We start from the raw sequence: 144179 nt of genomic DNA on the forward strand, positions 1-144179 counted from the left end.
ACAAAATAAAAACCAAGGTGCTCTACGTACTGGCTCCAGTCTCCTATAGTCATGTCATAAGGATCGATTCTGCCAGAGAGTGGCATGACTGGTGAGTATACTTTTCTCTTTTCCTTAAGGTCTGATGTATTCACATTCATAAGGCGAGATGCAGTGTCAGAGCTATTTTGCTCTTATCGCCAAATGTAATGACTTGATGTACCAGACAGGTTTCTACTTGAAACATAACTTTATTACAGCGAGCTTTTCAGAAGCTACATGCTTGAGCCATGCCCTTGACAAGAAAGCCATACGCGCACCCCACCCCCCCCCCCCCCCACCCCTCCACCCCTCCACCCCTCTACCCCCAACCCCAACCAATTACCTGCGCTTAGGGCTCATTGGTTGGAGTCTCCTAGAACAATCACGTGACCCCCCTGATAATCTTTTAAATGAAAACCAAATCAACAAAATTGGGAAAAATCAGGCACAGCCCCTAATTCAGGTCAGCTGTAAAACCAAGAACAAAGTTTTAAAGGAAACTTACAAACTTTAAATCGAAATGTGATTAAAGGGGTCAACAAAACACCCCAGTCCCCGCGGTGCCCACCGAGCACGGAAGGCCTCGAGAGTGCCAGCAGACACCGCGTGACCCCCCTGATAGGCAGTAAGAAAGGCTCTATCTTCAATTACTACAATAACCTTATTCCAGTGTTCCAATGCCTCCCTCATAATAATTGTGAGCATTTCACAAACCCCTTTCCCAGCCTCTTTCAATGCTCTTATTTTTAAATGCAACCTCAAGAATCATGGAATTTTAAAGCACAGGAGGCCAATCTGCCCTTTGTGTCTGCGCTGGAGCCATCCATTCAGCCCCATGACCACGCACTTTATACACACACACCTTTGAAAAAGAAGAAAACCTTAAAGCTGTTCTGGGTTTTTAATTCCACGACTGTTTCTGGCAGGTACTCTCTGTATTCCAACAGCCCTACTCCTTATCTGAAACCAGCTCAAGGTGAGTGGAGCCGCCTCCCTGAGGAAGCTCAGATCCCTGCGGATGCTCCCTCCCAAGCTCCGGAGCTCTTCCCGATGATGTCACTTAAAGGAGGAACGACGGGTCCAGGTGCTGATTGGTTCTCGCCCGAATCACGAGACTGGAAAGAGCTGAAGGGAAAACAGGAGCCGGGTTTAGAAAGTGGGGAAAATCGTTCGGAATGGTAAGAAGTTGAGTTGGAGCGGGGCCAGTGTGTGTGTGTGTGTGTGCGCGCGTTGTCCGAGTGTCGCAGTTTGAGCGATGTCGGGGAGAGGGCGGCGGCTCCAGGGCTGTCCAGACATGTCCAAGAAAATGGGCAGCAAGAGCTGGCACGGCCTAAAATTCCTCATCTTTTTTCCGCTTGCTTGAATTCTGTCGGCGATAGACTATTAACCCAGCCAATGAATTACCCGTCACTTGATTAAAATTCAAATAACATTACTCAGGGGCGTTTGAAAAATGTCCTGCTTTGTTTTGTAATGGCCTGTGTGTGTTTCCTCCCCTCCGCTTATGCCGTTCTTTCCAGAGCTGCCCAGTGAGTTTGTGCGGTGTCGACGAACAGCTGATGGAAAAGCTTAAAAAATTTCGCTTTCGCAAAGAAACCACGAATGCTGCTCTGATAAGTGAGTGAAACATTCTTACACGGCGAACTAATTCTTCCAGTGTCAGAATCTGCTTATTTCAGGGTTAACGAGCCCCACCCGTTTAAAACACCCGCAGAAGGAGGGAGGATAACGCTAGCGGCCAGATTTTGCTGTGAGCGTGTGAATGATCGCCACTTGCAATTTATTGGACATGCACTTGCTTATAATATTTGTGCAGTAAGTTGCAGTTAACTGAACAATCGCTGTGCCATCTACAGGGGAATTTGGGAGGTGTGTGAACAAGCCAGGCAACTATGTAGTTCCTCAATCAAACACATTGAAGAAGGATCATTGAACAGTACAGGAGTCTAAAACACTAAGTGGCAGAGTAGTGAAATCAACATAAGGTATAGTAAGTGAATTAGAGGGAAAGGAAATATTGCATTTCGAACGAGAGGCAAGAGACAAAGAAAAAGTAAAAACTAGACTTTTCAAAAAATCTCATTAAAAGTGGAAGGAATACAACTCCACACTTGGCAGAGAGAGAGGTTGTTTGGCAATAATTGACATACAGTGCCATTAAAAGCATACTTGAGTTTTGACTACTTCAGTCTCTTTGTGGTAAATTTAGTCTGTATCTACAACTCTACTACAAGAACTACAACCGTTCAGAGCTTGAATGGGGAGCCAGATGGTGTTTTTGCACCATCTCGAACAACACACCTGGGATAGCAACTTTTGGAATTTTGTGCTTAATTGTGCACTTGCTGAGATTTGCTGTTTGATTTGTGCACGTATAACAGTGAATGCTCTTAACCTCACCTTTGCCATCACTGCAAAGTATGGCCCATTTGTTTTTTGGTGCATAGAATTTGAATTAATAATCTAAAGTTTTATTTTCTTCCTGTATTAACTACCTAAAACAAGATAAATCTTTCTGACCGATTATGTCATTCATAGAAAACACTCATCCATATCTCCATTAGGTTCAGTGCATACAATCAGAAAATCACAAATTGCAAACATGCTTCTAAAAGGCTGGATTATTTTGTGGCATCCAGACCTTTTGAAATCTTGTCAATGAAGCTATAATTCTCTGAAGTCCTTAACTTGAAATATAACGTTGTAAGTTCAAGGAATGGTTTGAGTTATTTTATTGCCATTATTATGACTTGGTATGTGTCGGCTGTCTCAAATCCATAGCTAAATGGCAAATGAGCTTGTTTGATTTTGTTTCAATTAAAGTTAATGGTCAAGTAAAGTCAATCAAAAAAAATAAAATGTTTGTGAATTTCTGTTTAATATGATAGCGCTGTTGTTAAAACAGCAGTTTAAATATGCTGATAAGTGCCAAGCATCAGGCTGTACAGGATTCTAAATTTATATCTGCACCAAAAGGTAAATGTAATATTCATCTCAAAATCATTGGTGGGTAATTTAAACCTAACCTGCCTGGTTCAAAATATGATCAGCTTGGATGCCTAATTGTACTTTCTAATGAAGTCAAAAGTAGAGACAGGCTGCAAGTAAAAAGGGCAGCCTGTCTGAACACATCACTTTCCCACTTGATGCTATAAAAAAAGAAAATCACCTCCATATAATTTACACAATTCAGATTACTGTGCCTGTGGACGTTTCCACAATTCTTCAGTTGGAATTTTGTCCTAATCCTGTTGCCCTACCCTTTCCTTGCATCTTTTACATCTGTCAAATGCTTACGCTGTTGTCTTTTAAAAATCATAGCACCTGTGTCAATAGTCACATGTAGTACGTCATACAATGTTTTAATTTGTATGGTGGTAAATAAATCTTCTAATTTCCTCTTTGTTTTTCTTGTGGTTATCCTAAGTATATGCCAGTTGTCACATTGTCCCACTGGTTGGCAAAACCTTTTAATAACTCTTTAAACCTTTTCATAATTTCACAAAAAATTGATTCTCCACCCTTAAGCTTTCTGTCTTAGTGAAATAAACCTTTTCCAACTCATAATGTCCTTTCAATAAAGAGTTCTTTAGTGTTGTACAGCCTAATCAACATTTTGCACAAATTTAACTTCGCCTCTGTTTTTGTTCAACATCGTTTTCATATAAAACCAGAATTATACGTTTTTTAATAACTATTCTGACTGCAATTTCACCCACCTTTTTAAAGACCCATAAATCTACATGCCTAAATTCATCTGTTGCTCCACTCTTAATCTTACTATTTGGATGTGCTTCCACTTTCTTTCCCAAAATGTATTACTTCACATTGCATTGCATTACACCTTAAGGGAAGAACAAAAAAAATTACACTTGTCTACCCACTCATTTTATTTGACATGCCCCGAATTTAGTAATGGCAAACTTTTGTATCATCCCACTTGTGCCTATCCCCAAATCATTTTCTACACATGGAAAACAGAAGTCATAGTTTGATCCATAAGGCACACAACTACCAATTCATGTTGATTTGAAAAATGTTAATTATATAATTCTAATTATTATAAATATGAAATTTTATTCCCTTTTAAAGCCATGTGCCTCAATCTTCACAACCATAAATATTCGACCTGCCCTGTAGACACCTCAACTGTCTATCTTTAGTTAGTGTATATTTTTGTCATTCAAATAATTTTCCATTTTGTTTCTTTCTCAAGCAATGGTATAACATTTGGTACTCAGTTCTTTGGCTTGCTTCCCTTTTCTCAAGATTTTCAGAAATGATAGCAAATACCTTTGCTACCTTGTCGCTGACCACTTCCAGTATTCTTTGATGTGTCCTGCCTTGGTTAGGGAATTTTCCTCCTTTCAGTAGCATGAGCCCCAGCAACAATTCTAAAGATGCACTACATCAAATTATGAAATGGTATATCACCAAAAAATGCTAAACTATCTTCAAGGTCATTAATTAGTTTACTTTGGCTATTCGAGTGTCCTGTATATGAAAGACTATAGTCTTAACAATTGGGGAAAATGAAACAATAAGCTTAACTGCATCCATATACAAAAATAAAGAACATTGAGTAATTTGTGCAATGATTGTCTATTCAGAGGCAGCTCCAGGACCATTTATTAAGAAAGTAAAAAAGAATGCTGAGACGATGCAAACATGGTGTTGGATGTACTATCTAAAAGATCTGAGTAATGTTGATGGGCCGTACTCGGGAAGATTTCTTGAATGAAGGATTATATATTGAGTTCTCTAATCCTGGCTGCTTGTGCATTCCCAATTATAATTGCTCCATGCCTTCTGTTGCCTAGGCCCTAAGGCGTGGAATTCACACCTCTCACCACCACCCCCTCCCTTTAAGACACTTCTTAAAACATACTACTTTGACCAAGTTTTTGGTCATCCAGCCTAATATCTCCTTATGTGGCTCGGTGTTGTACTTTGTTTTCCAAAGTTCCTGTGAAGTGCTGTGGGACATCTCATTATGTTCAATGCGCTGTAGAAATATAAGTTGAATTGTGTGTTTTTCTTCAAATGGACATGCTTAAGAGGGGTTGAACCTGGGTATAATTTTTTTCTCAAGGGTTTACATTTAACAAACCTTAGTAAATGTGAACAGTGAAATATGTCAGGTTGTTTTCACATCTTGCTTTTTAATTATATACTGACAAGGGGAAAAACTTTCTATTTCTGTCCCTCAGTAGATCTTGGGGGACTAAAGCTAGTAAGATAAACAGAGGTTTAAACTTGGGATAAATGAACATTTGTAATATGCAAATAAGAACACAACCCTATGACAGAAAAAATTAAGCTTAAAAAAGAACTGGCATTTATTCTGCACACTAAAGTAGATATATTTTGTACACTGCTGTGAAATAAACATTCATTTTGTATCCAAAGTAACATGATGGGCCGAAAGGCTTCTTTCCATGCTGTAAAACACTTGATTTTGTGACTCTGCTTTTCCATCGCTTATCACGAGACTGCATACTAATTTGGAGTACTCCTAATGGAAGAGTAGTAGAAGTTAAACTGGTAGTTTATAGTATGGTATTTTGTTTTATGATTTCCCATACCTTTCTAGCTTAATCAGTTTAACAGGCACATGGACTTATAATTTGAGAAAACATTTAACTTATTGCTTTTTGTCATAGTGAAGATTGATCAGGAGCAACATATGGTGATTCTGGACGAAGAGTATGAGGTTAGTTGCTTATTACTTTAAATATTTTTAGCCAGGTGTTTCTTTTTAAAAAAAAAATTACAATATGTTTAATATTTTAACTTTGGGGGTAAAAAACTGATTATAATGTAGGTGTTTTATTGGCTCCACAGCATGTGTGGTCCATTAGGCAGGATTGCATTCTCATATGAATCTGACTTAAGATAAGCCAAATGAAGATAAACACTCCGACCAAGTTTCTGGCTGAGCTTGTACAGCCATATATTAAGGTGGAAGAAGACGAGGGTTCTGTATAACTGAGAGCAAGGAAAATTGTAAAATCTGTGTTTACAAGCTGTCAAAATTGCTGCATGTTATAGTCGACCAACATATTGCTGGTGAAGTAACTTTTGCTGTTTGCCTGTCATTTAGAATATTTCCCCAGAAGAACTCAAGAATGAACTACCTGAGCATCAACCCAGATATCCTTTTTTTTGTTTTCCAGTTTTGAGAAATCTTATTTATCCAGATAACTTGTCCAGATCATTTTTACACAAAATAACAATTGGAATTCTATATTTTGAATGTTTGAAGTATGAAATTTATGTAATGGAAAATGGGGTTGAATTTGAAGCAGACTTCCTCACTCTCTATGTTTGGTAATCAAATGCTATTTTATGTCACTTTAAGTGGATTATAATTGATTATTTGATGGTTATTTATTCTGTCAGTAATTTCATATGCAAAGTGGCACTAAATATTTTGACTAAACCACATTGAACTATAGACAGACTTCTGATAGCCAGGCTTTGTGTATCACAATTGGAACAAAATACTTTATTGTTTGACCAGAGCAGTATCTAAATAGATGTGAGTTCTGTAAATCTTCCAATATTTTTCCTGAATCAGTGGATGATGCTGGTTTTTTTTTTCGGGGGGGGCTGGGGTTGGAGATTGCAGTGGGGTACGCACCAGCTTCAAGCCAGAGTGAATGAACAAGGACAGTAAGCGTCAGTAGGCTACTCTGCCATAGAGTTTGGATGTGACTTATCAGGGTCAGTTGCAAACTTGCTTGCCTGATAACCATACGTTCTCTTTCCAGTAAGAGTCACAAAATACCAACTAGGAATGCCTTCCATGATTTTTTTTAACCCCCTCTCTATCCTTAACTCTTAGATTTGTTAGTTCAGCATTGACCAGGGATTAACTTTGGGGCTTTGTCAGTCTATGAAATGTGGCACCACACCAAGTAATCAAGAGCATATTTATAGAATTTTATGCTAACTAGCTTCTAAGCATCCAATTAAATATAGACCTTGTGGTAGCTCAGGAAGCTTATATTGACATAGTTCTTTAACCAAAGAATGCAAAAGACCACAGTAACTAAATTGAATGGAGAATCAGCAATTAAAGGAATTGCTGCATCACTTTATAAAAAAAAAAGAATTACGCATGTATGTATAAAAGTATGGAAGGTTTTCCATACCCATTTATTTTCTGTGCTATTGGCTGAGTGCTGGACAGCATTCTTGGCACTGCAATTGGTTTCCAAAGCCTCCAGGCCAGGGATCCCACAACTTATTATCCTTGAACCTCTGCTGTACCTGTGTGATTGAAGCATCAGTGATGATTTCTATTGTTTCGTTTTAATTGTTTTGCTATATATTGAGATGGGCTGGAAATTGCTAGCTAATCCATTTTGTGAAAAAAAAAATGCAGCAGCATAACTGGTTGAAATTGCAAATGTTTCAATAGTTGCTTTCTTACAAGTTCTTTGATTTGTATTTCAATGAATTAGTGTGGCTAAGTTGCTTATTTAAACTAGTAGAAATTGTATGAAACTTTTCTTTCTTTGGATTGATTTAGTGTTAGCCACACACTTAATGTGTGATGCACTATAAGCAAGTGCTTTTTCTAATTCTCATTCCAAGATAAATAAAGGTATGGAAAGCCATTTGATCCATTTTAAAATAGAAAGGGCAGATTCCCTAACTCAAATGATATGTTTTTCCTTCAAACGGAAGTGTATTTTTTTTAACTTTAGCCACATTTGTAGTCTACAGCTACAGATATAAACATACTGATGGAAGGATCTCCTATCCACTATGCTTTATATTCTTTAGTCCTTGTGGTAAGTTGTCAATTTCTAAAGTTTTCAATTTACTTTCATGTCAACAGATCACTTGTGCGCACAATCTTTGGGTTTCCTGCCTGCTCAAACTTTATTGAACACTCTTCTGTTTTTTCTTGTAAATGGCTTATTTTAATTTTGGAAGATTGATTTATTAAGATATATTTTTGGATAGGTCTAAATGTTGCTTTGGAAGATTGTTTTCTGTGATAGCACTAGGCCCTGAAGTCAGTTGTGCCTTGACCCTTTACAAGGTCTGTTAAGATCATAAATCTCCAATTTAAAACCAAAGCTATTATCTTGTCCCATGTTTCTATGTCAATCTATCGCAAAAGATATTTAAATTTTTGAATAATTCTGAATACAAGCTAGTAATTTTCAATGTAAAAGCATTTTAGTGAGGTTAATATTCTAACTTTGTGGAGAATGAAGACTGCCACAACTGCTGTATATGTGTATACAAGTAAAATCACATGCCATTGACATCAAAGTCATAGCAATTATCCTAGTGTAGGTAATTCTTGTGCTGCACTAGCTGTTGCTTCTCAAATTGCTCGCTTGAAATTGTTTTATTTTTCATGAGGTATGAGTATCACTGGCAAGTCCAGCATTTGCCCATCCCAACTGCACTTTGAGAAGTGAAAGCATTCCAGGTTTTTAACCTAGCAACAGTGAAGGAATGGCTGTACAGTTCCAAGTTAGGTGTGTGGTTTAGAGATGAACTTGCAGGTGGTGATCTTATGTGTCTGCTGCCCTTCTCCTTCTAGGTGGTAGAGGTCGCAGGTTTGGAAGGTGTAGTTGAAGGAGCCGTGCATTGTAATTGAACAAAAAACATATATGGAGTGCTCGTCTTCCTATATACAGTTTTTGCTCCTCCTTCCCTGTATGAAAGATGTCAAAATTGGATTGGAAATACTGCAACATGGGAATGGGTCCTGCATCCTAATACACTGGGATAACCTGTTAAGACTGTAATGCACTGTGCTAATTGTCAAACCCTTTCTAACTAGTAAGAAATTAATGTAAGTCAACAGTTCTTATGGTCATTTCTTACAAATGGAATAATCCAATGCTTTTCTTCTTCCACAAACAGGAAATATTTGTTTTCTTTTAATGAGGATTGACCTCTTGTTCTTGTAATGACCAGCTGCTGTAGCAAAACTCTCTGAATTGAAATTTGAGAGAATAGTAAGATTATTCCATTGCTGAACTGAAATGTTGTGAGCACTTGGTGATTTGAATATAGAAATAGAGTTAATCATATTTACTTTGCAATTTATTCTGATTTTAAAATCAGTTTGTAGTTTGTAATGGCTGTCTGTGGCTTTTGATTTTAGGTTGCAAGCCTGAACAGCAGATGATTTATGCTGGTAGCAAAATTGGGTTGGTGGACATAGCAGAGTTTACCAAGGTGAGAATTTATAATTTGTTTTTTTTAACAGAGTCTTTGTATGCAGCTCTCAGTTTATAAGCCAATAACTAAAATCTGCCTTTTTTTTTGTATTGGTTTCCACATTAAAGAGAATATTTGGTTGGTGAAGATTAAAACAATTCTCTTTGCTGAAGGAACTAATTTCAGTCCATCAGTACCATACTGTGCCTTTGCTAGCAGAATTCAAACCTTCATTGAAGTACTATAAGAAAGGGGAGGCTGATTGCAAGTTGTATGCATGACTTTATCTGCCAGCCTGTATGTTGTAGAATTTCTACTGTTGTGTTTTATCTTCCAAAGCTCTTTGAGTTGCAGTGTGGAATTTAGTGCCTGTAATTTCCTTCAGTCTGGTATCCCCTCGCCCACACAGGTTACTATTTGTTTCTTGCAACTTCAGACCATTATTTTTTTTTTTTTGCTCATTCTGTTGCTGCTATCTGCTGTGTAACTCCCTAACCAGGTCTTTGTAATCTTTCTCTGATTTTAAAGCCTCATTAAACCTTTGTCTTTAATCATGTCTTTGTCATCCACCTGTTTCCCCTCCTTTTCAGCATCCACTATTTTCTCTTGTATATGATGTTACTTGCCACTTGTCATCCCAAGCCTGGATATTGTCCAGGTCTTGCTCCATTTGGACACTGCTTCAGTTTCTGAGGAGTCGTGAATGGTGCTGAACATTGTACAATCATCAACGAACATCCCCACTCCTGGGCCAATTGCCACCTGTCAGTCTACTCTTGGTCATTGGTAAAAGGGATGATGAAAGGGACCATCAACAGCACCAACAAGCGGTGCTTTCTTAGCAATAACCTCACTGATGCTCAGTTTGGGTTCTGTCAGGGCCATTAAGTGCCCTGACTACATTACAGCCTTGGTTCAAATATGGACTAAAGAGCTGAACTCCAGAGGTCAGGTGAGAGTGACTGCCCTTGAGTTCAAGGCAGCATTGGATCAAGTGTGGAAGCAACGAGCCCTAGCAAAACCGGAATCAGGGAAAACTCTCAGCTGGTTGGAGTAATAGCTAGTAAAAGGAAGATGGTTGTTGGAAGTCAATCATCTCAGTTCCAGGGCATCACTGCAGGAATTCCTCAGGGTGATGTCCTAGGCCCAGCCATCCTCAGCTGCTTCATCAATGACCTTCCTTTTATCATAAAGTCAAAAGTGGGGTTGTTCGCTGATGACAGCACCATTGGCAACCCCTCATATATTGATGCAGTCTGTGTCTAAACGCAGCAAGACCTGGACAACATTGTGGCTTGGGCTGATAAGTGGCAAATAACATTCATGCCACACAGTGCCAGGCAATGACCATCTATATCAAGAGAATCGAACCATCGCCCCTTGACATTTAATGTTATTACCATCATTGAATCTCCCACTATCAACATCCTGGGGGTTACCATTGACCAGAAACGGAACAGGACTAGCTATATAAATACTGGGGCTACAAAAGCAGGTCAGAGGCTTGGAATCCTGTGGCAAATAACTTATCTCCTGACTCCCCAAAACTTGTCCACCATGTACAAGACACAAGTCGGGAGTGTGTTGAAATACTCTCCACTGGCCTGGAGAAGAGTGCAATTCCAAGAATATTCAAGAAGCTTGATACTATCCAGGACAAAGCAACCACTTGATTGGCACCCCATCCACAAACATTCACTCCCTCCACAATAATGCACAGTGGCAATAGTTCTACCATCTACAAGATGCAGTGCAGAAACTCACTAATGCTCCTTAGACAGCACCTTCCAAACTCATGACCACTACCATCTAGAATGACAAGGGCAGCAGACACATGGGAACATCACCACCACTTGGAAGTTCCCCTACAAACCACTTGCCATCCTGACTTGGAAATATATTGCCGTTCCTTCACTTGCTGGGTCAAAATCCTGGAACTCCCTCCCTAACAGCACAATGGGTGTACTTACACCACATGGACTGCAGCAGTTCAAGAAGACAGCTCACCACCACCTTCTACAGGGCAATTAGGGATGGGCAATAAATGTTCGCCTAACCAGCAAAACCCACATCCTGTGAATTAATTATTTTTTTTTTAAAAAGGACTTTAAAATGTCTGCCCCTGCCAATAAGTGAGGAACTGTGTGGAAGTGCAAACTTTTTCTACAACCTGACTCATTTGTCAGGTTTGAACAGTTGTCAGAGAATGGGTTAAGCTATGTGACTCTCTTAAACTGTAATCTTTGCCTTCCAGTGACTCAGCAGGTAGATGTACTCTGTAGTGTGGCAGTGGTGTATTATAGATCCTAGATTCGGTCCATTGGCTGAGATCAGCTAGGGAAGCAGTGGGGTTAGTGGACCTGACTTTTGCTTCAGTGGGCTTGGAAATAGAGGACAATTCTGTAGTGATCTATTTTTGTAATTCTTTACACATTACTTAATTTGGTCAAGGAGGGCTAATCCTTGGGGAACCAGTGTATTTATACTTGCTGATTCCTTGAGTATGCAAACTAGAGAACAGGAGCAATGGTGATAGTTTAAGTTCTCAAATCACTACACTGTTGTCTTCCTTTGGAAACAAAACTGCTTTTATATTTTATGTTCAATTTGCTTTACCGTGGGATCTTGGAATACTGAAAATCATTTTAATGAACTCCTTGGCAATTTACATAGACTCTTGACTCCTACAACTTTATTTAGGAAATCACTCCTAGTTTTCATCATCTATTCTTGTAAGCACTTTTCAGTGGGTTAGAAGAGGAAGAGATAAATAGACCATTGTCTGAGACAAGTCAGGCTTAGGCTTAAAGGCTAAATTATGGCAGAAGTGCTACAGCTGATCATGGCGTGGAGGCTGCTGTGTCAAAGTGGAAGCAGAACAACTGCAAAGTAGGAGGGTATGGTACAGTTACCTCAAAGTGTGCTGAGAAAGCAAGCTCAATATAGTAGTGTGATTTACACAACAGGAGAAGGAATATGTCTTTGAGTGTTCTGTCCTAGAGGATTTCAAACAGACATCCAGATTTCACAGCCTGTTCAGGATGGCTGGATAGATAGAAAATATGCCTTGATTGGGCAGCTGTTATCTAACTTCAGCACTGAATTCTGTAAAGAAAAAATACGAAAGAAAATTAAGAACCAGTTTTCGGAACGAGTCTAACATTTGTGTATTCTGGGTAGCGCATTGTCAAATACGTTGAGCAATATGCTGGTGCATATATAGATGTGGTACAGCAAGGACCATCTTCACACCACCCACTCCTATGTAACAGCACACAAGTTAACTGTTATGGTCTTAGGAAACATGTCAGGTGCCTCATTCTCAAGAAGCTCAACTTCAACTCTGTTCTGGACAGCCTGGTCTAATTCTTGGATAATTGTCAAGTTGGTCAAAAGTTGGTCAGAATAGATCTGAGATGCAAATACCAGCTGCTATTCACTGGAAATGGAAGCAAACTGATGGTAGAAACTGAATAGAGTGAGGAATTGACATAGGACAGCATGCCTATTGGTACTTTTTGCACTTGTTGGGCATCAAATAGCATCAGTGTGATTAATTCAAAGATGCAAACAGTTCCTGGGTAGGGGTAGATGAATGCTGAAGATATTAGCCTCTAAACAGCTATTGAAACTGTTGCTCAGGTATGATTGGAAGATAGTGGTATGAGTCAGTGATCTTGGATACAATCTGCTTTGCCCAATCTTCTAAATGGCTTCATAACAATCGTTAAGTATGTGAAACAATTTCTTAAATAGAGGCATTGCCCAGTATTTTGGACTGTTATGAGTTTGAACAGTTAGCAGCAACTTATGTTCCAATGGAGGTTGTTTGATAGTAATTAGGGCTCCGATTGGTCTGCCTTCTCTTCCCCTCATTCTCCTGCTTCCTCAAAGTCTGGAGACATTGCTGCTGAAGTTTAAAGTATAGTGCAATTTGAGAGCTCCCTTTCTTGAATTGGATTATAATTTTTTATGACCAGCTTTTCATGAATGAAATAATTTAGTCTGTAGCTAAACAGACCAAACTGTTGTGTTTTTTCACTTGTTGAGGGAGCGCTATGCTATTGGGTTACCTCACAAAATAAGAACTTATAAAGAATTCAGACAAATTTGTTGCAGTTCAGAGGTAAAGAAGTCATTGGATTAGTGATTAAGTATTTATTTTTCTTTCAGGTGTTTGAAATTAGGAATACAGAAGACTTTAGCGAAGAATGGCTCTGCAAAAAATTGGGATTTTTCCGTTAGAATGTGCCTGACTTGTGTTTTGTTCTTTATGAATTAATACCATAAGCTTGAATTTTAATATTTACTTCACATAAACTGGAAAATTAAATGATTTTTATACATCGTATTTCAGCTGTAATGGATTTACGTACTGTGAAAATGTTGAATGCAGTTTCTCAAGAAAACTAACTAAGCGCTTCATCATTTTTGGTTTTTTTCGTGGTGCCAGAAAAATAAAGACGACAGGGTCTGCTGGGACATTTTGGATAGAGCAGTCCTTTGACCTTGAATCAAGCACAATTCAAGCAGAGAGCATCAAAATTCTTCCTACTTAGTTAAGGATCATAAATTAATATTTAGCCTTAACCCCCAGTTTGATATTTAACCTTACTTTTCCTTTTGCTCTTGAGTAGGAAAAACAAATTAAATGGTGGATGATTATCCTTGAGTTCAGTATGAAGGGGGTCTTTTGCACCGGACCTATCCTATACTGGAAGTAATCCAAATTTTTCTGCTGTTGCTCTAAAACTGAAGAATGCTGCCTTTTTTCCCTGGCATGACTTTGTAAATATCCTATTATTTTTGTCTTGGAAATGTGTTTTGATTCTACTTTTTATAAAATTTATCAATTTTGCAGGCAAATTCTATATTAGCTGGTTTTCGATGTCTGGCTCTTTTCACAGAGGTGAATGAACATTTGAGAAGCCCAATTTATCTGTATAATAACATCTACATAAAATGACCAAATGACAATAGCATTGATATCTTATTTTTAAATTGGGCTTTATTTTAAAAGAATATCATTAAGGAATTTTGTTGGAAAATAAAATGTCCCTTCAGAACACGGGTCTAATTCTGGAAAGTATAATTGAAAATGTGAAGTCTGTTCTGGTTAACTTAGATTAAAATGCATGCTACCAGAAACAAAAATAAACACTTTTGACCTTAAACAGTTTGGTCTCCTTTTTTTGCACTATTGTGAATTATTCATATTGCAAGCCTACAATCCCCTGCTCTTTAAATTCATTTTTTAAAATGATTGATTTTTCATCCTTTAATAATTTGTAACATTCTGCTTCCTATAAATATTTGTAAAAACTACTCCATAAGAGCCTAAGAAATAGAAAGAGTAGTAGATCATTTGGCCCCTCGAGCCTGCTCAGCCATTCAATAAGATCATGGCTGATCTGCTTGTGTTTCAAATTCCACATTCCCATCTATCCCTGATAACCTTTGATTACCTAGCCTAACAAGAATCTATCCACCTATGCCTTAAGAATATTCAACGACCCTGACCCCACCGCCTTCTGAGGCAGAGTTCCAAAGTCGCACAACCCTCGGAGAAAAAATGTCTCCTCATCTCTGTCCTCAAAGGGCAACCTCTAATTTTAAAACAGTGCCCCCTAGTTCTGGACTCACCCACAAGAGGAAACATGCTTTCCACACCCACCTTATCAAGGTCATTCAGGAACTTGTATACCTCAATCAAATCACCCCTCACTCTTCTAAACTCCAGTGGAAACAGACCCAACTTTTCAACTATCCAACTTTTCCTCATAAAACAACCCACTCATTCCAGGTATCAATCTAATAAACCTCTGAACCATCTCCAACACAGTTACATCCTTAAATAGGTGACCAAAACTGCACACAGCATTCTAGGTATATAAATGAAGCATAACATCTTTCTTTCAATTCCTCCTGGAATAAAGGATAGCATTCCATTAGCCGCCTTACTTGCTATACCTGTATACTAACATTTTGTGACTCATGCACGAGAACACCTAAACCCCTCTGCATCTCAGAATTATGTAGCCGTTCTCCAATTAAGTAATACTCTGCTTTTTTGTTCTTCCTGCAAAAGTGAACAACTTCATGTTTTCCCTCATTAAACTCCATTTGCCAGATCTTTGCCCACTCAACATATCTGTATCCATCTGCTGCAACCTCGTGTCCTCTTTGCAACATACTTTCTCACCCACCTTGGTGTCATCAGCAAATTTAGCTACCATGCCTTCAATCCCCTCACCTAAGTCATTGATGTAAATTGTAATAAGTTGAGGCCCCCCATTAGCCACCTTTTTACACCCTAGAATTAGTCCATCAGGACCTGGAGACTTGTCAGCCTGCAGCTCCATCAATTTGTTCAGTACCGTTTCCCTTGTGATTTCGATTTCACCAGGCTCCTTTCTCCCTTTCGCCTACTGATTGCAGCTGTTACTGGAAAGTTTTTTGTATTGTCTATAGTGAACACAGAAGCAAAATATTTGTTCATTTCCTCCTTATCTATTATTAACTCACCATTATCACTCTCTAGAGGACCAACATTCACTTTAAAGTGGCACTTTATCAAATGCCTTCTGGAAACCTAAGTACAGCACACCCACCGGTTCCCCTTTATACACAGTACATGTTACTTCCTCAAAGAGCTCCAATAAGTTAGTTAAACATAATTTCCCTTTCACAAAACCATGTTGACTCTGCCTGATTATCTTGGACTTATTCAAGTGCCCTAATGTAACTTCTTTATTAATAGCTTCCAACATTTTCCCTATGATAGATTTTAAGCTAACTGACTTGTAGTTTCCACTTTCTGTCTCTGTCCCTTTTTGAATAATGGAGTTACATTTGCTATCTTCCAATCTAATGGGACCTTCCCCGAACCTAGAGAGTTTCGGAAAGTTAAAACCAATGCATCAACTATCTCGAAATAAAAGCAAAAAACTGCGGATGCTGGTAATCCAAAACAAAAATAAAAATACCTGGAAAAACTCAGGTCTGGCAGCATCTGCGGAGAGGAACACAGTTAACGTTCCTCACTAGTCACTCTTAAGACCCTAGGATGAAGTCCATCAGGACCCCAGGCACATCAGCCCACAGCTCCAACAATTTACTCAGTATGACTTCTCTGGTGATTGCAATTTTCTTGAGTTCCTCCATCCCTTCCACTTCCTGACTTATAGCTGCTTCTGGGATGTCACATGTAACTTCTCTAGTGAAGGCTGCTGGAAAATACCTGTTCAATTCATCTGCCTATTCTCCAGAATCACTTTCTATAGGACCAATGCTCACTTTGTTAACTCATTTCTTTTAAAAATATTTATAGAAACTCATACTATCCATTTTTATGTTTCTGGCTATTTCCCTCATTAAGCTTTTGGTCAACCTTTGCTGTTCCTTATGCTAGCTTGTTATAATAAATTGGTAGAGGTAGTTTAATACCTGCATTTGCGCAGTATGATTTCTGCTCAAACAAGAAAATTTCAAGACATTTTTCAAATTAAGTTCTGTATAGAGGCTGCATTTTGTCAGTTGCATGCTAAAGCCTCACCATTTGAAGACAGAGCTCGTAATACATTATACGGGATGTTTTCTAGGGCTGTTATATTAAAACCATTACACAAAGAGTATTAATAATGAATATGCCTTCATCATTCAGGGAAGGTGGTGGCATAGTGGTATTGTCATTGGACTGGTAATCCAGAGACCCAGGGTACATGGGTTCAAATCCCACCATGGCAGATGGTGGAATTAAAAGTCTAATGATGATCATGCAAACCATTGTTGATTGTCATAAAAATCCAACTGGTTCACAAATGGCCTTTAGGGAAGGAAATCTGCAGGCCTACATGTGACGCCAGACCCACAGAAATGTGGTTGACTCTTAAAAATGTCCTTTGAACAAGGGCAATTAGGGATGGGCACAAACAAATAAGAAAAATTACTTTGATGGCCTTTATATTGCGTCAGGATTACAGTTTTAAGGTGAACATTTTTGTGTTTTAAGTCCATGTTTTTGGTACATCTAAAATTAATTATTCCAACATTTTTATTTTTCCACTTATTTTTATTATTTTGTTTTTATTTATTTTCATTTTTATTCAGTGTTTTATCCCCACCTTTTAGCCTATTTTCGATCTTTTTTCCCACCACCATCCCCTCCCCGCCACTAGGGCCATCTGTCACTTGTTCATGTTGTTCTTTTCAGGGTGCTTACCTTGTCTGGCTATTATCACATTCTGCTTTCTATCTTTAATGCCACCATCAGTACCTCCTTTAGCCAGTACCATCACCATTAATACCCCTTTGAATTTTTGTTTATGACATCTTTGGCAATCTCTCCTTTGCCTCCACCTATTGCTGGCCTTCTATCCAGCTTCACCTGCTCCACCCCCCTTAAACAGTATATATTTCACCACATTTTTACTTCTCCTTAGCTCTGAAGAAGAGAACTCGAAACATTAACCTTCTCTTTCTCTCCACAGATGCTGTTAGACCTGTTGAGCTTTTCCAGCAATTTTGTTTTTGTTTCAGATTTCCAGCATCCGCAGTATTTTGCCTTTATCTTATTCCAACACTCTCCTGACCAGCCTCCCATCTTACATCGGATTACATAGGATACACAGCACAGAGACGGGTCGTTTAGCCCAACCAGTCCATACCGGTGTTTTATGTTCGATGAGCATCCTCGCATTTTTTCTCAAAATCTACTGTTGTGACCTTGTATTCTTCTCCTTTAAATGCATCTATGCTATCTGCTTCAACCACTCCCTGTGGTAGCGAGTTCTACATTCTTACTACTCTTTGGGTAAAGAGGTTTCTTTTAAATTGCCTATTGGATTTCTTCATGAACTTGAGCTCATCCAAAGCTCTGTTGCCCTGTTCCTAACTCTCACCAAATTTCATTCACCTATCACCGCTGTGCTTGCTGACCTACATTGGTTTTCAGTCTGGCAACACCTCAATTTTAAAATGTTTTTGTTCTTGTTTTCAAATTTAACGTTCTTGTTTTCAAAGCTATCTGTAGAATCCTTTCTCTATAACCTCCTACAACTCTCTGACATCTCTGTACACATCCAATCCTGACCTGCTGTGCATCCCCCCTTTTAATCTTTCCACCATAAGTTATTGTGCTTTCAGCTGCTTAGGTCCTAAGCTCAGGAATTCACTCCACTTCACCCCTCTATACCTCACTTTCCTCCTTTAAGCTGCTCCTTAAAACCTCGCTTTTGGTCATCTTTCCTAATATTTCCTGTGGCTCAGTGGGTGAACTCTTGTTTCCGTCCCCAGGCGAGTTTGGTTGCCACCCACCTGCCTTGCTGCCAACCCCTTTCCACCATCACTCACCGCAGGTGGGTGTTGTCCTGGTAGCAGCCACACCCTCCCTGGTTGCATTGCTGAATAGAGGCTGGCAGCTTTTTACAGGCCCCCAGGGTCCTTGATCCCAGGGGAAGGTCTGCCACTAGCCTGAGAGTGCCTGAGCAGAACAAGATGGGGCAAGGCTTCCTGAAAAGAGGCGACACGTGGTCTCCGCAAGATTATTTGATAATTTAGGAAGTACTGTGGGATGTTTAAAAGTGCTTTGTAAAGGTAAGTTTTGTTGTAAATAGTAAAGCAGAGCTTTTAGTACTACAACTGCACAAAAGTTGTCATTTGGAAGTACTGAGCTTGAATTTTGCTGAAAAATAGAGACATGCTGTCAAAGCTTTTCATCTTGCATTCATCAGGACACTTCGCAAGAATACCAGTAGTCAAGGGAACAACAGTTTATGCTGCATGAGAAGGGAGTACTGATTGCTAGAGGCATTACCATGGAGAATGCACCAGGGGATGGTTAACTGCCAAGCTTTTGTTCACATTCAAACCAGGCATGTCAACTCTTGATTGGTCAAGGCATTGCCATGAGGAATGAACCAGGAATGTTCCCCCCCCCCACCCCCGCCCCAAGCTTTTGTTTTTGTTGGAAAAGGCATAATGTATGGACATGCTCCTCTGTCTGCAAAGGCCAGGGTGCCATGTGTGAATATAAGTAGCTTCTAGCATACATTCTGAGCCTCGCTGCGAGCCCAACTGATAATCTTAAATTGGTTTTCTGTGTAATTCTTAGCACAATAAGGATTGTTTAACAAGTGTCCAAATGGGGAATCACATCTAATGTTGGACACCGTGTATTTTACTATTCATTCCTGGGATCTGGGCATTGTTAGCTAGGCCAGCATTTATTGCCCATCCCTAATTGCCCTTGAGAAGGTGGTGGTGAGCTGCCTTCTTGAACCAGTACAGTCCACGTGGTATAGGTCCACTGTGCTGTTAGGAAGGGAGTTCCAGGATTTTGACCCAGAACAGCAATAAAATTCCAAGTCAGGATGGCGTGTGACTCGGAAGGGCACTTGCAGATCGTAGTGTTCCCATGTGTTTGCTGTCCTTGCCGTTTAGATAGTAGAGGTCATGAATTTTGAAGGTGCTGTCTAAGGAGCCTTGGTGAGTTCCTGCATTATATCTTGTAGATGGTCCACATTGCTGCCGCTGTGTGTTGGTGGTGGAAGGGTTGAATGTTTGTGGATGGGGTGCCAATCAAGCGGGTTGCTTTGTCGTAGACGGTGTCAAGCTTCTTGAATGTTGTGAGAGCTGCACTCATCCAGGCAAGTGGACGGTATTCCATCACATTCCTGACTTGTGTCTTGTAGATGGTGGACAGGCTTTGGGGAGTCAGGAGGTGAGTGACTGGCCACATGTTTCTGAGCCTCTGACCTGTTCTTGTAGCCACGGTATTTATATGGTTAGTCCAGTTCAGCTTCTGGTCAATGGTAACCCCCAAGATGTTGATAGTGAGGGATTCAGTGATGGTAATGCCACTGAATGTCAAGGGGCGATAGTTCGATTCTCTCTTGTTGGAGCTGGTCATTCCCTGACACTTATGTGGTGTGAATGTTGCATGCCACTTGTCAACTCCAGCCTGAATCTTGTTGCATTTGGACAAGGACTGCTTTAGTATTTGAGGAGTAGTGAATAGAGCTGAGCTAGTGCAATCATCCACACTTCTGACCTTATGATGGAAGGAAGGTTTTTGATGAAGTAGTTGAAGATGGTTGGGCCTAAGACTTTAGCCTGAGGAACACCTCCAGTGATGTCCTGGGACTCAGATGATTGACCTCCAATAATCACAAGTACCTTCAACTTAAGTATTGCTGAAAAAAAAGAGATGTGAAGCTTTTCATCTTGCAGCCATCAGGACACTTCGCATGAATACCAATATAAGGGGAAAACAACAATTTACACTGTATATGAAGAGAGTGCTGATTGGTTGGCAAGTGAACTCTGATTGTTAGAGGCATTGCTGTGGAGAATACACCAGTGATGGTTACTAACGGTTAACTGCCAAATATTTGAAATTTAAACTAGGCAGCTTGACCCTGATTGGTCAAGGCCTTGCCTTGAGGAATGAGTCAGTGAATGGCTGTCTCTTATTTTGTTTAGCTGAAACAGGCACAGTGTGTGTCCATGTCCTCTCTGCTTGCAAAGAACAAGGCCCTGTATATTAATATATGCAGCTTCCAGTAAATGCAAATGCACCACAACCAACTTCCTTTGCGCTTGGCATGACTCCAATCAACTGAGAATTTTCTCCCTGATTCCCATTGACTTCAGCTTTGCTAGGGCACCTTGAGGCCATGCTCAGTCAAATACTGCCTTGCTGTCAAGGATAGTCACGCTCACCTCACTAATGGAGTTCGGTTTTTTGTCCATGTTTGAACCAAGGTTGTAATGAGGTCAGTAGCAGACTGGGGGTGGGGGCGGTGGGGGGCAATGGTGGCAGTAAGTGGTAATCAGCAGGAGATTTCTTTGCCCACGTTTGACTTGATGGCATGAAACTTCATGGCGTCCGGAGTTGTTGTTGAGGACTCCCAGGGCAACTCCTTCCTGACTGTATACCACTGTGCCACCACCTCTGCTGGGTCTGTCTTGCTGGTGGATGTTTGGGGCACTATCTATAAGGTATAATTCCGTGAGGATGGCTATGTCAAGCTGTTGCTTGACTAGTCTGTGGGACACCTCTCCCAGTTTTGGCACAAGCCCCCAAATGTTAGTAAGAAAGTCCTTGCAGGGTTGGCAGAGTTGAGTTTGCCATTGTCATTTCTGGTTCCATGTTGATGCCGAGTGGTCCGTTTGGTTTTATTCCTTATCCGTTTTTCTGTAACAATTGATACAACTGAGTGGCTTGCTAGGCCATTTCAGAGGGGCATTTAAGAGTCAACCACATTGCTGTGGGCCTGGAGTCACATGGTAAGCAGATTTCCTTCTCTAAAGGGCATTAGTGAACTAGATGGGTTTTTACATCAATCAACATGGTCATCATTATACTTTTAATTCCAAGCTTTTATTGAATTCATATTCCATCATCTGCCATGGTGGGATTTGAATTCGGGTCCCCACAGCATTACCCTGGTCTCTGGATTACTAGTCCAGTGACAATACTACTAAACGACGCAAAACTATGTTTTGAGTTTTGCAAGCACAGGTTCGTTGGTATGGTCAATACTTTGCCTATTGCGACCAGCCAAAGGGATGTGCTGTTTGATATGATCCACCAGCATTGGTACATGCGTCCTACATACCTGGCATCACACTATCACTGAAATTCGTATCTCGCATTACTCATTTGTGTATACACAGAATGTCTTTTTGGCTTGACGGCCAGCATCCCGTAAGTGAGCATACCACTTGTGTTGCTACTCCATAGTAGTAGCGTGAAACATATAGCTTTATCTGTTGCTCAAATTTTTGAACCTTACCCTTCCAGGGTAATCTGAGGTAGACAGGGCACTTTTCAGGGCCGAAAGTGGAGACTTTAGGCCCATTTGTGAGTTTGCACGATTTACAGTGAGCAATGATCTTATCAGGGTAGCCATTATCCTGTAGGATGCCTTTGATGCTCCCTATTCCAGTATCAAGTTTGCACAGTGAGTAAGTGACTCGGTCCCTATTTATGAGGTTGCCGAAAAGGCCAATCTTATAGCATGTGGAACTGTAGGGATCCCAATGTGTATATTGACCAGTGAAGGTGGGCTTGTGGTAGATAGTAGTGGAGAACCCATTGGCAGATTTCTCAACTAGCACGTTGAGAAAAGGGAGCTCATTAGACTGCTCCATTTCAAAGGTGAATTTGAGCACAGAATAGAGCCCATTAAAGCATGTAAAGAAGTTCTTAAATACAGCTGCGGATTCAAATATAGCAAACATATCACCTACATATCGGAGATATGCAAGGGGTAGGAGGTTAAGTGTCATTCCATCAAAGATGCATTTCATATGGAAACCGACAAAGAGCTGGGCCTTGAGGGAGTCCCATGGCAACACCATTTATTTGGGCATCATTAAAACTAAACTCAACTGCACGAGTTGCTGAGTTCATAAGTTCGATGAAGACAAATTCAAACAATGGCGGTGCTTCTAGATCGCCATGATATAGTGAAGGAGTGCAAATGTCTATGTCTTCCTTGAATGGCACATTGGTAAATAGTCTAGCAAAGTCAAATGACCACATGGACACAGCATTGCTATGGATCCTTTCAGCTGTTCACAACAGGTAAAGTGCAGACTGTGTCCATCTAGTCCGTGCTTGCAAAACTCAAAACATAGTGTCCAACATTAAATGTGATTGCATGATTGGACAACACTTGCTAAACAATCCTGATTGTGTTAAGAATGACACAGAAAACCAATTCAAGATTATCAGTCGGGCTCGCAGTGTGGCTCACTTAAATATGCTAGAATTTGCATATATTCACACAGGGCCCTGTCCTTTGCATACAGAAGGCGGATGTTCACGCACTGAGCCTTTATCAACTAAACAAAAACTTGGGGGATAGCCATTCCCTGGTGCATTCTCAACGCCAATGCCTCTACCAGTCAGAGTCCACCTGCTAACCATCAGCACTCTCCTTTTTTTATTCATTTATGGAATGTGGGCATTGCTGGCTAGGCTGGCATTTATTGCCCATCCCTAATTGCCGTTGAGAAGGTGGTTGTGAGCTGCCTTCTTGAACCGCTGCTGTACCTATGGCATAGGTACACCCACAGTGCTGTATGCAGTACAAATTGCTGTTCCCTTTGCTATTGGTTTTCTTCTGAGGTGTCTTGACGAGTACAAGATGAAAAATTTCGAGAGCATGTCTCTTTTTTCAGCAATGCATAAAAGTTATGACAAACTTTTTACTTTTAGAGATGTTTTCAGTTTAACATTCATTTAGATGATGGGTTGTACTAAAAAGATATAGAACACTGAGTTATATTGAAACGAATGTTTACAGTAAGCCATGCTTGCATTATATGTCAAGAGGAGTTGTAACTGAACTAGATTGTATGTGTTCTGAACATTTTCATTTTCCCTTTCCCTGGGATTCAAAATAAAGATTAGCTTTACTTCATGAATGAGACAAAGTGTCCTTTTTATGCTCACCCACACACAACTTCAATTGGTAAAACGAGTTTGAGAAATTTTACTGTGGGGTATTTTAATGAATGACATATCAGGATTATATTTCAGGATATTCATAACAATACAATTGAGTTCCTATTCTAGCTGACCCATCTAATCTCCTCAGATTGGGGTGGGAGGGGAAAGAAGGAAGGGAGAAATCTGATTGAAATAACCCAAGTTATGCTTGTGCAACCAGTTTTTAAAGTGTGGTTAGGATGACTGTGAGTAACACAGAGTGACATGCTATTTTATATAGAAAATTATGGTATACTAGTGCATTGTTCTTTGGCAAATTGGCTGTATGGGATATGATGTGCCTGGGAACAGAAGAGGCAATCCAGAGGGTGTTATTTTTATTCTTTCATGGGACATGGACACCACTGGCAAGGCCAGCATTTGTTGCTCATCCCTAATTGCCCTTGAACTGAATGGCTTGTTAGGCCTTTTGCAGAAGCCACTTTTGAGTTAACCATATTACGTTGATCTGGAGTCAGATGTAGGCCAGACCAGGACCAGGTACAGATAGCAGATTTCCTTCCCTAAAAGGCATTAGTGAACCACATGAGTTTTTACAACAATAGTCTCATAGTCATCATTACTGAGGCTAGCTTTCAACTCCAGATTTATTAATTGAATTTATATTCCACATGCTGCTATGGTGGGATTTGAACCCATGCCCCCAGCCTGGGTTTCTAGTCCATGACATTACCATTGCACCACTCCTATTTCTCCACATTACTCCCCCCATAAAGGTGAGAGTGGGATAGGGGATGAGGACAGATAATACCTTAAATGTGGAGCTGGGAGGAGTATTCTGCTCTGCCTGGCTTTTTACTCAGCTAAATTTGTTTTTTGGAAAAACTTATTTTTTAGTGGTTGCCTCCAGAAGTCACCTATGTTTGTAGACCAAGTAATCATGAACAGGACAGGCTAGCAACCTGTTGAATTCAGGGCAATCAATTTCCAATTGGATACTAAGATAAATTTTATTGAACTTAAGGGTCCTAGCATTTATTTTGGTTGGATTCCTCTGTGGCACCAGAACCAATATGGTGACAGATATATTTCTAGTGCTGTTCTATGGGAGGTTGACACTCTAAATTGGATCTCTACATCAATTGCCTGTCCATAAAATGGGTGTAATATGGCTCAATTTCACCCCAGTTTCTCTATCCTATTGAATCCATTTATCATTTTAAACATGTCAGATCATTCCCTCAACCATCCAAAACTGGAAGAAATACAAGACAAGTTCACACAACTGTCCTCAGAATTTACTCTCAGGTCCCATATCAGTGGCGAATCTGTTATGTAAATCCAGCAAAGCCAATATAATTTCCTGGAGGTCCTATGCCCAAAAGTGAACTTGGTACTAAGATGGCATCTGACAAAGATTCTGTAGAACTGAAGCATAACTTTCTCATTTTTGTATTCCAACCCCTGGAGATAAAGGTCAACACCTTTTCCTCTCCAAAATCCTTGAATGTGGTGTTGCCTCCCAAACCAGTGCCTGTTTTGTCCATAAATCAAGTTTCAACATCTCCAATCAGTCACTTCAACTAATTATTTTCCCACTCCAGGTCATGACTGGGTAAATATGAAAGGAACCAGGCAAGGATAGTCCAATCCAGATGGATGATAGAAAGGCAATGGAGGAGGATGGTATGGTCAGCCATGTCAAATGCTGCAGACTGGTCAAGAAGAATGAGGATGGATAATTTACCTCAGTCATATAGCAAAGTCTTAAATTACCTCCTAAGGCCATTTCAGTGCTGTGATGGGCAGAAACCTGATTGGAGATGTTCAAAATTGAGCTATGGACAAAACAGGAGATGGAAGTAGATAGTCTTGGTGATGGAGTATGTGTGGTTGGAAGCACATCTCCAGGTCAAATAGGATGTCAAAGTTGTGAACAGTCTGGGTCAGTTTTAGACTGTGACCAGACAGGGAGGTATAGTCTGTGTTGGGACTGAGGAGAGTGGCTTCAGTCTTCCCAATATTTTGTTGATGGAAACTTCTACTCACACAGTAGTCTGATAATCTAGACAGTGGAAGGTTCAATAAGCTGATGGTGAGATAGAGCTGGATGTTCTCAGTGTACATGTGGAAACTGATTGTTTTTAGATGATGTCACTGAAGACATTATGTAGCAGAAATAGGAGTAAGCCAAGGATATATCATTGGAGACTGCAGAGGTACCTCCATAATCTCTATGATCACCCATTTCAGCCCCATGTCTTAGTTCATCTGTTGTGAAACACTCTTCTATGCCTTTGTTACCTCTAGACTTGTCATCTTGTTGAAATACTCTCTTGGCTGGTCTCATGTCTTCCACCCTCCATAAACCTGAACTCACCCAAAACTCTGCTGTCCGTACTCAATTCACACCAAGTCCCATTCACTGCTCACACCTGTGCTTGCTGAGTTACATTGACACCTGTCTGACAAACCTCAATTTTAAAATTCTCACCTGTGTTTTTAAAACTCCACCATAGCTTTGCCCCTCAATGTCTCTGTAACCTCCTCTAACCCTACAGCTATCTCCTAGATTTTAATTGCTCTGCCATGGGCAGCTGTATGTTCAGCTGCCTGGATCCTAATCTTTGGAATTCCCTCCCTAAACTTCTCAATTATCCTTTTCTCCTTTAAGTTGCTCCAAAAAATCTACCTCTTTGATCATGTTTCTGTGTCACTTTTAATACCTGCTTATGTGGCTTAATATTTGATAACATTTCAGTGAAGTACCTTGGGAGATTTTATTGCATGAAATGCACTATATAATTCAAGGTATGTATTTGTATACAGTATAATTCTTAGATAAAAGTAGTTTGTGACATTCTTTTCATTGGACATTAGAGCTGAGACATACAAAGGGCAGAATTTTATGGCCCCGTTTTGGCGGGGACAGGGCCATAAAATGCAGCAAGACATTCTAAACCTCATTGGCTTCAGCAGGAACGTAAAATCCCACTGCCATAAAATTTTGCCCAAAGAGTCACATACTGCAGCAGTTCAATTAACAATTAATGGTTTTTAGGAAGTATAAAATGTGTCATCTGTGGCAAAGAATGGATAGACAAAAAGATTGCACTATTGTTATGACTGAGCAGTTGGTAAAGCTGAGTTATTTTAAAAAATCCCACAGGGAAAATTTAAACAACTGTCATAACCTATAATTTTAAGTGTTATGTTTGAGATGCAACTCTAAATTCAGGAATCATACCGCCACTTCTCAAGAGGTTTTATATCAAGCTAAATGAAACATTTTGTTAATTTACACAAGTTAAATATATACACATGGCTACAAATTGCTACAATCATAACTTTTAACAAATTCACAAACTAATCTCCATTAAGGCAACAGCAACCCATAGACTTAACCAAACACCAAGCAAAGCATTTTCACCTTACAAATTCAAAATGAGGTTCTTTTCACTTTGGTTCCTGTGGAGACAGTTGGAGGCTTACAGCTGCTTTTCATATCACATTGCCTCTGCTCTACACATACAAAACTGCTGAAGTTATACCTAGCACTGCTCATTGAATGTAAATTCTCATTGTATCACCAGCCTCTTCTAAGAATAAAACCCCTTTCATAGTGCCAATTTTATTAGCAATATAAACATATTGCTTGGTCTCTTCTTGCTAGGTGCCAGAATTCACCCCACTTCTTGAATGCGCTATTCAAAAAATGCAAATGCACTCTACCTCTCTGTTTACATCTCAAAACTAGTACACATCAAAGCACCTAGACTAATTGGTTTTAATCCAATTAAGACACACCCACAGACTAAAGCTCTATTTTAAAAGAAAAATATTTTCCAATAATATTATATACATTAATAGCTTCATGACACTATTCTTACCCATAATTAATGATCGATTTAAAGGGCGCAGTTGGGGGAGCTGGACTATATATTTTAGGTCCCCTACCAGTCACAACAAAGGCACAGAAAATTCTAACTGATGATGGTAGATTATACAATGCCACTGGACTCAAGTCCACATCGGCAGACATCATCGCCAATATACTGTTGTAAGTATTTTGTGTGTTAGTTTTCCAGAGGAGATTCTATCTGATACATTCTTTGTCCCAGTTAATCACAGAGTTATGGGAGCAGTGACTCAGATGAATAGGAAGAGAGGCTTAAAGACATGCTGAAGCAGATGTTGTGGGAACAAGTTGGTGCATGTTTTTGTGCCTCTACAGGGAACTGGTGGGTTTTTGCCTTTTAACTTGCTGCACAGGCATTAAATATGTGATCCTTTAATAATAATCAAAAAGACATATTAGGTAAATACCTTGAGGAGAAGAGAGTAGTGGAGAATGTGCCCCAGAGAGATCCTGAGCACTCTATCAGTTGTAGGCAGGATTATTTTGGAGGAGGGGCAGAGTTGTTTGGCTATGAGTGTGCAAGACTAAACAAAATTACTTCAAATAGGAATTGCACATTAGATTCAACTAGTAATATCATTACTTCCATTAATCTCACAGTTCAAACAAAGCCAATGAAAAGATAAAGCTGTTATTTTGGCCGAAGGCTCTACAGGAAATTAGATTTGCAAGAGCAATTAATTGGTTTATGTTCTAGGGTGGCTAAATTGCACAATTAATGATAGGGCTGATCAGCAGACACTTCTTGGGCGGAAACTTTAATTTTATTTACAATGTACTTATCAGCAATTATACGTGTGCTTTCAACTCCAACTCTAACACTGCACTGGCTGCTAAGGTAGCCCTTGCTAATCTCCTATTGGTTACTACAGATCATGTGATCATCCTTTAAAAGTATTATTCTTAAAGGTACATTGCACACTAAATAAAACAATAATTACTACATTCCCCCCCTTTAACTTGGCTATACATATTACATTTACAAGTACATATTTTTCAAGACAACATAATATTTATACTGGGTAAGAAATTTACAAGTTCAGTCTTTCAGGTGGTTTCCTGGTACATGTGGAACGTTGCAGCTCCACAACTTCAGATTCTTTGTCAGGAACCTCCTTTTTTGGAGTTGCCTGACCATCAGGTGCTTCGGTGGGCACTTACAGATCTTTATCCTCAACTGTTACAAGAACATCAAACATGTCAGTCCTGGATTGAGTATCCTTAACAGGAAAGGCAAACCTGGTCATGATCACTGGGGGGACCAAATCTTGGTGATTTGTCTCTCTCTCATCCTTAAATGGTTCACATGTTTACAGATGATCTGGCCTTCCACCTCCATGTGGTGAGCTAGAGGTCCAGTCACCACACGTATTTCACCCGGTAACCGCTTTGGTTATTCCCTGAAGTTTTTCACATATACTGGCTCTCCCACAGCAAATTTCCTCTTGTGACTATGCCAGTTGTGTCTGGTTTTCTGACTTCACTGACTCTTTTTCATCTTCCCCTCTAAATTCGGCATTATTATGCTCAACCTGGTCCTGAGACGGCATTTCAACAATAAATCCACAGGTGTGGTGCCTGTTGTGTGAGGGATGGTCCTATAATGAAAAAAAAGCTTGGTTGCCAAGGAATTACCAGTTAGCTTTCTCATGCCTGTCTTGAATGTTTGAACCGCCCTTTCGGCCAGTCTGAGGAAGGGTGGTATGGTGCAGCTTTCACATGAGTGATACTGTTGAGGCTGATAAACTATTGAAACTCAGCACTTGTAAATGCTGTACCGTTATCAGAAATGACTACTTCTGGTAGTCCGTGAATGGCAAAACTCTGACATAGTTTCTCAATTGTAGCGGCTGATGTTGGTGAGTTCATCCCACATATGTCGAACCATTTTGAATGGGCATTGACAATGAGCAGGAACATTGTTCCCAGGAAAGGTCCAATGCGTAAATGCACCCCAGGTTTACCTGGCCACTCCCGTGTGTAATGGAGCTGTTATGGGCAACTTTTGCAGTTGCTGATATTGCACACAGTGCTTTACTAAACTCTATTTCGCCTTCCATCCCAGGCCACCATAGATAGCTGCATCCTATGTCTTGATTCAGAAAATTCCTGGATGGGCACTGTGTTGTTTATTTAAAAGTCCCTTTAGAGGAACCAGCACTCATGCTCCCCACAATAAGATACCATCCTGGCTGGTGATTTGATGTCTTCTGTTGAAGTATGGCTTCATCTCATCAGATACGGGCTCCTGTGACCAACCATATAGCACTTGATCTCATACTTGAGTTAGGACTGGGTCCCGACTTGTCCAGTCTATGATCTGTCGAGCACATACCAAGGAATCTAAGAAATTTAACAGTAAAACAAGTTCATGTGGAACTGGGACATGCTCATCATTTTCTTCTAAGGCAAACAACTAAGGGCATCGGTGTTTGTGATTTGATTGCCAGGCCTATGTACAAAGGTGTATTCGGATGCTGCCAGAATTAAGGTCCATCGTTGTATTCTTGCTGAGGCTATGGGTGGTATAGCCTTGTCGTCACGAAACAGTCCTAGCAATGGTTTGTGGTCTGAAACGATTGTAAAATGGCGACCATGTACATACTGGTGAAATTTCTTGATGCCAAAGATGATGGACAGGCCTTCTTTTCCTATCTGCAAGTATCCCTTTTCCACTGTGGTGAGCATTCTTGATACTTAACCTATTGGCCATTTCATGCCATTGTCCATCTGATGAGAGAGCACTGCTCCCATTCTGTAGGGAGATGCATCACATGTCAGCACCAATTCTTTTGTTTGGTCATACTGCACTCATAGATTGATTGGACAAGTGCAACAATTGTTTCACCTTTATGAAAGCTTCTTTCTTCCTCGGAATGATTTGAGCTTTGAGGTGTTCTTTGGCTCAGGTGTCTCTCTTATGGCTCTCACTTTCTCCTCAACCAGGTGGAGGCCCTATTAGTATTTCTGTATCTTCTTACTATGTGCCTTCTTCTTTCTAGCACAAATTTTAATCTCGGCCTTCTTTTTGACTTCACTATTGGCCAGACTTCTCTCAGATGCAAGCTCAACTTGTCTGAGCTCATTATCATTTCATTATCTGTCTGCTTCTTAGGAAATACTGTGACTTTTGCTTCTAAAACCTCTTTGGCTTCATTTAGCTGATTCTTCAGCTCTTTGCTAGACAGCTAGCTTCACTGAGCTGGCACTGCCTTGGAGTTTATCCAAACTCCTGTCTCCTGGCTGTATCCAGCAATACACAACTCCCAGGGCTTCTTGTGAACCCTCTCTGATTACCATGACTTCCCCCTCTTCAATCACCAGGGCTTCCCCTGAGCCCTCTTCACATTTTTTCTGTTGTGATTTCATTCTACTGTTTGAGACAGTCTTCATTTCTTCATGTTGTTGAATGGTGACACATTCCTTTTGCATTGGATCTTGAAGAATAATCAACTGTTCTTTCAACTGTTTAATTTATTGTTGCCCTCCCCCTGGGGTCTCCTGTTGCCTTTGGCGGAGTTGTCTTCTCTCTGGGGTCTCTTCTAATTTTATGTCCAGTCATTTTTCTTGTATTTACCACTTTAAATGTATTGCTGCTTTAAGAGCAGTCACTTTTTTGGGGGGGCTGTCTCTACAGCTGTTGGCTTTTCTGTGCTGTGTTTCTCGCCCTTTTCCAGTCTTGGTGGGATCCCTACAATCATGTGCCTTTTCTCTTTTAACTTCTTAAAACTTAGTTATTGTTCAGAAAAAACACAGCGGCAATTTTTTTCTCCCTTTTCTGGGCGACTCTGAAGGGCTTTTTAAAATTTAAAACTGCAGCACTGCTTTCTGCTCTGATTGCCCTTTTGTTTATCTTGCAAGTGGTATGCCAGCTTCTCTGACCTACTGAGTCCGTGGGGCTGCCGCCTATTTTTTAATATAAGTATAGATTCTCCTTTTTTTTTGTTTTGCTCACCCACCTTGTGGATTCTCACTCAGGGGTCTTGTAATTTTGGTATTATTTTTTCAATGTCGGGAGTGTTCTGGGAGATTTCTCAGCCATTTGGATCAGGGCCTGTTTTTTCCTTAACTTAAAGTGGCAGCATACCTGGCGAATATACCTTCCTTTGTTTTTAGTTATCTTAAACCTCACAATTGTCAGGTGAGGCACAGTGCCATATCTGATCCCATCATTGTCCCAGTTTGTTGTAGGGTAGTCAAGTTGCACAATTAATGATAGAGTTGATCAGCAGACAGTTCTTGGGTGGAAACTTTAAGTTTATTTACAATATACTCAGCAGCAACTATACATGTGCTTTCAATTCCAACTCTAACTCTACACTGACTGCTGAGGCAGCCCACACTACTCTCCTATTGGTTACCACAGATCATGTGATCTTCCTTAACACGAATAATTCTTAAAGGTACATTGCACACTAAATAAAACTATAATTACTACGTTTATATTAGTCAAATTGTGGAACTGTCAAGCTCAAGAAGAACATCCCATCCACTCCCACTGTATTCCATCAAGCATTCTGAGGCACATTCCTTTGAAAAGAGTGGACTGATTTAAACTGAATATTGGGAAAACTGAAGCCATTGCCTTCTGTTCTCGCTACAAACTCAGTTCCCTAGCCATCAATTCCACCCCTCTGGCTCGTAAATGTCTGAGGGCAGACTGTTCACAACTTTGGTGTCATATTTGACCCCGAGATGAGCTTCAGGCCACACACCTGAGCTATCGCTAAGACCATCTATTTTAACCTCCGTAACATCACCTTACTCTGCTCATCTACCGATGAAGCCCACATCCATGCCATTATTACCTCTAGACTTGACCATTCCAATACACTCCTGGCTGGCCTCCACGTTCTCTCCATAAACTTGAGGCTATGCCTGTATTCTAACTCACGTCATGTCCTGTTTATCCGTCACTACTGACTGTAGTAATTATAGTTCTGATAAACGTAGGACTGTGGCTTTAAGAATAATCCTGTATTGTAAGATCACATGATCTGTGTAAACCAATGAGCTAGCAGCGTGGGGAACCTCTGGGAGGAGAATTATTCTTTAGTTATAGATGCAACTTGTAGTTGCTGCTGCTGTCTTGTAAATAAAGCTAAATGTGTCCATTAAGAAAAGTTGCCTGGAAAATCAACTCTATAACAAACTGGTGATGAGGATCAATCAGATCTGGTGTTGCACATTGCCCAGCGATTGTGAATATCTAGGATAATTAAAAAGAAAAGAAGATATACTCATCTAAGATGCCACAGTTTGGCAGAATCAATGCCTTTCAACCAACTACAGATGACTGGTCTCAATATATAGAACGTCTTGCTTTCTTCTTTCAAGCCAATGAGATCATGGGGGAGGAAAAGACGAGAGCGATTCTCCTGAGTATTTGTGGGAACAAAACCTACAGTTTAATTTGAAGCTTGATGGCCCCCAGTGCCGCAGATTCAAAGACTTTCAGTGAATTAGTAGACATCATTAAGGCACATTTGCAACCCAAGCCCTCTATCACAATGCAGAGGTTCAGGTTCAATTCATGGATTAAAGCCCTGGGAGAGATCATTGCTACCTATGTGACAAAATTAAAACAACTAACGAATATTGTGATTTCGGTGAAACCCTGAATGACATGCTCAGGGATCGTTCAGTATGTGGCATGAAGGAGGATGCTATTGAGTGATGGTTGCTGGCTGAAGTGAATCTTGATTTTAAGAAAGCATTAGAAATAGTGCTTGCAATGGAAAGCACTGTAAGGGATTCAGAAGCAATTCAAGGGGTGCAAAATGGCACCGTTTTCCTAGTTGGGCAGGAGCAGTCAACTGAATTGGCAAAAAGCCAGGACTCCGCTGTGAAGCAGGAAACAACCCCCACTAGCTGAAAATTGAGAGGGAACAGCTTAACAGCAAAGTCAAAAACTAATTTTTTTCGACATGGAAACAAATATACTCCTAACAATTGGCACTTTAAAAAAGTAGAGTGTTATTTTTGTCACAGAAGTGGTCACCTATTGAAACATTGCAAAGATTTAAACAGGCTTCCAGGCAACAATCGAAGTCCAATGAAGTCTATAGTGTAGAAGAGCCAGAAACAATCAATTCTGACATTTATTCATTATTCAACATGAAAGTTGGGAAAACAGACCCAATTATTGTCACAGTGAAAGTGGATGGTAAACCATTAAAAATGGAAGTAGACATGGGTGCTTCTACCACTGTAATAGGAGAACACACTTTCAGATATTTAAATAAAGGTGATCAACAATTACATTTCAAACAAACATCTGCCAAGTTGAAAATGTACACAGGTGAAGAAATCCAGGTAAAAGGTATCACCAGAGTAACTAAAAACAAAAAAACTGCGGATGCTGGAAATCCAAAACAAAAACAGAATTACCTGGAAAAACTCAGCAGGTCTGGCAGCATTGGCGGAGAAGAAGAGTTGACGTTTCGAGTCCTCATGACCCTTCGACAGAACTTGAGTTCGAATCCAAGAAAGAGTTGAAATATTAGCTGGTTTAATGTGTTGGGGGGGTGGAGAGAGAGAGAGAGAGAGAGAAGTGGAGGGGGGGGTGTGGTTGTAGGGACAAACAAGCAGTGATAGAAGCAGATCATCAAAAGATGTCAACAACAATAGAACAAAAGAACACATAGGTGTTAAAGTTGGTGATATTATCTAAACGAATGTGCTAATTAAGAATGGATGATAGGGGCACTCAAGGTATAGCTCTAGTGGGGGTGGAGGGAGCATAAAAAATTTAAAAATATTTAAAAATAATGGAAATAGGTGGGAAAAGAAAAATCTATATAATTTATTGGAAAAAAAAAGGAAGGGGGAAACAGAAAGGGGGTGGGGATGGAGGAGGGAGCTCAAGACCTAAAGTTGTTGAATTCAATATTCAGTCCGGAAGGTTGTAAATTGCCTATTCGGAAGATGAGGTGTTGTTCCTCCAGTTTGCGTTGGGCTTCACTGGAACAATGCAGCAAGCCAAGCACAGACATGTGGGCAAGAGAGCAGGGCGGAGTGTTAAAATGGCAAGCGACAGGGAGGTTTGGGTCATTCTTGCGGACAGACCGCAGGTGTTCTGCAAAGCTGTCACCCAGTTTACGTTTGGTCTCTCCAATGTAGAGGAGATCACATTGGGAGCAACGAATGCAGTAGACTAAGTTGGGGGAAATGTAAGTGTAATGCTGCTTCACTTGAAAGGAGTGTTTGGGCCCTTGGATGGTGAGGAGAGAGGAAGTGAAGGGGCAGGTGTTGCATCTTTTGCGTGGGCATGGGGTGGTGCCACAGGAGGGGGTTGAGGAGTAGGGGGTGATGGAGGAGTGGACCAGGGTGTCCCAGAGGGAGTGATCCCTACGGAATGCTGATAGGGGGGGCGAAGGCAAGATGTGTTTGGTGGTGGCATCATGCTGGAGTTGGCGGAAATGGCGGAGGATGATCCCTTGAATGCGGAGGCTGTTGGGGTGATAAGTGAGGACAAGGGGGACCCTATCATGTTTCTGGGAGGGAGGAGAAGGCGTGAGGGCGGATGCGCGGGAGATGGGCCGGACACGGTTGAGGGCCCTGTCAATGACCGTGGGTGGAAAACCTCGGTTAAGGAAGAAGGAGGACATGTCAGAGGAACTGTTTTTGAAGGTAGCATCATTGGAACAGATGCGACAGAGGCGAAGGAACTGAGAGAATGGGATGGAGTCCTTACAGGAAGCGGGGTGTGAGGAGCTGTAGTCGAGGTAGCTGTGGGAGTCGGTGGGTTTGTAATGGATATTGGTGGACAGTCTATCACCAGAGATTGAGACAGAGAGGTCAAGGAAGGGAAGGGAAGTGTCAGAGAGGGACCACGTGAAAATGATGGAGGGGTGGAGATTGGAAGCAAAATTAATAAATTTTTCTAAGTCCCGACGAGAGCATGAAGCAGCACCGAAGTAATCATCGATGTACCGGAGAAAGAGTTGTGGAAGGGGGCCTAGAGTAACTGTCCATTAGAGACACCAAATGGTACAACTACTTGTGATGGTATTACAAAGCAGAGGACCAAGCCTTCTAGGTCAAAATTGGTTGAAGGAAATTAACCTTAATTGGCCAGTGAGATTTTGAAAGGAAGCAGGAAGAGTTCCTGAGTTGGAAAAGGAACAAGGCAAAGTACTTCAGAAAGAGCCTTGAGAGACCAAAGGCTGCAACTGGATGAAAAAGTAGAATGCCTTTCAGCAGACTGAAGAAGTGGAGGCTGTCTTAAACAATGACATGGAAAAACAGTAGAATAAACCCAAGGAGACTCTGCTGAATGACAGAATTCAATATGAAGTGAGTGAGCTTCGCAAAGAAAAGGAAAACCTGTTGAAAGACCTTCACTCACTACAAGGATCCCTCAGGTCAAAGTTTGTGCCTCTGGAAAATTATGAAGGGAAACAGGAAGAATTTAACGTCACTCTGAGCAAACTGAAGAACTAGTTGGCAGAGACGATGCAACAATGTACAAGGTACCAGGAGGAAGCCAACAGATACAAGGAGACAGAAGAGCTGAAGAATCAGTTGAATGAAGCTAAAGAGGCTTAGAAAGCAAAAGTAATAGAACTTTCCAAGATGTGAATAGATAATGAAGTCATAGGCAGCTCAGCTACTAAACTAAGACAAGTTGAGATTGCATCTGAGAAAAGTCTGGCCGACCGTGAAGTCAAAAAGAAGGCCGAGTCTAAATTCTGTGGCAGAAAGGAGACAAAAAGGAGTAGATTCCGAAAAGACAACAAAAGATGGGAATGAAAAAGTTAACAGGTGAATCGTTGGAAACTAAACTTGCTCATTTCCTATTTCACTACAGAATAACCCCCCACACTATGATGTGAACAACTTATGAGGACAGAAATGGAGAAGAAATGTCTTCTTACAGTATTACATATTAAACATGTACTGGAGAACTTCAAACAGAAGCATGTTCAGAATGACTTCAGAGATGGCATTAATGGTGCATTTATTATTTCTTGGAAGGAAATCAGTCTCCTTAAGAACTTCTGCAAATTTGTTTGCCCTGAAAGGGATGAAAGAATGCCCCTTGAAGATCAAATATAATTAGTGTCAAATCAAATGTTGGACCTGTTAGAAGGAGCTGATAAAATGGTAGCTGGTAGCACCTATAAACACTTGAAGGAAGCAATAAGCAAATTATTGAACTGTACCTATGTTGATATTATTCCAGTCCCTCACGATGGGTTGCTGGATGATGATGCTGAAGATAAAATCAAAGAAGTGCAAGTTACTTCCAAGGCCTTATCTGGAAAGGATTCTGGATGCTGTAGACAAATATAAAGAAGCAATTCATAATCTGGAATTTGACAAAGAGATGCAGAAAACCTTTGTTGCTCTCAACCGAGAGCTGCTAAAATCACAAAAGAAAACACTACGATAGGAGCAACACCTGCAGAATTACTGAAGAGGTGCTGATTTCGAACAAGACTAAGCCTGATACTTCCCAATGCATAGGGGAAGGTGGAGAAAAGTCAAGGGAGCCAAAAAGCAACTCATTATTTGCATAGTCATGGGTGATAATTTACTGTTGGAGAAGTAGTATACGTAAAGAATTTGGTGGAGAATGAAAGTGGTTACTTGGTAAAGTAAGCTTTGTGTCCAGACCATTGTCGTACCATGTGGAAGTGGAGAGCCGGATCACCTGTAGGCATGTGGATCATTTAAGAAAAAGGGAGATACCCCAACAAAATGATGTTCCACCTGTAACCATGGCTGAACCTGTGGTTCCTATGAACCAAGGACAGACATGCTCAATGTCTTTGTTGGAGTGGAAGTCACTGAAGTGCATGTGCCTAATGAAGTACCTGATGTTAATGCAGTTCCTGACAATGAGGTTCCAGCCAAAGAATCGGAAGTCATGGAGCAACGATGTTCCACACGGGTCAGGAAACCACCTGAAAGACTGAACTTGTAATTTCATGACCTCTGTAAATATTGTAATGTCATGAGATAAATATCCTTGTAAATACAATATGTACAGAAAAGTTAAAGGGGGAGGAATGTAGTAATTATAGTTCTGATAAACATAGGACTGTGGCTTTAAGAAATAGTCCTGTGTTGTAAGATCACACAATCTGTGTAAACCAATGAGCTAGCAGCATGGGGAGCCTCTAGGAGGAGAGTTCTTCTTTAGTTATTGAGTTTGATGAACACATGTAGTTGCTGCTGCTGTCTTGTAAATAAAGTTAAATGTGTCCACTAAGAAAAGTTGCCTGGAAAATCAACTGTATAACATCGACAATTGCTTCCGGTTAAGCAACACCTCAAATTTTACACTTCTGCCTTTCTTTCAAATCTCTTGATGCTTCACCTCTCCCTATCTCTATAATCACCCCTAATCCCATAGCTGGCCATGATCCTGCATTCCTATAACTCTGGCCCTTTGAGCATCTGTTATTTTGTGTCCGGGCTTTCAGCTGCCTGCGTCCTAAGCTCTGGAATTTCCTCCCTAAATCTCTCTGCCTCTCTACCTCCCTCTCTCCTACTTTAAGATGTTCCTTAAAACTAACATCTTTGACCAAGCATTTTGTCATCTCCCCTAAAATCTATGTATTATGTGACAATAAATTTAAAATAAATAAATTTTATTCTTTAACATTTCTGTGAAGCACGTTGGGCACTTTAAACTTGTAAGCTGCTATATAAATACATGTGGTTGATTTGAAAAAGATCTGAGCCTTTGGAGGGGTCATTTGTTTGATTCAGCTGTTTGAACACTACCCCACCACTACCACCACCACCACCACCACCCCCCCCACCCCACCGCCCCCCCCACCCCCCCCAACATCCATCACCCTTCTGTACGCATAAGCAGAATTTGGTTAGAAAAATCTGGAACATATGTGGAGCTGCCAGAAATATTGGTACAACTGCAGTGCCTGGACCCAAGAATGCTGAGTTAGTCAGAGTATGTTGGTTTCACTGCTAGTAAAGTGGACCATGCTCCAGGTTCACTGGGAATGTTGGAGCTCCCATCTGCCTTCTCATGTGGAGGTAAAAGCTCCCATAGCACTATTTTAAAGAAGAACTATCCCCAATGCCCTGGCTAATATTATTCCCTCAATCAACATCATAAAAAACAGATTACCTGGTCATTATCACATTGTTGTTTGTGGGAGCTTGCTGTGTGCAAATTAGCTGCCGCTTTTCCTACATTACAACAGTGACCACACTTCAAAAGTACTTCATTGGCTGTAAAGCGCTTTGAAACATCCAATGGTCATTAAAAGTGCTATAAGTGCCTAAAAGTGCAAGTCTTTCTTTTCTTCTTAAATAATTCAAAATGTTCAACAAAAATACACTCCATTAAAAAAAACCTTCCATGACTTCCAAGAGAAGTAAGGTTAGTATTAGATTGAATGAAAAGGTTTATAATGTTGCAAAGAATTGTAGTGAGCCTATTTGAGAACACTAGGGGCAGAATATTGCTATTGGTGTGCAGGGGCGGGCCCGACACACTGACGTGTAAAACGATGCACGATGATGTTGGGCGTACGTCCCGACGCATCACGTGTCATTGCGATATTTCGTTATGCGGGTGTGCGCCGGAGGCAGCTGTGTGCCCATTGACCTGTCAACGGTTTATTCAGGCCATTAAGAAAGTAATTAAAGTTGCTAATAACGCTGCCCACCCAACCCTAAGGTTGGCGGGCAGGCATAGAGCCCAACCGACCTTTGCATTTTTCAGCAAAACTCATCCATGGGCGGGATGAGATTTCCTGAAGATTTTATAAAATAATTAAATGAGTTTTGCAAACTCACAAACATGTCACATGAGGGGTCATGTTTAAATAATTTTTTACTTTATTTATAAAAAAGCTTTATTATCAACTTAATCCCCCGAGGCAGCTCCTCAGGGAGATTGCTGCACTCTTTCAAGAACGTGCGCGAAAGAGCACAGGCTCCAACTCTCCCTCCTCCCATGCACCCCCCCCCCCCCCCCCCAACCCCCCGGGCCTCCACAGGTAGCGCTGAGCGCTACCGGCCGTGTGTTACGCTAGGTGGGCCTTAATTGGCCCACCTGCGTAAAATGGCAGTGCACAGCCGATTGCAGGTAGCGATCGGCTCTGCGCCCGCCTGCACCCGTTCTCGAACAGCCTGCCCACCATAGCAGAAATTCAGCCCCGGGAGTCATAAGAGCTCATTGTGTGGAACTGGAGTCATATATAGGCCAGACTGGGTAGGATATTAGTGAACCATTCAGATTTTTATAGCAGTATTCATGGTCATTTTATGATGTGAGTTATTTTCATTCTTTGTGCAACTCACCATGCATAATTACTTTCCCTGAGAACAGAGGTCGAAAACTCTGTAACAGGTCTTCAACTTGCTGTCTCTGTTTAGGTGGTTACTAGGGAGCTATAAGAACCTGAGGACTGTGAGAGCAAAGTGAATAACCTCACATTTTCCCACATTATACTCCATTTGCCACCATGTTGCCTGCTCATTTAACCTGTCTATCTCTCTTTGCATCCTCTTTGCGTCCTCCTCACAGTTTACATTCCCATCTAGTTTTGTATTGTCTGCAAATTTTGTTACCTTACTGTCAGTCTCTTTGGTTAAGTCATTAATAGAGGTTGTAAATAGCTGATATCCCAGCACTGATTCTTGCAATAATCCAGTAGTTACAGCTTACTAACTTGAAAATTCACCATTTCCCCATTCTCTGCATTCTTATTTTTTTATGTCATTAAGTTCTTATAGCTTCCTAGTAACCGAATAAACTTCCTAGTAATCACCTAAACAGAGACAGCAAGCTACAGAGCTGTTACAGAGTTTTCAACCACTGTTGTCAGGGAAAGTAATTATGCGTGGTGAGTTATGCAAAGAATGGAAACAACTCACATCATAAAATGACCATGAATACTACCATGTTGTTATAAAAACCCAAATGGCTCACTAATATCCTACCCAGTCTGGTCTATATGTCAGTCCAGTACCACACACTCTGAACTCCTATGATACTTAATGTCCTCACAGGAACTAAGGATGTACAACAAATACTGCTACAGTTGCCCACATCCCAAGAACAAATAATGAAAAATTAGGTAGCACAATGTCTATTCCCATACAACATGGAGAAACATGTAAAGCAAGCATCCAAAATATAGCTGGATATGTTTTTGCAGGTGGAAGACAACTTGCTGGGGATAGTGCTGCCTGTCCTGTGCTCTCCTGGTGATTGTTCAATGTCCTAGTGTTGTTGGAAAGGAATTTCCTAAATTCACCTAAGGTTTTTCCCAGGTGTCTGGAGCATGTATGGATGGGGGGGGGAAGTGGACAGGATGAGTTCAATGGTGTGAGCAGATTTGAACAAATGGAATGAGGCTTGGTGGGTCAGGTGGTCTTTTCCATTACTTCTTTGCATTTTCTTATGTTTGTAAGTGCAGGGGGAGGTAGAGTTCGGGGTTATTTTCCTTGAGGCCCTGAGTTTCACATATGATTTTCATTCCAAAGGAAGATTAAATGAACTAGTTTTGGTTCATTGCCACGATCGGATAAATAGCTTCCTTCTGTGCTGTGAACATAAGGATGTGAGAAATAGGAGAAGGAATGGGCCATATTGCCCCGCAGCCTTGCTCCACCATTTATTAAAATCATGGATGAACTTCTACATCAACTCCATATTCCCATCCTATCCCCATATCCCTTGGATCCCTTAGTGCCAAAAGTCTACCCATCTCAGTCTTGAATATACTCATTGACTGGGCATTTACAACTCTGGGTAGAGAATTCCTAAGGTCCTCTGTGTGAAGAAATTTCTGCTCAACTCAGTCTGGAATAGCTGACCTCATCCTGAGATTATGACCCCTTGTTCTAGATTCTTCAGCTTTTCCTCTCAGCATTCTACCCTCTCAAGCCCTCTAAGAATTTATATATTTCAATGAGATCACCTCATTATTTTAAACTCCAGAAAATAATTGCCCATTCTATTCAATCTTTCCTTAAGGGGCAATACTGATCCCAGAAATCAATTTAGTGGACCATTGTTGTATCCTTTCTATAGCAAGTTTAAACCAACACTGTATACAGAACTTCAGGCATGCTCTCACCAAAGCCCTATATACTTGCAACAAGATTTCCTTACTCTTGTACTTTATGCTAATATGCCATTGCCTTTCTAATTGCTTTCTGTATCTGCAAGTTAACTTTCTGTGATTTGTGTACCAGGATTCCCAAATCCCTCTGCATACCAACATTTACCAGTCTATCACATTTCAAAAAATATTTTCTGGAAACTGACATAATCATTGTATATGGTAGATAATAGTAGATAACTTGGGACATGAAAATTGGTCACTTTAGGATTACTGAAGGATTTTTGGCAATTTGGAATTCTACTTAAGCATCAGATGGCATCTTTAGGAAGGAAGAGAAACATGTTTCATGAGACAACGTAATTAACCTTCTTTCAAACTCTGATGAAAGGTCATTGATCTGAAATGTTAATTTTGTTTGTCTCTCTACCCCTGCTGTCAGGCTGAATAGTTCCAGCTTTATCTGTTTTCATTGTTATTAAATCACTGTTGTTATTCCATGATCAAACTATGGAAAATATTCTTTTTAAATTAAACTTGTAAGTTTTTTTGCACATCTTTTCCCTATTTCTCTTTTTGTTGTGGACCTTTCCCTGACTGGCCTCTGCCAGTTGCTGTGGGTAACATTAACTTTAAAGTTACCCGCATTAAATAAATAAAAGGTCCACTGGAAACATTTCATGACTGGCAATTTCTTCTGCCTTGTTATCTGGGAAAAGCGCCAAGTGACAGTGCGAAAGTGTCATTTTGCGGGCGAGAAGGAGCCTACCAGGCGAGCGTCTGAGCCTCCAGCAAGAGCGCGGCCAGTTGGGGAGTTAGCGACCTGGAAAGTTAGCTTTTTTGCTCTCTCCACAAATGCTACCTCAGCAGTTGAAAAATTGCAGCATTTTCTGTTTTTATTTCAGATTTCCAGCACCTGCAGTATTTTACTCTTGTATGTGGGTGTGGCTACTGCGTCATGACGTGCTGACATCAGCACGCTGACTGCCTGTCTGCCCTGATCCAAGATGGCGTTTACATTCGCGGCCTTTTGTTACATGTTGGCGCTGCTCCTTACCGCCGCACTCATATTCTTTGCCATTTGGCATGTGAGTATCAGATTATTTCCGCTTTTATAACTGAGCATATTTTTTTTTAAATGGCCCATTCTTTTCCAAACGTGATTCCTTCTGGCTGGATGTGGGAGGTTGATGGTGGATTTGCCGGTTGGTCCTGCTTGTTTGCGGCTGTTGTCAGGCCCGGGGTTGGGGTTAGGGTTAGGGGTAGGGGTGGGGGGGATAATGAATGTCCCAGAGATTCCCCAAAACAAGGCACCCATTTCCCGCTTTCTCAGTACATTTCCGAAATACATTCTCATTCAGACTATCTTGTTTAAAGCGATCCTAGTTTCTGATGCCGCCGCTTTTCTTGGCTGGAGCTGAGTGTATTCAGAGATTTGGCACGATTTTTGCCACAATGTAAATGAGTTTTAATATTCCAGTTAATTCCGTACCCTATCCTCGGCTTTGCTAAATGTAAGACTAGTTGTTGAAGCTTTTCGATGTATGCGACGGGAATGTAATTCATAGTTTTGCATTTAAAAGCCTTATCAAAAATAGGGGTGTACAATAAATTACATTAGATTCACCTTTATTTGGTCGAATCATCTAGATTAATAAACGGTTTGTGAGATTTCAAACGAGGCAAGACGTAATTATGTTAAACCTTTGATACTCTTTTCCAGATTATAGCATTTGATGAATTGAAGACTGACTACAAGAATCCTATAGACCAATGTAATACACTCAATCCTGTAAGTTAATGTGAGGTGATTTTGAATATTTATAAATAATTTATTTTGCTTTTTATCTAAACGTTCCGTTTTCTCTACCTAGCGAAGTTATTTTCCTTTGAGTCTATTGATTCACGCTTGCTTCACCTTTGTATTCTGACTGTTATTAATCTACAGTGATCTTGTCAGCTGTCGTACTAACATTCTTTCAATCTGCTTTTGTCATTTTTTTCGGCACAAAGACAGTTGTAAAGGTTAAAAAGATTAAAAGAGTCAAAATGGCATTAAAGGTTCGTACTAATTTCTAGTTAAAATGCCTTTTTTTAAAAACCTTTTTCTTGGGGTCATATGTGAACGTCTTTCAGATCATAATTGACTATACAGAAGTAAAATCAAATTATTTGCAAAAATAATTGTTTTATCGCTAATGAATTTAATGACTATGGGGATATTGCAATTAAATTTTAACTTGTATGCTATGCTGATTTGGGCTGATAACCCCAAATTATTGCTTGTACAATGTAACCTGAATGCATTTTGACATTGATAAATGCAGAAAGGAGTTAAACTTATCAAACTAATTTGTAAGCTGCAAGCTCGACCTTTGTAAATTTCAAGAGTAAAGCAAATCCATTGGAATTACTAAAGATGCACAAATGAAAATGCTGAGGATGCTGCTTAACTGAAAGACTATTGTAAATGACCCAGCTCAGCATCATCAAACATAACACATTTAATTATTGTTGGTGATCAATATTCATCTTAATATTGAGATTTTGGTGGGCATTCTTTCATGCAAAGATACATTGAGAAGGCACATTAGTTAATTATGGAACTGTCATACATATAGTTTTAAATCCTATATGCTAGCAAAATAAATCTTATATGCTAGCAAAATGTCAGTCTTTTAATTTGTACTTTATTAGATAAAACGCTTGTTCACCAGATCATAAGATATGGGTAACAGGGGCCAATTGGCAATCTTCATTTATCCACCCAGAATGACAATCAATTTTTCCTCCTCCCCACAACCGTGGCATGCAGTTGTTTCTTACATGAATCACGAGTTTTTGCCTCCCCTATTATATCTGGAGGTTCATTCCCATCCATTCCATCAGCTACATTTGACTCTTACCAGCTTGAACCCATGTCCCCTGGAACTGCTCTTGCAGTTTAATTTGAAATAATTTTCCAGATAAACCACCTCTATGCCATTTAATATCTTGCATATCTCTAGAATATTACCCTGTACCATCATAGGTATTCGGAATCATGAAGGGTCTGGACAGAGTAGATAGGGAGAAATTTGCCACTCATGAAAGGATCAAGAATGAGACGGCACAATTTTAAAGTAATTATTAAAAGAAGCAATATTGATATGAGAAAAAAACACTTTCATGCAGTAAGTGGTTAGGGTCTGGAATGCTCTGCCTGAGAGTGTGGTGGAAGCAGATTCAATTGAAGCATTCAATAGGGAATTAGACTCTTATTTGAAAAGAAAGAATGTGCAAGGCTGTGGGGAGAATGTGGGAGAATGGAATTAGGTGTGTTGCTCATTCAGTGAGCCTGTGCAGACACAGTGGGCCAAATGGCTTCCTCCTGCATCGTACCAATTATCTGATTCTTTCAAAGTGGAAATGTGCAAGTTTCTGCATTATTCAGACCTCAAACTAGGGATCACTGCCTCCTGTGCATGAATATCTACCATGTGTCTCAATTTCTAGTACTGGGACCTGTACTCCAGGTGTGGTGTAAGTAGAGTACTACAGAGTTCAAGCATGATTTCCCCTGATTTGTACCCTTATTATTCCAGCAATATAATTCAGCATTCTTTTGGCTTTGTTGATTGCTGCTCTGCAGTGGTTAGACTTATTGAACTTTGAGTCTACTAAGACACCTCTACCAAACTCATTCTTTTCTATTTTTCATCATCTCTGGAATATGTCTATTTTTCCTTCCTATGTTCAGCAAAATAACTAGGATTTGCATTTACACTGCTTGTCTGATTAAATTTCATCTGTCATTATTCTGCCCAATTAGGTATTTGTCAAACACATTTTTAAATTTCTGAGCCCCCTCATCCAAATCCACTGCCCTCTTAGTTTGTTGACATGCAAATTTGACCAGTTTATATTGGGTTTCTGAACCCAAATCATTAACGTAGGTTAGAAGTTGAATTTTTCAATGGAATATTTGTCAGCATTTTATTTTAAATTTGTTGCAATATCGAGTACTTGTAAGATTTTATATTAAATTAAGTGGGGGGAAACAATTAGAATTTTCTGTGACTATGTATCACCTAATGGTGAACACATAAATACCTATTCTGAAATCATTTCACTGTGAACCATTAACTAATAAAGCAAATGGCTGCACTGTTGCACACTGCTGTTTATTTTTGAATGGCATCTTACTGCTATAAGTGTGTCAAACATTTTTTAAAGGATTTTAATTGAAATATGTATCCAGTGCAGTTATTTAACACTTCAGGATTGCAGATTTGAATGATTTTTTTTGTGGAGTACCTCCTACTTGGTTTTTTTGCCTCCAATACCCTTTTCTTTTAATCAAAGTTAAACCTCAACTTGCATTTCAATTGCTCATCAAGCAAAGAAGGGTATTCAGTTCAACTTGTGGCTATCACTGGATCCAGACTATCCACAAGGAATTGAATAAATGGGAAAGGGATCTTTTGATGAAAATTTTCTCCTATAAGTAGCTCAGGAGCTAGGATCACCTATGATTTGTTCAAGCCCGATTTTTCTAATTGGAATCCAGTGGTGTTTTGTAATCTGTACGATTTGTGAGTTCATACTTCAACGTTGCAGTTTGAGAATTTGAATTCCATTTGGAAAAAAAAAGTGAATAAAAAGCTGGTGACAGTAAAAGTGACCATGAAGTTGTCAGAATGTCATAAAACCTGTCTGGTTCACTGCTGTCCTTACCTGGTCTGGCCTATATGTGTCTCCCAGTCACATGTTTGTCTTTTAAATGGCAAACCACTCCGTTGTATTGAACTGCTACCTTGAGGCAACTCGCGATGGACAATAAATTCTGCCCTACCCAGCAAAATCCGCATCCTGAAAATGAATTAAATGTTCAGTTTCTGTCACCTTGGCAAAATGTATATCTTGTCATGATGGTATCATTCTATTTTTCATCCAGTATTTTTTCTTTAATACTTCCCTTCCTAAAGAAAGCAACTCAGACTTCGTTTCATGGTTGAAGTAGTTCATTTCAGTATCTTATCCAAAGCAGTTATTCATGTATGTGTGCATACAATTAACATCAGTGGATTTGACAGTTGAGGTCATTACAGCTGAGCCTGATCCAGACTTCATATGGTTTGTTTTAATGAAATTCCAGGAGGTTTGTATTTGCTGTTTTTCTTTCTCTCTTTGAAGCCTGATATAGTACTTTTGCTCTTACCTTGGCTAAGAAATATAAGCTAAATAGTCCATGGATTGATCCCGGATGAGCTTACTGGTCTGTTTGACAATGTCGTGCTGTACAGTGCATTCACTCACTGAAGCACTGCTTGCATTTTTCTGCCTTTCTATGTTGAGAGACAGGTGTTTGACGTGGATGCAGTAATTCATTGAGTTGTAATGCAGAGAATTTTGAACAGGGAAACAGGCCTTTTGGTTTGTGCTGGTGCTTATGCTGCAGACGAGCTTCCTCTCAAAGCTCTTCATTTAACTCTGTCGGCATATCCTTCTAGTCCTTTTTCCCACTCACGTACTTACCTAGCTATCCCTTAAATGCTATTCGCCTCAATTACAGCATGTAGCAGTGAATTCCACAGTCTCAGCATTCTGCGTATAGAAGTTTTTTCCTGAATTCTTAGATTTATTAGTGATTATCTTGTATTTAGGGCCTCTAGTTTTGGTCTCTGCCACAAATGGAAACATCTTCCCTATGCCTACTCTAGCAATCCCATTCATAATTTTAAACATCTCATGCAGGTCACCCCTCAGCCTCCTGTGTCAGCTGGTAGCAGTTGGTAGCAGTCTTGCTTTTGAGTCATTGGGTTCTGAGTTCAGGCCCCATTGCAGGCCTTCACAAAAATCAAGGCTGACATCTGATGCAGTATTGAGGAAGTACTTCAGAGTCAGAGGTGCTGTCTTTCAGACAGGCTAAACTGAGAACTTTCTGCCCTCGTGAGTGGACCTATTCCATGGCATTATTTTGAAGAGAAGGGGAATTCTCCCTGGTGGCCTGGCCAATATTTATCCCTCAACCAACATTGCAAAAACAGATTATTTTATTATTGTCATATTGCTGTTTGTGGGAGCTTGCTGTGCACAAATTGGCAGCCACATTTTCTACAACAGTGGTTGCACCTCAAAGTACATCATTTGAGCCGTCTGGTGGTCGTGAAAAGCGCTATATAACTGCAAGCTTTTTTCTAGAGAAAAAGACCGTTCAGACTTTCTGGGTAAGTATAACATCACAGTTCTTGTAGATCACACACACAAGGAGGAAAGCTGTTGGGAGTCACTCTACTCCATTAGCTGATACTCAGCAGTAACACTGAAGAACTGGAAAGATGGGGGCGGATGAATTTTCAAAATTGTAAAAATAAAAATTGTATCCCCAATTTGGCTCAAACTGCTTGCAACCTAGGCTGTGCCACCCCTACTGGTTGAAAGGCAGGTGGGAAGGCAATGAAATTGGCAAACATTTTAAGATAAACTTATCTAAGGCAAACTTGTATCTAGAAATGGGACTGATAATATGATATGGTTGAATCAATAGATTTCCTGACAAATAGCTCCATTTGATCTTGTAATTCAAATAGGACAAAGAAAGCTACGAGATATGGGTGTTGCTGGCTAAACTAGCATGTATTGTCCTTCCCTAATTACCCTAAAGGTGGTAGTGAGCCACCTGCAACTGATCAAGGCAACAGGCTGTAGCATCTGCATAGATGAGGACCAGTGGGCATTTGTGAAAGTAGCAGTCAGAAAACTGTTGAACTAAATTCATTTCACCAACTTTTTGCAAAATATTTCTTTAAACTATTTACATAAAGGTAAAAATATTGTTTGACCTCTTGAGTATACTTATGCAAATTTGGTCTGGTAGTATACTGGGCTAGTAATAAACAGATCCTGTCATAGTTAATTGTAAAATTGAATTCAATAAATCTGGCAATTTGTGAGCTATCACCAGAAAAATGGCCATGAAATCTTGTAGGTTTAAATACTCAATTGGTTAATCTGTCCTTCATTTAAGAGAAATTGCCATCTCTATCTCCTCTTCCAGACTGCTGGTGACTCCAGTCCCACATTATATAACAAAGTCTTAATACGCTCAGTAATATGGATGGGTAATAAATACCACCTTTACAGTGTCCCCCATATCGTAAAAATAGATGGGAAGAAATTTCATTAATTTATGTCTTTTGTCTGCTAGGAGCTTCCACTGTTTAAATTATTAAAGCAATGTTTATCATTGTGCTCTACTTTCCACATGGTGGAACCTATATTATCTACTAATTTCCATTATTCTGGTTTGGAGATGTCCATAGAACCATAGAAAAGTTACAGCACAGAAGGAGGCCATTTGGCCCATCTTGTCCATGCCAGCCTCAGGGCACCCAGGTGCCCTTTTTAATCCCACCTTCCTACATCCGGCCCATAGCCCTGCAATTTACAGCACTTAAGGTGCAAATTCAGGTACTTTTTTAAATTTAAAAGAGTTTAGAGTTTCTGCATCTACCACCAACTTGGACAGTGAATTGCAGACACCCACTACCCTCTGCGTAAAAAAAGTTCTTCCTCATGTCCTCCCTACACCTTCTGCCACTTATCTGGAATCCATGTCCCCTGGTTCTAGAATTCTCCACCAAGGGAAACAATTTTATCCTGCCCACTCTATCTATTCCTCTCATAATTTTGTACACCTCAATCAAGTCACCTCTCAGCCTTTATTCTAAAGAAAATAATTCCAACCTATCCAATCTCTCCTCGTAGCTACACTTTACTAACCCTGGCAATATTCTTGTAAATCTCTTCTGCACTCTCTCCAGAGCTATTATGTCCTTCCTGTAACGTGGTGACCAGAATTGCACACAATACTCCAGTTGTGGCCTCACCAGTGTCTTATACAATTCCAACATTATATCCTTTTATATTCTATACCTCTGCCTTGTTTACTTGAACTGCTGCCTTCAGGGACCTGTGTACTTGTACGTCAAGATCTCTCACTTCATCTACCCCTCTTAGTATATTCCCATTTATTGTGTAATCCCTGTAACTGTTTGACCTCCCTTCTGTTATGTCTAATCAAAATTCTACTGTGCTGTGCTTGCCCTCAAACCAAATTTTGAAAAAAGGGGTACCGTGTCTGGAAGTAACCATTTCATTCTGCAAATTGTAACCTTCATTGGCCTATGCTCAAGACTCATGAAAATCAAAGACTGCTCAGTTAATACGAGTGCAGGGCAATAAATCAGAACCTTGTTATATGATATGTATTGTCATGGTGAGGCAGTCTTAATAGTTCCTATTAAAGGTGACTTCATAGCAAAAATCTTCCTTAAATTGACAATTACACTTGGGTACTTTAATAAAAGTGACTGAAAAGTGGAATGATTAATGCAGGTGCACTAAGGGTGCTATACTGGGTAGAAGCTAAAACATACTGTTGGGCAGAGTAAAGGGAACTTTGCTTTTTAGCTGATCAACTGTATCTGACTTAGGAATGACTGATATTGAAATGAGACAAAATTGCAAAATTATTCCACTTGCCAGCATTGACATCCTTCATGTTGATAAGTACAAAATTCACCTCCAAATATTTGAAGGAGAAAAATGTATTCTACGTTTAAAAAACGTAGCAAATCTTGTAAGTGAAAACATTTCTTCACTTTTCTGGACTTTCCTTTTCCATCCTGTTTTTATATTAACTTTTGCTTTTGATCTTTTCAAGTTTTTTTTTTAAAACAGAAGCACTTGACTTTTTGTTCCTGAGCCTAAAAATTCTGCCAGTCTTGGAAGTCTGAAGATTGACATGATTTCAGGCCAGTTCTCTTGACACTTCTTTTCTAGTGTCAGATTTAAAGTGGGACCACTTGAGTTGTTTTTATCACAGTTGTGCCTGGATGAAACCTAGTGCTCTAAGGATTAAAGCTTATTAAGAACTCGCTGCAATATTAAAGACTGCATACATCTTAAACATTTTAGAAAGTAACAACAGAATTTCCAATTGCCATAAACTTGCATGTTGTGTGGCTGCGACATATCTTGCTTTACTCCAAACTGCTGTCCCTGCTTGTGCTTTGTAACGGCTATGTAATTTGTATGAGATTTTGTTAGAATGGTTCTGCTCCACGTACTGCTCCCATTGTTCTGACATGCCTGCCTCTCATCAGATGTGCAACTTGGGACAGGGCATGCAAATACTTCAGAATATTTTTGAGTTAATTTTTACATTTTTAGTTGAAAGAAACAGTTCTGTTTACTTTCTTAGATTCAGTGCAGCTCTTTGGTTTGTATCAGATGTGATTCAATTTGTTTTCCCATTTTATAAGTAGTGCTGGGAAATTACACATTTTACATGAAACTTTTAGAATGGGATAAAGCTCCTCCACTTCCTGTGAGTCTTGAGTGTATTAATTTGGTGCTGATTAGCGCTGGATTATGGTTAGTATAATGGACTTGCATCCATTAGGAAGTGGATTAACATTGTTCAAATGGTTACTTGGAACTCTTGGAACCAACAGACAGAGGGAACTTCCATTCCATTGGACTGGCTGGATTTGAACCAGGTCTCCAGAGATAAAAAGCAGTCTTTTCAAATGCTGTGTTATAAAGTCCCACATGTGGAACTTTAGAGAATATGTTCTTTTGTATCCAAAGTGTCGAACTTTGTTGCATATCTATTGTTTTGATGACGCTGAAACATTGGCCCTATGGGATACCTATTAATTTTTAAAAAATCCAATAGGTGATTTTTCTTTTGCCATGGTATACAGGTAAAAGCAAATCTTGTAAAACATACTCATTTTAGGGTTTTTTTTTCAGCTGGTACTTCCTGAGTACCTCATCCATGCCTTCTTCTGTGTCATGTTCCTCTGTGCAACAGAGTGGCTTACACTCGGTGTCAATATGCCATTGCTGGGCTACCATATCTGGAGGTAAGTAGCTATCGTCTGACATTTTCTGCTGAATGTATTTTATGTTTTGTCTTGAATAGGTAATTGAATTTATTGTGTTAAATATACAGCACGCTCTAGTGGTTTATTTGCAGCTTTTTTGTACTTTGTATTCCAGCTCTACATTGTGTGTTTTTGCTGAAGCCTAGCACACAATCTCTCCTCCTTATAAAGCACATTCGCTTGGTAGTACAGAACTTGAACATTGCTGAAAAGAGAAGCATTTTGCTAGAGCGTTTTGCCTTACACTTGTCAGGACAAATGCAAGAATACCAAATTTTAAACAATCACATCAAATTATGCTACAGGAGAAAAGGGTGCTGATTGGTTGGCAAATTGACTCTGGCCGATTTGTTGCCATGGAGAAAGCATTGGAGGACCATAGCCTCCCCAAGCTCCCGGATAATTTAAACAAGGTGCAAGGTTTGAAAATATTCCTTTTGTTTGCAAACAGTGGGTCCCTGCATATATTTAGTTAGAACAGTATATCACTTCTAGCAAGCATAAATGAGCGGCATTACAAGCTCAACTATTTATCTTAAATTGGTCGCTAATGTAGATATTAACACACTCAGGATTGTTCAACAAATGCTGCCCAATTGCAGAATCACATCTAATAGTAGACATTTTGTTTTGAGCTTGCTAGGTGAGCAAGTAGCTAGGGCCCTATTTACAAGATTTCTGATAAGGTCAATCTTATAGCACAAGGAGCTGTATGAATCCCAATGTGTATAATGATCGGGGAAGGTATGGCTCTACGTGCTGTAAGATTGGCCTTATCAACAATCCTATAAGTAGGGCCCTAGCTATTTGTTCACCTTGTAAGATTAACGCAGAAATAGTGCGTATCATACGAACATACGTATTTACGCACATACAAAATAGGAGCAGAAGTAAGCCATTTGGCCCCTCGAGCCTAAGATCATGGCTGATCTGTTTGTATTTCTAATTCCACATTCCCATCTACCCCCGATAATCTTTGATTCCCTTGCCTAACAAGAATCTATCTACCTCTGTCTTAAAGATATTCAATGACCCCATCTTCCGAGGCAGAGAGTTCCAAAGTTGCACAACTGTCTTGAGAGAATTTTTTTCCTCATCTCTGAGATAAAAAAGAGACCCTAATTTTAAAACAGTGCCTCTAGTTCTGGACTTGCCCACACAAGGAAGCATCATTTCCATGTCCACCTTGTCAAGACTGTTCAGGGTCTTCAATCAAGTTATCCCTCACTCTCCTAAACTCCAGTGGAAACAAGCCTAGTCTGCCCAATCTATCCTCATAAGACAACCCGCTCAGGACCCAGAGACTTGTCAGCCCACAGCTCCATCAGTTTGCTTAGTACTGCTTCCCTAGTGATTGTAATTTCACCAAGTTCCCCTCTCCCCTCCATCTCTTGATTTATGGCTATTATTGAGATGTTTTTTGTATCCTCTGTAGTAAAGACAGAAGCAAAATATTTGTTCATTTCATCCGCCATTTCCTTATTATCTACTAGTAGCTCCTCATTTTCCGTCTGTAGAGGACCAACATTCACTTTACTTACTCTTCTTTTTAAATACCTGAAGAAGCTCTTTCTATCCGTATTTACACTTCTAACTAGCTTCCTCTCTCACTCTAATTTCTTTCTCCTGATTAGCCTATCATCAGTGATAGGGAAATTGCTAGAGTATTATAAAGGATGTGATAACAGGACACTGAGAAAATATCAGGGGGATCAGACAAAGTCAGCATGGATTTATGAAAGGGAAATCATGTTTGACAAACCTACTGGCATTTTTTTTCAGGACATAACTAGCAGAATAGATAAGGGAGAACCAATGGATGTGTATATTTGGATTTTCAGAAAGCTTTTGATAAAGTCCCACATAAGAGGTTACTGTGCAAAATTAAAGCACATGGGATTGAGGATAATATATTGGAATGGATTGAGAATTGGTTAGCAGACAGGAAACAGAGTAGGAATAAATGGGTCTTTTTTGGATGGCAGGCAGTGATTAGTGGGGTACCACAGGGGTCAGTGCTTGGGCCCCAGCCATTCACAATATATATCAATAATTTAGATGAGGAAATCAAATATAATATTTCCAAGTTTGCTGACATCACAAAACGAGGTGGGAATGTGAGTGGTGAGGAGGCTTTTAAGAGACTTCAGGGCGATTTAGACAAGTTGAGTGAGTGGGCAAATACATGGCAGATGCAATATAACATGGATAAGTGTGAATTTATTCACTTTGGTAGGAAAAACGGAATGGCAGAGTATTGTTTAAATTGTGATAGATTGGGAAACGTAGATGTACAAAGGGACCTGGATATCTTTGTACAGCAGTCACTGAAAGCAAGCGTGCAGGTGTAGCAAGCAGTTAAGAAGGCAAAAATGGTATGTTGGCCTTCATTGCGAGAGGACTTGAGAATAAGAGTAAGGATGTCTTATTGTAGCTGTACAAAGCCTTGGTGAGACCATACCTGGAGTATTTTGTGCAGTTTTGGTTTCCTTACTGAAGAAAGGATATACTTGCCATAGAGGGAGCGCAGCGAAGGTTCACCAGATTGATTACTGGGATTGCAGGATTGTTGTTTGAGGAGAGTTTGGGCCGACTAGGCCTGTAATCACTGGAGTTTAGAAGAATGAGAGGGGTTCTCATTGAAACGTATAAAATTCTGACAGCGCTGGACAGACTAGATGCAGGGATGATATTTCCTCTGGCAGGAGGTGGCGGGGGGGTGGTCTAGAACAAGCGATTACAATCTCAGGATATTGGGTAGGCCATTGAGATGAGGAGAAACTTCTTCACTCGAGGGTGGTGAACCTGTGGAATTCTGTACCATAGAAGGCTGTGGAGGCCAAGTCATTGGATATATTTATTATTAGTCATGATCATATTGAATGGCTGAGCAGGCTCGAAGGGCCAAATGACCTACTCCTATTTTTCTGTTTATATTACACAATATCAAGTCTCATGTAACCTTTTTGGCTGGTTCCTGAACACGCTGCTCTAAAAAAAACTATGTCAAACATTCTCTGAACTCTTCATCCAGGCTACTACTGCCAATCTGATTTTTCCAGTTTATATGTAGATTAAAGTCATCCATGATTATTGTTGTCTCTTTATCCTAAGCACCCAAAATTTCTTCTTGTACACTTTGTCCTACATTGTGGTTAGGGGGGCCTATAGACCAGGCCCACTAGTGACTTCCTTACCCTACTTTTCCTCATCTCCACCCAAACCGATTCTACATCCTGATCTCCTGAACCAAGGTGATCTCTAACTGTTGCGCCAATGTCATCTTTGATTAACAGTGCTAACCCTCCACCTTTACCTAGCTTCTTGTTCTTCTTAAATGTTATATACCTCTCAATGTGCAGGGTCCAATCCTTGTCATCCTGCAGTCACATCTCTGAAATGGCTATCAGATCATATTTATTTACTTCAGTGTGCACTATCAATTCATTTACTTATGAATGTGATGTGCATTCAGATACAGAGCCTTTAGTTTTGCCTTTTTGTTATCTTTGTAACATGTAGACTTGACTGTCGCTACATTCTTAAGCTTTTTCCCTCTTTCCCTTCCTGCCATTCTCTGAACTCATTTCCCATATTACTATTTTGCTTTCCTGCTTTGACTCTACCTCATGACTTGCAACATCTACCCAAGCTTGACTCCTCACCCACTCCTTGTTTAGTTTAAAGCCATCTCTACTTCCCTAGTTAAGCAGCTCGCTGGTTCCAGCACGATTTTGGTGTAAACAGTCCCAACAGTACAGCCCCCACTTTTCCCAGTACTGATGCCAGTGCCCCACGAACGGGAACGCACTTCTCCCACACCGGTCTTTGAGCCACGCATTCATCTCTCTAATCTTATTTGCTCTATGCCAATTTGCACATGGCTAAGGTAATAATCCAAAGGTTATTACCTTTTAAATTTCTTGTTCTTGATTTGGTGCCTGGCTCCTCATACTGACTATGCAGAACCTCTTTCCTAGTTCTACCTATGTCATTGGTGCCTACAAGGACCATGACAATTGGATCCTCCTGCTCCCATTGCAAGTTCCCCTCCAGCCCTGAGCAGATCCTGAACCTTGGCACTGGGCAGGTAACACAGCCGCCTGGACTGTTGCTCTTTGCTGCTGAGAACAATGTCAAGCCCCTTCACTATACTAATATAAAAACAAAAAAACTGCGGATGCTGGAAATCCAAAACAAAAACAGAATTACCTGGAAAAACTCAGCAGGTCTGGCAGCATCGGCGGAGAACAAAAGAGTTGACATTTCGAGTCCTCATGACCCTTCGACAGAACTTGAGTTCGAGTCCAAGAAAGAGTTGAAATATAAGCTGGTTTAAGGTGTGTGTGTGGGGGGCGGAGAGATAGAGAGACAGAGAGGTTGGGGGGGTGTGTGGTTGTAGGGACAAACAAGCAGTGATAGAAGCAGATCATCAAAAGATGTCAACGACAATAGTACAATAGAACACATAGGTGTTAAAGTTAAAGTTGGTGATATTATCTAAACGAATGTGCTAATTAAGAATGGATGGTAGGGCACTCAAGGTATAGCTCTAGTGGGGTTTTTTTTAATAATGGAAATAGGTGGGAAAAGGAAAATCTTTATAATTTATTGGAAAAAAAAAGAAGGGGGAAACAGAAAAGGGGTGGGGATGGGGGAGGGAGCTTCACTATACTGTCCCCTACTACCACTATATTCCTGTTTGCTCCCCCCACTTGAATGGCTTTCTGTACCATGGTGCCATGGCCAGTCTGCTCGTCCGCCTTGCACATCTCACCTTCGCCCACACAAGTTTTGAGCACCCCAAGCCTGTTTGACAGTTGCAAAGTCTGAGGCTCCTCAACTCCTGTCTGCTTGGTCTCTTTACCTGCCTCACTCAGCCACATCCTCCTGTGCCTCACTGCTGTCCAAAACAGATGACCCTATTCTAAGAGGTGTGACCGTCTGCTGAGATGAAGTGTCCAGGTATTTCTCCCTCTCCCTTATGTTGTGCAGTGTTTGCAGTTTGGCTTCCAGATCAGTGATCCTGATCCGGAATTCCTCTAGCTGCTTACGCTTTCTGCAGGTGTGTTTGTCCTGGATCGCCTTGGTGTCCAAAATTCCCGCATTCCATAACTGCAACATAACACCTGAACTGCCATTGTTATGTATCTTATTTAGTTAATTTAATTACTCTTAATTAATTTAGTATAATTCCTATGTATGCTACAATTTTCTGTGCTTGCTAGTACCACCCCAAAATGAAACTAAAGGTTAGATGATTCTTAATTTCACTAGTATGTGTTTTAGGTATTTATTTTAATTTTATTTTAACAATTTTATTTAATCTATTTTATTTCTTAAGCTAGCCTACAGCACAATCGCTGTCCTGATCAGATCATTGTTTGCTGTGTTTCGCACAAACACAAATGGGCCAAAGGCTACCACTTTCAGACGTGAAAAGTGCCTGGCCTACCTCAAAATTACTCCTGTAAGGCAAAGTGTTTCAAAAATTTGAGCAACAGGTTAAGGAAGCTATTTTATGCTGCTACTATGCAGTGGCAACATGAGTGGCATTTTCCACTAACAGGATGCTGCTGTTAGTCTAAAAAGATACTTACCTCCTACAAAATTGAGCAATGTCTTGTATGAACTTTAGTGCCAGTGCAATGCCAGGTATATAGGCCATACATCCCAATGATTGGCTGATCGAATCAAACAGCATGTTCCTTCGGTTGTTCTTAATAGGCAGAGTACAGACTGTACTCAGCTAGCCAGTGCCTGCAAAGCCCAAAGCAAACATCTGCTGTTAGATGTGATTCTGTGATTGGGCAGCACTTGTTGAACAATCTTGAGTGTGCTAATAGCTACACTAAACAACCAATTTATGATGATCAGTCAAGCTTGTAACATGGCTCATTTACACTTGCTAGAAGCGACATACATCCATATGCAGGGACCAGTTCTCTGTAAACAAAAGGAGAATGTTCAGGCCTTGAGTCTTTTTTGATTACGTGGGAGCTTAGAGAGCCTATAGTTCCCTGATGCTTTCTCCATGGTAATGTCCTGGCCAATCAGAGTTAGCTTGCCAATCAATCAGCACCCTTTTCGCCTGTAGCATAAATTGTGAGCATTTAAAGTTTGGTATTCTTGAGTTTGTCCTGATGAGTGAAACTGAAAAGCTTTGGCAACATGTTGCTCTTTTCTGCAATATGCAAGCACATTGGAGCACTGAAATTCTGAAAACTTGGATAAGGGATTGAGAGACACCAGAGTGAGTAAAATTTGCTTTATGACGATTTGATAATTTAGCTTTTTCTGCTTTTAATGCCAAATTACTTGGAATTTGAATTCAATCTTGCAACCATTCCTCAAAATCTATAATTGAAATTGCAGTGAATATGCAAAACCTTGGGGAGGAGTGCATAATAAATTTCATCAGTTGAGATTGTTTCAAATTGAACATTTCCTGATTAGCACACCTTACATACTTAATATTGCCAAAACATTTGATTTGACTGAAAAGTCACAATAGACTTATTGGACTTGATTTTTGATCTGGGCTTGGAACCCTGAAGTCTAAATAATTTCTGAGTTTTGATCCTGCAAACAATCGTCGCATGTAAATGCCCTGATTGGGCTGGAGATGAACTGGTACCCAACTGGTGGTGTTGAGCGTTACAAGTCGTTGGGAGCTGCCAGCAGAGTTTGAAAGGCAAAGAAAGACAGGTAGACAGCAGCCATGATGGGGCCTCCTGCAGATGAGACAAGGCAGTACGTTGGAGGGCTAGCAGCCTGACCATGCACAAAAATGACTAAAATGGCCAACTAAATGGTATTGTGCCTGATCTGGGGCAGGATCCACCAGTTCCCAAAACATTCCAGGTTAGAAATATCCATTAATTTTTTTTCCCGCATGAACCCAGCAGTTATGTACTAACATGCACCAGACTGTTCAGTTTTGGTGATTTAAAAATTGAAAATTGCCTTCTTGCCCTCCCTGGCCCATTAACAAACTCCTCAAGGAGTTAATTGGCAGTGAGTGAATTCCCCCACTCCTCCCCACCTGTTCTCACTTTGAAAATTCCAGCGTGTTCCAGAGGCGTCAGGATACTGAAATGGCATCCAGGAGCATTATATTCAAAGCGCACCCACTCATGTTCTGGCCTCCACAGGCAATTGAAAATCCTGACCCATATGTCAATGGTACCTAGAATAGAAATAGAAGCTAACAATTGGAATGATAAATAGGAAATTATAAAACCGACTGACTTCTATTTGAAGCAATAGTGTAATATACTAAATGCAATGAAGAGGACAGCAGATTGTACATGCAGTTCTTAAATTGTACATTTGCACTTAGCGAAATGTTGTAGCCAATTAAAGCACAGTCCAAAACACCACCAAGTTGAATGAAAAGTTGATCTAATTTTGTTGATGTTGGTTGAGCAATGGATGTTGACTTGGATACCAGGAAAACTCATGGCTCTTCTGATATTATAATGGAATCTACAATGTTCATCTGAACTGACAGACCAACTTACGTTTAATATCTCATCTATACAACACCTTTAGCACTACACTAAAGTGCTGGCCTAGATTATGTGCTCATTTAAATATAGGGTTACTGATGCCAATGCCGTGCCTAATTGTGCTCATACCGTTTCAATATACAGTATCTGCTGCACTTTACTTGTGCATACCAAAATGTAACAGGTGTATCACAGTTCAAGCTTATTGCATTACCTGTACAGTATACTGTTTCAAGAAACATTTAAATGGAGGGCACATTTTTAAAAAAACATCTGTTCAAAAATACATTCGTGTTTTATGAAATTTTCAATAAAGTATAGAAAAGAGATAGATACCTGGTTATTTCTTGTTGTTTTAGTTTGTCTTGAGATAATCTAGATTTTTTTGATAACAAGGGGAGCCAAGTAGATATCAATCTAGAGAGACTTCTAACAATAATTAGCATTTAAATTCATTGTCGGACCAGACTCTTCCTAAACAGGGGTACCTGATCCATGGCCTTTAAAAATACAGGCCAGATTGGCATCTAAAATTATACCATGCTTCAGACTCTGGACTACCATAAATAAAACTGTGGGTGTTCAGTTAGTATATATTTGGTGAAAATGCCCTACATGTTCTTTGATAATAGCATTTAAAATTGATGTATGCTTGATTTCCTTTCTCTGCTCCCTCCCAAAAATAGACGGGCTCACAATGTATACGTCTTGGATAACTTGTATCATAAATACTATCTTAATTTTAAAATGTTGCTTTATAAAGTGAAATCTAACTATTAAGTGTTGAAGAAGTGAAATAGATGGCCCAAAGTAAAGTTTATATTCCTGGCATTTATAGCTAAGCATCAGTGTCAAATTAAAGTAAGAATCAGATAAGTGTTTGGCTGATGACAGTTGATGTCTATTTTGAAATGGGTAAATTAAGACCATCAATACATACTATATGTAATAATTTGAGCCTCATGTATTTTTGAACAGATTTTTAAAAAATCTGCCCTCCATTTAAATGTTTCTTGAAATAGTATACTGTACAAGTAATGCTTTTGAACTGTGATACACCTGTAACATTTTGGTATGCATTTTTAATGACATAACGTTATAGGTCCACTGCATAGCACACCTTTTAGCTATTCAGGACACCAGGAGCATGTAAAAGACAACTCCAGTGAATCTTGCTTCAGTATTATTCCTTTGTTGTTCAAAGCAACTTGCTTGGTTATCCAAATCTGTGATTGGTACAAATGGTGGACTATCAGAAACATGGGTATACAGCAACATTTGCAAAGAAATGTTTAGAGCCATCGATGCATAACCAGTAAGATTGTTGGGAGGGTAATGTACACAATCAACTTGAAGAACTTTATTTAAAAAATGGCTTGCTGAACTACCTAAAATGACAGGTGACAATCTTTGGGTTTGTGAAATTTGAGCATTGAAGAAGAATAGGCCATTTCTTCCATCAAGGCTGATCCTTCCATAGACCTTCTGCAACCTACTTTATAATGAATTACACCCAATTTATTTAATTTCCCGTGGGAAATGACCTGCATAAATATTTATCCCCAAAGACTCAAGCAAATTCCAGAATATCTGCTAATTTCTACACTTCCAATATTCAGCTTTGGCTGGGTGGCTGTTTCTAGTGCAGCAGTGTAGGAATCATTATATTCTGTGGAGTACAATTGTCCTGCTAATTTGAAGTCCTTTTTTCTGATAAGGTTTTAGAATTATCCAATAATTGGAATTGAATAATGTAAATAACACAGTGGGAATTTGGTGCTTAAAACATGAACTCAAGAATTTGAAGTACAAGGTGTTTATTCTTTTTGTTCTCTACGTATCTAAATCTTTTCCTGCCCTCTACTCTATAGCATGGTTAGAGGATTCAGGGAGACTAATTATTTGCAGGGGACTGGGTCAAAATTCTGTGCTTATTGCAAGACAAGTAACCTATTCTTGGTTTTCATATGTATGCTTCTCAGCATCTTGAATACCAGAACCATGACTTACGAATATACGACTTACAAACATGGAGCAGGAGTAGGCCATTCAACCCCTTGAGCCTGCCAACCTTTTTAATAAGGTCCTGGCTGATCTGATAGTAACCTGAAATCTGCTTCCCACCTACCGCTAATAACCTTTCATCCTCTTGCTTAGCAAGAAACTATTCACCTTTGCCTTAAAAATATTCAAAGACTCTGCTTCTGCCACCTTTTCAGGAAGAGAGCTCCAAAGACGCACAACCTTCTGAGTGAAAAAATTTTGCCTCATCTCTGTTTTAAATGGGCGACCCCTTATTTTTAAACAGTGACCCCTAGTTCTAGATTCTCCCACAAGATGAAACAGCCTCTCCACATCCACCCTGTCAAGACCCCTCAAGATTTTGTAAATTTCAATAATGTCTCTTACTCTTCTAAACTCCAGTGGATACAAGCCTAGTCTGTCCAACCTTTCCTCATAAGACAACCCACCCATTCCAGGCATTAATCTGGTAAACCTCTGAACTGCTTCCAACATTTCTCCCTTTTTAAAATTATGCTTACCTATACAGAATATACAAGGAAGTCCCTTAGAGTTGAGAAGAGTGAGAGATAATCTCTTTGAAACATACCAAATTTTTAAGGGGCTTGACAGGGTAGATACTGGGAGGATGTTTCTCCAGATGCTCAGTTGTTGAGTATATTCAATAGACTTTTGGATACTAAGCAAATCCACAGATATGGGGATAGTGCAGGATGGTGGAGTTGATGTAAATCTTATTGAATGACAGCAAGCTTGAAGGGCTGAATGGCCTACTTCTCTTATTTCTTATGTTCTAAAAAATATGACAAAGCTTGACTTTGTGATAATTTAAGATAATACAATATATATGAAACCAAAGACCAGGAAATCATCTTTGGTCTTCTGAACTCTCTCATCTTTGATGAATCATGATTCATCAAATGTTGGCAATATTTTAATGTAAGAAAGGCCCCAAAGCATTTTACAGATAGCTGCCTTTGAAAGTGGAACAAAGGAACATGGTTGAGCCATTCGGCCTCCAAGCCTATCTCACCATTTAATTAGATCGTGGCTAATCTGTCACAACTCCATTTACCTTTACTTGCGAATGAAACTTTTTTCTGTCAATCTCAGTTCTAAATTTCAATTGACTTATGAGTCCACAGTCTATTGCAGGAAAAAGCCCACTTTTCCATTACCCATTGTGTGGAAAAAGTGCTTCCTAATTCCATTTCTGAATGGTCTAGCTCTAATTTCAAATGTGCCCATTTGATTCTCCCATTTAAAGAAACAGGTTCTTTGTAGCTACTTTATTGAAAATGTTATCATTTTAAACATTTCCATAAGATCTATCCCTCCACTTTTGAATTCAAGGTAATACAACCCTGGATTGCTTCATTTCTCCTAATATTCTAGTGATTAATGTATAGCCAGTGTAAGGCTAAGTTCTGTGAATTTCTTCCCATTAACTGATGAAGATGAATGTGTTCTGGTCTGAAAACAAAATGCTGGTCAGGCAGCATCTGTGGAGAGAGAAACTGAGTTAATGTTTCAGGAAGGTGACCTTGCATCGAACTGGGAAATGTTAGCAATATTAGCAAGTGAAAGGGAGGAAGGTGGGAAAAACAACAAAAGGGAAGACCTGTGATAGGGTAGAAGGCATGCAAGATTAAATTACAAACCAGTTGGTGGTGCAAGACCAAAAGGAGTAGTAATAGGACAAGGAAAGAAACAAAAGATGTCCAGAGGAGGTGTGAATGACAGAATGCTGAACAGTTGCAGTCCAAAAGGAAAAACGAGAGTAAAATAAAAACTTGCAAAGAAAAGGAGAACAAAATGGGGACAGAGGTTATGGTCTTAAATTGTTGAACCTATTGTTGAGTCTGGTGATCTTGCAACCCCAACTCTTTTGTCATTTAATCTCTTGTATCTTTCACCTTAGCTTTTTGCTCTTTTTCCCACACCCCCACCCCATGCCACCCCTTTCACTTGCTTTAGGCCTGTTACGTTTCTAACTCTTCCCAGTTCTGATTAAAGCTCAGAATTAAAGACCTGAAATGTCAGCTGTACTTTTCTGAGATGCTGCCCTACCTGCTGAGCATTTCCTACATTTTCAGTTTTTTTCATATTTACAACATCTATAGTATTTTGCTTTTGTGTAAGAGTTATGATCTCTTTGTTTATTCCAGGCTATAATTAAGGCCAAATATAGTAATACTCTTGAGATCAGCCTGATTGTTTCATGAAAACATGTAATCTGAGGCACTGTCTGTAAAAGGGTACTATTATGTGTTTGATAAACAGTGTTCTGAAAAAGTAAATTTCCATTATTGTCTGAATAGTTTTGCATTACCAAAGCCAAATTACATCCAAAGCATTTACTTTTTCCAATTTTATTGGATTTACCTATCAAGGTGTTTTAAGTTATTAAATTAACTGGTGCAATGACATATAAATTTGCTATGTCGTTCACAAAACTACTTTTTATGGGTCTCGATGTTCCTTATTTTATACCAAGCCATTGTTTTATAAATGGTCTGGAAATGTGCTCCATTCTTAGCTTATTCATATGTTGATCACTGCATTTAATAGAGAAATTGTGACTTTTATTGTATCAATTGATAGTGTATCCCTTTTTAATCAAAATAAAATCTTTTTGTAGGTACATGACTAGACCAATAATGAGCGTTCCAGGTCTCTATGATCCAACCACTATTATGAATGCTGATATACTAGCATACTGTCAGAAGGAAGGATGGTGCAAACTAGCATTTTACCTGTTGTCTTTTTTTTACTATCTATATGGGTAAGTTGATATACAAATGAATTATGTTTTTAGAAATGTTTTCTCAATTTTACCAGTGAGATTTGTGTGCCACTGAGTGTATAATGACTTATGTGATTTTGAAGTATAAAACTTAGGTATTAGGTTTCTTGTTCTCAGGCAAGAAAATAATTTTCTCTTGAGAAACTTGAGTGAAAAAGTAAAACTGTCGCTGCAGATTAAAGACTAAGAGATGATGGGATAAAATGAGAAATGAAGGTTGGGTAATGCCTTTGGAAGGAGGAAGAGAAAATGGAGGATGTTAATGGAGTTTCTTCGTTTTAAGATCCCAGGACATGATGAACTGTGGTAGGAGACTGTGCAATTTTTAAAAATTCATTTACAGGATGTGGGCTTTGCTGGCTAGGCCAGCATTTATTGCCTATCCCTAATTGCCCTTGAGAAAGTGGTGGTGAGCTGCCTTCTTGAACCGCTGCACTCCATTTGTAGTTACACCCACAGTGCTGTTAGGGAGGGAGTTCCAGTACTTTGACCCAGTGACAGTGAAGGAACGGTGATACATTTCCAAGTCAGGATGGTAAGTGGCTTGGAGGGGAACTTTCCATACACCTGCTGCCCTTGTCCTTCTAGATGGTAGTGGTCATGGATTTAGAAGGTGCTGGCTAAGGAGCCTTGGTGAGTTTCTGCAGTGCATCTTGTAGATGGTATACACGGCTGCTCCTGTGCGTTGGTGTTGGAGAGAGTAAATGTTTGTGAATGGGGTGGCAATCAAGTGGGCTGCTTTGTCTGGATGGTTTTGGGCTTATTGAGTGTTGTTGGAGCTGCACTCATCCAGGCAAATGGAGAGTATTCCACCATACTCCTGATTTGTCCCTTGTAGATTGTCGACAGGCTTTGGAGAGTCAGGAGGTGAGTTACTCCTAAATTCCTAGCTTCTGACCTGCTCTTGTAGCCACAGTATTTATATGGCTAGTCCAGTTCAGTTTCTGGTCAGTGGTAAGCCCCCAGTCAGCCTAACATCTGCAGAAGGGATTGAAAGAATATAGGTTGCTTTACCAGGAATTAGGGAACAAGATGAAAAGGTTAGGGGGTAAGTAATATTGACAAAATAAGTGCAATAAAGATTGCACTGGAGAGCAGGAGAGAGGTTAGAAAGAGCAGGAGAGAGGTTAGAAAGAGCAGGAGAGAGGTTAGAAAGAGCAGGAGAGAGGTTAGAAAGAGCAGGAGAGAGGAAATAGCTTATCAGATTTCTTGCATCACATCCAGAAGCATTGGAGAAGAGCCTTTTTAAAATCTTGGGAGTGGTGATAATAGCAAAGCTGCATTTAATCCTTTTGATCGCATCTCCACATGTATGTTAACTGTTTCCAGAATACTGACCCAGGGATGCTGAAGTAATGATAATATACATTCAAGTCAGGGTGATTGATGTATGACTCAAAAGAACTTGAAGGTGATGGAAACATTGCTCTTGTTTCTGGCAGTAGATGTCACAGGGGAGGGATGTGTTGTTGAAGTAACTTTGGTGAGTTGCTGTAGTGTGCACTGCAGATCGTACATAATGTAGCCACAGTATGCCGGTGGTAGATTTTGAATCCAGTGCTTTGTTGTGGCTATATCCACTGAATATAGATATATTCCATTAAGAAATAAATCTATGAGAAGAATTCACCATCTGTGGTTAACTAAGGAAATTAAGGGTATCAAATTGAAAGAAAAGGTGCACAATGTTCTGAAGATTAGTGGTAGGCCAGAAGATTGAGAACATTTTAGAAACCAGCAAAGGATAACTTAAAAAAAGAGGGACAAATTAGAATATGAAAGTAAACAAGCAAGAAATATAAAAACGGACAGTATCAGCTTCTGCAAGCATATAAAAAAGGAAGAGAGCAGCTACTGGAGAATTAATAAAGGAAACAAGAAAATAGTAGATACTTTGAACAAGTATTTTGTATTTCCCTTCACAATAGAAGATACAAATAGCATCCAAAGAATGGTAGAAAATCAAAGGGCAAAAGGGAGGAAAGAAAGAACTTAACAGAGTCACTATCACAAGAGAAAAAGTACTAGGAAAACTAATGGGACTAAGGGCTGACAAGTCCCCTGGTCCTAATGGTGTGCATCCTAGTGTCTTTAAAAGAAGTGACTGTAGAGATAGTGGATGCATTGGTTGTAATCTTCCAAAATTCCCTAGATTGTGGAAAGGTTTCAGCAGATTGGTAAACCACAAATGTAATACCTCTGTTCAAGACACAAGGGAGACAGAAAGCAAGAAATTGAGTCAGTCAGCCTAACGTTTGTCATTGGGAAAATGTTAGAATCCATTGTATAAGAAATAGTAGCAGGACATTTAAGAAATTATAATTCAATCAGGAATGGTTTTATGAAAGGGAAATCATGTTTGACAGATTTATGAACATTCTTTGAGGTTGTAATAAGCAGGGTGGACAAAGGGGAACAAGGAGATGCAGTGTATTTGGGATTTCAAAAGGCATTCGATAAGGTGCCATAAAAGATTATTACATGAGATAAGAGCTCAGGATTTTGGGGTGATATATAAGCATGGATAGAGAATTAGCTAATTAACAGGAATCAGAGAGTTGGGATAAATGGATTATTTTCAGTTGGCAAACTGTAACTGGAGTGCCACAGGGATTAGTGCTGGGGCCTTGACTATTTACAATCTATTTTAATGACTTGGATGAAGGGACTGAGTATATTGTAGCCAAATTTGCTGATGATACAAAGATAGGTAGGAAAACGAATTGTAAGGAGGACACAGAGTCTGCAAAGGGACATGGATAGATTGAGTGGGCAAAAATTTGGCAGATGGGGTATAACGTGGGAAATGGCAGGAAGATTGGAAAAGCAAAATCTTATTCAAATGGAGAGATACTGCAGTACAGAGAAATCTGGGTGTCCTTGTACATTAAGTCCTCAATTAACGCTGCCTCACCGAACATTATTAATAAAATAGTGTCAATATATCTGTTTAATGTTGCCAGTTTCACTTTAACATCGTTTGCCCCAAATTTCCTCTCTGCATCCAGCCTGCTGACAAAACTTTTCCCCCAGCGTTTTGGCTCTTGTCATTAGTGCCTCTTCCTCCTGCTCCTGGGCCTTGCCCACCGCCCTGGGGGTCTATTCTTCTCTTGGCTGCTTGCTCCGTTGCCGCCTATACTTCTGCCTTCGCTGGTGCTGAGCAGCTACTGAAATCTTGGGATCCATCTACTGAGAAAAGTTGATCAGTGCAGGAAGTTCTGGGACTTCAGCTGATAACAGCACTGACCAACCTCTGCTGCTAGATGGAGCCTGGTCACTATAAGGGCACTCAGTACAGGTATCTGTGTGGTTAGTGCTTTTTTTAATATTGGGTACTGTGCTGTATTTCTTTTATATTTAGTGATGTAAGTTATCTAAGCTAGGAATGCACAGTGCTGCACATATAAGGTACAGTATTTCAACTTGTATATCCTTATTTTCTGGGTGAGAAATGTCAGAAGGAACCTAACTTTGGTATTGGCTCTTATGAGAACCTATGAGTGAGTCAGTCATTTCATTTACTCGTGATTTTCGGGACACAACCACAACTTTAATTGAGGACTTACTGTACATGAATCTCAAAGTTAGTATGCAGGTACAGCAAGTAATTAGGAAGGCAAATGGAATATTGGCCTTTATGGCAAGAGGGATGGAGTGCAAAAGTAGGGAAGCCTTGTTACAATGGACAGGCATTGGTGAGACCATACCTAGAGTGCTGTGTACAGTTTTAGTCTCCTTTATTTAAGGGATATACTTTCATCGAAGGCAATTCAGAGAAAGTTCACTAGATTGAGTCTGGGGACGAAGAGGTTGTCCTATGAGGAAAGGTTGAGCTGGTTGGCCTATATTCATTGGAGTTTAGAAGAATGAGAGGTGGCTTGACAGGGTCGATGCTGAGAGGATATTTCCCTTTGTGAAATTTAGAACTGGGAGAACAATTTCAAAATAAGGGATCGCCAACTTAAGACAGAAATGAGGGGGAATTTCCTCATGGAGGGTTGTTAATCTTTGGAATTCACTGAATATATTCAAAGTTGAGTTAGATTTTTGATCTTCAAGGGAGTTGAAGGTTATGGGGGTGGGCAGGTAGGAAAGTGGAGTTAAGGCCACAATCAGATTAGCCTTGATCTTATTGAATGGCAGAGCAGTCTTTAGGGTCCAAATAGCTTACTCTTTTTTTATGTTCTTATCTGGGTGAGTGGTAAGTATTCATCACATTCCCAACTTGAACCTTTTAGATGATAGAGAGATTTTGAAGGGCAATTTCCCTTAAGAACAGAGTTGGTGCAGAGCCCCAGGCTACTACAGAGTTGATGGAAATAGATGCACTATCAACTGTAGCACATAGCAATGTTGGTTAATTTAGATATCCTTGAACATGACCTGTGGAAGATTCATTTAGTTGCTTGTTTAGAAGTGAATAATTCAAGGCTCATTTACATCTTTAAAAATGTGATAAATTCCTCAAAAGAAGGTACAAGAGCGGAGTTGCAGAAGTAAATAACAGATTTAAATATCATCATTAGAACCTGAAGAAGATAAGACTATATAAATGATCTAGGTTTGGGTACAACTCAGGATGATAGACCAGGTTCTATACATTAAACAATACATTTATAAGGACTGTAGGTCTGTAGCTAGAAGGATTACCTTATGATGAATAGAGGCAAATATCTAAGAGGAGGGAAGAATGGACCATGATTAAATGACTAAAGAGACAACTTCAGGACAATAGGAGGGATACCATTTGTCGTGCAGCACAGAGAACGGAGGTTACTAAATTACTCACAGCAGTTGATTTGGTTTGTTAATTTTGAAATCAAGTCTTTGTTTTATTTCATTTTGACAGGTTTAGCATATTGGATCTTTTTAACAATTTTGTTTTGCAGAATGATCTATGTGCTGGTGAGTTCTTAAAATAACAGTTGAGAGATCCAGTGGAGTCGTTTACTCCATGCAAGAAACAAAAGGATAATGGTGGTTTTTGAACAAATTGGACTCATCTACAGAACTTGTAGTTCACCAGATATGACTTGCTTATATGCATACAAATAAAATGCTTTCCCTCACTTTTCATGGACATTTTGCCTCCAGAGTTTATAGTTTTCTGCCTGTAGAAGAAATGATTTTTGCAAATTGCGTTGACCCAAAACTCAGAAGAATTACGTTTGTATTTTATGTATGAAAATCACTAATTACCAATTATGTTTTAAACATAACATTGAAATTGCACTCATATTTGATGCTATTTACAAATAACTTGCAGGTATATTATGTAAAATAAATTATGTTACTAGGCTCAAATGCGTTGTGTCTAGTTTTAAAAAACTAAAGGATGAATCCAGATTCTTTGGTCCCCTGAACACCAATTTGTTTGTTTATTAAATTGTTTTTTTTCACATTGTGTAAAGAGAATTTGTTTTAAAACAGCTTGTTCTTGTACTCTCAATTGAAATGATGGATATAATCTGTGCTAGTCATCCTTTACAAATATGCAAATTAAAGTTCTTTTACACAAATGGATCCCTTTCCCATGCAAAGTCACATTTATTTTAAGTAAAACTTTGTTTTTGTTGGGAAACATTTGTTTGTGAAAACTACTTTAGCTCTGGTAATGGTGCCAAAGTAATCCATGTTGATTTGACCTACACATTTATATGGTTCTACTATACTTTTACTACACAACAAATTATAGCATTTGTTCTGATTATGTTTGAGGTTCAAACAACAAACTCCATTTTTGGAATAGTTAATTTGGTTTGTAATAATACTGTTCACTAGATGTGGTGTGTTACAGCTGTATGTTTATTTTTCTGTACAAATTCCAGCAAATAAAAGGCTTGAATATAAATTAACAAATGTTAAAAATTGTGTGAAGAATGCAACATTTTATGTTTAGGTGAACCATGGGCAATGGTACTGGCACAAAGGCTTAGTTAATATACAAGGAACTTGGTGTTGAGTTTATAATATCACAAATATCCCTGTTAGCAAATAGAGACTGACACTTTAAGAATGGACAATATAGCATTTTAATGCAAAGGTACAACTGTAAATGAAAAAAACTGATTAAAGACTGATTACCAACCAGTTTCTGTATGCCATAGTACTGTATATTCTGTAAGGATAGGGTTTAATATTAATAGACTCCAGTTTTATACTTTTAAGACAGGCCTATTCAATAACAACTCAATTGTACATTTTTGTACTCCATGTTCCTGAGGTTGCCCTGTTTTCTCACTGGTGAACCTTATGGCAAAGTTGAAGTTTTATGCAATCAAATAATCTTGTAAAAGTGTGACAAATCAGTCTTAGTATACTGGTATACTTTATATTGCTGGATAAAATCAAATATGGTTCCTTACCTCTGAAATGACACCCAATTCAAAATAGCAAGGAAGAACCTCTTGTACATTTAAGCATAACCATTTCTCAGCACTTTAGTTGTCTAAATAGTCATCAAAAAAGTATGATAATATAGGTTTGGATACAATATTCTAGTAATTGATTTTTTTGGGAAAAGACTCATACATGGAGAAATGCTGAAAGAAATATGATTTTTTTATTATTGTATTCTAATGCTGTGTCAAGTGATTTTTATTCCACTGGCTAAGTTTAGCCTGGGTTACAAATGTTGCCTATATGTTGACATAACTGATTGCTCTTGATATTATGTTCTGATTAATCATCACCTAAAACACATGATTTAATCATTTATTCCTGTCTTGTTTGTGGAATCCTGCTGTGCAAACCAGCTGCTGTGTTTCCTACATTAAAACACTGACTAGTTCAGTATACTTTGGGACATTATGAAAGATGCCATAGTGTTTCAATACAAAACTACACCAATGAACAAAAGACCTAAACTAACAAGTTAAAATGGTTGAATACAAAAGCAAAGTTCTGCAGATGCTGGAAAATTGAAATAAATCAAAATGCAGGAAACACCCAGTAGGTCTGGCACACCCATTAGGAGTGAAACAGTTAATGTTTCAAGTTGCTGACCTTTTGTCAGAACCCTTCTGTTGAGATTGGACAATTGTAAAATTTATATATACAATCAATTTACAAAATTACAATATACAGCCTGAACTTTCTGCAATTTTTATCTTGACACTGATCGGGCTGCAACATCATCTTTTGTTGCCAGGTATGTTGCCACATTATCTCGAAAATCATGCAAGTAGTTGTATTGCTGTAAGACAAACAAAATAATTACAAAACTGTTGTTCATGTTCCAGTTTTCTTAATTACATTATTTCCTGAATACATGAACTAGATTGTCATATACTCTCTCTCTCTCTCTCTCTCCAACAAGCCCTGATTTAAATCCACATATGCTCTTGCCAGGATCAAACTCTGCTGCGAGGCAATTACAGATGGTTAGCCTACCAAAACCAACAAACAAAAAAAATGGCCACTTTGTCAAGGTACTGAAGGGCAACAGTGAAACCATACCCCAACATTTGTGGTGCTTTATTTTTTTATTTGCTCATGTGTTATGAGGATCACAGGTACAACCAGCATTTATTGTCCATCCCTAATTGCATTCCAGTTGGTGATGAGGCACCTACTTGAACCACTGCAGCTCATGTAGTGTAGATACATCTGTGGTGCATTTGGGAAGGGAGTTCCTGGATTTTGACCCAGTGAAGGAATAGCAATTATAGTTCCAAGTCAGGAAAGCACGCAACTTGGAGGGGAATATGCATCTGTTGCCCATGTTCTTTTAGGTGGTAGAGGTCATGTGTTGTGGCCCTTTTTCCTCACTGCATTGACATAAGAATCTGTTTCTGTCACTCGGGCATCTTTAAAAGGCTGCTGAGATTTGTGTGTTTTTGGAACCCCTCTGCATTGCACTTCTGATTCACTATCTCTTCATTTACTACGCTGTGGAGGAGTTTCCTGGACGTATCCTATTACTGCAGTTGGGGTAAGTTACACCTGTTTGTATTCGGTGCAGCAGTTCTCCGAAGCAGTTGCTTAAGGCAGAACAGATGAGTTTCTACCAGAGAACTTATAACTTCTTTAATGTCAGGTACTCAATAGGGATGGAATTCCCTATGGGTATGATTTCTTGTGCTTCCAGGTGCCATCTGTCAGGGCTATAGGAAGTGATTGGTTTCTCATGCTGCACTGAAGGGTCATGGGATGGAGTTGGCTCTTGGCTGGAGGGTGTTCCTGGACATCCTGGTCATGCCTGCTACACTGCATTGGCATGGCATAGCATACGCTGCTGCATTAGTAGAGTGGTCAATAACCAGGGGCATAGATCTAAGGTAAAAGGTAGAAGACTAAGAGGGGAGCTGAGGACATATTTTTTCACCCAGAGGGTGGTGGGAGTCAAACTCTTGTAATATTTAGGAAGTATTTAGATACTCACTTGCCGAAGCCTCCAGGGCTATGCTGAGGAATGGCTGTGATGCAGTTGTGACTCCTTTAAAGCATCGTATGTAATAATCTTTCTCTGACACACGAATTGCAAGAGAATACTGCTTACACAAGCTTGGGTGGCTAGGTCATCCTTTTCATGTGTCACTTGCTGCAGTGATAGGTCTTGTAGACTCAGATATTTACAGCACAGAAGGAGGCCATTTGGCCCATTGTGTCTATGCCAGTCAACACAGATTTGACTACACTAATCCCATTTTCCAGCACTTGGCCCATAGCCCTGGAGGCTACGGCAACGCAAGTGAATATCTAAATACTACTTAAATATTACAAGAGTTTCTGACTCAACCACCCTTTCAGGCAGTGAATTCTAGACTCCCACCACCCTCTGGGTGAAAAGATGTGTCCTCAACTCCCCTCTTAGTCTTCTACCTCTTACTTTAATCTATGCCCCTTGGTTATTGACCCCTGTACTAATGGGAAAAGTGCCTTCCTAGCCACCCTATCTATCAGGTCCTTTGCTGGTCCAAGGAAAACAACCCCAGCCTATCTAATCTTTCTTCATAGCTCAGACGCTCCAGTCCAGGCAGCATCCTGATAAATCTCTGCACCCTCCAGTACAATTACATCCTTCCCATAATGTGACCAGAACTGCACCCACTACTCCAGTTGTGGCCTAACCAGCATTTTATACAGTTCCAGCACAACCTCCCTGCTCTTGCTTTTATTAGCTATGGCATAGAATACAATTGCATATGCCTTCTTAATCACCTTTACCTACCTGTCCTGTTACCTTAAGGAATATGTACACCAAGGTCCCTCTGATTTTCAGTACTTTCCAGGGTCCTGTCATTCATAGTGTAATCCCTTGCCTTGTTAGCCCTCAATGTGCATTAACTCTCATTTTTCTGGGTTGAATTCCATTTGCCACTGCTCTGTCCACCTGACCAGTCTGTTGATATCCTCCTGCAGTGTACGGCTATCCTCCTCACTATTTACCACCCTACCAATTTCTGTGTCATCCACGAACTTCTTGATCATACCTCCTACATTTAAGTCCAAATCACACCACACACAGCAAGGGCCCCAGCACTGAACCCCGTGGAACACCACTGGACATACTTCCAGTCACAGGAACATCTCTTTACCATCACCCTCTGCTTCCTGCTCCTCAACCAATTTTGGATCCAACATGCTACTTTGCCTTGGGCCCCATGGGCTCTTACTTTCTTGACCAGTCTGCCATGGGGGACCTTATCAAAAGCCTTGCTAAAGTCCATGTAGACCACACCAAATGCATTACCCTCATCAACACTCCTGGTTACCTCAAAATATTTAATCAAATTTGTCAAACACGACCTTCCCTTAACAAACCCATGCTGACTATTCCTGATTAATCCATGTCTCTCCAAGTGCAGATATAATCTATCCCTCAGAATTCTTTCTTATAACTTCCCCCAGAAGCAAGGTTGGACAGACTGGCCTGTAATTTCTAGTCTATCCCTTTTTTAATAATGGGACAATGTTAGCAGTCCCCTGGCACCTCACCTGTGGCCAGAAAAGATTTGAAAATTACTGCCAGGGCCCAGTTCTGCAGTAAGGGAGGGAAGAAGGCTAGAATAGATGAGCATTACCCCTTCAGGACTGAGACAGAAATAGATGGATAGTTGTAGATTACTGATGTTTCATAGGGATGTCACGATAACATTGCAGGCATATGCCAGTTACCTGCTGCCAGCAAGATGCCACCAACCTTAACCCTATCAAGAGCTACATGTCTTCCCAGTGTTCTCAAAGGGGGTGAAGATCCACACCCCAACCTTTTATAGAGGCCTACTTTTTGTGGGCATTATGTGCCAATTCCTCCAAAGAGGGAGAGAGCAGCCGGCATTTAAAGAGCTGTGGTGCGGGAGAGGTGGAGTAATAGATGTGGGATTGTGCGAGTGGAAGGAGGGGATTTGGGGTTGTGCAAGGCAGTTATGTATAGCCAGGATAGGGATTGGAAAATATCATTAAGCAAAGAGCACTGTGAAGGGTTCGTTGAAGACAAATTGCTTTAAGATGACAGTATGCTGGTGCTCAGACTAGGCAAGGAAGAAAAGGGAGGTATGTGCAGTATACTGCCATGCCTGCCCTGCTGAGAATGTAGAGCTTCTTGCAGCAGTGGTGTGAGGGAATTGGCAGTCATTTACAGTGCCACCTTCCTTCAGGGAGCAGGCATGATAATTCTGAATAACTTTATGGCACTCAAACGCAGGAGATTTCTTGTCCTGACTTCAATGTCTCTCAGGAAGCTTCGGAGACTTGAATGAGTGATGCATGATCTTCTCGGACTTCAGCACTATATACCCTGCTGCTCTCTGGGCGTAGAATACACTTGATTATTCATAGTGCCATAATAAATACCAGTGAGATGTGCACTAAAATCATTTCAGAGAAATTAAAAGATCCAATTTGGGATTTTTACCCTGCTGGCAGCTCCCCTGAAAAGGTGATAGAAGAACTGAGGAGGGAGAAAAAAAAATGAGGAAGACCAGAGTAGGCAGGGTAAGAATTGTGGACTTGCATCAGCCCTCAGGAATACTGTAGAATCTTGCCTTCTTGTAGAGCTGTGATGAGCAAGTTTAAAATAAGCCTGGCTTTTTGATTAAACTGCAGCAATTACCAAAACCTGAGAGGAGCAGGCTCAATGCTAATTTTTTCTAAGATCCTTAAACAGGTATTAGGCCCTTCATTAGCAAATGCAAGGTATCTAATATCTGTTTAAGACAACAGCCTGAAACACCTGAAAGTAGTCCGAGACTAATCTGGTGTCAGATGAATTTTAGCCATAGTTGGGGTGAAGGGTATTTTAGCTGTTTCCTGTGTGGAAAATGGTAGTGAGGACCAATTTCTACTCCCATCATTTTAGGAAAGGAGGGGTGAAAAATGGTCTAAGAGAAAATAAAGCACAAATGAACAGTTTCTGAGACATAGTTCAACTCTACCTTCACAGTTTGTATTGCTGCAGCTCCTCTTAGTTCACGAAGGTGGCCAATTGCTTCTTCTGGCAGCATAGTATCAGACAGCTGAAGTAGAAGACATGCTGCAACTAGGAGACACAATTTAGGAAGGAAACACATTCAAACTGTTAATAATCTGATTAAATGACACTTCAGAGCTGAAGAAGCATTCTTCAATTTTTCCTTACTTTGGGTAATACAAAAGTGGAAGAACTGAGGAAATAAAATTCTGCACTTACTTAGACATGAACGCCCAAGGCCTCCATAACATCTGCAAAGGTAATTAGAAAGTGCTTCAAGAAAATGGGTCAGATTCTGATTTAAAAGTTATTTATGCACTGTATCAATATCAAAGATTATTCTTGGTATAAAGCATGCTAATCAGTTTGTCAGGATTAAGCAACTATCAAGAACATGCCTACATCTCTAATTCTTGGGTACATGGATGATCCCAACTCTAATATTGGGAATTGAGTTATTAAGACTGCAGATTCATGCTCAACTTTCTCCTTAATATCATCTGACTTTGGGGTGAGATTCTGCCCCCTGTGAGTGGAAAATAGGATGGTTAAATTCTGATTGATGCAGGAAGTTCCTGTCCAAAAGAGTCAGAACATATTTTATTGAGATGGTGATTCATATCACATTTTATATCATCCCCATATAAAAACAGGTATCTGTTTTTGCTGGGCAGTAAGGGAAAGGTAGGAATAAATGCAATTGACCCAGCTGCCTAATATGGAATGATTCACAGAAAAGTTTTTTTCACAGAACCAGAAATGTTAACTCTTCTCTCTCCACAGATGCTGCCTGACCTGCTGAGCATTTCCAACATTTTTCTGGTTGAATTTCAGATTGCAGCACCATTATATTTTGCTTTTGTTTTCTTATTTCACAGATGATTTGTTGTTTCTTGCTGCTTTTTAAAAATTCATTCATGGGATGTGGGAGTTGCTGGTTGGGTCAGCATTTATTTCTCATCTCCAACTGCCCTTGAGAAGGTTGTGGTGAGCTGCTTTCTCGAACCACTGCAGTCCATGTGGTGTAAGTACACCCAGAGTGCTGTTAAGGAGGGAATTCCAGGATTTTGACCCAGCGACAGTGAGGGAATGGCGATATATTTCCAAGTCAGGATGGTGAGTGGCCTGGACGGGAACTCCCATCTATCTGCTGCCCTTGCCCTTCTAGATGGTAGTGGTTGTGGTTTTGGAAGGTGCTGTCTAAGGAGGTTTGGGGAGTTCCTGCAGTGCATCTTGTAGATGGTACACACTGCTGCTGCTGTGCGTTGGTGGTGGAAGGAGTGAATATTTGTGGATGGGGTGCCAGTCAAGTGGGCTGCTTCGTCCTGGGTGGTGTCAAGCTTCTTGAGTGTTGTGGGAGCTTCAATCATCCAGGCAAGTGGGGAGTATTCCATCACACTCCTGACTTGTGCCTTTTAGATGCTGGATAGGCTTTGGGGAGTAAGGAGGTGAGTTACTCGCTGCAGGATTCCTAGCCTCTGACCTGGTCTTGTAGCCACAGTATTTACATGACTAATCCAGTTCAGTTTCTGGTCTTTGGTAATCCCCAGGATATTGATAGTTGGGGATTCAGAGATGGCAATGCATTGAATGTCAAGGGTTAGATTCTCTCTTGTTGTAGATGGTCATTGCCTGACATTTGGGTGGCATGAATGTTAGTTGCCGCTTCTCAGACCAAGCCTGGATATTGTCCAGGTCTTGCTACATTTGCACATGGACTGCTTCAGTATCTGAGGAGTCACAAATGGCACTGAACATTGTGCAATTGTTAGTGAACATCCCCACTTCTGACTTTATGATGGAAGGAAGGTCATTGATGAAGCAGCTGAAGATGGTTGGGCCTAGGACACTAGCCTGAGGAACTCCTGCAGTGATGTCCTGAAACTGAGGTGATTGACCCCCAACAACCACAACCATCTTCTTTTGTGCTAAGTATGACTCCAACCAGGAGTTTTACCCCTGATTCCCGTTGACTCCAGTTTTGCTAGGGCACCTTGATGCCACACATGGTCAAATGCTGTCTTGATGTCAAGGGTAATCACTCTCACCTCACCTCGGGAGTTCAGCTCTTTTGTCCATGTTTGAACCAAAACTATAATCAGGTCAGGGGCCCAAACTGAGCGTTAGTAAGTAGGTTATTGCTAAACAAGTGCCACAAGATAGCACTGTTGATGACCCCTTCCATCACTTTACTGATAATGGAGAGTAGATTGATGGGGTGGCAATTGGCTAGGTTTGATTTGTCCTGCTTTGTGTGTACAGGACATACCTGGGCAATTTTACACATAGCTGGGTAGATGCCAGTGTTGTACAGCTTGGTTAGGAGCGCAGCAAGTTCTGGAGCATAAGTCTTCAGTACTATTGTTGGAACATTGTCAGGGCCCATAGCCTTTTCAGTATCCAGTGCCTTCAGCCGTTTAATATCAAATGGAATGAATTGAATTGGCTGAAGTCTGATGCTGGGGACCTCCGAAGCAGGCCGAGATGGATCATCCACTTGGCACTTCTGGCTGAAGATTCAGCCTTATCTTTTGCACTGATGTGCTGGAGTCTCCCAACATTGAAGATGGGAATAGTTGTGCAGCCGGCTCCTCCAGTGAGTTTTTAAATTGTCCACCACTATTCACAACTGGATGTAGCAGGACTGCAGAGTTTACAGCTGATCCTTTGGTTTCTGGAATCACTTAGCTCTATCTATCGCTTGCTGCTTATGCTCTTTGGTATGCAAGTAGTCTTGTGTTGTAGATTCACCAGGTTGACACGTCATTTTTAGATAACCAAGCTGTTCCAGTACAGCTACAACACTGGCATCTACCCAGCTATGTGGAAAATTGCCCAGGTATGCCCTGTACACAAAAAGCAGGACAAATCAAACCTGGCCAATACTTAAACCTGGTGCTGCTCCTGGGATGTCCTCCTGCACTCTTCATTGATTTAGAGTTGTTCCCTGGCTTGGTGGTAATGGTAGATTGAGGGATTTGCCAAGCCATGAGGGTACAGATTGTGGCTGAGTACAATTCTGCTGCTGCTGATGACCCACAGAACCTCTTGATTGCCCTGTTTTGAGCTGCTAGGTCTCTTTGAAATCTATCCCATTTAGCACGGTGATAGTGCCACACACAACACGATGGAGGATGTCCTCAATGTGAAGAAGGGACTTCTTCTCCACAAGGACTGTGTGGTGGTCACGCCTACTGATACTGTGATGGACAGATGTATCTGCGGCAGGCAGGTTGGTGAGGATGAGGTCAAGTCTGTTTTTCCCTTTTATTGGTTCTGTCACCACCTGCCGGGGACCCAATCTAGCAGCTATGTCTTTTAGGACTCAGCCAGCTTGGTCTATCGAGGTGCTACCGAGTCACTCTTGGTGATAGACATTGAAGTCCCCCAGCCAGAGTACATTCTGTACCCTTGCCACACTCAGTGCTTCCTTCAAGTGGTGTTCAACATGGAGGAGTAGTACTGATTCATCAGCTAAGCACTAATAAGTGTTTCACCATTAATCCTCATGCCCTCTGTCATGGGCCTCAAAGGTTTCATCCCACATCATTTAAGTGGTCTCAATGGGTTTTCCATTTGGAACATTCTTGCTTCAAGAGAATGAACAGCAGCAGCAAGGAGGACAGATGGGTTAACCAGCATGGCACCAATGTAGCGACATTGACTCCAAACTATATGGACCACACCGCTCCTATTTCCAGCTGTCTCAGAAGCAATACATTGCACAGAAATATTCATCAAAAGGTAACAAAAACATTCACAATAATGATTTCTTAACTAGTGCAAACAGAGACAGACCCAGCAGAGGTGGAGGCACAGTGGGAAACAGTTGGGAGGGAGTTCCCCTGGGAGTCCCAAACATTGACTCCAGACCCCATGAAGTCTCATGGCATCAGGTCAAACATGAGCAAGGAAACCTCCTTCTGATTACCATGTGCTGCCCTCCCTCAGCTGATGAATCAGTCTTCCTCCAGTGAACACCACTTGGAGGAAGCACTGAAGGTGGCAATGGTGCAGAATGTACTCTGGGTGGGAGACTTCAGTGTCCATCACCAGGAGCGGCTTGGTAGCACCACTACTGACCAAGCTGGTCGAGTCCTCCCTACCTGCCTGCCACAAATGCATCTGACCATGACAGTGTTGGTAGGAATGATCACCGCATAGTCACTGTGGAGGCAAAGTCCCACGTTCACAATGAGGATACTCTCCATCGTGTTATGTGGCACTACCACTGTACTAATTGGGATAGATTTCGAACATATCTACCAATTCAAGACTGGGCATCCATGAGGTGCTGTGGGCCATCAATAGCTGCAGAATTGTATACAACCAAAATCTGTAACCTCATGACCTGGTATATCCCCCAGTCTACCATTACCATCAAGCCAGGGGATCAACCCTGGTTCAATGAAGAGTGAAGGAGGGCATGCCAGGAGCAGCACCAGGCATATCTAAAAATGAGGTGTCAACTTTGTGAAGCTATAACACAGGACTACTTGCGTACCAAACAGCATAAGCAGCAAGTGATAGACAGAGCTAAGCGATCCCACAACCAACGGATCAGATCTAAGCTCTGCAGTCCTGCCACATCCAGTTGTGAATGGTGGTGGGCAATTAAACTACTCTTTGGAGGCGGCGGCTCCAAAAAGTATCCCCATCCTCAATGATGGAGAAGCCCAGCACATCAGTGCAAAAGATAAGGCTGAAACATTTGCTACAATGTTTAGCCAGAAGTGCTAAGTGGATGATCCATATTGGCCTAATCCAGAGGTCCCCAGCATCACAGATGCCAGTCTTCAGCCAATTTGATTCACTCCAGATGATAACAAGAAATGGCTGAAGGCTATGGGTCCTGACAGTATTCCAGCAATAGTACTGAAGACTTGTGCTCCAGAACTTGCTGCGCCCCTAGCCAAGCTGTTCCTGTACAACTATAACACTGGCATCTACCCAGCTATGTGGAAAATTGCCCAGGTATGTCCTGTACACAAAAAGGACAAATCTAACCCAGCCAATTACTGCCCCATCAGTCTACTCTCCATCATCAGTAAAGTAATGGAAGGGGTCATCAACAGTGCTATCAAGCAGCACTTGCTTAGCAATAACCTGCTCACTGACACCCAGTTTGGGTTCTGCCAGGGCCACTCAGACCCTGACCTCATTACAACCCTGGTTCAAACATAGACAAAAAAGCTGAACTCCTGAGGTGAGACAAGAGTGATTGCCCTCGACATCAAGGCTGCATTTGACTGAGAGTGGCATCAAGGAGCCCTAGCAAAACTGCAGTCAATGGGAATCAGGGGGAAAACTCTCCACTGGCTGGAGCCTTACCTAGCACAAAGGAAGATGGTTGTGGTTGCTGGAGGTCAGTCATCTCAGCTCCAGGACATCACTGCAGCAGTTCCTCAGGATAGTGTCCTCAGCCCAACCATCTTCAGCTGCTTCATCAATGACCTTCCCTCCATCATAAGGTTAGAAGTAGGGATGTTTGCTGATGATTGCACAATGTTCAGCAGCATTTGTGTCTCCTCAGACACTGAAGCAGCCCATGTCCAAATGCAACAAGACCTGGACAATATCCAGGCTTGGGCTGACAAGCAGCAAGTAACATTCACGCCACACAAATGTCAGGCAATGACCATCTCCAACAGGAGAGAATCCAACCATCGCCCGTTCATGTTCAATGGCATTACCATCACTGAATCCCCCATTATCAACATCCTGGGGTTACCATTGATCAGGAACGGAACTGGACTAGCCATATAAATACTGTGGCTGCAAGAGCAGGTCAGAGGCTAGGAATCGTGCGACGAGTAATCCACTTCCTGACTCCCCAATGCCTGTCCACCATCTACAGGCACAAGTCAGGAATGTGATGGAATATTCCCCACTTGCCTGGATGAGTGCAGCTTCCACAACACAAGGAGCTCGACACCATCCAGGACAATGCAGCCCGCTTGATGGGCACCACATCCAGAAACATTTACTCCCTCCACTGCCGTCGCACAGTAGCAGCAGTGTGTACCATCTAAAAGATGCATTGCAGGAATTCACCTAGGCTTCTTCGACAGCACTTTCCAAACCCATGGCCACTACCATCTCGAAGGACGAGGGCAGCAGATCCATGGGAACGCACCATCTCCATATTTGCCTCCAAGTCACTCACCATCCTGACTTGGAAATATCTCCACATTCCTTCACTGTCACTGGGTCAAAATCCTGGCACTCCCTCTCTAACAGCACTGTGGGTGTACCTGCACAACATGGACTGTAGCGGTTCAAGAAGGAAGCTCACCACCACCTTCTCAAGAGCAATAAATGCTGGCCCAGCCAGCAAAGCCTACATCCCGTGAATGAAAAATGTGTAATTCTCCCTTCCTTCCAAAACTAGTGCCAGTTTCATCAGACAAGTGGTCATTCAAATCCTGCAGCAGTGTGCCATTTCTCACCTCCAGGCAGACAAACTCCCAATCAGAGGCATAATACCACAGGAGCTCCCCAGAATAGTCAAGGCTGACACTGGAAACTTTGGGGTTAGTGATTGTGCAGTTGTGGATGCAAGTCCTTTCTCACTTCAATATTAATGCAATGGTAAAACAACACTGTAGAAGCAATGCCTCTACAATCAGAGTCCACCTGCCAAGCAATCAGCACTCTCTTCACATACAGTATAAATTGTTGTTTTCCCTTTTTGTTGGTATTCTTGCGAAGTGTCTTGAAAGGGGACAAAAAGCTTCAACATGTCTCTTTTTTCAGCAATACTCAAGTTCTGTACTACCAAACCACTATACGATATTAGTATCAAAAAGAAAAATCTGGCTCAAGCACTTACTGTACTTATTTTGTTTTACTGAGACACACAGTTACTTGCATTTGCAATTGATTTGCCATAGAAGACTATGTTTTGTACAAGTTCACAATTAACAGCAGTAATGTCACCTACTGGATAAGGATCCTTTTCTCATTTTCCAAGCAGATTCTCAACTCTTCCAGAATTTTCCAACAGCTAGCAATATCTGGAACACTTCCATCAGGAAAAGGGTAATGATACACCACGAATCCCTGTTGCTGGTATGATTCCAACAAGCCTGGAACCCTGTATTTCATCATCTCTCCTTTGGTACAGAACACAAATATATCTTGTACGTTGTGGCTCTTGAGTTCTTCTGTCAATAATTGAAGAAGATGGATACTATAAATGATATGCCCTACTAACTCTATATAAGCTATACATTATTGCAAGACCTATTGCTTCATCTAAAATATAAATAGCAATATAAACCGATGAAAGACTGCTGCAGTCTGGTGGAGCTCTATTGTGTTGATGTGCACAACACTCACACATTTGTGTCTGCTACTCCCCACAAAGGCAAGTTTCTTATTTCAGCACCCATTGTTGGCTGAAAAAACAAAATCAAGTAGGAGTTATTTTGTTATTCTCCTTCACCATTAAACACTAGGTTACAAGCAGCATTAGAAGTTGCAAGCAAATCTGCACCGAGACAGAAAAAAAGTCCCTGGATAAAATATGAAGAAAATGGTGAAGTATAGTTCCAAATGCAAAAAAGTCAGGATAATAATATTATTATCCAAAATGATACCTTCCTTGAACCCACAGACACATGACATAGGTATATATAAATATGTATTACCTAAATCTTTTTGAAGATTTCTTCTTGCATCTTTAAATTTACAACCTGTTTAAATAAAGTGGCATTTAATAATTTGTGAATTTAAGATTATTTAAGTGGAAGCAATATTATAACGTACGACAAACCAATGGCTGTACATAATTATTTTCCTTCAAGCAAGTTAGACCAAAGAAAAAGCCATGAAATTAGTTAAGGCCTGTCTCAAAGAAAATAACAACAATGTCATTCTTGAAACACTCTTACTTGATTACTAATAATTATCTACTATAATGTAGCATTATATTTTCACTTTGAAAACTTGTTAAACTGTTATATTTCTTCCAACAGCCAATGAAACTAGCTTACTGCCTCTTCTGTTGCATGCTGCACTGTTGTAACCATGAGGCTGAAAACCTTTTCTTGACCACAACAGAAACAGTGAGTTTCCTGTTAAATTATTGGATTGTGTAGCTGGACTGAGGCTTTGGGAGACTGCCAGGCGAGATATTGTGTGAGTGCACGATGACTTCGGGGCACTTGCTCAACATTATCTTGCTCTACGTTGCGGCTGGATGGGTCAGGTGCGTGCCCGCCTGCGGGATGTAAAGTTCTGGCCATGGAGTAAATGATTTACTCTATTAAATTATTTTCCTGGGACTTTTATGCTGTTCCACTGTTACTCTCACCAGTTAGAAGGTAATTATAATACAATATCCATTAAATTCAATGTTCATTATTTTCCTGCATTTTAGGCCAGATTTCATACTGCCTCCACTTAGATGTAAAAAGAATGGTGCTGGTGCCCTGATTTATTGCTCCATATGAAAAATGGACAGCCAAAATCAATTTACATTCCCTATTATTATTTATCATTTAATTAGAGGTAATTTGCTCTAATGTTGCGATTGTGACTATCCTGTGAAGGGGCAAGGTGTTTAGACTTGCAGACATGGCCGTAGCATGTGTGTTAACAGTGGATAGATTTTGAGGCTCCAGTGTCCCAGAAAAATGTTGAGAATGTCAGATTGTAAACATCTGTGCTTTAAACTGTCCACTTAGTTCCATAATAGGAGAGAGTTGGAGTCTAAGAATAGATAATCAGCATTTCTACCTGGATACAAGGCCCATGTACTTCACATTGCCATGGTGATGGGCCTTGAAATGGAAAAGGCACAGAGGAAGCCATTGTGATATCAGGTTACAGGCTTTCCTAAAATATCACTGAATATCATAAACAGGTTAGTTTGCCAGGGTGAGAGAGAGAGAGAGAGAACCTGGAGGCTGAAAGTCTCCATGGTTCACTATACAGGAATGTGGGTGGGAGTTTAGACTCTGATTGGAAGGCCAAAATCATGAATAATTAAAAAGAGGCTGAAAAATTTGCTTAGCTAGAAGGAAAAGTCTCCAGGAAAATTTGACTTGTGAAAGACAGTTTTGGAGTTAAACACATTCAGACTGGAAAAGGAAAAGATTGGAAGTAATCCCTGGGGAGCTAAGAATAATTTTGGACTGGTCTCAGGAGAACTGATTATCTACTTAAAGGATAGTGTAACATACACCTGATAGTGGGCTTTTTCGGTTGTGATAAAAGAGTTCTGTTCTATAGTTTAAAGTACGAGTCGCCTACAATAATAGTGTTTAGTCAGTGGTGTTTTTAGTCTGTTTGTTACAGTAAACATCTAAAAATGTGAAATCTTGTCATGTCATCTTTTCAACTATGTATTAACCGGAAGTTTGAATTTCTTTTTAAAAGTTAATCGGTCTCTGCTGGGATCGCAACACCTGGGAACATTTCACCTACCTCAAAATACAAAAAGGCAGCAGCTTTTAACTTCTTTGATTATTTAGTGGATCATTTTGTTTAAATGTTTCTGTCATGGGAACCTGAATATTTTAGTAGGACCTCAAGTGTTTAATATGGAGCACAATTGTAGATTAAGCACAACTTCTTAAATAAACTTTGGACAGAAAGAATTTATATTTGTAATGTCTTTTACAACCTCAGGACACTTCCCAGCCATGGATACTTGTAAAATGTAACTATTGTAATGCAGCAGCTAATTTGCCTACACCAAAATCCCACAAATGGATCATGACAAGATAATCTGTTTTACAGATATTGGTTGAAGGATAATTTTTGGCTAGGATACCAGGGAGAACTTCAACAAATACTGCCATGGATTCTTTTATGCCTTACTGAGAGGGCAGTTTAGGCCTTGGCTTAAGATCTCAATTGAAATTTGGCATGTCTGGCAGTACTTTGGAATGTCAACCTGGATTATGTGCTCAGGTCTCTGGAGTGGCACTTGAACCCACAACCTTCTGACTCAGAAGAAGCCTTCCACATTCCTGTAGTTCCAGATGACAAACATGTTGCCATTTCAGCTTAGATTGGTGCCGAGTGCCTGTTCGCTGCTATGCTTGTTACGACATATCTTAATTGGAAAAGCAGCAAAACTTGGGGCAAATTAACAAAAGTGAGATTAGCATTTCTAGAAGGTGAGATTTAGATTGTACGTTGCCAGAAAATCTGGGCAAATATCTCACAATTCAATTGAAGACTACATTACTGAGCTGCTTCATTTGAAATACGTCTATTTGACAGACTGATGCAGCCTCTTCTACTAAATTGCCACAGGCTGTTTAGACAAATCCTTCAAAACACCCAGTGGAACACACCTTCTCTGGCATCACGTTTCTCACTTTCTTCCCTTCTACAGAAAAAGAAAGTCATACGTAGATTCTTAGCTATCTCTCCACACAGCCCAATGTTAAGATGTTTACTAATACCATCTGAATATCCAGCACTAATTGCCGCCACTAGCGGTGAAACTGGGTGGTAAATGTTGTTGATCAATTTATTTAATGAATATGATAGTAAAGGAGCTCCTCTTAAGAATTTTTCCCATGTAGAAGAGAAATTCTAGGAGATTATGGATGTTTCATCACAAGCTTAAATACGGGAACATTACTGCAAACTCATTAATACTTGGGAGTTAAATTTCCATAATTTCATGGGGAGAAACAAAAATAGCTTACCTGGCAATGCACAGATTCCAAGGAACTGGTGGCAGTTCACCACAGATAAAGCCAACCTATTAAATATATAGCAAAATATTTCTACCTATATTTTAGCAAGTTAATCATGCCCAAACTAAACAAGCACATCTAAAAACAAGCATGCATGTTAATGTTCAGAATAAGATAATGGATCATTGCAATCAGTGTTATGAAGTTTGGATCGGCCTACGATATTTAGTTTGGGTTATTGTTGCCATTTCTTTCCCATAAGTGGGCCTCACTATTAGAAGTTACTCTCATTACTCAATATCTAAACGCACAATAGCATAACTCAGGGATCGCTACTATGCCATTATACAAACTGGATATCACCTTCGCTTGCGCCCCACATATGTTTCTCTAAATTTTCTGAAAAGGTGGACTGATTAACATGTTAGCGGATGAAGCCAGGTATGAATCATTAATTCTACAATCTATAGATGAACAGATGTACTAACAATTTTAGTAATTACATCTTAACTTCAGTCCCTCAAACAATAAAAATACACTATGTTGATTCTTTTAGCTGACCACAAAATATTCACTTTTCTTGGACAGTATTTTTTTTGCCCAAAATTGGCTATTTAAACAGAAATTGGCTTTCTTCTTAAAGGAAACTTGCTTCCTCTGTGTCTCACCTTTTATGCAAGTAGCTCTGAATTTTGTTCCCCAATTACAGAGGAACACTATGTGGCTCATTTTCTGTTCCCCTTTGTTCTCCAAGGATTGGTCAGTAGAGCTGCTAATTGAACTGGTTACTGCCCACAAGGGTGGAGGGCTGACCAGACCACCTCATGCTCTATAGGTCTGACTTCAGTTCTCTCCAACCCTGCATAAATGTCTACTAGAAACAACTGAAATAAGATATTGAATCCTCTAGTGTCTCAGGTTGTGTAACAGTGTCAATGGCTACTCATTACATCTTGGATGAGTTTGTTAATATACTGATGATCCCTTCTTTTTTTTCCAGAAACTCCAGTTAGTATATCCAAAATCTTTTTCTTTTGTTAAATGGTTGAAAATGCACAAACCACCACCACCCCCCACCCCAACAACCCCCTCACAACCCACCCCCACCACCCCAAACAATCACAGCACAGGGTTGTCAACAGGTTTGATGGAGAGGCTGAGCTGGGTTATCAACAAACAAAAAAGGCTTTCTAAGTTAATATTGTGTAATGCAGAGGCCAGAGAGACTTGGAAAATTCATATGGATGTAAGTAAGTATTGTGTCTCTTGAGAGTTCCTCTGTTCCTTATATTAGAGGATGGTGACATAGTGGTAATGTTACTGGACTAGTAATCCAGAGGTCCAGGCTACTGCTTTGGGGACACTTGTTCAAATCCTACCATCTGGAATTAAAAACTAGTCTTGGTAATGGTGACCAAATTATCAGATTGCTGTAAAAGCCCATTTGGTTCACTAATGCCCTTTAGGGAAGGAAATCTGCCAGACTTACCCGGTCTGGCCTACATGTGACTCCAGACACACAACAACATGGTGACTCTTAACTGCCCTCTGGGATGGGAAGCCACTTTTATCAAAGATCTACAGAAAAGTTGAAAAGGAATAAAACCAGTTGGACCACCCAGCATCGACCTAGGCTCTGGAATGACAATGGCACACCATATCCAGTCAACCTGGCAAAGTCCACCTTACTAACATTTGGAGTCTTGTGCCAAATGTGGGAGAACTGTCTTATAGATTAAGCAAGCAACAGCATGACATGGTCATACTCATCGGACCATCCCTTACAGCCAATGTCCCAGACTCCTCCATCACTAGAGGTGGCAGTACAGTGGCATACAGTTGGGAGTGGATGGCCCTGGAAGTCCACAACATTGGCTCTGGATCCTATGAAGTCTCATGGCACCAAGTCGAACACAGGCAACGAAATCTGCCAATTGCCACCTACCACCCTCCCTCAGCTGATGTGTCAGTATTCCATGCTAAACACCACTTGGAAAATGCACTGAGGGTAGAAATAGTATAGAATGTATTCTGGCTGGGGGATTTCAATGTCCATCACCAAGAGTGGCTTGGTAGTATCAATACTGATTGAGCTGGCCCAGTCCTGAAGGAGACATTTGCCAGACTGGGCCTGAGGCAGGTGATGAGAAAATCAACAAGCAGGGAAAACCTACTTGACCTCATCCTCTACCTGTCACAGATGCATCTGTTCCATGATAGTATTGGTAGGAGTGATCATTCCTGTCTTTGTGGAAACAAATTCCCACCTTCACATTGAGGATACAATACGATGGAGTATATAGCACTACCACCGTGCTAAATGGGATAGATTGAGAAAAGATCCATGAGGCGCTGAGGGCAGTCAGCAGCAGAATTGTACTGAAACATGATCTGTAACCTCATGGCCTGGCAGATCTCTCACTCTGCTCATTACCATCAAGCTAGGGGTTCAACCCTGGTTCAAAGAAGAGTGCTGGAGAACATGCCAAGAGCAGCAGCAGGCATACCTAAAAATGAAGTGCCAAACTGGTGAAGCTGCAACATAGGACAACTTGCATGCCAAACAGTGGATGCAGCAATTGATAGAGCTAAGTGATCTCACAACCAACAGATCAGATCTAAGCTCTGCAGTCCTGCCACATTCAGTTGTGAATAGTTGTTTAATTGTCCACCACCAAACAGAAGGAGGAGGTTCCACAAAAATCCCCATCCTCAATCATGGGGCTCCGTTGTCTGTTTCCCTTCCTTATGGTCATTTCCTGCATGCGTAGAGTCAGCTGCTGTGTGTTCTAACATTGCTGTTGAGCCAGATTGTAGCCCTGCATGGCTTTCCACAATGTGGGCAAGGATGGGTTGCCTAATTTTGTTGGCACTTCCTGATCTTTATATTTGCTTTTTGTCCTTAGCTGCTTGAATTTTTTTGCTGATCAAAGGAAACAACACCACTATATAGGATCACTCTCCAGTTAGTTCTTTCTTGCTCATTTTTCTCCCTATCCATGGTGGACATTCCACATTTCCTGAGGATTGCCTTTGGTAAGTCCTTAAACCTTAACCTTGGCCTATCTCGCAGGTAGCGTGCAAGTTTGTGAATACATGACTGCCTAACGGATTCTGTCAGTTTATGTTCATTCCATTTGAGCTGGGCTCAGAGGAAGAATGCATCAATTCCAGACTTTTCTGTTCTTTAAAATACCTGAGTGTTGGGCACTTCACCCTCCCATCTGATGCCCATGATGCTTGGAGCCTATCCAACTGCTCAATATGTCTCGAGTAGGTTGTCCATATCTCACAGGCATATAGGAAGGTAGGAATTACCAAGCTTTGTACACAGCAAGTTTTGCTGTAAGTTTGATACCTCATTTCCTCCACAGTTTGTTGCGTAAACGGGCAAATGCAGAGCTTGCTCTGGCAATTCGTTTGCCACCTCACTGTCAATGCAGGCATTTCTGGTGATGGTGCTTCCAAGATAGGTAAAGTTATCTACAACCTTCAGGATTGTGTCATTGTTAGTTATAGTACGTGGGGTATAGTCAGAGTTGTGGTGGTGGTTGTGGAGTATCTGTCTTCCTTAAGCTGAAGGCCAACTCATATTTGCCAGCCACTTTGGAAAAACAGTCCACGATCCTTTGAGGGCCATGCACAGGGTGGCACGAGGGCACATTCATAAGTAAACTGCAATTCTCCTATCATCATTTCAGATACTTTAGTTGGATTTCAGTCACCTCAAATTAAAGGGATTGCCATCTGTTCTGAAATGGATGAATATTCCATCAATGTTTTAATCAAATTCCCCACAAAGCATGGCAGCAAAGAATATACTTAAGAGTACAGGGGCCAGGACACATCCCTGCTTCACACCACTAGTTATGTCAAAGAGGTCGTGTATTTATCACAGTCAGTGACTCTGGCTGTCATTCAGTCATGAAACTGCTGTATCAGATTTATAACTCTATCAGGATGTCCAATTTTGGCTAAGACTTTCCACAAGGCCTCTCTATTACTGTGTCAAAGACCTTTATCAGGTCAACAAAAACACAACAGAATCTCACCCGTTGATCACAGCGTTTCCCTTGTATTTGCCAAAGGGTGAAGATCAAAGCCTCAGTCTTTTCTGAATGCAGTTTGACTTTCTAGCAGTACATGTTTTGCCATGTGGCCGACTAGTCTATTGAGTATGTCTTTGCTAGAATCTTACAAGCAGTGAAACTCCTCACACTGTCACACACAGATTTTTGTTTTCCTTTGTACATGTGAACAATCATGGCATCCTTGAACTCCTGAGTAATGGTTTGTGGATCCCACATTCTGCAGTACAATTATGTTGAGTTTGATGGCTAGCTGGGGTCCCCCAGTTTTATAAATTTCTCCTGGAATCCTGCCTGAGCCTGAAGCTTTCCTTGAGTGTTGGGATCTGATGGCTTTATCAACCTCCAGAATTGAAAGTTTGATATCCAAGTTTTCACATTTCAGCCTGTCTGGAAGTTTGTCTATTGCAGCCCCATTTATAGTGGATGGGCAGTTAAGCACACTCCAAATTTGCTCAGCCCAGTACACTTGGATAACTGTTCTATCCATCAGGAGAGATTCCATCTGCGCTCGGTGAATCGCTGCATGAGTGAGGACCATGCATAGTCTTCAGGGCTTTATAGAAATTCTTCATGACGTGCTGATCAGGATAGACTTGAAGCCCTCAGCTTGTGTGGCTTACCATAATTAATCACAGAGATAAAAACAAAAAACAAAAAACTGCGGATGCTGGAAATACAAAACAAAAACAGAATTACCTGGAAAAACTCAGCAGGTCTGGCAGCATCGGCGGAGAAGAAAAGAGTTGACGCTTTGAGTTCCGTCGAACGGTCATGAGGACTCGAAGCGTCAACTCTTTTCTTCTCCGCCGATGCTGCCAGACCTGCTGAGTTTTTCCAGGTAATTCTGTTTTTGTTTTACCATAATTAATGCCCATCTCCATGGAGCTTATCATTTCTAAATAAAAATTCAATAATTAAAAATACTTTTTGGCTCCTTTTGGGGCTGGGGTTGACAGGAACAGTCTCCGATTTGGCAACTCTGCAATAGCAAGACGATGGGAAAGGGTGGATTTCAACTCCATGAAAATATTACATGGGTAAAAAAATCAACCTCCTATTTTTTGGCTAAAAATTTAGTCTTAGAAACTTGACCTTTACACGAGTATGTTCGGAACTAAAGGATTGCATTTCAGGTTATAATGGGAGGTGTGTGAGGGAGGCAGTTACGTTTGCACACAAGAAACACCTGCGTTAGTGAATGGATTGCACTTGGCTAGCCCCACTCGGTCTTGCACATTGTTCTCAGTCACTTGACAAATCAGTATGACTGGAGATGTGGTTGACTGCAGTGGATGATCTGCAGCACCTTGAACGTCTGTGCCGATGAATGTTACAGCTGTTCACACAGCTGTGCTGTGATGCTTTCCGTACAGGTGAGGGAATACCATTTCCTTTGCTCCATTCGTCAAGGCAGCTTTTTTGTGCACTTGTAAAAGGATGAATGGATAGGCATTCTCCCTTACATGTGGACACCAGCCCACATGCTACCTTCACCTGGTTTTGGCTTGAATACTGACACAGTTACACAGAATACTTGCTACATGGAGCCATATGTGAGAGCAGGATGAGAGTTGCGGACCAGGTGTAATTATCCATCCAGCTATGAAATAAGAAACAAAAACAAAAATACCTGGAAAAACTCAACAGGTCTGGCAGCATCTGCGGAAAGGAGCACAGTTAACGTTTCGAGTCCGAATGACCCTTCAACAGAACTAAGTAAAGGAAGAGAGGTGAAATATAAGCTGGTTTGAGGGGGGGGGTGGGTGGGTGGGTGAGACAAGAAGAGCTGGATAGAGGGCCAGTGATAGGTGGAGATAACCAAAAGATGTCATAGACAAAAGGACAAAGAGATGTTGAAGGTGGTGATATTATCTAAAGGAATGTGCTAATTAAAAGCAGGACGAGCAAGGTACAGATAGCCCTAGTGGGAGTGGGGTGGGGGGAAGGGATCGATATAGGCTAAAAAGATAGAGATAAAACAATGGATGGAAATACACTTAAAAATAATGGAAGTAGGCGGGAAAAGAAAAATCTATATAAATTATTGGAAAAAACAAAAAGGAGGGGGGAAAATCGGAAAGGGGGTGGGGATGGAGGAGAGAGTTCATGATCTAAAATTGTTGAACTCAATATTCAGTCCGGAAGGCTGTAAAGTGCCTAGCTGGAAGATGAGGTGCTGTTCCTCCAGTTTGCGTTGAGCTTCACTGGAACAATGCAGCAAGCCAAGGATGGACATGTGGGCGCGAGAGCAGGTTGGAGTGTTGAAATGGCAAGTGACAGGGAGGTCTGGGTAATACTTGCGGACAGACGAAAGGCGTTCTGCAAAATGGTCACCCAGTCTGCGTTTGGTCTCTCTAACGTAGAGGAAACCGCATTGGGAGCAACGAATGCAGTAGACTAAGTTGAGGGAAGTGCAAGTGAAATGCTGCTTCACTTGAAAGGAGTGTTTGGGCCCTTGGATGGTGAGGAGAGGGGAAGTAAAGGGACAGGTGTTGCACCTTCTGTGGTTGCATGGGAAGGTGCTGTGGGAGGGGGTTGAGGTGTAGGGGGTGATGGAGGAGGGGACCAGGGTGTCCCGGAGGGAACGATCCTTGCGGAACGCAGCCGGGGGGGGGGGGGGGGGGGGGGGGGGGTGGTGAAGGGAAGATGTGTTTGGTTGTGGCATCATGCTGGAGTTGGCGGAAAATGATCCTTTGAATGCGGAGGCTGGTGGGGTGATAAGTGAGGACAAGGGGGACCCTATCATGTTTCTGGAAGGGAGAAGGAGGTGTGAGGGTGGATGCACGGGAGATGGGCCGGACACGGTTGAGGGCCCTGTCAACCACCATGGGTGGAAAACCTTGGTTAAGGAAGAAGGAGGACATGTCAGAGGAACTGTTTTTGAAAGTGGCATCATCAGAACAGATGCGATGGAAGCGAAGGAATTGAGAGAATGGGATGGAGTCCTTACAGGAAGCGGGGTGTGAGGAGCTGTAGTCAAGGTAGCTGTGGGAGTCGGTAGGCTTGTAAAGGATATTGGTGGACAGTCTATCACCAGAAATTGAGACAGAGAGGTCAAGGAAGGGCAGGGAAGTGTCAGAGATGGACCATGTGAAAACGATGGAGGGGTGGAAACTGGAAGCAAAATTAATAAATTTTTCCAGGTCCAGACGAGAGCATGAAGCAGCACCGAAGTAATCATTGATGTACCAGAGAAAGAGTTGTGGGAGGGGGCCAGAGTTGGACTGGAACAAGGAGTGTTCCACATACCCCGTAAAGATACAGGCATAGCTGGGGCCCATGCGGGTACCCATAGCCACACCTTTTATTTGGAGGAAGTGAGAGGAGTTTAAGGAGAAATTGTTCAGTGTGAGAACAAGTTCAGCCAGATGGAGGAGAGTAATATACGTGGCTGACTCCTGCAAAAGGAATTATCTTCGACACACACCCCCCAACATATCAGTGCAAAAGACAAAGCTGAAGCATTCAAAACCATCTTCAGCCAAAAGTGCCGGCTGGATATTCCACATCTGCCACTTCCTGAGGTCCTGAACATCATGGATGCAAGTTTCAGCTAACTTGATTCACCGCAAGTGAAACCAAGAAATGGCTGAAGGCACTGGATACTGGAACAACATCCTGACCGTGGTACCAAAGGCTTGTGCTCCAGAACTAGCCATTTCCCTAGCCAAGCTGTTCCAGTACAGCTACAACACTGGCATCTACTTGACAACGTAGAAAACTGCCCAGGTATATCAAGTCCACAAAAAGGCAGGACATATTCAACCCGGCCTATTACCATCCCATCAGTTTACTCTCAATCATCAAAGTGATGGAAGGTGTCATCAACAGTGCTATCAAGTGGCACTTACACAACAATAACCTGCTCACTGATGATCAGTTTTGGTCCTGGCAGGACCATTTGGCTCCTCACCTTATTACAACTTTGGTCCAAGCATGGACAAAAGAGCGCAATTCCAGAAGTGAGTGTAACTACCCTTGTTATAAGTATTTGACTGAGTGTGGCATCAAGGAGCCCTGGCAAAACTGAAGTCGATGGGAATCAGTGGGAAAACTCTCCACTGGATGGAGTCATACCTAGCACAAAGGAAGATGGTTGTGGTTGGAGGTCATTCAATGGTCCCATGACATCACTGCAGGAATTTCTCAGGGTAGTGTCCTAGGCCCAATCATCTTCAGCTGCTTCAAGGATTTTCTGTCCATCTTAAGGTCAGAAGTGGGGATGTTGCAGGTTCAGTACCATTTGTGACTCCTCAGAAATGGGAGGAATCTCTATCCATAAGCAGCAAGACCTAGACAATATTTTGGCTTGGGCTGATAAGTGGCAAGTAACATTCGCAATACACAAGTGCCAGGTAATGACCATCTCCAAAAAGAGAAAGAAAAGACTTGCATTTATATAGCGTTTTCTTGATCACCGGATGTCTTAAAGTGCTTTACAGCCAATGAAGTACTTTTTAAAGTGTATCCACTGTTATAATGTAGGATATGGGGCTGTTAATTTGTGCTCAGCAAATTCCCACAAACTACAATGTGATAAGGACCAGATAAACTGTTTTTTGTGGCGTTGGTTGAGGAATAAGTATTGTCTAGGGTAACTCCCCTGCTCTTCTTTGAAATGGTGCCATGGGGTCTTTTACACAGACAAGCAGGCAGATGGGGGCTTGGTTTAACGTCTCTTCTGAAATATGGCACCTCCAACAGTGCAGCAATCCTTTGGTACTGCACTGGAGTGTCAGCCTTGATATTTGTGCTCAAACCCTGGAGCATGGCTTGAATCTGGAACCTTGTGGTTCCGAAGCGAATGTGCTAAGAGAGAATCTAACCATCACTGATCATGAACATCAACTGCACATCACCATCCGGGGGGTTACCATTGAACAGAAACTGAATTGGACCAACCATACAAATACTTTGGCTACGAGAGCAGGTCAGAGGCTGGGAATTCTGCAGCGAGTAACTCACCTCCTCACCTCCCAAAGCCTGTCCAACATTTACAAAGCACAAGTCAGGAGTGTGATGGGTGCAGCTCCAACAACACAAGAAACTCAAAAACATCCAGGGCAAAGCAGACTGCTTATTTGGTACACCATCCACCACCTTAAACATTCACTCCCTTCACCAATGCAAAGTGAAAGTAGTGTATACCATATGCAAGATGCACTGCAGCAAGCCTCCTTTGACAGCACCAACCAAACCCACAACATCTACCACCTAGAAAAACAAGGTCAACAGATACATGGGAACACCACCACCTGCAAGTTCCCCCCAGGTTACACACCATCCCGACTTGGAACTTTGCTGTATTCCTTCACTGTTTCTGGGTCAAAATCCTGGAATCCTTTCTTAACAGTACAGTGAGTATACCTACATCAGATGGACTGCAGCAGTTCAAGAAGGCAGCTCACCATTACTTTCTAAATGACAATTAGGGAAGGGCAACAAATTCCGGCCTTACCAGCAACTCTCACATCCCATGAACAAATAAAAAAAAACTTTCCTTGGAAGTATACAAAAGAAATAAGTGTGATAGAAAAGGATGACATAATTTGAACAAAAGAAATGGTGGCTGCATCATTTTCATCACATGTTAAACTCCTATTCACGCTTTAATTGCCAGAAGCCTTGATAGCTCCAATACTTTGTTGCTAGCCATCCACAGATGCAACTTGTCCAAAATGTAGTTGTTTGCATCCTGTTCCACGTTGTCCTGTTTCCCCATTACCCCTTGATCCCTGTAACTGCTTGCATTTAATTAAAATTCTTGTCTTCAAATTACACAATCCTCTCTATCTCTACCGCCTCCTCCAACTTTGCAAGAAACCTTTCAAGATAAAGCAGCAAGTAAATTAACTTGGCAAGAATTAAATTAAGATGCCAATTAGGAATCAGTAAGGGCTTAACAAGGCACAATTTCTAAACAGTTGTCCACCCTAATCAGTGAGCTGAGTTGGTCATGCAAAGTCCAGGGAAGGATGCCAGGTTGGCAATACTGTCCTTGAATTCTCCTCCACAATGGACATTTGCAAGTAATCCCAGTGGAAGAAAACTCTCACATTGAAAATGGTGCAGGCAGGATCCATGGCAGTAAAGGTAGGTTACATAACCTGCACAGCATGTTGCTGCAAGTATGAAATCCGACTAATTTTGAGTTTATTTCTCGGGAGAGCTGGTCGTGTAATGCAATTAAAATGCTCAAACAAGAAACCAGCAGCAAAATAAAGGAAATACAATCGATTTCATATAAATATGAATTTTCTGAAGGCATCAAATAAGGTGCAACGTAAGAGAGCTATCATGATGATTGAGGTGCATTTTAATGCAACTTGTCTACAGGGCCAACTAAGGGACAGAATGTAAAAAGTAGGGTTTACGAGTTGTTTTTCAGTTGGTGGGACATGAGTGGTAGTGTGCCCCAGGGAACTGTGCGACAGCTTCTTTTGTTTTCCATTAATATAAATGATTCGGATATAGGCACAAGAGGGACGTGAATGTTTTTTGATGATACCAAATTGTGAAGAAGAATGTAAGAAGCTTAAGGCAAGTATAATACATGAAGTAAATGAAAAATAGTGAAGAACGGAGGAACAATGGCATCCATGGGTACAGGTAAATAGATCTTGAAAGTTGCAAGGGCGGGTAGAAAGAGCATGAAAAGGCAAATGAATTCTGAATTTTATATTTAGGAGTATTGGATGTAAAAGGAAAGTGATACTGAATGTGTACAAGATATTGGTTAGACCAAAGTTGCATTCTATCTTAGCATCTCATTTTAGCAAGAGTTTTAGAGCCATTGAAGGATAGTGAAGATTCATAAGATTTAAGAAGAAAAGCTTAAAATGGGATTTTTTCCACTCGAACATTAAATGCTTCAAGGAGACTTGCAAAATTATGAAAAGTTTCATAGCGAAAAATTGCTGCCATGGTTTGGAAATCAGTAACAAGGGCACAGACTCGGGTTATTAGAACATGGTATGTTTCCTGATAAGTGGCTACTGAGGTAGAGACAATATCATTAAGGAGGAACTGGATTAGTATTTGGAAAGGAAAAAAGGATACAGGAAATTGCCACTGAAGTGAGGTTGGAAAATGCAGCTGAGCACTGGCTTAGTTATCAAAGTTCACCTCTCAATATGTCTTCAACATTTACTGAGTGAAGCTCAATGGAGGAAAGTTTACTTCTATGCTGTGTGCTCCTCACTTTTGTAGTGGTGAGAGAGTTGAGAAAGTTGGTGGAATTATTAAAAGATGAATCAAACTTATGTGTTTGAAAGAAATTTGCTGGATTTTTGGAATGTGAATTTGTTACCTTAACATTGGGAGGTTAAGAGTACAAGTGGTGTCAAGCGAGATTAAGAATATTGAGAGTACAGCCGTTACACATTTCACCAAAACAGAATGCTATTGCAATCTTCTCCAACGTTAGTTACATCTCAGTTGACTAAGGCAAGTGGTGCCTCACATTAATACGTGTATAGAAAGCAACCATAGTGGCAAAATGTAAGCAACAAATCTACTGCAGATACTTACCAAGATACCTGTAATGGTAATTGGTGCTCTTCTTCAGATTCCTCATCCGAAGAGTCAAATTCACTTGTTCTCATTGCGCCAGTCTAAAAAAAAAGATAACTTTCTAGAAGTCAATTGCAGTGCAATTTCATTAGGTTTATCATAATAAAGAAAAAATAATTGTCTAAGATATGGAAGTATTTCTAATTCATGCTCACAATGACTGATGCATCGCCTCAATTAGAATAGGAACCTCTGCAACAGTATAATCTGGCCTGTTTTAAATGCTGAATGTTGTAACAAAATAATTTGTTTCCTCTGCAGGTATTTATTTACTAATATAGATGAACACTCTGCATTAATAAAAGTTAAATGTTTTGGAGGCAAGAAAACTGTTGCTGAAAATTAAACCCTTAATTCCACTTAGTTGAACATTAATCTTCTGGTTTTTTTTTTAATTCATTCACAGGATGTTGGCTTCTCTGGCTGGGCCAGCATTTATTGCCTATCCCTAGTTGCCCTTGAGGTGGTGGTGAGCTGTCTTCGTGAACTGCTGTAGTCCATGTGCTGTGCATACACCCACAGTGGTATTAAGAAGGGAGTTCCAGGATTTAGACCCAGCGACAGTGAAAGAATGGCGAAATATATTTCCAAGTCAGGATGGTGAGTGGCTTGAAGGGGAACTTCCAGGTGATGGTGTTCCCATGTGTCTGCTGCCTGTATCCTTCTAGATGGTAGCGGTCATGGATTTGGAAGGTGCTGTCAAAGGAGCCTTGGTAAACTCCTGCAGTGCATCTTGTAGATAGTATGCACTGCTGCTCCTGTGCTTCGGTGGTGGAGGGAGTGGATGTGATGCCAATCATGTGGACTGCTTTGTCCTGGATGGTGTCAAGCTTCTTGAGTGTTGTGGGAACTGTATTCATCCAGGCAAGTGGGAAGTATTCCATCACTCTCCTGAATTGCACCTTGTAGGTGGTGGAAAGGCTTTGGGGAGTCAGGAAGTGAGTTACTCGTTACAATATTCCTAGCGTCTGACCTGCTGTTGTAGCCACAGTATTTATGTGGATAGTCCAGTTCAGTTTCTGGTCAATGGTAACCCCCCCAGGATGTTGATGGTGGGGGATTCCGTGATGGTAATGCCAGGTGTACATCAAGGGGCAATGGTTGGATTCTCTCTTGCTGGAAATGGTCATTGCCTGGCACTTGTGTGGCACGAATGTTACTTGCCACTTGTCAGCCTAAGCCTGGATATTGTCCAGGTCTTGTTGCATTTGGACATGGACTGCTTCAGTATCTGAGGAGTCACGAATGATACTGAACACTGTACAATCATCAGTGAACACCCCCACTTCTGACCTTATGATGGAAGGAAGGTCATTGATGAAGCAGCTGAAGATGGTTGGGTCTAGGACACTACCCTGAGGAACTCCTGCAGTGATGTCCTGGAGCTGAGATGACTAACCTCCAATCACAACCACCTTCTTTTGTGCTAAGTAAGGCTCCAACCAGCGGAGAGCTTCCCCCCCTGATTCCCATTGACTCCAGTTTTGCCAGGGCTCCTTGATGCCACACTCGGTCAAATGCGGTCCTGATGTCAAGGGTAATCACTCTCACCTCACCTCGGGCGTTCAGCTCTTTTGTCCATGTTTGAACCAAAGCTGTAATGAGTTAAGGAGCTGAGTGGCCCTGCTGGAACCCAAACTGGGTGTCAATAAGCAGGTTATTGCTAAGCAAGTGCTACTTGATGGCACTGTTGATGAACCCTTCCATCACTTTACTGATGGAGAGTAGACTGATAGGGCAGCAATTGGCTGGGTTAGATTTGTCCTAGGAACATACCTGGGCAATTTTCCACATAGGTGGGTAGATGCCAGCGTTGTAGCTGTACTGGAACAGCTTAGCTAGGGGCGCCACAAGTTTTGGAGCACAAGTCTTCAGTACTATTACCGGAAAATTGTCAGGGCTCATAGCCTTCACAGTATCCAGTGCCTTCAGCCATTTTTTGATATCATGTGGAGTGAATTGAATTGGCTGAAGACGGGCATTTGTGATGCTGGGGACCTCCGGAGGAGGCTGAGGTGGATCATCCACTCAGCATTTCTGGCTGAACATTGCAGCAAAAGCCTTATCTTTTGCAGTGATGTGCTAGGCTTCCCCATCATTGAGGATGGGGACATTTGTGAAACCTCCTCCTCCAGTGAATTGTTTAATTGTCCATCAGCATTTACGCCTGGATGTGGCAGGACTGCAGAGCTTAGATCTGATCTGTTGGTCGTGGGATCGCTTAGCTCTATCACATGCTACTTAAGCTGTTTGGCATGTAAGTAGTCTAGTGTTATAGATTCACCAGGTTGACACCTCATTTTTAGGTATGACTGGTGCTGCTTCTGGCATGCTCTCTTGCACTCTTCATTGAACCAGGGTTGATGCCCTGGCTTGATGGTAATGGTAGAGTGGGGGAAATGTCGGGCCATGAGATTACAAATTGTGTTCAAGTACAATTCTGCTGTTGCTGATGGCCCACAGCACCTCTTGGGTGCCCAGTCTTGAGTTGCTAGATCTGTTTGCATCTATCCCATTTAGCACGTTGGTAGTGCCACACAACATGGAGGGTATCCTCAATGTGAAGGAGGGATTTTGTCTCCACAAGGACTGTGTGGTGGTCACTCCTACCGATACGTTCATGGACAGAGGCATTTGCAGCAGGCGGGTTGGTGAGGATGAGGTCAAGTATGTTTTTCCCTCTTGTTGGTTCCCTCACCACCTGCCGCAGACCCAGTCTTGCAGCTATATCCTTTTGGACTTGGCCAGTAATGGTGATACCAAGCCACTCTTGGTGATGCACATTGGAGTCCCCCACCCAGAGTGGTGCTCTTGCCACCCTCAGTGCTTCCTCCAAGAGGTGTTCAACATGGAGGAGCACCAATTCACCAGCTGAGGGAGGGTGGTATGTGGTAATCAGCAGGAGGTTTGACCTAATGCCATGAGACTTCATGGGGTCTGGAGTCGATGTTGAGGACTCTTAGGGCAACTCCCAACTCCCTCCTGACTGAATACCACTGTGCCGCCACCTCTGGGTATGTCCTGGGACAGGGGATGGTGAAGGTGCTGTCTGGGACATAGTCATCCTCATGGAATCATATCTGACAGAAAATGTCAGGCTGTTGCTTGACTAGTCTATGAGACAGCTCTCTCAATTCTGGCCTAGTCCCCAGATGTTAGTAAGGAGGACTTTGCAGGGTCGACAGAGCTGCAATTGCTGTTGTCATTTCCGGTGCCTAGGTCAATGCTGGGTGGTCCGTCCGGATTCATTCCTTTTTTGTGACTTTGTAGCGGTTTGTTACAGCCATTTCAGAGGACATTTAAGAGTCAACCACATTGCTGTGGGTCTAGAGTCACCTGTAGGCTAGACCAGGTAAGTATGACAGATTTTCTTCCCTAAAGAATATTAGTGAACCAGATGCATTTTTACATCATTTGACTTTTAATTTCAGATTCTTATTGAATTCAAATCCCACCATCTGCTGTGGGGGGATTCAAACCCAGGTCCCTAGAGCATTACTCTGGGTCTCTGGATTACTTGTCTAGCGACAATACCACCACCCAATCGCCTCCCCTAACTCAAATACATTTTCTGTGATGGCACATGTTCTGGTAAGCATGCTATTTTGTATTTACAAGTATGTAAAATTATAACCTTGGTCAGATTCAGCTATTTTGATTAAAATGACGGACTACTCAAACAATCTCCACATGTCAGAGAAGGGGACTAATTGGCTTATTGTGCCTGTGCTAGTGCCGATTCTCGTAGCAAATGACTCAATTTTAATTTAATTTATATTCTCTTTGCCTTTTCCCCCTTAACACAACAACAAATAAAAACAATAATATACATTTAAACATAAAAAAAGTCACAAGATGCTTGAAAACGAAGAAAAGGAGCAGACACAAAGCCTTTGCAGAAGTAGTAGTTATAAACCGGAAACAGGTCATCTGGTCCAACTCATCCATGCCAGCATTTAACCTCCATACAAACAAATAATTTTAATCATATTTGCCCATCCTGTTCCCTTCATATCTTTTCTCTTCCAATCTAATCATGAATATAAACATTCCAAAGTTTCACAACTTTGTGCAAGTATCTCCTGCCCTCTTTTCTAAATCTCTTACATTTAATCTTATATCTATGCCCCTTATTCTTGACCTCTTAACTGCTGGAAAAATCTGCTACTTTCCTATCCTGTCCTATTCTGGTGGGATTTGATGAAGAATGTCATGCTACCGCTCCTGTTTAGATTGGCTTCTTGATACAACATGTAATTTGGTTGGGGAAGGCTTGCTTGAGCAGAAGTCATTGTCTAGAAGCCAGTTTTCTATCTTTTTTGAACCAAATAAATTTACAGCATAGAAGGTAGGTATTCATCCTACCATGCTCATTTAATCATTCTGCTTATGTTTCTCTGAGGTATTTTACAGTCCTCCTTTGTTTATTAAACCTACTCCTTTAGGGTTGTCAGTAAATTTCAAGATTGTGTTGCTTACAGCCAAGTCCAAATCACCTGTATGTACACAAAATGAACACCGTGGACCCTTACACCATTTCCAACCCTTCTCCAATTTAAGCAACTAATGACAGGGAAACTTCTGTTTCCTATCTATCAACCAACTTTCTCTCCATTTCCTATTCTATCATACAAATGATTTTTTTCCTAACAAGATCATCTTATTGAGTGGGTTCTGAAAATCCAGAGAAACTATTTCACTAAATTCCTGAACAAAGATGCTACACTCACTACTCTCCAGGTCAATGACAATTATCATATTTAATAAGGCATGAAGATTTTGGACAGAGCTGCTACTATCTCCTCTCAGATATGTTTCAGCCACTGATAAATATAGCCAAGGACCAGTGATTTTATCCTTTGGGTTTTCTCAAGTGTTTTAGAATCAATTTATTTTCGAAAGGTTTCTCTAAGAATTGCTCTATTTCCACTTCCACTACACCTAAGCATTATGTGCAATTTAATGTGGATAAGTGTGAGGTGCCACTATTAGGTGCATGAACAAATTATTGAAGTATACACTAATTGGAAAGATGAACAGAAGCCCAAAAGTTCAAATTCCCACATGATTTGTAAAAGAACTATGCAAAATATTTAATACTGCTGCCAAACCTTCATCCATAGCAATTACATTCTCTCATTCATTCTTGAGCGATATCCCTTCTCTTTAAATATTATTTTACTTTTGACATGTTTATGAAACAATAGCTTTATTTCTTAACTTTCCATTGACTCAGCATTAATAATTATTTCTGGAAAAGTACCATACAATTTGATCTTGGGATATGTAGGCGATGTTGGTAAGTTGGTATTTATTGGCCACTCTTCATTGCCCCAAGGATCATCCACATGGAGTAGGCTGGAGGTATCAGTAGGCCAGATCTGACAGGGGTGGTAGATCTTATCCAGAGAGGAAATAAATTATTTTTTTTTGATTTTTATGAAAAAAAATCAGATCCACAAGGCAATATAGATGTATATTCCTGTTTTGGATTCTGGAGAGCTTTCATCCTTTAACAGATTTTGGGGTCCCTTTGTCCTTGCAGACTTATCGCCTCCATTGGCCAGAGCTCTGCCTTAGGAATGTAGGGAGTGTTTGCACATTTCCTTGGAATTTGATTTTTTCAGTCACAGGGGGCATTAGCACCTCTTCAGAGATAATGAGGTCCCTACTGTTTTCTGAAGGCTAGACATTCCTTTTGTGTGAGTCGTAGCTAGTCAGGCATTAGTCAATTAATAAAGCCTTTGTCCATTTTTAAAAATAATAATTTGATAAAGTAGCCGGGATGCTTATATAATAAACATATATTATATCACACATTCAGTGGTAGCACTTTCATCTCAGAGGCAGAAGATACTTAGTTTAAGCACCATTCATGGAATTGAGCACAAAATCTAGGCTGACATTTTAGTGTAACACGACATTATTGCAGGTGCTGTTTTCAGGGAACATGTAAAACAGAAGCCCAGTCTACTTGTACAGGTGGATGTAAAATATCTCATTGTATTATTCTGAGAAGATCACAGATTCAGCCTGCTGTCTTGGCCAAAAACAGATTGGTCATTAATCTCATTTCCTGTTTGTGGAATCTTGAGGTGTGCTAAATTATGCTACATTTGCCTGCATAACAATAACAACTATACTTCAAAAGTAATTCATTGGTTACATGGTTCTTTGGAATGTCTTGAGCACACGAAGGCTGCTATACACGTGCACATTCTGTCTTTCTGTTTAAAAATAATCCAATCAAAATTAAGTTGGCTACATAATCAGATAAATAGACTTTACACACCTATAACCTAATATTTTCTCTTATAGGCAATATGCCAATCATCTTAGAGCCTCAATGCCACATCAGTTTGTAAGCCAAGTTGAGTAATTATAGCTTCCAATTATCCTTACAGTTAAAATAGTTTTACTTATAGCTTACATCTGTAGTGTATAAAATTGGCTAACATGCTTCATAACAACTACATTACTTTAAAGGTGCTAGATAAATACAAATGTCGCAAGGACATTTCAGATGAGCTTTAGAAGCACAATTTGCCACTGAGCCACATAAGGCAATATCAGGGCAGATGGTCAAAAGCTTCAGCAAAGAAGTGGATTTTCTGGATCGTCATTAGCGAAAGAATTCCAGAACTTTGGGCCTTGGCAGCTGAAGGACCGGCCACCAATGGTGGAGCTATTAAAATCCTGGATGCTCAAGAGGCCAGAATTTGATGAGCACAGATATCTTGGGGAGTTGCGGGACCTGAAGAGATTACTGAGACAGGGAAGGGCGAGGGTATGCAGGGATTTGAAAACAAGGAAGAGAATTTTTAAAATCGAGGCGCTACTTGACCAGGAGCCAATGTAGGTCAGCGAGCACAGGGCTGATAGGTGAATGGGACTTGGTCTATGAAGTGTTGGTCACACATGCACCTGATCAACTAAAATGCAAAGGTACCTATGCTGTTTCACTCAGGTACAGACAGGGGGAAAAAAAACTATCAACCAAAACAAACAAAACCAATCAAATCACTATTTTTCATGCAATTATAAGTCAGTGGCAAAACAAACAAATCAAACTGAAGCAACTTTTTCAAAACCGTTTTTGACTACCATTTTTCCCCTCATTCAAGTATAGAGTTAATTTAACACAAGGAGTCTGAAAAATAACCCTCCTGAGCTTAACCAACACAAACGCAAGAAATGTCCCATCCCAACCACAGGCTACGCCTTTCTTTGGAATTTAATTTCTGCTTCAATCCCAAGAAAGTTGACCTGCGCCTAACATGTTGAAGAATTCCATGTCCTGTTGACAACTTCTGTGTGAGAGGAATGCAACATGGGAACTATAGATTTCGTCCTGCCTCTGTGGAATGATAGTACCCACACTAACCATACAAAAGAGTTACAAAAAGTGAATTAAACCCTATTATTTCCTTCTGATCTTTTTCTGGCTTAAAGACAACCTGAAACACTTGTTGAGAAAACAGTGTGAAGAGCCATACCAGTCTAGAGAAACTTTCAAGAATATTTATCCTTAATTAACCACGTTACTAGTTTAGCCTACTATACTACAGGGTGTAGCTGAACAGGTCTTAAAAAAATCAGATCAAGTTAACAGCTAAATATGACAATCCTGTTCCAGATCTCACATTATATTTGAGCAACTTCACAGGACATCAGCTAATCTACAAATTGAAAACATAAACCCAAGCCCTTTAAAGATTCATGAAAAATATTTGTAGAAAAATAGCTTAAATAGTACAACTCACGTTTTCAAAGAGACAAGTTGAGAAGATTAGTAGAACTGATGGCACTGCTGTATAAAATTGGAATGCATTAACAGTTGGATTTCATAGACGGAATAATGCAAAGCAAAAATCCTGCTTCCCTTTTTTGGTTGCTATTTTTTACCCCACCATTTGAAAACCTGTTCCACGATATATAACACGATCCAATGTACATGGCCTACACTCACCAGGTTCACCATGCCGTGGCAGCTCTTGGCACCTGTCACCTGTTGCTCTAGTCTAAAGCACAAACCAGGAGTGGAGTGCCTCCCCCTCTTTCTCCACTCGCGCTCTCTCTCTTTTTGCTGTCGCTTCACTTTTGCTATCTCTCAATATTCTGCTGTCACCTTATTCCTATCTCTACCTCTTGCAGTTTGTCTCCTGCTGCAGCTCCACACTTACATTACCTCCCTACTCTCACTTCTCCTGTTTTCCTTCCCTTGCTCTCTCACTGTCTCCCTATCTCGCATACTGTGCGTCTTATATATCCTATGCCCCACTCTTGCTATCTACCTGCCCTACTCTCTCCTGCTGTGCTCCATCTAATCCGAGATGCCCGTCCCTTCTCTGTATCTATCCTCTGCCTAACTGTAACTCCTGTATTGGCCGTTCTTCTACATTTATTTTTCTCTCACTTACCCCGTGCACGAATACGTTTATTTTCAATTTTTTAAAAAAACAATGTTTTCCATTGCCAGCCCTGATTGGTTAATTCTGCACTTCGCTGGGCGGAGACTGACAGCGCGCTTTCTCATTGGTTGCTAGGTAGATCTTGCAGCGCACTAGTGCCCGTACATTCAACATACTAGTTCTGATTGGTTAAGTTTTGTAGCCTTTTCCTTTGTGATTGGTTTATTCGGCATTTCCGGGACGCGGACCCACGACGTTTGGGAGCAGTGAAGGTGTTGGCAACTAATTTGTCTCAATTGGCATTTGGTGGATTAAATTATGTGCAAATGATCATGTCATGTGTAAGATATATGAAAATAGCATTTGCCAACGTAAAAATATCAAAATATCTCTTAACATAAGTAAACGTGTACAAATAGAAATATTACAACAATTATGAGTGGGAAATGTAGCCTGGAGATCATTTTATTTTTATTTTAAGATATCATTTTAAAAGGAAATGGTTAGGATTATGAAAAAGAATTTGGGGAAAAGATAAAGAAATTAAATTAGGATGCGGCATTCCATTTGAAGAACCACCAGCACTGGCACTGAAGCAATGAGCTGAATGGTATCCTGGACGTTAAATTCTGCTTTTCTCTTATGATCGGAAATATTACCTGAAAAGATGGTGGAAGCAGATTCAATCTTAACTTTCAAAAGGGAATTGAATATTTACTTGGAAAGATTCATAGGGCTAGGGGGAAAGAGCAAAGGAGTGGGACTAAGTGGATAGCTCTTTCAATGGGCCACACAATATCCTTCTGTGCTGTAGGATTCTATGTAAAGTTCATACCTAATATTATTTAGTACATATTTAACAGAAAAACACAGATTGTGAACAGCTCATGTACCTTTATATTGCAATACTTTTTAGCTATTTTTGCTGGACCTCCTACTTTGGTGATGTTACATCCTGTGCACCTCTGGTTTTCAACAAGGTCAGTGTCCTGAAATCACATAACTGTAGAGTGGTACTCCATAAACCTCTGAATGATATGTCCAAAGTGTAATAAGTTCTGCCTAGACATCAATTGATAACAAAGACAACTTGGGCTTTTATAGCAACTTTAACAGGTAAATAGCCATATGTTTACAGGGGGTGGAAACGAGCATTGAGCAAAATTTGGAAGAGGTTAGGGAAAGTGACCAAATCAGTAAGTTTTAAAAAGGCTTTTGAAGGTGACAAGAGATGTGCCTGGAAGAAGGTTCGGTTAAAAAATTCAAATTGATATCTAAGGAGTCTGCCATCGATGGTCATTGAAGACAAGGTGATAACGAAGAAAACTAAATATGGGATAGGAAGTAGTCAGAGGGGTTCTAGATGAGTTGGATGTTTGTTTATGGTGGCATTTAGGATGCTGAGTAGAAGTTGAACCTGGAGCTGATGAAGGCCTGGAATAGCAATTCTGATGTGCATGAGGTAGAGGCAGGAGAAGATTGATCATGCCCTTAACATCTCTAGCAACTTTGTATTCTAATTTTACTGACAAATTTTACAGTGAATAATCTGGAAAAAGTAAGGATATGATTAAACAGTAGTAAACTGGTACTGTAATTGGTTTTCCAAAACTCTATAATCATTTCTAATTTATAAATAAAGCCAGAAATTAAGACTAATATCTTTTTTTATTCTCTTATGGGAAGTGGGCACCACTGGCAAGGCCAACATTTGTTGCCCATCCCTAAATGTGCTTGAAAATGTCGTTCAATGTTCTTGAACCACTGCAAGTCATGTGGTGTAGATACACCCACAGTGCGATTGGAAGGGTGTTCCAGGATTTTGATCTAGCACCAATGAAGGAATGGCGATATTGTTCCAAGTTGGGATGGTGTGTGGCTTGGAGAAGAACTTGCAGTAGGTGGTATACCCATGCGCCTGCTTACCTTGCCCTTCTAGATGGTAGTGGTGGTGTGTTTGGGAGGTGCTATCAAAGAAGCCTTGGTGAGTTTGTGAAGCATTTGAAAATAATAGAAAAAGGTCAAGCACTGCAGTCTAGAAACAAGGGGCAGAATTTTTGGATTGGTGTGCGGGGGCAGGGCCCGGTCTTCAATGCGTAAAATGATGCGCGATGGCGTCCCGACGTCATTGTGATATTTTGATTGGTGAGTGCGCGCAGAAGTCGGCTGCACGCCCGCCGAAATGTCAACAGCCAATAAAGGCCATTAAGAAATTAATTAAAGCAGTTAAGAATGCTGCCTGTCCAACCTTAAGGTTGGTGGGCAGGCAAAGAGCCCAGGCTCTTAAAAATTGAATAATTTAAAAAAAAAAATTAATTGCCATGTCCCAGACAATGTGACACTGTCACATGAGGGGGCATGTTTTAAAATGTTTAAATTTCTTTATTTACATGTAAAACTTAAGCTAATCTCCATGATTCATATGTTTTAGGAATGCAACTTTTAGGTTGGGGATTGAAATGTTAAATGTAAGATAAATGGGCAAAAAAAACCCTGAGTTTGTGAGGTTGATAAACAATGTAATTAGTTATTAGGGATGGGCAACAAATGCTGGTCTAGACAATGATGCCCACATCCTATGAAAGAAATAAAAAAAATACCATTCAAAGGATGGTTCATGCGTACTTATCAGGTCAGAATTAGAAGAGTAAGGGCCATAAAATGGCAGGTGGGCCTGTTTAGCAGGGGACCCGAAGACAGTAAGCCTGAGGAGAATTATTCTGTCTTTATCAGAGATGTGAATTATTCATGTAATTTTCTAGGTTAAAGAAAGGTTGAAATGCAACTGATAGACATGGGAAGTTCTTAAATTACCCATATACTTTTCAGATCAAAGGACAGGTTTGGAAATTGTGGATGATGGGTTTGAATCTCTTTTTGGGACATCCCAGGTGTGCCACATTGCTGTGGGATTAGTTTGCGGGGGCAGTCTTTTGTTTTGGGTTTATCTGTGTTGTGTGTTTTTCTTACAGAAGCAGCAGTTAGCTTGAAGACTGTGAGAAGGCAGTGGTGCATCTGCAGTGGTAGCCAGAACAAAGAGCATGGAGGCCATTAGGAATGATGGGTGTTCCTGATTTAGAGTCACTAAACAGAGGTTGCAAGTGGGGCCCATGCTTGGAATGAAAAGTTGGAATTCATGAGGAATTAAAATCGTCAGATCTGCCTAGTAAAACTAGTGGAATAGATCAGCATTGGAATCCTCGCAGGGATAGAAGCTCTGGAAATCTAAGTGCCAGATTGGGAAACTGGGGAGAATTGAAGTGAATTCCTAAGAGCTGTGGCACACCTTGGTTTGGCCCCAGGAGAAATGAGAGAACACTCAGGTTCCTGGAAAGTATAGGGAAACTCTTGGATGGAATTAAAAACAGAACGTGAAGTTGTCTGTTGAGATTTTTGGGTTTAAAATTAGTGTTAAATTAGTAGTACTTGCTTTATTTAATTCTTGTACAGTTAAAGTTTTGTTTAAAAGCATGAACTCTTGTGGGTCTAATTCGTATGGTCTGTATTTCATTTCCAGCAACCAGATTTCTTATTGCCATATCTTTATTGGTCTTTAAAATATTTATATTAATATTTATATTTCAATATTTATAATAGGGCAGCCCCATGCAAACATATTACCATTTTATAGTGAAAAATGAAAGGGATGACTTGTTGCACTGTAGTTCTGAGAACTCTGGCCACTAGATGGTGCAGTGGCACAAGGCTGTAGTTATAGGCATCCTGGCCTGACTCTTCCAGTCAGCAGCAATGCTGTGTGCATTTCTTTTGGTTTCTTTTGATCCTGACTTAAAGGAAATGCACAGTGCAGTGTTCCTCGGGGAATTCCATTGGAGCAGAGTAGGGCTGAGGGAGGAGAGGACATGTCCCCATTTTATGGCATTAGCTGCCATATTCTGGTAAATATTTAAAGGTCCAACCTTTTAATTAACGTTAGTGAATGGATGAGTGGACGAATGGGTGAGTAAGTGTATGGGTACATGGGTGAGATGGGTAGACGGGTGAGTCGGGAGGTGGATAGTTTTGTGAGGTGCGTGAGTGGGATCGTGTTGGGTTGGGAGGTATTTGGCTGGTAGGGGATAGTTGGTTTGGGTCAGATGAAGGGGAAAGGTCGGGGGTTAGTTGGGTCAGTTTTGGGAGTAGTCAGATGGTTGAACGATAGCCAGGTGGTCGGGGGGAGTGGTCGGAAATGACAGTGGAGGGTGTGATTTGGGGGGTTGGTTGTGGAATTACCCATGTGTTAGATCAGGTTTTAAACTGTCTAACATTTCCTGAGTAACTATCCAGGTAGGAGACGTGGATCTGTCCAAAGTCTGTGACTCTAGCTCAGAGTTGGAGACATTTGCGCAGAGTCCTGGGCAGTAGGGAATCAGCTTATCAGAAGTTTAAACTTTGCAGGCAATTCCCACATAGTTATGCAGGTCTGGACTTCCGCAGGCTCCTGTCGTGCACCTTCCGTTGTACATCTCTGAAGATCTGGAGACTGGAGGATTTGGGCCTCTGTTGCTGGCATGGGAGTAAGTTATTGTTGATATTGAGGGACTACCTAGGAAGAAGGCATACCACCTAGATTATGGCATGTAACCCCAAACCCCTGTGGCCTCTAGCTTACTGCCTCATGACTGTGAACCTTGACCTCAACCTGTTGTAGAGTGTTGGTTACAGTTTGGTAGGTTTGAAGAAGTCTTTGTAGTCATACGTAGGTTATTGACTCTTAGAACTGTTTACAAATATACAATAAAAGGAACAAGGCAGGAGCTGTCTCCACACTTGCTGGTACACACGGCTCTGCCCAACACTTGACTGACCCTGGTGTGGGTCATGTGCTCTCTTACATCACTTTCTGGGTAGTAGGGTAGTATTGTACTCAGTCCCACATTAACCCAACATGTGCCTGATCCTTATACTACACAACCCTCACTTTCCACTTCACCCCCTCCCCCAAAATAATTGACCAGCAGGCAATTTTTAAAGAAAATAAATGCTTACAGGTACTTATATCATGACTTAAATACCTGTTTGAAGCTCAACTCTTAAAGTCTTAGTTTTTTTCTAATTTACCTTTACAATCAGCAATTTTATTGTATGTCCTTACAATGTTTTGAAAAGTAAATTACTGGTGAAAGTCAGTCACTGGTCCTGGGATCAGGAAACAGCAGTAGTAAAGGCTAGAAAGGTTATGAATTCACGTGTGCCTGCTGCTGCATCGATTTATTGATTTGCTGTGACCCTGGTGATTTATTGGTATGCCCATTGCTCCATGAATTTATTAGATCACAGGTGCCTGCCCTTCCTTTCATTTATTGATTTGTTGATATGCATACTTCTCAGTTGCAATCCTATTTGTGATAATTCAAAGTTGTTTTTCTATATTTTAAGAGTTGAATTGTCCTGTAATTTGAATTAAGCAATTCAAATAACAGAGTCAAATAACAATTCAAATAATAAAGAAGTTGAGTCACTCACAGAACCAATATACTGAATTTTCAGAGAGGAAAGTGTTAATTGTAATTCAACTATGAAGCCCTATACAAACAAAACATTCTCATAAATGGCGTGCCCAGAACATTCCTTACTATGGACAGAACATAACCCTTTAAGATTATAGACAAAGAGATGGCTCATTAAAGGGAACATAAATATGTCTGGCTTGTCTGGATGTTTGAAGCTTTTTATTAGGAAAGACCTGAAGCCAAGAAGTAACTGAGTGACCTGAACTGTCTAGGTGCTGATGCTTCATTGATTTTGAGGCCATCAAAGGTATTAATAAGGCTATGTCAGGTGTTTGACACTAGAAGGGCAGAACGTTTCTAGATTGTCTGTGACTCAGATCAGTCAACAGAATAGGGAGGTTTCTTTGGAAATTATGCCTAAATAAGTTGGTATTTTTTACACTAAAGTTCTTAGTGGTACATTTTCTAGTGTATGAAGAAAGGTGTCTCTGTGGAATCAGGAAATGCATCTTCGAAGAGAAAGTTTCAGAAGTTAAGTTTGAATGGGTATACCAGTCAGATGTGGGTGTATATATTAATGTGGCAATTAGGAGTACCATGTCCCTGAGATCAAGGGAGCTGAGATTTAAACCAGCTGTTCTGATACACCTACCAATGTGGAAGGCCAATTTGCTCAGGAACAAAGGATCCTGGAAGTGTGGATAGTTCTCCTATAGATGGAGATTATCACAATGATGTCTCAGAAGGCTTACACCAATGTCTCAGAGGAAGGCAAGGCAACCAGTTCCTCCATGCAAGCTCATAGGAACGAGGTTGTATAAGTTGTGGAAAAATTGCTAACCTCAAGAATATTGACGTTAATCTATTCAGTAGATTGGTTATCTAATCCTTTAACTTGTCTGCTGTATAAGAAGCCTAATCCTAAATTATTCTCATCAATTTATATCAATTTCAGACATTGGTTACAAGCTTGCATTTATATAGCACCTTTAATGTAATAAAACAACAGCAATTTATATTTATATAGTGTCTTTAATGTAAAAAAACATCTCAAGGCACTTTACAGGAGTATTATAAGGCAGAATTAGACATCCAGCCATAAAGGCAATGTTAGGGAATAAGGCCAAAAGCTTGCTCAAAGAGCTAAGTTTTCAGGAACAGCTTAAAAAAGAGAGATGAAGAGGCGGAGAGGTTTGGTGGGGTGATTTCCAGTGCTTAAGACCTCAGCAGCTCAAGGTACAGCCTGTTATGATGGAGTAATTAAAATCTGGGATGTTGAACAGGCCAGAATTAGATGAGGGTAGTTATTTTGGAATGTTGTGCAGCTAAAGAATATTACAGAGATAGGAAGGTGTGAGGCCATTGAGGGATGTCAGAACAAGGATGAGAATTTTATAATCTAACCTTTGTTCTATTCTGGAAAGCCAGGTAATGAAAGATGGAACTGGAGCCAATGTTTACACACATTTATAAGCTTTATTTACAGAGTTACACATTAAAGACATGGGCAGCAGAGTTTAGAATGATCTCAAATTTACTGAGTTAGGGTGTGGAAGGTCAGCCAGGAGTGCATTGGAATAGTCAGGTCTAAAGGTAACAAAGGCATAGGTGAGGGTTTTAGCAGCAGTTGAGCTAAGATGGAGTGAAATTGGACAATGTTAGGGAAGTGGAACTGAGTGGTCTTAAAGGTGACGTGGATATATGGTTGGAAGATCATCTCAGTCAAATATGGCTTTAAGGTTGTGAACAGTCTGAATTAATCTCAGATACTTGTCAGGGAAAAGGATGGAGTCAGTAGCAGGTGAACATCCCAAGGCACTTCACAGGAAAGCTATCAAACAAAATTTGACAATGAATCACAAAAAAAAAATCAAGTCTCCCTGGTTTGGATTCCTGAGTGTATCAGTACTGGCTTTGGAACAGAGATTCCTGAAATGATGTTTGGAAGTGATTTATCAGCTGGCAGGAGTAATCCAGAGGTGTTCTGGCAAAATATCCTGCTCTAGGTTTGGAGTTGTACGAGAATGCATGCATACCTTTGAGGTTTAGATGTGCTTCCTGCAACCAGTTGTTTAATTTTCTTGGAGATATTGGGACTGCGACCAAAAGCTTGTACAAAGTGGTAGCGTTTAGGGAGCATCTTAAAGAAGAGAGAGGTAGAGGTGTTTAGAAAGGGTTTTGCAGAGCTTGGGGTTTAGGCAGCTAACGGCATATCTGCCAATGGTAGAGTGATGAAAATCAGAGATGTGCAAGAGGCCAGAATTGGAGAAGTGCAGGTATCTTGGAAGGTTATAAAGCTGAAGAAGATTGCAGAAATAAGGAAGGACAAGGCAATGGAAGGATTTGAAAACAAGAATGAGAATTTTAAAATTGAGGCATTGCCCGACCGGGAGCCATTGTAGGTCAGGGATCACATGAGTGATGGATGAACAGAACTTGGTGCAAATTACAATACAAGCAGTAGAGTTTTGGATGAACTCAAGTTTGTGGAGGGTGTAAGATGGGATGGTGTCTAGGATGGCATTGGAAAAATCAGATCTAGAGATAACAAAGACATGGATGAGGATTTCAGCTGCTGATGGACTGAGGTGGGGGAGAGATGGGTGATGTTATGGAGGTGGAAACAGGCAGGTTTAGTGATAGAAAGGATATAGGAATGAACATTCAGCTCTGGGTCAAATAGCAAGTCAATGTTGTGAATGGTCTGGTTTAACCTTCCTAGCCAGGGAGATGGATGGAGTTACAAATTTATAAATAGCAAGCAGTAACATCTGAACTCCTGTAACATAACTGAGCTGTCTTTGTAACCTCTTATTATTTTCATGAATTATCCTAATCTGCTAGTTATTTGCATACTCAATGTTTAAGTTTAACTGCTGCTAAGTATGATTCTAAGGTTAAATAAACAATTGTTATTTCAGAACTTTGTCTGAATTCTTCTTTGATAACTGGTTGAAAGGGCTACAGTAATTCATTCTTGACAACTTGTGTAAATGTTGATGGGTAGTTGCATGTGTAAATGCTAAGATAATATGAACTGGTTAACGTACAACAGTTTGGCGAGCCACATGGCCAAATTTCACTCCTAGGTATAAATTGGTGGTAAATCCACATGGCTCCTTGACAAAATTTTAAAGTGAAGAGTTAAAAATTCATTTGGTGCACCTGGTAAATATTTTTGTGAAGGAATAAATCCCAGTTCTTACACTTTGCACAAATTTAACTTCCCACATTACCTGTTAACTAGTATGAACATATAAAAGCTGTTTGGTCACATTCCAGCTAATTTGCCTCTAGGAATGGATAAACTAGCATAATGAAATGCGCAGCTCTCAGACTGGGTTAGTAGTTTAAGTGAACCCACATTTAACCCCCGAAGGCACTGGAAGAAAAGACAAGCTCAAAAATACACATGGAGAAAATATTACATTTTGTCACACACATTGGGTGCCTTCTTACGCTTTATGGACATTTCAGTTCACAAACACTGACAAATGCAAAACCTTCAATTATATTTCACGGGTAGTTCAATAATATATGCTGCAGAAACTTGGGCCCTTTGGTTTGTAAATTCCTCCTGTGCATGGGATAGGTTGCTGTTCTCAGTTTTGAAGCATGGCAGTGGAACAATCGATTCCTGGAAAAAAGTAAAAGAAAAACCACTGTTAGTATAACTCGTGTTTAATGAGTAATGTTGATGATGCAGCATTGATGACAGCCCATAAAAGAAACAATAGACAATTGGGAACCTAAATCAGAAGGGAAGTTATTTTAGAGAATGACACAAAGGCAGGGAGATTGCTAACAAGGTCAATATTATTAAGGTATACGTGGATTATCACAAAAGGTAGCATTCTGTCAGGATCCCAATGAGGTAGATCTATATACAAAGTAAATGGCTCAACCTTGCATACCATGAAATGTTACCTGTTTATTTACTGCTTGCTACACTTATCCTTAGCTCTTTCATTGAACTTCATTCATACCTTTACTGAAAAACTCATATCACGATACAACATACAAAAATCTAATTGCTACATTCATATCCTCAAATGGCTTCAGACATCATATTATGCAACACACACATGTTGACTTACTGATACTCGGAATGGGCTATACTTTGGCAGCCTTCAGTAACATTAGCCATACATGTCACATTATTGGAAAAGAAGGAGAATTTTCTGGCCAGGGTGATCGATGTATTAATCACCTGTTTAAAGCATGTGTAAGCAAGACATCAGTTGATAATGCAGTGCCACTGAGTATGAACCATGGACCTAGCCAAGGCTGTGCTGTCCCTTAGTTGTAAATTGTAAATCTCTGCAACCGGCCCACTGCTAAGCCAGAGAAAACTGAGGACATTGTCATTAGCAGGTAAGAAAGGCTGGGTATACATTTATCTTCTTACATCCTCAGGATATTACAAAGCGCTTTGCAATCAATGATTTGCTTCTGAAGTACAGTCAATGTTATTATGCAGACAAACATGGTAGCCAATCTTAGCACAGCAAGGTTTGCCAAACAGTAAACAAATGACAAGATAAATCTCTTTTTGGTGTTATTGGTCAAGGGAGTGATATTGGCTAGGACACTGGGAGGAAGTCCCTGCTCATGGAATCTTTTTATGGCTGCTCAAACAGATGGGACCTTGGTTTAATATTTTGTCTGAGAAATGGCACATTCGACAAAACAATGGGATGTCAGCCTGAAGTACCCTCACAAGTATACAGTGGCTTGGTCTTCTGACTCAGAGGCAAGAATGCCACCAAGGAAGTCAAGCCAATGAGTAGATATGCCAAATTTGCAAATATGGAACAGGGGTTTGGCAAGGAATTGTCCAGCAATACCATCCTACTCCATTGAGCAGGATCATTCTAACTGAAGATCTTGAGGATTTTTTTTGAAACAGAGTGATCGATTGGCATTCAAAAACTGCCACCTCTGTCAGTATATAAGACTAGAAAGCGAAGTATGTCTTCATCACGTAGATATATTTTGCAATCAGGGCCAAAGGAGACAAAACTGAATTACAGTAGGTGATGTCAAGCTGCTTGCTCCACTTCGGCTTCTGACAAGAACTCGGGGGAAGGTGGAGTACAGTCGGTGCAAACCTGTTGGATCCTGTACCCTGATTTGTTGGGACTTAAGGATCCAGGTTGCATGCTTGTTTCAAAATGACCAAGTTGGTACCAAAGACAGAGAAGATTAGTAGATCATTGTTAGAAGAAACACATACTGTTTATTTGCAAAAGGAGCTCAGCAGCTACACTTCTGTGCTACAACTCAAAACTATGTCTTAACGCTTCAGACTCTAACTCAAGCCTACTGACTACAGAGATAGCCCATGCTACTCTGCTATTGGATACCAAGATCATGTGTTTACAACATTTGTTTTAAAGGTATATTATACATCAGATTACTACATTCCTCTCCCTTAGAAATATATTTTACAATTTTTCTCAAAATATCACATTTTTCATACAGTTAAATAAGTTACAAAGTTAGTCTTTCTGGCGGGGTTTCCTTTTGCGTGTCGAATGTCTCAGCTCTACAGCTTCTGATGTTTTATCCAAAACCTCCTTCACTGGAGTCTGAGCATCAGGCTGTTTGGTAGGTACCTGCAAATCTGTTTCCTCGACTCTTTCTGATATTTTGTTTCTCCTTTTCTTCTTTGATCCACATGTATGACTCGACCTTCCACTTTCACATGGTAGGAAAGAGGTCCAGTTATTGCGCTTATTTCACTAAACAGCCATGTTGGTCCTTCTCTAAAATTCTTCAAATAAAATCTTCACATCACAACTGTGCCAGTCATGTCCAGTTTTTTGACTTGCCTGACTTCCCCCTTCCCCCCCAAGTTTGACATAATTAGGCTCAATCTTAATCGGAGATGGCGCTACATCAATAATTCTACAGGTGTGACACCTGTTGTATGATGGTTGGACCTATAACAGAAAAGAAAATGTGCTAGTTTATTCACTAAAGAATCTCCAGACAATTTCTTCATACCAGAATTGAATGCCTGAACCACATTCTCAGCCAGTCCATTTGAAGAAGGGTGGTATGGTGAAGTTTTTACATGAGCAATACCGTTGGGGCTGATAAATCGGTGAATCTAAGCACTTGTAAATACCATTCCATTGTCTGGTATGACCACTTCTGGTAGTCTTTTGATTGCGAAACTTTGCTGTAGTTTGTCAATTGTAGCAGAAGATGTCAATGACTTCATTTCATATACTACATCCATTTTGAGTGAGCATTGACTATAAGTAGAAACATTGTTCCCATAAAAGGTCCTACATAGTCAATGTATAATCGCACCCTTGGTCTTCCTGGCCACTTCCACGGGTGTAACGGAGCTGCTGGAGGTAATTTTTGTACTTGCTGACACTGCTTACAGCTTCTCACTAAGCTCTCTATTTCTCCATCCATTCCAAGCCACCACAAATAGCTGCGTGCTATTGCCTTCATTCGGGAAATTCCAGGATGTGCACTGTGTAGTTCAGTTAACAATGGCTTTCGTCCTTTTGAAGGAACAATCACTCATGCTCCCCACAATAAGATACCTTCTGGCTGGTTATTTTGTATCTTCTCTGGAAATATGGTTTCATTTCGTCAGATTCCTGTTCTTGTGACCAACCGTGAAGAACTTGTTCTCGTACTTTGGATAAGACTGGGTCTCGACTTGTCCAATCTCTGATCTGTCTAGCACATATCGGTGCTAAATCCATGAAGTTCAATAATAAAATGAATTCTTGAGGAATTGGAACAACCTCATCGTTTACTTGCATGGGCGAATGACTAAGTGCATCAGCGTTTGCAATTTGACTTCCGGGTCTCTGAATGAAAGTATACTTATATGCTACCAAGATCATTTTATATGGGCATTGTACATTTTGACCCGAAGAAAGAGTTGGTATTGACATATGATGCATCTCCCTATGGAGTGGAATCAGTGCTCTCCCATCAAATGGACGATGGATCAGAGTGGCCTATAGGATATGTATCGAGAACACTCTATATGATCAATGCCCATCTTTGTACTCTTGCTGAGGCTATAGATGGTGTAACCTTGTCTTTGTTGAACAATCCCAGCAAAGGCTTCTGGTCCGATATGATAGTAAAATGATGAACATGTACATACTGGTGAAATTTCTTAATACCAAAGATGATTGACAGGCCTTTTTCTATCTGTGAGTACCTCTTTTCTGCTGTATTGAGTGTTCTCGATACATATCCTATACGCCGCTCTGATCCATCGTCCATTTGATGAGAGAGCACTGTTCCCACTCCATAGAGAGATGTGTCTCATGTCAACACCAACTTTTTCTTCGAGTCAAAATGTACTAGAAGTGGAGATGATTGCAACAATTGTTTCGTTTTTGTGAAAGCTTCTTCCTGTTTGCCAAGTTCACCGTTGGTTTTTCTTGAGCAAGTAATACAGTGGTGCCAGTTCTGTTGATAAACTAGGCAAGGAACACCAATAGTAATTGATAATTTCCAAGAATGGTTTGAGTTTGGATGCATCCTTTGGTGCTGGTGCCTCTCTAACGGCTTTCACTTTTTCCTCAACTGGGTGTAGGCCTAGTAAATCTACCTTGTGACCTAAGTAGGTTACCCCTTTCACTTGGAATGTGCACTTTTTTTTCAAATGCACTCCCACCTGTGTAAAACGTTTTAAAACTTCTTCTAAGTTTACCAAATGTTCCTTTTCAGTGAGACCTGTCACCAGAACATGGGGCAGTCCCTGTAGTAAACTTTCAATGGTTCTTTGGAACGCAGCACAAGATGAAGATACACCAAAAGATAAACGGGTGTATTGGTACAGCCCTTTGTGTGTATTAATGGTGACAAATGTCCAGGAGGCCTTCTGTAATTCCCATTGTTGATAAGCATGACTCATATCAGGTTTCATGTAGGCAGTTTCATCAACGAGTTTAGCATACAAGTCTTCAATTTTGGTGTGAGATGTCTGTCCAACTTAGCCACTTTACTGACTGTTAGTTTGTAGTCTCCACAAATCCAAATGCTTTGGTCAGGTTTAGAACAGGTATTAAGAACAATTGGTGCTGCCCATTCTGAAAACTGCATGTGTTGTATCACTCCCAGTTTTTCTAATCTGTCTGGTTCGGCATCTACCTTTTCCCAAATTGCATAAGGTACTGGTCTTGCCATCATGAATCTGGGTGTTACCCCTGGGTCTACATGAATTTTTGCTTGTAGCTCCTCAATCTTCCCAAGTTTGTCCTTGATGACTGAGGCATATTTTTGTAGTAGCTCTGATAGCCCATTTGTTCTCAGCTGGAAGATTTCAGCTTATTCCAATTTAATTTCTTTCAGCCAGTTTCATCAAAGGAGACTAGGTCCCTCACCTGCTACCACCATCAAGGGTAATTTCACAGTTTGACCATTGTAGTGTACTGTGACTTTACTTATGCCCTTGACTTGCATGTCTTCTCCCGTGTAAGTTTTCAATTTAACATCTGTTTCTTCCAAATTTAGTTTATGTCCCCCAAGATTCAGGTATTCAAAAGTATGTTCACCTACCACTGTAGTGGATGCTCCTGTATCCACCTCCATTCTGATTGGCCTCTTATTCACTCTCATGGTTACATAGATTCTGTTCTTCCTACCTTTAACTTATACAACAAATAAGTATCTGAATCTATTACTTCAGGTTTTTCAATGCTGTAGATCTCATTGGGTTTTTGCTTTTGTTTGAAAGTCTGCCTGATTCTATCTTTATGATATCTCATGAGATGTCCATTTTGATGACAGTAAAAACATTTGATTTTTTTAAACTGAGGTAGACTCGGGTCCTGCCTCCTTGCCCTCTCGCTGAGAATGGAAAGCAATGGCAAACCACAGCTGAAAGAAACAGCTCAGGATTAAGCATCAACAGACAAGGAGCCAAGAACCTGCCTTTAGGCATCATACACATGAATGAATGAATGTTCAAAATACAGAACTTAATCTGTAACAGCAAGAATAAAAGTTGCTGGTCACATTAACCAATCACATGTCATTTGAGAAATGGTGTTTTTTTGGGGAATTCATTTAACCATAGGATGCGTCATCAGAAGACTATAACTTTTTTTACATATTTATTGACAACGGTCTCTCCATGCAGTTTTTTGGTTTTGTTAAGTGATTTTCTGTTGGTTATCCAACCACACACATATTTCTTCTGTCACCTTTGATTGATTGTCTGGGCAGAGGTCCATTACATATTTTTCTGCAATAGCTTGGCAGCTTAGACAACCATTTGTGAGCATGCAGCGGTGTGTTCAACCAGTGGCAATAAAAGCCCTTATGGGTCACTTGTACTGGCATAAATTGATAACTCTTGTTCTTGTTGAGAACTTAGGATCAACTGAAACAGGTACTCACAAAATACTGCGGATGTTGGAAATCTGAACCAAAAACAAAAAATGCTGGAAAAACTACTCTTTAGCTCTGAAGAAGGGTCTTATGGACTTGAAATGTTAACTCTGTTTCTTTCTCCACAGGTGCTGCTAGACCTGCTGACTTTTTCCAGCACTTTCTGTTTTTGAAACAGGTACTGGGCTGAAGATAGATTAATGTAAAGCTTGTATCACCTTTTGATCACACTCCCTGGATCGTTTTAGTCAAGGTAGACCATCTAATTTCTGAACTTTCTCATTCTAAAGTCTGCCACAAATGATAAACACTTGATTCCGTATTAGAAACTAGTAAGTGGATTACTGGAACAGCTGTAGGTAAAGTAAAACTGCCGATGAATAATCATCTTAGGAAGAAGTTCAGGCAGTTCTGTTTAGTAAACATATGCCAGCTGCTCTGAGCAATAAATCTGCCCAGGGTCTATACTATAACCTTAAAGACCAAATCACAAAGACAATGTATATTTCCCTGAGCACTTTTCACTCTCGAGATTAGTGTGTAGATTATATTTATACTATTCACAATCCTTACAATACAAAATTTTGCTGGATTTTATGAAACTCCTTGGTCCCGTAAACATGATTATCAGAGTACTCTTGCCACCCACAAGATAGATTTGTTCTTGATTGGGCTCATGAAGGTGATTAAAATAATGGAACTGTTTTCTGATGTGGATGGATTTCAGATACTGCTTTGGCGAGAAATTTTGGACATCGCTGTTCCATTATATATTCATGAAGGCCATTAATTCTCCTAATTGAAAGAACTAGGAACAGGAGTATGCCATTTAGCCCCTTAAGCCTGTGAGATCTAATTTGTGACTTAACTTCATGTTAACTCCAATGCCTTTTCCCCATATCCCATATCTTTGGTTATCAAACATTTGTCAATCTCAGCTTTAAAATGAATAATTGATCTAGCATCAATCGCCATTTGCAGAAGCGAGTTCCTAACTTCTTGCACCCTTAGTATAGAAATTTTTCTTAATTTCAGTTCTCTGGTTCTAATTTTTAGTCTATGTCCCCTAAGTCCTAGATTCCCCAACCAATTAAATATTACCTCTCTATCTACCCGATCAGTCCCCCTTAATATTTTGAAAATTTAATTCAAATCACTCTTTAATCTTATAAATTGCAGGTAATATAGTTCTGCATTGTGTAATCTTCTCTTGTAATTTCACTCTTTGAGGCCAAATATCCTTTCCAAGTTGCACTGCCCAGGACGATACTCCAGGTGTGGTCTAACCAGCATTTTGTATCTACCCTCTTGTATTCTGGTCCTCTAGATATAAAGACCAGCAACCCATGAGCCTTTTTGATTATCTTCTGTATCTGTTCATGACATTTTAATGATCTTTGCACTCATCTAAATGCTTAAATAGTAATGCTTGTTGTCAGAAATTGTTTTGCATCTCTTTGCCTCTGAATGGCACACATTCAGAGTTGGAGAGAAGATTTTGCAATGGAGTTTACAATTGCAATTAAGAGCAAAATACTCATAGAATTAGTCATTTGGCAGTACAGAACTTGAGTATTGCCAAAAAAAGAAATTATTTGTCTAGCACTCATTAGGACATTTTGCGAGAATACCAATGTAAGGGAAAGCAATAAAATTATACTGTATGAGAAGAGTGTGCTGATTGGTTGGGAAGTGGACTCTGATTGGTAAAGGCATTGCCATGGAGAATGTACCAGTTGATGGTGACTGACAGTTAACTGCTAAGCACTGAATGAATTTTAAGCCAGCCACCTTGACTCTGATTGTCCTGAGGAATGAACCAGCGAATGGCTGTCATTTATTTTGTTTAACTGAAACAGTTGATTATTAAAATAAAGACCAAGACAGTGATCTTGTATGAGGAGTGCTCTCTCTTCAATGTACTGTGGAACCCAATTTCATAAATAACTCTCTTTTAAAGTTAAGCCATCACCAATAACCACAATAACTTGCATTTATAAAGCACCTTTAACTTGATAAAACATCCCAAGGTACTGCACAGATTTTTTTTTCTTTCTTTTGCAAGATGTCGTCGTCGCTGGCAAGGCCAGCAGTTGTTGCCCATCTATAATTGTTCTTGAGAAGATGGTGGTAAGCTACTTTCCTGAACCACTGCAGTTCATGTGGTGTTGGTACACCCACAGTGCTGTTAGGAAGGGGGTTCCATGATTTTAACTCAGTGACAATGAAGGAACAGCGATATAACTTCAAGTCAGGATGGTATGTGGCTTGGAGGGGAATATGAAGGTTGTGGTGTTCCCATGACCTGCTGCCCTTGTCCTTTTAGATGGTAGAGGTTGCAGGTTTGAAAGAGGTTGTTGAAAGTGTCTTGGTGAATTGCTGCAGTACATCTTGTAAGATGGTACACACTGCTGCCACTGTGAGTAGGGGGTAGAGGGAGTGAATGTTTAAGGTGGTGGATGGGGTGCCAGTCAAGTGGATGATTTATCCTGATGGTGTCAAGTTTCTTGAGTGTTGTTGGAGCCGCACTCATCTAGACAACTGGAGAATGTTCCATTACGCTCCTGGTTTGTGTCTTATAGATCGTGGACAGGCTTTGGGAAGTCAGGAGATGAGTTATCCACTGCAGAATTCCCAGCCTCGGACCTGCTCATGTAGCCATAGTATTTATATGGCTGGTCCAGTTAAGTTTCTGATCAATGGTAACCCCCAGGATGTTGATAGTTGGGGATTCAGCAATGGCAATACCATTAGAGATTAGATTCTCTCTCATTGGAGATTGGCGCTTGTGTGGTATGAATGTTACTTGTCACTTATCAGCCCAAGCTTGGATATTCTCCAGGCTTTGCTGCATAATGGCATGGATTACATCAGTACCTGAAGAATCGCGAATGGTGCTGAACATTATGCAACCAATAAATATCCTCACTTCTGACCTTATGAAGGAGGGAAGGTAATTGATGCAGCAGCTGAAGATGTTGGGTCTAAGACACTACCCTGAGAAATTCCTGCCGTGATGTCCTGAGACTGAGATGATTGACCTCCAACAACCACAAACATCATCCTTTGTGCTAGTATTATGATCCCAGCTGATGGTATTATTGGACAAATCAGATCCCAGGGTGGAACCCGGCTTGATAGATTCTAACTTTTATTTTTTGTTTAGAAGCGTGGGCAGGGATGTTCTGCACCTGTACACCACCGGGATCTTCCAGTTCCGCTGCAAGTCAACGGACTTCTGGCTGGGGTGCCGCCTCGCCCGTGGCGTGTCCCACCCATGACGGGGCCAGAAAATACTGGCCGTGGAGGGCAGCTACTGAACAGAGTCACAGGAATCAGCTGATGAACTTCTAACAAAAGAATAAAACATTTATTAAACAAGAAAAGATGGACAATATTACAATACTCCTTCACCCCACACAAATATATACAGATTCGTAAGGGCAACACAAGTTACAAAAGCTATCTTACAGTCTAATGTTTACAGTAAGTACACAGTCCATGTAAACCAGTAAGTGACCTGTGGTCAGACACACCACACGTTGAAACAAAGTGACAGAAGCCACCCCAACCAGATGCTATGGATCCCTCGTCAACTCCCCCCAGATGATTGTCACATCATGAGCCAATCGGTCTCACTGAGCGCCGTCTTTCACATGGGGGTTTCCAATCTCCACTCTGTAAGAACTTGCTTTGGAATCTTGACACTGTCACTTGGTCATTTCCACAGGGATCCACCTCCAGATTATCAACCTCTTCTTCTGATGTTCCTTTCCCCGGGATCACCATGTGCATTCAAGCTTTGCCTTCCATGCACTCTGTCTCAGATATTCAGCTGTGTGCACAGACACCACTGCTTCACATGCTCATGGTAAGGTGTCAGCAACCTTTGGCTGCCTCCTCAGATCTTCTAGCTTCTCACAAGCCCACTTTGCCTTGATTCTGTTCCCCACAGCATCCTCTCTTTAATTCGGAGCCTTTTACTCTGCCCCTTCCTTTATCTTCCACTGAATGGATCTGTTCCATATTCCCTGCCCCTGTTCCTTGTCTTAGCTGTCATCTTGGGATCTTTTCCTGTCCCTACTCACTGGTTTTGGGACTTTCTGCTTTTCTTTTGAGACCTGCTTCCTGCAGCTTCTCCTGGCACTAGGTATGACTCCAACCAGTGGAGAGCTTTCCTCCTGATTCCCACTGACTTCAGTTTTGCTAGGGCTCCTTAATGCCAAAGGCAGTTACTCTCAGCTCCCCTCTGGAGTTCAGCTCTTTAGTCCATGTTTGAACCAAGGCTGTAATGAGGTTAGGAGCTGAGAGGCCCTGGTGGAATCCAAACTGAGCATCAGTGAGCAGGATATTGCTGTGTAAGTGCCGATTGATAGCACTGCTGACGACACCTTCCATCACTTTGCTGATGATTGAGAGTAGACAGATGAGGCAGTAATTGGTCAGGTCAGATTTGTCTTGCTTATTGTGGACAGGATATACCTGGGCAATTTTTCACATTGTTGGGTAGATGCCAGTGTTGTAGCTGTACTGGAACAGCTTGGCTAGGGGCACAGCAAGTCCTGGAGCACAAATCTTCAGTACTATTGCTGGAAAGTTGTCAGGGCCCATAGCCTTTGCAGTATCCAGTGCCTTCAGCTGTTTCTTGATATCATGTGGAGTGAATCAAATTGGAAGAAAACTGACATCTGTGATGCTAGGGACCTCAAGAGGAAAGTGAGATGGATTATCCACTTGGCACTTCTGGCTGAAGATGGCTGTCAACAATTTAAACTTGTCTTTTGCACTGATATGCTGGGCTCTCCCATCATTGATGATGGAGATATTTGTGGAGCTTCCCCTTCCGCTTAATTTAATTGTTCACCACTATTCTAGATGTGGCAGGACTACAGAGCTTAGATCTGATCCATTGGTGGATCACTTAGCTCTGTCTATTGCATGCTGCTTCCAAGTTACAACACCAAGCTTCATAAGGAGATATTTGGGCAGAAAACCAAAAACTTGACCAAAGAGGTAGGTTTTGAGGAGTGCCTTAAAGCAGGAAAAGAAATAGAGGCCAAGAGATGTAGTTGGAATTACAGAGCTTTGGGCTGAAGTCATGGCCACCAATTGTGGAGCAATTAAAATCAGGGATGCTCAAGTGGCCAGAAAGAAAGGAATGCAGTTATTGTGGAGTGGTGTAGGGCTGGAGGAGATTACAGAAATAGGGAGAAGGCAGGCATGGAAAGATCTGAAAACACGGGTGAGAATTTTAAAATCAAGGCATAGCTTAACCAGGGACCAGTGTATGTCAGCGAGCAGATTGGTGATGTGTGAATGAGTTTTGGTGTGAGATAGGACATGGGCAGCTGAATTTTGGATGAACTTTAGAGGCTAAAATTTGGAGGCTGGTCAGGTGTACATAGGAATAGTTAAGTCTAGAGGTAAGAAAGGCATGGATGAGGGTTGCTGCTGCAGGTGAGCTGAGGCAGAGGCGGAGTTGCACGATTTTATGGAGGTTGAAATAGGCGGTCTTAGTGATGTGAGGGTATGTGGTTAGAAACTTATCCCATGGTCAAAAATTATATTGAGATGTGAACAGTTGAGTTTAGAGTCAGATTCTTGCCAGGGAGAGGGATAAGCGGCAGAGCTAAGGAATGGAATTTATGGCGGAGGCTAAAGACAATGGCTTCAGTCTTCCCAATATTTAATTGGAGGAAATTTCTTCTCATCCAGTACTGGATGTTGGGCAAGCAGTCTGATGTTTTGGTAACAGTGGAAGGATTGAGAGGTGATGATGAAGTACAACTGGATGTCATCAGCGTACATGTGGAAACTGAAATCAGCAAAAATGAGTAAAGCTCAGTTTTGAGGATAACTGTGATAATGGGGTTCTAGGAGTGCTCATAGTACTCAGTTGCATCCAGTATCAAAGTAGTCTTGATGCATTAATAGTTAGTACTGCATCATTAGCCTGGTTTCCTAAAAGACCTAACAATTTCCAATGACTTAAGGGACACCCCATATCCACCTGATATGAAAATAATCACCGTCTCCTGGACCTGACCTGTTTGAGAGCTTGGCTAAGTACTTCTGTGGAGAAAATCATTTCCCAACATTGGAAGCAATCTTTGCTGGTTCTTAGTGAAAATCCAAGAAGAATCTGGTCGAATTTTGTATAATGCTTTTAGGGACCAATATCCAAGGTACTTCCTGAGTCCACAAGCAGTAAAAATGGCTTTTGAAAGCTTCACAGATTGGAGACGGGCCAAACGAGAATATTCTGCAACTTTTAAAAGCAAAACCAGCTGTGATTAGCACCACAGAATAAATGAAACTTGACAACGAAGAATCTCTTAATTTCAAAACTAACAATACATGAACAATAGCCAAGAATTTGACTGTCAATGAAGACAAAAACTGGTGAGCCAGCTTAGGAGTTGTTTCTATAGGTGTGGGTCAGGGACTTGATGTTCTGACATTACCAGTGATTGAATAACTTAATGGATACCACCCTCATCATTTTCACTGTTGATCATAATTATGTACTAGATGAAGGACGATGGATTAAGAAAGTTACTGATTCACAGACTGGGTTACTACACAGAAGGAGGCCACTCAGCCTGTCGTGTCTGCGCTGGCTCTCTGAAAGAACAATTCACCTGGTGCTATTACCCTGTCTTCTCCCTGTAACCCTGCACATTCTTCCCTTTCAGATAATAATCCAGTTCCCTCTTGAATGCCTTGATTGAACCTGCTTCCATCACACTTTCAAGCAGCGCATTCCTAAATCCTAACCACTCACTGCATTAAAAGGTTTTGCTTCTTTTGCCAATAAACTTAACTCTGTGCCTTCTGGTTCTCAATCCTTCCACCAATGGGAACGTTTCTCCCTATCTACTGTCTCCAGACCCCTCATGATTTTGAATAATATACCTCTATCAAATCTCCTCTCATCCTTCTCTTCTCCAAGGAAAACAGCCCCAACTTTTACAATCAATCTACGTGCTTGAAGCTCCTTATCCCAGAACCATTCTTGTGACTCTTTTCTGCACTCTCTCTAATGCCTTTGCATCCTTCCTAAATTATGGTGCCAGAACTGGACGCATTACTCTAATTGATGCTGAACCAATGTTTTATACAAGTTTAATGTAACTTCCTTGCTTTTGTACTCTATTCCCCTATCAATAAAGTCTAAGATTCCATACGCGTTATTAACTGCTCTATCAACCTGTCCTGTTCAATACTCTGAAAATTTTGAAATTGTGCCCTGTACACCAAGGTCTAGATCATTTATATATATCAGGAAGAGCAGGGTTCCTAACAGCGACTCCTGGAGAACTCCACTGCAAACCTTCCTCCAGTCCGCAAAGCATCCATTAACTGCTGCATTCCGTTTCCTGTAATTCAGCCATTTTTTTACCCATGTCACTGCTGTCCTTTTTATTCTGCGAGTTAAAACTTTGCTCATACGTATCTTTGCAGCTCTTTATCAAAAGCCTTTTGAAAATCATGTACATAACATCAACATCATTACCCTCATCAACTCTCTTTGTTCCTGATCTAAAAAATTAAGCAAGTTAGTTCAACATGATTTACTCTTAACAAATCTGTTCTGGCTTTCCTTATTTAACTTGCATTTGCCCAATTCTCCAGTCTTCTGACTCCAACTTTGAGTCTAAAGAAGACAGGAAAATTATGGCCAGTGCCTCTGAAATTTCCACTCTTACTTCCCTCGGTATCCTTGGATGCATTTATCCAGTTCTGGTGCCTCATCAACTTTAAGTAAAGACAGCCTATCCAATACCTCTTCCTTATCAATTTTAAATCCTTCAAGTGGCTGAATTACCACTTTTCACCATCTTCTTTCTTGGTAAAGATAGATGCAAAGTATCCATTCAATACCTCAGCCATGCCCCCTTCCTCCAAGTGTAAATTTCCCCTGACTACTCCCCAGACTTGACCTATCCTCCGACCACCTGACTACACCCCCCCACCCCCCCGACCTGACTAACTCCCTCACCATCCTATTACCACCCCACTGTTTACCCCACCACTTGATTACTCCCCGAACCTGACTACCCCACGGATGCCTTCCCAGGACCCCCTTGATCCATCCTACCTCCTCACCCACTCACCCACCATCCTACCCCCTCATCCAACTGCTACCCTACCCCTCACCGCTCACCTGCCACCCTATGTCCTCATCCACCCACCTGCCACAATACCCCCTCACTCACTTACCTGCCAGCCTACTCCCTCACCCACTTAACTTACACACTTACCTTCTCTCCACAGCTTCTCAAAGTGGCTTTGGGACCTTTAAACTTAGCAAAATACAGCAGCTAGTGCTATAAAATACTTGGCTTCTATGCTGATTCTCTGTGTAGCTCCCTGTGAGGATTACTGTACTGCGTGAGTTTGGAAGGATCCTCCATTGGAGGATGGGCCTGAAAAATCATAGGAAGGTAAATAGGTAACTTTTTGTCTGATCTGGGTCAGAAATAGGGATTCCGACACAGATCAAAAGTTCTGAGCCAATATGTTGACATGGTGAGGTTGTTGTTACAATTAGGGACATATTAAGAATCATATGCTTTGAGCAGATGGGGGTTGCTGGGGACAAGGTAATTTGGTACAGTTGAGTGAGAGAGACTTCAAGTGTCCTGCCTGCACAAGCAAATCTTATAGGATTGGCTCATGAGCTTTTATGGACCACTGAAATGACAGGTTGTAATTGCATTCCAAGCTAACCTATTCATCCCCTTCTATGGTGTACTGGGGGTGGGAATGCCTGTATAATGTAGATTTCCCAGTAAAGCTCGGGAGTATTTGGTTGTTCCAGAGCCCCAGGCAGAGTTTGTACATTACCTGTTTCGACTGGCATGCGTCTCGCAAGTTTTTCAGCCACATGTTTGTTGTGGGGAACATTGCAGTGGGTGTAGGTAGGTGGAAAGAGGAGGAGTGAAACTTCTTGTGGTTAACAGCAACTGCTGCAGCTGCACTAAAATATGACATGCCCAGGAGGCCATTCTTCTTGGACTTTCAAAATCCCAACTATCTAGCCTTTAGTTTTCCATTCACCCACAACAATACAATAGCTACTGATCTGCTCAAAAGCACCCTCACCTCCTCTTTTAATGCCATTAAAAACCATTGCTCTCTCACCCTGGTTGCTCCCCTTGGTACAGTCCTCATCCCATTCCCTTAGGTCCAAGGGATGCAGATTTGAATGAATTGGAAGATAGCTGATTTAGCCATTCATCAGCAGATTTGGCTGGACCATCATGGAATGCAAAAAGTAACCCTGGTCCCTTTTCTCTCTGCTGCAGTTATCTTAAACCCCTCTCCACTTTCCTGTGCACTCTCACTTCCACAACAAGTGCATGGATTTCTTTGTCACTTTGTTTGATACCATAAATTTTACTACTTTGCCACTTTCCTAGCTCAGCAGGGTCCCTGCTGCCCTAGCCTTGAAATGGCATATTTCTCTATTTTCTCCACATTTGTCTATTTTCTCTCCCAGCCCCCGTCATGCCTCAAAACAAAGCAGCCTGCTTGATCTGCACCTTGTCCATCACAGACATCTACACCACTGGTGCATAGTGGCAGCACTTTGTGCCATCTGGAAAAATGGACTGCAGCATCTTGCCAAGGCTCCTTTGACAGCACCTTCCAAATCCACAACCTCTGCCATCTAGAAGAACAAGGGCAGCTTTCAAATTCCCTTCCAAGTTACACACTATCTTGACTTGGTAATATGTTATTGTTCCTTCACTGTCACTGAGTCAAAATCTTGGAACTTCTTCCCTAACAGCGATATGAGTGAACCTACACCACATGACTGCAGCAATTCAAGAAGATGGCACATCACCACCTTCTCAAGAGTAATTAGGGATGGGCAATAAATGTTCACCTTGCTAGCGACAGACACTTCCCATGAATGAATAAAAATAAAAGCCCTCTCTGAGCTCCTTTTGTTGATGAGACTCACCTCCTGCTTTCTCAAGCCTTTCCTCAATAAGCCGCTGACCACCTAGCTTCCCTTCTTGGTTCTCATGTTAGCTGGCATTGTTAAATGGTTCTGTCTCCTCAGATGCTGCCTCCTTCTTCAAATCTGCCATCATTGCCAACATACCTTCTAATTTTATTTTGGAACAAGGGGTGATTTTTAAAAAATATGCAGCATTTTTAACTTTTCTTGCATGGCAGTGTGTGCATGGTAACTTAAAGGAGATGACTAGTGTTCACCTGCATGGGAACTTTTGGATTGCCTTGAGGCTGTGCAGCTTAGAGAGAACATTGGTAATCACTCCTGTCAAAAAAATCAATTCCTCCATCCTTGCAAACTACCGTCCCATTTCCAATCTCCCGATCCTCAAGTCCTCAAATTTGTTCTGTTCAACTCTGCAAGAATGACCCTGAGCTTCTGATTGCTTGCCATTTTAATTCTCCTCCTCATTCCCATTCTTAACTCTCTGTCCCCGGCCAACCTATACTGTTCCAATTAATCTCAACATAAGCGCGAAGAACAGCACCTCATTTTTGAATAAGCATTAATCTTCCAGACTCAACATTGAGTTCACCAATTTCAGACTCTAACCTCTGCCGTCATTAGTTTTCTTTGTTTTGGGACAGCAGCTGTTGATTCTGCTTTTACTGTTTGCACATTCACTAGACCCATCTTTTGTTGCTTGCCCAATTACCAGTTCATTTTTCCTTGCACTATCAAGCTTTTTGTGATTTATTGTACTCTCTCCTGTTTCCCACCCTATCACAGAACTTCCTTTTATTCATTTCTTCTGTCCCCACTTTCCCTGCTTCTGTACTTGCTTTAAACTTCTAACAGATGTAGCACTTCCCAGTTGAAGGAAGGTTGTTGTTCTGAAACATTACCTCTGTTACTCTCTCCATTGAGGCTGCCAGACCTCCATCATTTTCTCTTTTTATTTCAGATTTCCAGAATCCACAGCATTTTAATTTTGACCTTAAATGCGCTGTCACCTCTTAAATCCATGCCCATCCTTCTTGGCACACAATGTTTGGATCATTCCAAACAAGTTTCCGCAAGTCAAAGTGACAAATGACATCCTATGTGATTGTGACCATGGTAAAGTATTCCTCTGCACCCTTCTTGACCGCAGCATCCTCTTCCATTGCCTCTCCTCCATTGTCCACCACTCACCTGGTTCCATTTTTACCTATTCATCATCCACTAAGTTTGAGGTCATCTAAGATTCTGCTGCCCATGTCCTAACTCACTCCACCTCCTATTTACCTATCACCCCTGTCCTCTCTCATCCAAAACTGTCTCCCAGTTAAGCAACACCTTGATTTTAATTTCTCATGCTTGTTTTCAATCCATGACCTGGTCCCTGTCTATCCCTGTGATCTCCTCCAGTCTTACAATTCGATGAGGTATCTACTCTCCTCCAATTCTAGCCTCTTATGCATCTGCAATTTTAATTGTTGATAGCTGTGTTTTCAGCTGCCAAAGCCTAATCTCTGGAGTTCCTTCCCAAAGCCTGACCACCTTTCTACCTCTTTTCTCCTTCTTGATGATGTTCCTATCTCCTACCTCTTTGACAGAGCTTTTATTCATCTGCCTGTGTATTGCCTGGTTTGACGTCAAATTTTCTTTGCTAATACTCCTGTGAAGCGCCTTGGGGAATTTTACTACTGTATGTCTTAGACATGACATAGATACAAGTTTCTGTTGTTGTTGGTGATGTTGGATCGATCCATTAGCTGTGCATGAATTGTAACTGCCTCACTTCTCCTGATGTGCTCTGGATGGCTATCACTGAATGCCACTACGACAAAACAACCTGGATACATCTGCTATACCTTTCTGCCTACCGCAATCATTCCCAGAGAATGGTGGAATTAAAGCTTAGCAGAGAAGGAGGCCATTTGGAAATGGTAGTTAGTAGATTGGCTGGAACACTCAACAAGTACCTTGCCTCACTGTCTCAAGGTTCAAAGCCTATTAGGGATGGTGTCAACCTTGAAATGTTTAAAAATGAGATGAAAGATATTACAGTAGATGGAAGGAAAGTGTAGCAAAAACTATTTCAGCTAAAGGAAGAGAAAGTACTGAGGCCTGATAGGATACATCCAGGGATTCAAAGGGAATGGGGGAATGAAGAGTGGAAGCCTGTGAAAGTTTGTTTCAGGATTCAGTTGAGTGCGCGTGTGTTTTGTGCTCAAGAACTAGAGCCTAGCCAACATAATATGCAGAGCTAACCTGGGTAATTATAGGATCGTTTCAATTTAACATCTGTGGTAAGGAAATGTAAGCAATCTTTAATTAAAAATGAAATTACTAAAGACCTAGGTAAAAAAAAATATAAGCAGCTAACATAGACTGCAGAAGGCAGGATTATGATTGAGAGTTCTTTGAGAAGGTGGCACAGTAGCTGGGGGAGTTGTAGTGGATGTTGTGTACAATGCCTTTCTTCAAAGGCCCTTGACCATATAGGAGACCATTGAAGATGATTAAGTGGTACAGAATTAGGAGATGAGTAGCAAATTGGATCTAAAACTGGTAGAAGCAGACCAGCTTAAGAATCCTTGGCAGGCTGGACACCTAGAACATTTGGGGTCACCATGCAGCTGTGTGATCACCACCTCCACCACCCGATCCATCCAAACACAAATAGGTGGTGAAATGCATGAGCAAATAGGCTCATAGAATGTTTCATAGTAAAGCAAATCACATCATAATATAGGCTTAAATGAAGCAGTTTCTCTGCATTTTGCTAAACTTTGCTTGGGGTCTCCATATTGCGCCGGGGTCTCTGGGCACAAGCTCCATAGTCCCATGCAATAAACCAGTATTGGTTTAAAGAGAAGAAATGGAGAGTAGGACCACGAAATTCAGTAAGTCGCGAAACCAGCTGCGGGGATTACAATGCGTGATTAATCCACACCCCTTGCTTCTGGTGCAGGCAGTATACAACTTTGTGCTTCCTGCTCATTTAAATGATTATAATTTGCAGCCAGTGCTGAGCATGCTGTTGAGGGGCTGCATGCCTGAGCAGGAGGTGCAAAATTGTGAGAGGTTAGCACAAATTCAAGCTAAGCTGTGGTACTCTTAAAGAGGAAGTGGATTTTTACTGGAGCAGGTGCTGCAAGTTACTCTAGCTGTGACGTTCCCCTGAGAAAGTGACAAGATTGGCACAGCATGACTTAGAGCAGGCTCAATGGTCCTTCACCACAGCACTGGAGGCTTTAGTGCAAGAGGTGGACACAATTAGAGAAACCCTGTGTCCATAGGGGACCAAGAGTGCCTCCAGGCAGACACCGTGAAGGTAGTGGGCACAGATACTTGTCCCCGACAACATCAACGGTCTAGCCACGAGGACCTGGATGCAGTGCCACAAGACGTCCAGTGATCTCACATGAGCAGTCAAGGTAAGTGAATGCATGTTCAAATGCACCATCCTCACAACTAAACCACTAGCTTCACATACTACTCAGTTCACCATCCTTCCGCCCTGCCAATTTCACTTGCTTACCTACAATCTCTATCAATTATGATTCATACTTAATGTTCATAAATTAATCTCACCCTCACACATGTGGCACTGCTGCCAAATGCCAACATTTCACCATTGCACACACTACCAGCTATTCCACCATGACAGGCACCACACTCACAGACTCAATTCCCTCTCTCTTGCAGGACAAGGTGGCACGCAACTAGAGGCAGCAGCACCTAAAAGGCAGAAGGAAGGGTTGTATTCACTGATATTGGAGTTGAATGGACTGATCATGGTGATGGTTGCCTCCCCACTTCCTCCTCCTCAGCTGCTCATATAAGCCTGGTGCCAAGGGTTGTGCCCTCAAGATGACAGGATGCAATAGACAATGGCTAATTGTGATTCATGCTCTGGAATCTACTACTGGGCTCATTGAGAGTAGTCCATGCAGTGGAAGCATTGCCTGAGCACCCCAATATCTGCTTGATGACATTTTATCTGGCACAATAGCTGTCGTTATATAAATGTTGCACACATATGTGCAACAGAGTCATGAGCCAGGTAGTCGGTGATAGCCCTTGTCGCCATTAACCACCCTCAGTTTCTTGTGGCAGCTCAAATGCTGATGGCACAGTGGACTGGCGCGGAATCATAACTGCTGCCAGGATACCGGACATTGACCTGCAAGATGCTATGAATATGGTCAAATACCAGCTGGACATTGAGGGATTGGAACTCTTTGTAAGATCATAAGAAATAGGTGCAGGAGTAGGCCATTCGATCCACCAAGCTGCTCCATCATTCAATAAGATCTTGGTTGATCTGATTGTGGCCTTAACTCCAATTTCCTGCCTGTTCACCATAACGCTTGACCTCTTTGCCAATCACAAATCTGCTTAACTCAGCCTTGAATATATCCAATGACCCAGCCTCCACAACATTCTGTGGAAGGGAATGCCAAACACTAATGATCCTCCGAGAGAATAAATTCCTCCTTACCTCTGTCTTAAATGGGAGACTCCTTATCTTTAAGCTCTGCCCCCTAGTTGCAGATTCCCTACAAGAGCAATCATCCTTTCAGCATCTACCCTGTCAAGCCCCCTCAGAATCTTATATGTTTCAATAAGATCACCTCTCATTTTCTTAGACTCCATTGGCTTTAGGCCCAACCCTGCTCAATGTTTCTTCAGAGGCCAAGCCCTTCATCCCAGGAATCAGCCTAGTGAACCTTCTCTGAACTGCTTCCGATGCAATTTAGGAGACCAAAGCTGTACACCAGTGTGCTCTCATCAATACCGTGGACAGCTGTAGCAACACTTCCCTACTTTTATATTCATCCTCTTGCAATAAAGGCCAACTTTTTATTTGCCCTCCTAATTACTGTACCTGCGTGCTTACTTTTTGTGATTCACATACAAGGATACCCAGATCCCCCTGTAATGCAGCATTTGCACTCTCACTCCGTTTAAATAATATTCTGCATTTCTATTTTTCCTACCAAATTGGACAATCTCACATTTCCTCACATTATGTTCCACCTGCCAATTTTTTTTCCACTCACTTAACCTACCTATATCTCTTTGCATACTCTTTTTAACCTCCTTACAACTTGCTTTCCTACCTATCTTTGCAAATCTGGTTATAATATGGTCAGTCCCTTCATCCAAGCCTGATCTCTGTGGCACTCCATTAATTACAGCTTGCCATCCTGAAAATAACTCATTTATCCCAACTCTTTGCTTCCTATCAGTTAGCCGATCCTCTATCCAAGCTAATATATCAATCCCAACACCATAAGCTCTTATCCTTTTATGTGGTACTTTATCAAATGCCTTTTGGAAATCCAAATACACTACATCTACAGGTTCCCCTTTATCCATCCTGTTTGTTACATCCTCAAAGAACTCTAATAAATTTGTCAAAAATCATTTCCTTTCACAAAACCATGTTGACTCTGTCAGGTAGATTTTTAAAATGCCCTGTTACTACCTCTTTAATAATGGATTCTTACATTTTCCAATGACAGGTGTTAGGGTAGCTGGCCTATAGTTTCCTTCTTTCAGCCTCCCTCTTTTCTTGAACCAAGATGCTTTCCAATCTGCTGGAACCTTTCCAGAATTGAGGGAATTTTGGAATATTACAGCCAATGCATTCACTATCTCTACAGACACTTCTTTTAAGGCCCTAGGATGTAAGCCATCAGGTCCAGATGACATGTCGGCCTTTAGTCCCATTAGTTTTCCGAATACTTTTTCTCAAGTGATAGTGATTGTTTTAAGTTCCTCCCTCCCCTTTTCCCCATGCTTTTTTACTATTCTGGGAATTATTTTAATGTCTTCAACTGTGAAGACAGTTACAAAATACTTGTTCAAAGTCTCTGCTGCTTTCTTGCTTCCCATTATTAATTCCCCAATCTCACGATCTCGGAGACCAATGCTCACTTTAATTATTCTTTTCCTTTTTCTATACTTGTAGCAGGTTTTACTGTTCATTGTTATATTCCTTGCTAGTTTTCTCTCATTCTCAATTTCTCCCTCTGTTATTTTTTTAGTCATCCTTTGCTGGTTTCCAAAACTTTCCCAGTCCTCTGCTCCAGCATTAATCTTTGCAGCATTGTAGGGCTTTTCTTTCAATTTGATACTATCATTACCTTCCTTAGTTAGGCATAGATGGTGCATCCTTCTCCTAGAACCTTTCTTTCTCAATGAAATATATTTTTGTTGAAAGTTATGAAAGGTCTCCACTGCTTTCTACCGTCTTACCTTTTAACCTATTTCCCAGTCTGCTTTAGCCAACTCTTTCTTCGTACCTTTGTCTTTATTTAAGTTTGGAGACGGTAGTTTGAGACCCAGCTTTTTCACCCTCATACTGAATATGAATTTCCATTATGTTATAGTCATTCTTACACAGAGGATCCTTTACTATGAGGTAATTTATTAATCCAGTCTCATTGTACATTGTGATTGCAGTATATCTCTAAATTTACATACGGTGCCCACAAAGTGACATGTATGTGGTCACTGACACGCTGCACCATGGTGGAGCCTGTTATCTTGGTGAAGCCCATTACTCACTCCTCCTGTTTCTCTATAGAAAGGGAGAATACAACATGATTCCCTCTCTTTTCATGCATAGCCTCAGTGACCTCTCTTACATAGCAGTGCACAATGAACAGTTGTATGCGCCAGCTTGGAAGGGGCTGCTGCCCTTGTTCTTCTGAGGCTGCAGCAGGTGGAAGATTTCATTAAGCAAGTCTTTATTGAAATGGAAACAGTGCACACACTGTTCCTCACTGAGATTGAGATAGAAGAAATGTTGCCTGGAGACCCTGAGTTGAAACGACCTCCTCTCTTCCTCCTTTCTCTTTGAGCAACTTGTCCTTCTCTGTCTCGTCTCTGCTCATTAGCTATGTCACGCTGCAGGTCAAGGGAGTGTAAGCTGCTGCACCTATGACTGGGAGCAAGTGATGTGAGCAGAACTATTGAAGTGAGAACTCACATCCTTCACCACCTACCACACCGCTCCCTGTTGATTTCACCCAATTTTAGTAATGATATAAACACTTCTATTAATTCAGCAACAACCAGCAGAAATGAATCAACAGCTAACCTGAAAGTGGGTGATGATCCTTTTGAACAATGCTTATGGCAGGGTCCTTTCTGCTGCTAAATGTATGTTCAGCTGTGTGAGGTTGAGAGAGACTGTCTGCTGGGATGTTAAGCACCAAAATCACAGTGCTGGCATCAAATCAGTATTACATGCTGATTGACAAAGTGCTGCGCTGCAGGTTTCCTGCACCTTTGCTAACGACTTCCCCAAAATGGCATTCAGCAAGGTCAACACCAGAAGCATTGACATGCTGTGCAGATGCCATTTTGGGCCCAAAACAGCCAACGTGGCACTGAAAATATTGGTGCTATGCAATTGAATTTTACTGCCTAAAAGTTAAGAGTAGTGTCTCAAAGTGGTTGGAAGTGGGCAGCAGTGTCCTACAGCTTGTACTCGGGACCTCCTCCAGTTCGATCTGTAATTTCAGCTGGGTCACCAGTAACAGTAAGAGGCTCAAAAGCTGACCACGATAGTGCTGCAGGCTGCACTCAGGAGGGGCTAGAGAGTGGCCTGGATTGGTAGGAGATGCTTTAAAGACAGAGCAAGCAGTGAGCTGGGAAGGGACCAGGAAATGTCGAGTGTTTTCAGCAATGCTGTTACAGGCCCACTCCATTGTCCAGTGACCAGGAATGTGCTGTGGAGGCACCAAAGTACACAGGGAGGAGCAGGTTTCAGTCTAGTGAGCAGCTGAGGATGGGTCAGACAGCAGTAACAAATGGGCAAGGGAGGTGCAAAGTTCCTGACAGCTGAAAGGGGGCTGCAGGTCAGGCAGCAATTGAGAATGGACAGGGGAGATTGATGGTGATGGTGAAGACTCTATTGCGCCATCACTGGTAGTCCATTTGGCTTAAGGTAAACAGATGCAACGCCCCAATCATGGAGTGGGGCCTGCAACGGCATTGCTGAAAACACTCAACATCTTCTGGTGGTATTGGTCGAGGATTAGAGGTCATTGATCAGATTAACATCAGAAATTCTATCAGAGAATTACCACCGGTGTCACGGGGGATACTAATAGGTAAAGAATCACATTTAACTATAGATATTTTAACATCAGACTGTCCACAGGGATGTTTACATAGGAATTTTCAATGGGACATACAGCTGACCAATTATAAAGTACCCTGCTGAACCTGGAAACCATTGCGTTAGAAGTGAATGCTAGAGGATTCGAAACTTTTCACTCATTTCTTTCTGGACATACAGCATAGCCTGGAGGGTACGTCCATGTTGGAGTCCTTGTGATTTTGTGTCAAGAGATCAGGAGGAAGTGGGGGTGGGATGCAAGTGGAATCTTTCAGTTGGATCTTGGGGAGGGTAATTTCTATTGCTTAAATGCTTTTCTGGCAGGCATATTGTTGGGGAAGCTGTGCCTTTACTTATCGCTGGCTAGCTGGGTTCTGTGGAGCAATTTTGAGCAGAAATTGCCTTCTGGTTTCAGAACTCACACTCAAGGTAACTCACTGGAGTGAAATCACCTGAAGCTGGGTCAGTACGTCTAACCGAAAATGCTCTATTTCCTCAATGTTTGCAGGATCTCTACAGCCTATAAAATCATGGTAAAACCATTGGTGACTAGTGATGACTAATATAAATTCTACCTATTGACATCATTAGAAAGGAAAGACGACAAGCTGATGCCTCAAACCCAGCCACATCTAATCGATGTCCTTTGCAGGAGCAGTTGAAGCCAGAAGAAAACTTGTACCATTAAACTATTTTATTTTAAGGACGTGTTTCCGAATGAACTAATTTTAGTACAGTTATGTTTACGGTTAAGATGTCTCTCTAAAACAGTTTGAGATCTGCCATATTCTGTGTACTGCTTTCATAAAAATCATGATAATACCATAGACATTAAAAGTTTGAACATAACTGAAAGCAAATGTCAAAAGTTGTAAAACAAATGTGCAACTTGGATAAACATGTTTGAGGAGATGCTATTTTGAATGAAGTAACTTTATTTGTGTCAAAGCTTTGTGACATCCACTTATCAATTTAAAAATAATAACATATTTTAGGGTAGTAAGGGCATATTTGTTAGGAGTTACTAGTTTAGCAACAGTATTAGAGAACATGTATTCGTTTAATTTTTCTTTGCAATAGTATTTTCAATTATTTTTAGGTTGCAAGCTTATATATTCATCCACTGTCCATTGAAAAAAAAATGCAGAATTTAATATTAAACATTGATTATAGTGCCATATGTATTAATAATGTAATTAAGTAATGCTACTGCAGAAGTTGTTTTAAAATTAAAAATAACATATAACATTTTTAGAAATGTTTGAGATTTTCTACAAGTTTCCAACGTCACTGTGGCTCTGCATTCCACAATTCATTATTTGAATACGGTTGAACATACTTATATGAAAAAAAACCTGAGATAGCGAATTCCTTAAAGGGAGGGTGGTGACCTTTGAAACCCTATTTATTTTTTGTTATTGATATAACCTTCAAAATGTAGCTGTAATTACAAAGTCAATGGATGATGGTTGAATGTAAATTCCGACAGATATTTCACTAGATTTTGTCCTTTTTTTATAACATTTACGCCTGCTACAAAACCCCCCAGCTGGGCTGAAACATTATCTGTCCTTTAGTTAAACATCTGCCTGGCTTGAGTTCTATAATTAGTGTTCATTTTGTCTGAAAGTTGGTCCCTGAAAATATAGCTTGTAGAAAACTGTAAATGTAACTGGTGATTATAATCTAAATTGAACCTACATTAAATAAGTGTGATATTATATCAAAAAAATGCAGATTCATGGCAAAATGAATGTTTTAAATGGTTAAGTTGTTCCAGATGAGTTTCCAACTATAATTCAAATAAACTACAAAACAGAAATGCATGCGAACATACAAACATACAAATTAGGAGCAGGAGTAGGCCATTCGCCCCTCGAGCCTGCTCTGCCATTCGATAAGATCATGGCTGATCTGATTGTGGCTTCAACTCCATATTCCGCCTACCACCAATAATCTTTGATTCCCTTGTTGGTCAAGAATCTGTCTACCTCTGCCTTAAAAATATTCAATGATCCTACCACCATAGAGGTCCAAACACTCACGACCCTCTGAGAAATAAACATTCTTCCCACCTCCGTCTTAAATGGGAAACCCCTTATTTTTGAAACTGTGTCCCCTGTTCTAGTCTCTCCCACAAGGGGAAACATACTTTCAGCATCCATGTCAAGCCTCCTCAGAATCTTATATGTTCAATAAGAACACCTCTCATTCTCCTAAATTCCAGTGGATAGAGGCCAGCCCATCCAACCTTTCTTCATAAGATAATCCACCCCACCACCCTCCATCTCGGGTATCATTTGAGTGAACTTTCTCTGCACTGCTTCTAAAGCATTTATATCCCTTCTTAAATAAGGAGACCAAAACTGCACACAGTGCTCCAGATGTGGTCACACCAACTGTACAACTGTAGCAACTGTAGCAAAACATCCCTACTTTTATATTCCATTCCCCTTGCAAATATCAGCAACATTCCATTTGCCTTCCTAATTACTTGCTTTTTAAAAATTCATTCATGGAATGTGGGTTTTGCTGGCTGGGCCAGCATTTATTGCCCATCCCTAGTTGCCCTTGAGAAGGTGATGGTGAGCTGCCTTCTTGAACTGCTGCCGTCCATGTGGTGTAGGCACACCCAAAGTGCTGTTAGGGAGGGAGTTCTAGGATTTGGACCCTGCGACAGTGAAGGAATGGTGATATATTCCCAAGTCAAGATGGTGAGTGACTTGGAGGGGAATTTCCAGGTGGTGGTGTTCCCATCCATCTGCTGCCCTTGTCCTTGTAGACCTGTACCTGCATACAAACTTTTTGCAATTCACGTACCAGAACATTGAGATCCCTCTGTACCTCAGAGTTCTGCAATTCCTTTCCATTTAAATAATATGCATCTTTTCTATTCCACCTGTCAAAGCAGACAAGTTCACATTTTCTTACATTATACTCCATCTGTCAAATTTTTGCCCACTCACTTATCCTATCTATGTCCCTTTGCAGTCTCCTTATGTCATTTTCACAGCTTTCCAGTTATCTTTGTGTCATCAGCAAATTTAGCAATAATACATTTGGTTCCTTCATCAAAGTCATTGATATAAATTGTTTTCTTTAAAGATTTTTCTGAAAATTGCAAACAATTGAATTTGGATTAGTTGGTGATTATTTTGTTAGATTCGCTTGTTTCAGCTTGTATAAAATAAGTCACCAACAAAATTTTGGAGAAGCATTGGTATCTTAGTTTGCTTTTATTTTTAAGAGATATAAAAACAAAACATTTTCCCCAAAATAGAAATCATTGGTTTTATGAGTGAAGTTTCAGTTGTTAAAAATAGCTTCAGAAAGTGCAGATTTAAGAATAAAATAGTCCTTATTGTTACATTTGAAATGATGGATCTCTGTTGGAGGGAGTAAAAACAAACCTGCATTTTCAATTTTACTGAAAATTAACTAAATATTTCACTTCATACAGTACTCTAAAGTATCAGTAAGAAGTTTTATATAAAATCATCTAATTCACACAATCCCCATTGTCAGTAAGGCTACTTTCCTCTCAACATTTGTATTTAATTAAATTGGGGAGCCAACTCATTTTAAACAGCTCTTTTCATTTCAAAGTAATCAGTTCTGTCAGTTCTGTTCAAACCAGACATAACAGACCAACAGGAAACTTTAACTTAAGAATGAAAAGAAATTCGATAAGTATGCAACAGACCTGTAAACTTTGTTGGAAGTGCTTTTTTCAGTTGAAGCAAGATCACAATGAATTGTAACAGGTTAAGTCATAGTAGAAAGTATGTACTGAGTCTAGTAAAGCTGAGTGATCCCTTTTAGTGACCTAACTAATCAATTGCAGGAAAATTACATTCGCCCAAATCAGCCAATTGGTGATCCCCACTCAAAATTCAGCCATGATGGGCTGCTTCTGTGCTGTAACTTCTATAATTATAAACTAACAGATACATAATGGAGTTATTAACAAGGCAGAATGGAGATGGATAAATATCATCAGTGCTAGATACCTATAAATGGTGTTTTTTTATATTTCCAAATGTCTTCATTTACAGAACTCCTTTGTGAAACCTTGTAAGAACTTTGGGATTAATTTTCTTGCCTTCTCTTCCTATGCATTGGATCGACTTAAGCCTATCAGGCTCAGATGTGCCTGCATTGCTGTCCTGAGCGGAGGATCACTCCTGGAATAGTACAGCACAATTTGAGAAACCATGCTCAAACTGTCCAATTCTGGTCACAGAAATAAGGAAGACATTTCAGGCCCTGGAGATTGTGCAGAGAAGATCAATGAGGCTGACCCTTAAGAGTCAGAGGTTTAGTTATGAGAAAAAGATGAGAAAAACTAGGGCATTTTAGGCTTGGAAGGAGGAATCGGTGAGTAATGGTTTTATTGGGGATGACAGCTGGTGGTTGAGCAAATCGGTAGAAGTAGAAATGTTGTGGTGAATGGAGGGCCAAAGGCTGGATAGTAGGGATTATGGAAGTGCATCTGTAAGTGAATTGGGATCAGTTTCTTCTAGAGGTGAATACAGAAGTAAATAGGGTTGGGATGTGAAACAGGAGATCAATACAAGGAAGTGATCATCTATGAGTGATGCGATGGGATTAGCAAGAGCATGTGAATTGGCAAGGTCAAGGAAGTGACCGTGAATATAGACTGGGGAGTTTACAAGAAGGGAGAGGTTTAGGAAGGGTAGGAGGTCAGAAGACAGAGATCAAGATGGGTTGAGATGGAAGTTGAAATCACCAAGGGTGGGAAGTTTTTCAGTAGAGCCTGTGGGAGTAAAGGAGCAAAGATATCTTGGTGAGAACATTTTTATTGCACATGAGGTGGGTGGGGAGATGGCGGCAGTGGTAGAGAATGGGGATTTTGAATGGGAGGTGAGAGAGGTGGAACAAGGTAAGATGCTCAAAAGAGGAAAAAATACCAGAGGAGTAGGGGTGCAGCCCAAGGTGAGATTTGGTGGTAGGTGCCACACCACACTGCGATGGTCTTGGTGGAGCAAGTGGTGGAAGAAGTGGCCAGATGGGGTGGATTCTTGTAGGAGGAAAGTAAAGTCACCCTTCAGCCTGGTTCTGATAAGGCCATGGTATTGATGCAATCATCCACAACAGTGGTCCCCAACCTTTTTTACGTCATGGCACACCTTAATATTGTAAAAAATTTTGAAG

The 144179-nt window shown here is 40.8% G+C and overlaps 3 protein-coding genes across 12 annotated transcripts; 2 read left to right on the forward strand and 1 right to left on the reverse strand.

Annotated features, from left to right (window-relative positions):
* The first annotated feature begins 1040 nt into the window (after nt 1-1040).
* On the forward strand, nt 1041-14390 carry LOC121292652 (glia maturation factor beta-like). Of its 4 annotated transcripts, none has more exons than XM_041214898.1 (7): nt 1041-1199; nt 1542-1638; nt 5685-5734; nt 6125-6174; nt 7741-7823; nt 9161-9234; nt 13390-14390. In XM_041214898.1, the coding sequence occupies exons 1-7, from the start codon at nt 1197-1199 to the stop codon at nt 13459-13461; spliced, it is 429 nt and encodes a 142-aa protein (XP_041070832.1). In that variant the 5' UTR covers nt 1041-1196; the 3' UTR covers nt 13462-14390. The 4 variants fall into 4 exon arrangements, with proteins under 4 accessions (XP_041070832.1, XP_041070835.1, XP_041070834.1 ...); XM_041214902.1 differs by having other exon boundaries at nt 1139-1199; nt 5690-5734; XM_041214901.1 differs by lacking the exon at nt 1542-1638 and having other exon boundaries at nt 1070-1199.
* A 28205-nt stretch (nt 14391-42595) lies between these two features.
* cnih1 (cornichon family AMPA receptor auxiliary protein 1) lies at nt 42596-69775 on the forward strand. The gene is made up of 5 exons (XM_041214590.1): nt 42596-42738; nt 43374-43442; nt 51452-51564; nt 63760-63903; nt 68814-69775. Exons 1-5 carry the CDS (start codon nt 42658-42660, stop codon nt 68839-68841), a joined length of 435 nt encoding a protein of 144 aa, XP_041070524.1. The 5' UTR covers nt 42596-42657; the 3' UTR covers nt 68842-69775.
* Nucleotides 69776-69938: 163 nt separating this feature from the next.
* Nucleotides 69939-106128, reverse strand: cdkn3 (cyclin-dependent kinase inhibitor 3). 7 transcript variants are annotated; one of them, XM_041214583.1, is made up of 9 exons: nt 106082-106128; nt 105425-105471; nt 97620-97702; nt 86008-86063; nt 82990-83034; nt 82281-82503; nt 75557-75588; nt 75303-75406; nt 69939-71119 (listed from the first exon to the last, which is right to left on the reverse strand). In XM_041214583.1, exons 3-9 carry the CDS (start codon nt 97691-97693, stop codon nt 71030-71032), a joined length of 624 nt encoding a protein of 207 aa, XP_041070517.1. In that variant the 5' UTR covers nt 97694-97702; nt 105425-105471; nt 106082-106128; the 3' UTR covers nt 69939-71029. The 7 variants fall into 7 exon arrangements, with proteins under 7 accessions (XP_041070517.1, XP_041070518.1, XP_041070519.1 ...); XM_041214584.1 differs by having other exon boundaries at nt 105425-105468; nt 106082-106109; XM_041214585.1 differs by lacking the exon at nt 106082-106128 and adding an exon at nt 105631-106075 and having other exon boundaries at nt 105425-105468.
* Between the last annotated feature and the right edge of the window lie 38051 nt (nt 106129-144179).

The sequence above is a fragment of the Carcharodon carcharias genome, chromosome 20, assembly GCF_017639515.1.
Source record: "Carcharodon carcharias isolate sCarCar2 chromosome 20, sCarCar2.pri, whole genome shotgun sequence".
Classification (NCBI taxonomy): domain Eukaryota; kingdom Metazoa; phylum Chordata; class Chondrichthyes; order Lamniformes; family Lamnidae; genus Carcharodon; species Carcharodon carcharias.

Excerpts from the sequence above, each read along its gene's own strand:
- LOC121292652 (XM_041214898.1), top strand. Across the intron at positions 5,735-6,124 it reads TTCTGGACGAAGAGTATGAG|AATATTTCCCCAGAAGAACT; the intron begins GTTAGTTGCTTA and ends CCTGTCATTTAG. Across the intron at positions 9,235-13,389 it reads ACATAGCAGAGTTTACCAAG|GTGTTTGAAATTAGGAATAC; the intron begins GTGAGAATTTAT and ends TTTTTCTTTCAG.
- cnih1 (XM_041214590.1), top strand. The coding sequence starts at position 42,658 with ATGGCGTTTACATTCGCGGCCTTTTGTTACATGTTGGCGCTGCTCCTT. Across the intron at positions 43,443-51,451 it reads AATGTAATACACTCAATCCT|CTGGTACTTCCTGAGTACCT; the intron begins GTAAGTTAATGT and ends TTTTTTTTTCAG. Across the intron at positions 63,904-68,813 it reads TTTTTTTACTATCTATATGG|AATGATCTATGTGCTGGTGA; the intron begins GTAAGTTGATAT and ends TTTGTTTTGCAG.
- cdkn3 (XM_041214583.1), bottom strand. The coding sequence starts at position 97,693 with ATGAGAACAAGTGAATTTGACTCTTCGGATGAGGAATCTGAAGAAGAG. Across the intron at positions 86,064-97,619 it reads TTACCATTACAGGTATCTTG|GTTGGCTTTATCTGTGGTGA; the intron begins GTAAGTATCTGC and ends TATATTTAATAG. Across the intron at positions 75,407-75,556 it reads CCTTGGGCGTTCATGTCTAA|TTGCAGCATGTCTTCTACTT; the intron begins GTAAGTGCAGAA and ends TGTGTCTCCTAG.